A 144,179-nucleotide genomic window follows, 5' to 3' on the forward strand; every position below is an offset into this window, starting at 1 on the left:
TATGATGACGGATGTTAACCAGACTTACTGTGATCATTTCTCAGTACATACAAATATTGCATCATTATGTTGTATACCTGAAACGTACAATGTCGTATGTCAATTATACCTCAATGAAAAAGCTCCAAGTGGGATGGGGTGGCTGGGTAGAAAGGAAGAGGGAGGAAGCGTGACACATGGCCGGGGCTGGGGGCTGGGGGCGGGGGCGTGGCGGGGGGGGGGGAGGTGGGGAGATAGCGGCAGCCTGTTACTGTGAGGAGTGGGGAGGGAGAAGTGGGCATGCGCGGAGCCGGCTACGCACCCCACGAGAAGCCATGTGTGGATACGGGCCGCTCCCGGGACCCGGGGACAGGGGAGATGGTGGTCGGGGATGTAGAGGGACACTGTGCCGGACCTGGGATAAGGGGCAAGCCACCACCAGCATCTGCAACGTCTCACAGTACTGAAGTGACTGCTTTTTTAAAAACAGGGACCTGACACTGTCAGTTGAAGAAGACAATGAATATGGAAAAGTTGGAGAGGATTTGTCTTGTGGCTTTTTGTGCACAAACTGCAAAATAACCAAATGAGGCTCGTGGGCCTCTATGAATAGGAACAGGAGGCAGGAAGCTGACCTGAGTATTTTTGTTTTATTCAATCGAATAAACATTTTATTTATATAAAAGACAAACAATGCATAGAATGAAAATAAGTGCTTGACACAGTTGATATAAAAAGAGTATATAGCATTCACATTCCTATTTTAATAAATGAGTACTGGTGAAGTGTTCCATAAAAGAATAAAACTTTCCCTTTATGTAGAGTAGTGAAAAAAGTCAGTATTTTTAGGAACTACAGAATGATATTCCTTGGTCTTTTTCTTGAATAAGGGAAACAAACATAAAACAAGCCACAGTATCATCTGACACTACATTCCAGTTTATGCTGATGACCACCCAGAAGTGATAAAGCTCTTTTGACTCTTGGAAGATCCCATAATGGACCAGTATTCTAGAAATTCACCACTAGAGGTCAATGAGCAACAGCTATTGGGACGGCCTCACCAGCCCTAAAGTGCAGGGGATTTCTGGGCACTTCGGCGGCATTGCGGGTCAAACTACCTTAACTCTCTCAGCCCACCCCACCGAGCAGGGTTCCTAAAAGTTCCACCTAATCCCAAACTTCAGCATATCTGCTAAAACCCCAATGAGATGAGACCTTCCAAAACCCAAGCAGAGCTGGTCACTGCCAGTCCCTCTCCAATATTCCTATTTGGCTGAAAATAAGCTTCAAAATAAGCTTCAAAAACATTTTTAAAAAATTGTTATTTGCAGCATTAACACTTGTCTGTGGATTAACGAGTTTCCTATGGAGTAGTAAAGCACATTCTTTGTTTTTGTCCATGTGGACACAGATTTCCTAACTGTACATGGGACTCCTGTGTCCCACATTCAAATTCTGCAAAGGTTGGGAAGGCAGGTGTGACTGAGACCAGTAACTATGACGACAGCTTCTTGGAGTAAAGGGCTCCCTCTGAAAGCAGAGGGGGAAGCTCTTAAAATACAAGCAAACTGAGATTTGGGTTAACAGGGACCACCCAGAGGAGGTCCCCGGTAGTCCAAAAGAAGGCCAGCTTCAAATCTTAACCCCAGGAAGGGAATCAGAATTATACTCTATAGCCAGAGAAGGAGTGCGTGGACGCACATTTCTCACAGGGGCCCTTGGTTGGAAGCAGGTTTAATTCCCAGACTGGGGTGGGGGTGGGTGGAAAACACAAACGGTCACGGCGGAAGTGAGCAGCTTTCTAAGTGGCCACACCTGCGTCCGTGAATGATGTGGCCCGGAGAGAACTGGAAACCATTTGCTCTCTAGTCTTACTTGACGATCCAAATTTTTTTTTTTTTTTTTTTGCAAAATCTCCAAGTATTTAAAAAGTGCCTCGATTTTGTTAAACACTGTGCTGGCCAAGCAAAACACACGTTCAGAGTGCCTGAGGAGACTCCTGACTGTGGCAGTGCTGTGCTGCTCAAATACTTTCCCCTTGGCCAAAATGTGCTCGAGTCCCCTGAAGCCCAGAGCATAGAACCTACTAGTGTTGCATAGAAAGCTGGAGACTGAAACCAAGAGTGGTTAAAAAAAAAAACTAAACATAAAGAACCTGGAAGGGAGACCTGTTCCCTTTTAGGAAACAGGGAACAGTAACATAGGTATGAGGGGAATTTTTTTAAAAAATAACAATTCCTCATTAGTAGAAGGCGTGGCAATTTCATGGGTGGGGAAATGTGTCCTGATTTTTCTGTAGCCTGTGAAGGTAAAACATGGGGCTTAAAACATTTAAGCCATTAGAAATGGGGCAGAGTTTCTGAACTAGCTGAGGGAGGAGCTTTACAAACCAGAGGTGGGTCGTGAAGCTCCAGTGACAAGTCCAGGAGAGATGATGGCACATGGGGACCCCAGGGTCTGGTCCCCAAACAGTGCGACTCCAATCAGCTCCATGGCCAGAACAGGACCCAGGACAGGAGATTATTACTTTGCAAAAAAAGCAACTGCAACTTGGCCACAGCAGGCTCTGAGACCTGGAGCCTCCCTCTGAAGGCAAAGACCGCGCCCCCACCCCCACCCCCACGCCCACCCCCTGTGTGCTCAGAGGCCTAGCACATGAGTGACTGCCAAGGGCTGAGGCTGGCCCAGAGCCCTTCCTTCTGTGCTCAGTGCCAAGCTCGCCCATCCAACCCATTTCTTGGGCATATTTGATCTTTTCCCTCACCTCTTTCTAGAGTATGGCTGTATAGATAGATATAGACATATATAGATATATATAAAACATAGCTATTCCATATTTATGTACAGGCATTAATAAAGTGCAAATGTTATTGGCTATTGTAAAAATCAATCTCATTTCCTGAGGAAGTGCTAACACAGCTTATCCTATGACAAAGTCAAAGACATAGGACGCTTCCTGTCACCCCCTCCCCAGCTCGGGGGGAGGGAGCGGCCCCGGGGCTCCAGGAAGCACCGTCCAGGGGCAGCTTCCTGCTGCCTCTGCTCTTTGGCCGCAGGGCCAGCCACACTGGCCGGCCGCCGGAAGAGCTACTTGGTAGTGTTCAGGGAGCCGTCTTCGGGAATCTTCTCCTCCGAACTGCTCCTGCCCGAGAGTCTGTCCAGATGCTCCAGCTCACTGAAGCGCTCGGCCACACACTGCGCCGTGAGCCGGGCCTCGGGGTCGTGGTCCCAGCACTCGGCCAGCGTCTCGCACACCATCTGGATGCCCTGCAGGGGGAGAGGGTCCACAGGCCTCTGAGAGGGGCTGGCGGCTCCTGGGGGCGAGGCAGCCCCTGCCCTGTCTCTGCCGCCATCGCTCTGTCCTCGCCTGCAGGCCAGTCCCCAGCACCACCTGACTGCAGCTGCAGGCGGCCAGCGTTCCGGGGCCATCTGATCATAGGAAGTGGGGAGATGAAGACACAGCACAAGGCCCCCCAGTAGGCTTCTGGGGCACAGCAGCAACCCCAATCCTGAAAATTCCCGTGAAGTGGGCTTCTAATGCCATCTCACACCTTTCTGTTTGGTGGGGAGGGGCACAGCTTTGGGCTTTACTGTTGAGGGCGGTTTTAGGTTCATAGCAAAATCAAGTGGAAATTACAGAGAGTTTCCATTATACGCCCTCCACCCTCGCGGACAACCTCCCCCGCCATCAACACCTTGTGTCTGTGTGGTGCATTTGTTAAAATCGGTGAACCAACACTGACACGTCACTATCAACCAAAGTCAACCAGAACACGGTTCACGGTAATGTACAGGACGTGGGTTCTGACAAATGTGTCCATCATCACAGTATCCACAGAAGGCCACTGCCCTAAATATCCTCTGTGCTCCACCTCGTCACCCCTCCTTCCTTCCCCCTCAGCCCCTGACCACCACTGATCTGCTTATTGCCTTAATGGTTTTGCCTTTTCCAGAGAGTCTTAAGAGCTGGAATCATATACACATTCCTATGTAAACAGGACTGAATATCTGAGTGAAGTCCAGGCATTGGTCTGGTTGCATTTTCTGGGTTCAAGTCCCATCTTCCAGCAGCTGCTGAGGAGACCCTCTGCTAGGCCCCTCCTCTCCTGCATCAGGCTGGACCCTGTCTGTCTTTGTAGGTCCTGCAGGCTGTTTCAGAGAGTTCAACCTAACCCCATAAAGGCCCCATTCAAAAGGCCCATCCAGAACATGCTGCCCACAATGCGTGACAAGGGTCTTCTTTCATGGCTTTAATTTTTATTTTGCATTGCAAATATTTTTGTTATTTCCAGTCATTTTTTGGAAATAAAGCAAGCACGGATTAACTAGATAGCCCAATAGGTGGAAACAGACTGTGCTCTTGCCAATCAGAGGCCCAACCCTGTCACTGGTGTCCCCTCACACGAGTGGCCAGGTGGGATGGATCAATCCCAACTCTGCCCTGAGAATGGCACTTTCCTGTTTGCAGTCTAACCAACAACTTTCCCCACACACCTAGGAACCTGACCCTCCCTTCCCGCCCTGTGAGTGAGTTCATGATGTTGAATTAATTGTGTAATTCACCTAATTGGTGGTATTGATTGATGGCCTTGTTAAGAGTGGAGTGTTATTGTTGGTACACAAGTAACATTTATTTTATTCTGGCACTGTAATTACAGGCAGTAAATTAAATTAAATATTAAGCATTAACTTGAAATAAATAGGGCAACAAATCTCATTAAGAGAAAAAATGTATTATGCAAATTCTTTCCAGAATTTTATCATCATGAATAATGGCTTCATTAGAAGAACTGTACAGCACAGGAGGCAACAAGAGTTTGAAAGAAACAATACTAGTGCCTTCTGATTTCAGAGTTAACACAAAATAGTCTTGCATTTTCAAAGTCAAAGAGGCTTTCCTGGAACCCAGGGAGAAGCCCTGGTCCACGGCCTGGTCCACGCTCTCCCCCAGCTTTATCAGGGTCTGTCCGCTGAAGTGGCTCTTGGCCAGGGCTGGCACTGCTCCATCTGTCTCGATTGCACCTGACTTGTGGTTTCTGTTTCTTATCTGAATTATTTGCCTTGCCCTTAGGAAACCTATGACTTAGCCCCAGCCTTCCCTGGGTAAGGGAATTCAGCCAAAGGCGGCCATAAAAGGTTTACGTCAATGGAAAGGACAGTCTTGTCAGTGAGCTATGGGCACAAGGCCCCTCTCCCTCATTCACGGCTCTTCCCTGCTGTGCCTGACAGTCCCCCGCTCTCACAACCTATGCCTCCTTCTTCTCCTCTGATTGGGGGCATTTTGATGAGGGGAATTTGGATAGGTCTCCTTGTATGTCAGAACCACTGCCCTGCTATGGATGGATGGCCTTACCTACCACTGCTTAAAAAGAAAAAAAAAAAGAAGCCATTAGGAAGTTCTGGAAAGACAGATTTCCTATTTGTTCCCTTGCCCTTTGCTCTTCTGTGCTTTCCTTTATCCCAGCCTCCTCCTTCTCGACACACCTGCCGCAGCCTGAGCACACAGCAGCCCCTTGCGGGCCAGCTGGCTGACAAACACCCCTTCTTTCTCACTAAGTATTTCCTTCCAGAGCTGAAGATTCCCAGAAGAAAACATTTGGAACCCAGAAGGGAACAAAACATAAACTCCCTATACGAGGTGAGTGGCACAGGCTGCAAACAAAGTATTTTAACTCAGAAGCAAGACGGCTTGGACAATATGACAAATGCCCGTCAAATGATTCTGTGTGAGCCCTTTCTGAATGGTGGGTAGAACATGCAATAACAAGGTCATCCCACTTTACTGAAATTTCTTTATAAAGAAAAGTGAACAGGGTCATGGAAAACAAAGGGACCTGCCTCAGACTGATGCCCAATAGCCAGGCATTCTCTCCTACCTAAGATATTACTCTGGATGAACTTTACTTGCCCTTCGCAACAGTCACTCCTTACCTGGTGGTTGAGCCAGGAGCTGGGGATTTCGGGTCGTCCTCGATCTCTCAACACGTTGTCCTTCATGCTTTCGACACAGGGATGCTCTCGCACCTTGGAACCGAATGGAGGCTCATAATCCTTCACTTCTGTTGGAGAGAGCAGGCAAACACAGGGCCCTTGAGAAGGGTGTGCACAGCTGAGACACCGAGTGTGACGCACCTGTGATTACACTAAGGGCAATTTTTAATTCTTGTGGGTTCAAATATAAGGAGGGGTTGTGGAAGGAGATTGAGAAGTATTCAACACATGACTGTTGAGTGCCCACGATGTCCTAACAGCTGGGGACAGAGCGGAGAACAAGACCAACAAGGTCAGGGGATTCAGGTTTTAATGCAGACATCTCAATGGGGGCGATCCTGGTTCCTGGGAGGTAGAAAAATCTTACATATTACAATGGTTTGTAGCCCTACGAAGGTCGACAGTACATAAATAGATTTAATATGTGGTATTAAATTTCTCGGGGAGATTCAGCCATAAAAAAAGGAATGAAATTCTGATAGATGCTACAATACAGATTATGCTTAGTGAAATAAGCCAGACACGAAAGGACAAATATTGTATGATTCCCCTTATATGAGGTACCTGGGACAGGCTAATTCACAGAGACAGAGAGCAGAATAGTGGTTGCCAGGGGATGGGGGGGAAAAGAGGTAGAGAGATATTGTTTAATAGGTACAGGGTTTCAGTTGGGGAGGATGAAAAAGTTCTGGAAATGGATAATGGTGATAATTACACGACACTGTGAATGTACTTAATGCTACCGAACTGTACCACTTAAGTTGTGAATTGTAACCACTTAAAAATGGCTAAACTGGTGAACTTTATATCATGTATAATTTTCCCACAGGGAAAAAAATCATGGGGAGTAGTGATTAAGAAAAAAATGTCTACAAAGGCTCCTTGCAATAGTAATAATGAAAAAGAGGTTCAGCAATGCTGTTTTAGATGACAGAGGAGAGAGACTGATAACACCAACAAACAAAATTTAAAAAGGTAACTTTCCTTCAGTGATACTTGCTAAAAAGAAAATAATGAAGGATGATGTAAACACTTCATTAGGACTTCAGGTCCTTCAGGACTAAGGACAAAATCTTTTCTTCTTTTTTTTAAGGGAAATTCAGTTTGCTGATTTTCTTCTAATTTTTCTTATTGAAGTATAGTTAGTTGACTTACCATGTTATATCAGTTTCAGGTATACGACATAGTAACTCAATATTTTTATGGATTATATTCCATGTAAAGTTATTATAAAAAACTGGCTATATTTCCTGTGCTGTACATTACATCCTTGTAATTTATCTATTTTATACCTAGTAGTTTGTACCTCTTAATCCCCCTCACCCCTAACCCCCTGGCAACAAACCATAGTTTGTTCTCTGTATCTGTGAGTCTGTTTCTGTTTTGCTTGTTTTATTTTGTAGATCCCACATGTAAGTGAAATCAAGCAGTATTTGTCTTTCTCTGTCTGTCTGACTTATTTTACTAAGCATAATACCCTCCAGGACCATCCATGTTGTTGCAAGTGGCAAAATTTCATTCTTTTTTATGGCTACTATTCCGTTTTGTGTGTGTGTTGTGTGTACACACATATACATTTTACTTTTGTATGTAGTATGAGAAAGTGTTCTAATTTCATTCTTTCACATGTAACTGTCCAGTTTTCTCAGTACCACTTATTGAAGGGACTGTCTTTTCCCCATTGTATATTCTTGCCTTCTTTGTTGTAGATTAGTTGACCGAAAGTGTGTGGGTTTATTTCTGGGCTCACTGTTCTGTTCCATTGAGCTGTGTTATATGTCTGTTTTTGTGCCAGTACCATACTGTTTTGATTACTGCTGCTTTGTAGTATAATCTGAAGTCAGGGAGTGTGATCCCTCCAATTTTGTTCTTTTTTTCTCAAGATTGCTTTGGCTATTCAGGGTCTTCTGTGGTTCCATACACAGGTTAGGATTATTTGTTCTAGTTCTGTGAAAAATGCCATGGGTATTTTGATAGGGATTGCATTAAACCTGTAGATCGCTTTGAAGAGTATGGGCATTTTAACAATATTAATTCTTTTATTCCATGAATATGGGATATCTTTCTGTTAATCTGTATCATCTTCAATTTCCTTCTTCAATGTCGTATAGTATTTAGAGTACAGGTCTTTTACCTCCTTGGTTAAATTTATCCCTAGGTATTTTAATCTTTTTGATTTGATTATAAATGGGATTGTTTCTTCTCTTTCTGATAGTTCATCATTAGTGTACAGAAATGCAACAGATTTCTGTATATTAATCTTGTATTCTGCAACTTAACTGAATTCATTTATTACTCCGAATAGTTTTTTGATGGTGTCTTTAGGGTTTTCTACATATAGTTTCATGTCATCTGCAAACAGTGACAGTTTTACTTCTTCCCTTCTAATTTGGATGCCTTTTTATATCTTTTTCTTGTTTGACTGCTGTGCCTAAGACTTCCAATAATATGTTAAACAGAAGTGACAATCGTGGGCATACTTGACTTGTTCCTAATCTTAGACAAAAACCTTTCAGCTTTTCACCATTGAGTATAATGTTATTTAGCTGTGGCTTTATCATAATGGTCTTTATTAAGTTGAAGTGTGTTTTCTCTATACCATCTTGTTGAGAGTTTTTATCATGAATGGATGTTGAATGTTGTCAAATGCTTTTTCTACATCTATTGAGATGATCATATGACTATTCTTTCATTTTGTTAATGTACTGTAAAACATTGATTGATTGGCAGATACTGAACATCCATAACCCCTGGAATAAATCCCACATGATCACGATGTATGAGACTTTTTATGTACTATTGAATTCAGTTTGCTGATATTTTGTTGAAGATCTATGTTCATCAGGGATAACAGCCTGTAATTTTCTTTTTTTTATAATGCCTTTGTCTGGTTTTTGTGTCAGGGTAATGCTGACCTCTTAGAATTTGTAAATTATAAATCTGACCTCATAGTTTAGAAGTGTTCCCTCCACTTCAATTTTTTTGCAATAGTTTTTGAAATAAAGGTATTAACTCTTCTTTATATGTTTGGTAGAATTCACCTGTGAAGCCATCCAGCCCTGGACTTTTGTTTGCTGGGAGTTTTTTAATTACAAATTCAATTTCACTTCCAGTGATTGGTCTGTTCAAATTTTCTGTTTCTTCTTGATTTAATCTTGGCAGGTTGTATGTTTCTAGAAATTTGTCCATTTATTCCATGTTGTCCAATTTGTTGGCATAACTGTTAGTAGTATTATCTTACGATTTTTTTGTATCTCTGTGATATCAGTTGTTACTTCTCCACCTTAATATCTTATTTTGTTTATTTGGGTCCTCTCTCTTTTCTTCTTGGTGAGCCTGGCTGAAGGTTTGTCCATTTTGTTTCTCTTTTCAAAAAGCCAGTACTTGGTTTCATTAATCTTTTCTATTGTTTTCTTGATCTCTATTTTGTTTCCTCTCTGATCTTTATTATTTCCTTCCTTCTGCTGACTTTGGGCTTTGTTTGTTCTTCTTTTTCTAAGTCTTTTAGGTAGAAAGTTAGGGTGTTTGAGATTTTTGTTTCTTGAAGTAGGCCTGTATCACTATAAACTTTCCTCTTAGAACTGCTTTTGCTATGTCCCATAGATTTTTGAAAAGTTGTGTTTTTATTTTCATTTGTATCAAGGTATTTTTATTACTATTGCTTTGAATTCTTTATATCAGGTAAATTATTTTTCTGTGTTTCATTAGGGTTTTACCTTGTTTCTTCATTTGAAATAGAGTCCTCTGTCTTCTCACTTTGACTATTTCTGTTTGTCTCTCTTAAATTAAGTGAAAAAGTTATCTACCCTGATCTTGAAGGCATATCCTTGTGTGCATCCCTATGCAGTCTGCATGTGCCCTTTGTGGCTTTGGTGGGAGAGCTGGATCTGAAGTGAGCATGGACCGTGTCTTTTCCTGGGATGCTGCCTCTGCTCTGGGGCCGGGAGCAAGCAAATCTGTCTGTGTGCTCTTCAAGAGTGGGGTCTCGGTTTCTTACAGTCCTCTGGTAAGCCCCACTGGTTTTCCAACCAGCCAAGGGGACTCATCTTCCAGTGCCAGACCCCAGGGCTGGGGTGCTTAATATGGGGCTCGAACCTCTTGCTTCCCAGGGAGGATCCTTGAGCTTGTGATACTCCCTCCTCTTCTGGGTCATGCAGTAGGGGTGTGGGTCTGGACGAGATCACTTGTCCTCGCCTCCTACCTGACTTTGTGTGGTTCTTTCCTTATAGCCTTTTTTGTAGAAGAGCTGATCTGCTAATCTTCAGGTCATTCTCAGAGAGATCTGCTCTATATGTAGTGGTAGTTTTGACATGTTCATGGGGGGAGGTTAGCTCAGGGTCTTCCTACTCTGCCATCTTGATCCCCCCTCATGTTCTAGGGTCGATATCGTTATAGAAGCTTCCTTGAATATCCCTAGAGCCATTCTTTATTAGACGTCTGGGGGCAGAGCTCTATTTTAGGGTGTACGGCCACTGCTTATCTGTCTCACTCGACCAGACGGTGAGCGTCTGCAGGCAGGTTCAGAGTCCCTTTCTCATGCTTGTATTCCTGGCACCCACGGCAGGGCCTCCCATACAACAGGCTCTCAATAAATGCTTTGTTGAGTGAATGAATGAATTAATCTTAGATCCTGTCCAAAGTGGCCAATGCATAAACTCTGGGTGAATATTAGAACATCTACTAATTTAAGTGGGTGGGACAATACCCATGTCAGTGCATCACAGGACAATTTAGAAAATAAAATCACTCCAGTACTGAAACATGCCTGAGCCAAAAGGGAAGAGTGGGCTGGATTCGCCATTTTCCTCCAAAATAAATAGTACCTTTGGCCTTTACTTCAAAATAACCCTGTTTAATGAGTGAAACTTTCAATAATTTGCCCTTCCAGGCTGAGAATTGAAGAGGCATTTAAGGCGAAATGACATTTTGAAAAGAGATGGCTTGTTCTTGTTTATTTGATCTTCCCCCTTTCCCAGAACCTTACTTGCATATTTATCTTTTTCCGCCTCACCCAACTAGAAGAGCTGGCAGGGTATTTTCTCTTTCCTTAGTTGGGATGAAGGCCTCCCCTCCTCCACCACTTTGAGACAAGCACAAACCATCCTTCTGTGTGTCTGCATTTGCCTTCAAGTGCACTTAATCTATACTGCTCTTGGGGTGAGATCTGAACTTTGATTTGCATAGTATTTATACACCTTCTTTCTTTCTTCTAGTCCCTTATCTTTTACCGGACTGTAAACTCCTAAGGCCTAAGGCAGAGGCTGAGTTTCGTGTCTGCTGAAATTGTGCCTTATACACAGTAGGCTTTCAATAAATATGAGCTGGCTTGAATTCAAGCAAGAGCTAAGTTCCCAGTAAGGGGTTACTCTGACCTAAATCTTCTCTTCTATAAAATGAATGGGCTGAACTAGATGACCTCCATGTCCCCCTCCAGAGCTATCCTGTAATTCAATCTAATCAAATAATGATGCTCTCTTAGTGCCATGCCCTGAGGTATGTATAATATAATATAATATAATATAATATAATATAATATAATATAGTGTAATATGATTTGCATATGACATAAACTGCTCCTTAGACAATGTATCAGTCCACTGACTCTCCATCTCCAACTCTTTTGGCTGCCATAGCAGATGTGGTTGGCAGCCTGCCTAGACCCCATTTACCAAGCCAAGAACACCAGCCCCGAGCTGCTGCAAACGCTGAGTTGTAAGGGGTCACAATTTCTCCCTTCTATGGAGAATTACCCTTGGTTGATGGGAGCTTCCTGGCCTGGAGGGCAGTCTGCAGCCAATGACGAATTAACATGGGAGTTTTTTTTTCTTTTAATTGGTATAATTGCTTTACAATGTTGTGTTAGTTTCTACTGTACAGCAAAGTGAATCAGCTATACATATATATATATATATATATATATATATATCCCCTCTTTTTGGATTTCCTTCCCATTTAGGTCACCACAGAGCACTAAGTAGAGTTCCCTGTGCTATACAGCAGGTTCTCATTAGTTATCTATTTTATACATAGTGGTGTATATACGTCAATCCCAATCTCCCAATTCATCCCCCCCACTTCCCCCTTGGTATCCATACATTTGTTCTCTACATCTGTGTCTCTGTTTCTGCTTTGTAAATAAGATCGTATAGACCAATTTGTTCAGATTCCACATATATGCATTAATATACGGTATTTGTTTTTCTCTTTCTGACTTACTTCACTCTGTATGACAGTCTCTAGGTCCATCCACATCTCTACAAATGACCCAATTTTACTCTTTTTTACAGCTGAGTAGTATCCCATTGTATATAGGTACCACATCTTCTTTATCTATTTCTCTGTTGATGGACATTTAGGTTGTTTCCATGTCCTGACTATTGTAAATAGTGCTGCAATGAATATTGGGGTGCATGTGTCCTTTTGAATTATGGTTTTCTCTGGGTATTTGCCCAGTAGGGGGATTGCTGGGTCAACACAGGAGTTCTAACAGTCTGTCTTGCCTCTAGAGGAGATGACTACTGTGCAATTCATGCTCCAGAGCTCCCCCTGGGATAAGGCTGATGGTGGTGGAGATGGAGAAAAATGAGACTGTTGCATTTTTCTTTTTGTGCCTTTTATCAAATAATGTGAAGAACTGCAGAGAAAGCAAGTCAAAAGGTGAGTGGGGTTAGTTCAGAGAGTGCCATCTTTTAAAATAAATACCATCTTTTAAAAATTTTGGAAATGCCTCTAAGAAAAAAAGCAAACAGCTTAGAGAGTAAGATCGAGTTTAGCACTTCTAACGGTATGCATCATAAGTAGGGGTATTATTTGTTGTGTTTACCCCAGACCCATCATAAACTAGAGATGAGGACTTGGAAAAGAGACATCAACTCTTTGTGCCTCAGTTTCTGTATCCACAAAACAAGAGAAAGCGCAAGTGCTGGCCATCATTAACACAGTCCTCCTTCGGTACTCGTGGGTCGTTGGTTCCAGGACCAGAGGCAGATACCAATATCTGCAGATGCACAAGCCCCATATTTGCCCTTCTGTATATGAGAGCTTTGCATCCACGATTCAAGCAACCGTGGACTGTAAACACAGTACAAGATCCGTGAGTGGCTGGATCCGCGGATGCCGAACCGCGGATGCCGGCCAAGGGCACGCTCACTACCCTAGGACGCTGGCCACAGCACTCAGCACTCACCCTGTGCACCCACACTGGCTCAAATCCAAGAGGGTCAGGCTGGCGACTAGGGTTCATCCTCCCAACGTGCCCCAAGGGCAGCCCTCAATCAGCAGCAGATGGGGGCTGGAAGATAAACCGGGCTTCCTTGAGCCGGGGGTGTGATGCTGAGGTGCACATGGGCTCTGTGCACTGCCAGGGCCCCCAGTGGGATCATGCTCTGGTTGTCCCCGTGGTGACCTGCCTGGTAGCACAGGGCTCATCAGCTCCCTCCCCTTCCTGACTCACTGCCTGTTCCTTCTCTCCGTGGCTTTTCCTGCCCTCTTTTTCCTACAGAATGCTCAGCTCGGGCTCCTGTTCTAGGGTCCGAGGCACCCAACCCAAGGCAGAGGCCCTGCTCGCCACGGCAGGACCACCTGCTGGGACCAGGCTCCCTCTCGCGCCTCAGCTGGCTGCCTCCCTACAGGCGCAACGGGGACCTTGGGATTTCCTTGAGGGCCTCACACAGCCTCTGTTCTAAGAAACCTTTAGATCTCTCTGCTTTTCTTCCCACCCCCATCCCGTCCTCCCCGCAGTCCTTTCACTGAGGGCCACCGCCCTATCCCGGCCCCACAGCATCTCTTTGTCTGGCTGGAGGCTCTCAGGAGAAAGTCTGCCGTCTCCGGCTCTGGAGCTCAGAGGGGACCCAGGCAGCGGAGATGCTCACTCCCTGAAAGGCAGCATCTGGTCTGCAGCTGCTGTTTTGATCGTGGTTCCAACTTCATAGAGCCGTGAAGTTGTTGGCAGTTTTCCCCTGAGCACAACCCTGACTTTTATATCTGCCTTCCTTCCAAATTATCCTGCCTGGAAATGCAGGAAGATGAAGGCTGCGATCCCGGGCTCTCCTCACTCCTCTCCCACCCCTCTTTTTTTTCTTCCCTCCTTTCCTTTTGATTCTTTTGCATGTTTTGTCTGCCTTACAGGCTGCAGCAAGCTGGGGTTGTGTTTCTCCTCTTGTGAAAATACTTGCTCAGCTGGCTGCTGTGTGTCAGCTGCTATTCAAAGGCCGACATGGCCAGGGATTTGGAAGTCAGCCAGCCTGGGGGCCCGGTTGGCTGGGGTGACGTGACTATTGTGCCTGCTGTGCTCCCAGAGGGGGCCCTGAAGGACCCACCTTCCTCCGCTTCCCACACACCACACACGGTGCAAACACTTGCATGGACACCAGACAAGCCGAAAGCCAGGACAGAGACTTCTTTGTAGAAGAGAACAACTCTCCTGATTTGTCCTGGAGGGATGGTGAGTTCATGGCTTTCCTCCTTCTTTATAAAACAGTAACACACTGGCCACCTCCTTCCATTTGTTCCCTCCTCAAGCAACTCTGAAAAACCTATTTTCTTGGTTTCTCTTTTCTATACTTTCAGATGACCCAAGTGCCTGAAATAACAACCCCTGTTATTAGCTATCCCCTAACTCTATTTTGTTTTTCTTTCTGCAATCATCATACACACCCCCAGCCCTTAAGTTATGATTTCATATCTATTCATGCAGTACTTGTCTTTCTAGCATAGTAGTTCTTCATTAGACACCCAGTCCCTTGAGGACAGGGACTCTTTTTTTTTCACTACTGCATCCTTAGCATTTTCTTTTAATTTTTATTTTAAATTGGACTATAGTTGATTTACAGTTTGTGTTAGTTTCAGGCGTACAGCAAGGTGATTCAGTTATACATATACATATATCTATTCTTTTTCAGATTCTTTTCCTTTATAGGTTATTACAGAATACTAAGCAGAGTTCCCTGTGCTTAGTATTTTTTTTCCCTTTGAGATCATACTGTACATTTCTCAGGTATTATTATTATTTTTTAATTTATTTATTTATTTATTTTTGGCTGCATTGGGTCTTTGTTGCTGCACGTGGGCTTTCTCTAGTTGCAGCGAGCGGGGGCTACACTTCATTGCGGTGCGCAGCCTTCTCATTGCTGTGGCTTCTCTTGTTGCAGAGCATGGGCTCTAGGTGTGCAGGCTTCAGTAGTTGTGGCACGCGGGCTCAGTAGTTGTGGCTCGCGGGCTCTAGAGCGCAGGCTCAGTAGTTGTGGTGCATGGGCTTAGTTGCTCCACAGCATGTGGGATCTTCCCGGACCAGGGCTCAAACTCGTGTCTCCTTCATTGGCAGATTCTTAACCACTGAGCCACCAGCAGGTCCTTGTTGATTATCTATTTAAAATATAGTAGTGTGTATATGTCAATCCCAAACTCCCAATTTATCCCCCCCTGCTGGCCAACCTTGCTCCTTTGGTAACTATAAGTGTGTTTTCTAAGTCTGTTTCTGTTTTGTAAATAAGTTCATTTGTATCATTTTTTTTAGAATCCACATATAAGCAATATCATATGATATTTGTCTTTCTCTGTCTTACTTCATTTACTATGATAAGCTCCAGGTCCACACATGTTGCTGCAAATGGCATTATTTCATTCTTTTTAATGGCTGAGTAATATTCCATTGTATATACGTACCACATCTTCTTTATCCATTCATCTGTTGATGGTCATTTAGGTTACTTCTGTGTCTTGGCTATTATAAACAGCGCTACAATGAACATTGGGGTACATGTATCCTTTTGACCCATGGTTTTCTCTGGATATATGCCCAGGAGTGGGATTGCTGGATCATACGATAGCTCTATTTTTAGTTTTGTAAGGAACCTCCATACTGGTCTCCATAGTGGCTGCACCAATTTACATTCCCACCAACAGTGCAAGAGGGTTCCCTTTTCTCCACACCCTCTCCAGCATTTATCGTTTGTAGACTTTTTGGTGATGGCCATTCTGACTGGTGTGAAGTTATATCTCATTGTAGTTTTGATCTGCACTTCTCTAATAATTAGTAATGCTGAATATCTTTTCATGTGCCTCTTCACCATCTGTATGCCTTCTTTGGAGAAATGTCTATTTAGGATCTTTTGCCCATTTTTTGATTGGGTTTTTTTTTTTTTGATATTGAGCTGCATGAGCTGCTTGTATATTTTGGAGATTAATCCCTTGTCAATCGCATCATTTGCAAATAATATTTTCTCCCATTCTGTGGGTTGTCTTCATTTTGTTTATGTTTTCCTCTGCTGTGCAAAAGCTTTTGAGTTTAATTAGGTCCCATTTGTTTATTTTTGTTTTTATTTCCATTACTCTAGGAGACGGATCAAAAAAGATATTGCTGCAATTTATGTCAGAGACTGTTCTTCCTATGTTTTCCTCTAAGAGTTTTATAGTGTACAGTCTTACATTTAGGTTTTTAATCCATTTTGAGTTTATTTTTGGTGTTAAAGAATGTTCTAATTTCATTCTTTTACATGTAGCATTCCAGTTTACCCAGCACCACTTATTGAAGAGACTGTCTTTTCTCCACTGTATAGTCTTGCCTCCTTTGTTGTACATTAATTGACCACAGGTGCGTGGTTTCATTTCTGGGCTTTCTATCCTGTTCCATTGACCTATATTTCTGGTTTTTTGCTAGTACCATACTGTTTTGATGACTGTAGCTTTATAGTATAGTCTGAAGTCAGGGAGCCTGATTCCTCTGGCTCTGTTTTTCTTTTTCAAGATTGCTTTGGCTATTCAGGGCCTTTTGTGTCTCCATACAAATTTTAAGATTTTTTTGTTCCAGTTCTGTGAAAAATGCCATTGGTAATTTGATAGGGATTGCATTGAATCTGTAGATTGCCTTGGGTAGTACAGTCATTTTGGCAATATTGATTCTTCCAGTCCAAGAACACGGTATATCTTTCCATCTGTATGTATCATCTTTGATTTATTTCATCACCATCTTATAGTTTCTTGAGTACAGGTCTTTTGCCTCCTTAGGTAAGTTTATTCCTAGGTATTTTATTATTTTTGATGCGATGGTAAATGGGATTGTTTCCTTAATTTCTCTTTCTGACCTTTTGTTGTTAGTGTATAGGAATGCAACAGATTTCTGTGTATTAATTTTGTATCCTGCAACTTTACCAAATACACTGATGAGCTCTAGTAGTCTTCTGGTAACATCTTTAGGATTTTCTATGTATAGTATCATGTTATTTGCAAACAGTGATAGTTTTCCTTCTTTTCTAATGTGGATTCTTTTTATTTCTTTTTCAGCTCTGATTGCCATGGCTAGAACTTCCAAAACTATGGTGAATAAAAGTGGTGAGTGGACATCCTTGTCTTGTTCCTGATCTTAACAGTGAAAAGCTGAAAGCATTTCCTTAGAGCATGATATTAGCTGTAGGTTTGTCATATACGGCCTTAATTATGTTGACGTATGTTTCCTCTATGCCCACCTTCTGGAGAGTTTTCATCATAAATTGGTGTTGAATTTTGTCAAAAGCTTTTCTACATCTATTGAGATGATCATATGGTTTTTATTCTTTAAATTATTATTGTGGTGTACCATACTGATTGATTTGCAGATATTGAAAAATCCTTGCATCCCTGAGATAAATCCCACTTGATTGTGGTGTATGAAAATTCTTTTTCAGGTAGATTGCCTATCTTCACTTCACTTAGTTGTTCTCCTGGGGTATCTTGTTCCTTCATCTGGGACATATTCATCTGCCATCTCTTTGTGTAACTTTCTGTGATTGCGGTTTCTGTTCCACAGGCTGCAGGGTTTTATTTCTTCTTGCTTCTGCTGTCTGCCCCCTGGTGGATAAGGCTGGTTCAATGGGCTTGTGCCAGCTTCCTGGTGGGAGGGACTGGTACCTGCCCACTGGTGGCTGGAGCTGGGTCTTGTCCCGCTGGTGGGCAGGGCTGTGTCTAGGGGTGTGTTTAGCAGGAAGCCATGGGCTCAGGAAGATTTTAGACAGCTTTTCTGCTGATGGGTGGGGCTGTGTCCCCACCCTGTTGTTTGTTTGACCTGAGGCAGACGCCCAGGTCCCAGCATTGGAGCCTACAAGCTGTTGGGTGGGGCCAGGTCTTGGTGAGAAAATGGCGGCCTCCAGGAGGGCTCACGCCAATGAGTACTCACCAGAACTACCGCCACCAGTGTCTTTGTCCCTGCAGTGAGCCAGAGCCACACCCTACCTCCACAGGAGACCCTCTAATAACAGCAGGTAGGTCTGGCCCAGGCTCTTATGAGGTCACTGCTTTTTCCCCTGGGTCCTGGTGTGCATGAAACCTTGTGTGCACCCTCCAAGAGTGGAGTTTCTGTTTTCCCCAGTCCTGTGAAATTCCTGCAATCAAACCCCACTGGCCTTCAGAGCCAGATGCTTTGGGGGCTCCTGATGCCAGACCCCCAGGCTGGGGAGCCTGATGTGGTGCTCAGAACTTTCACTCATGTGGGAGAACTTCTGCCATATAATTATTTTCTAGTTTGTGTGTTGCCCACCCGATGGGTATGGGATTTGATTTTATCACGATTGCATCCCTCCTACCGTCTTGTTGTGGCTTCTTCTTTGTCTTTGGGTGTAGTATATCTTTTTTGGTAGCTTCCAGCATTTTTTTATCGATGGTTGTTCAGCAGTTAGTTGTGATTTTGGTGTTATTGTGAGGGGGGGTGAGCTCACATCCTTCTACTCTGCCATCTCCTGAGAGTCTCTGTACCCTCAGCACTTTGAGTAATGCCTTCCATGCAGTAAGTACTCAATAAATATTGGTTTAGTGAATGAAAGAATGAATAGATATATCTTCAGAGAAATAAGGATAAGGAAGTTATCTCAGACTTTAAGGCACTGAGGCTGTAACATACTACAGCATTTAATAGCCTTGGGATTCTTTTAACAGAGACTCACCCAGAGGTGAGAGGAAAGTCAACCACTGGAAATGTTCAGAAGTGAGGCCATCACTGAATGTTCCCCAAGTGTGTGACTGTCTTGCCAGATGCTTCCAGAAAGGCTTTGAGTCAAAGGCCACAATACACAGAGTAGCACTGACTACCCCCTTCTGTAAAAATAATAATGGTAGTCCTAGCTGCCATGGGCTATACATGCTCTCCATTGGTCAGGCCAACACTGTACTAGGAAGGTTAGGGCCTGTGGGCCAGAGCCAGACAACAGGGCTCTGATGCCTGTCTCCACAACTTTCCCACCTCCTAAAACCTCAGTTTTCCCATCTGTAAAATGGGGCTAGTAACAGCACACCCTTCAAAGAGTCCTTGGTAGATGGAATGAGTTGTTCCATGAAGCAATTGCTTATGTAAAGTTAGTTATCGTTTCTCGGTGGCCTTCTTCATCTGGACCAAACCTACTTCTACCAGAAAGTCTTTCCCTTTTGACGACTCTCTTCAATTATGACAACCCATCTCTTGAGCTCCTAGGTGGAATCTTGTGGTAAGGGAGCTGGACCAGCTGGCTTCCAAAGGGTGCTATTACCACCTCTGCATTTTCTCACCTGAGAAGAGTGCGGCTTCTCCAGTGTTGTGTCGTCTCTTGTTTGTGTTTCCTCTGTACTTCTTGCACAGAGAGGACACTTCTTAGCCTCATTGTTCCTTTGAAAGTTGACCTAACCCTCCTTGCCTGACCCTACTGTTGAACTCCCTTTAGCCAATCTGGGCACTCAGTCCCTTGTCCCCTGCTTCGCCTGTAAAAAAGTCTCCTTCAGTGTTCCAGGCCCAGTAAATAGTACGAGACAAAGCCTAGCACTAAGACCTGTGATAAACGCAGAGAGAAGCAGGCGAGGCCTGCTGGGCATCCACGCCAAGAGTTTGGGCTCAGCCCTGAGAGCAGAACAGAGTCACTCGAGTCAGGAAAGCTGGGATTTCACCTTCTCCTCCTGCAAGACCGTCCTTTGATGCCTAGTCTCCTGCTTCATTCAGTTAGATGTCCTGCTACTCAGAATAAATGGGAGAGAATATCAGTGGATCTATATTGTGAAATAAAATATCAATCTATAACTCATCACACTGAGGTAAGCATTTTCCACATTTCCTTTTCTGAAATGAGACTGTCCATGAAAAATAGTAATTACATACGCTGTATTTCAAGTCACAGAAAGAAGTTTAAGCTTCAGGAAAGCCCTTTTATATCCTGCCCTCTCTCTGTATAAATTAAAGTGTAATATCAACTAGAGGGATATTGTCTATTTTATGTGTAAGGTAAGAAATGTGTCTGAATGTGCAAAGTTTTTAAAAGTAAAGGAGAAAAAAAAAGTCTGTTTCATCAGTAGACAGCAAGCTTCTTCATGGAAATACTTGTCCTTCCATCTGTGTTTGTACAGCAGGTTAGAGGGAACACCCCTAACTTCCCTTAGAAAGTACTAACTTTAATGTACCCTCTAAGGGGCTCTTTAAATATAAAAGAAAAGTCTCTGTAATTAAGACTAGGCTGAAAATCTGCCTTCACGGTTTTTGAAGCACAGACACAAAAAAACAGAAAACAAAACAAAACAGAAAAAAACAGTACTTTTAAAAGAAGGCAAAAGAAAGGGTTTAATACATGAGTTCACGCACTTAATCAAGTGAAGGGCTGTCTGCTGGACAAAAGTGAGGATAGACAAAGAACTTTGATTTTTGCAGCCTGAGCGGAGATGGGAGGAACAGTACTGTGGGCTTAAGATCAAACAAAATGAAAACCGGGATGGCCTCTTTCCGGTTCCCTAAAGCTGTCTGTTCTTATCCTAAAGGTTATGAAAGGTTTTTTGAGGCTTGCTGAACAAATGGGACCCTGTTCCTTCCTTGGGAAAACTTATTTATACTGTATCCGTTTTTAGACCTTGTAAAAGCTGGTGAACTCGGTTCTTCCCCATTAGCCTGAATTCTTCCACACTCAGCAAATATCAACAGGAAAGGGCGTCAGTCATTGATGATAACCGTGGAAGCAGGGAGCTCACATCAGGCCTTAAGAAGCTGGCGGCACTGCCAGAGGGGAAGACACAGTCTTCCAGCTCACGTTTATAGAATGACGGGCTTGAAAGGATAAGACAGATACCGAAGACGAGGTAAATTTATTGAGACGATGACAACAGCATCATTGTCTCTTCTGACACAACTCACACTGGTCTGGTCTAAGGACTCATTTTCGAGCTGTCAAAGCTTTCAAGCAGAAAATGATTCTCAGTGGCTGAAACTTGATTAAACAAATTTCACTGTGCAAGAGAAAACTGTTACTTTTGGAAGTGCTACGGGGGAAGATATCTCAGCCAGGAAACCAGAAAATAACAGGGTCAGCCAGACAGGAAGTGCCATCCCCATGCAGAGACCCAGGGAAACAGGTGATGGGACAGCAAGGCTCCCAGCAGGACCCATCCTAGAGAGTCAGCTAAGAAAGTTCTCAAAAGGAGGAATTATCAGAGCAGGAAATGGTGCCAACCAGATCCACCTGGAGCAAAATGCTAGGTAGTTTAGCCCATTGACCAAAGCTGTTATAATCTAAGCAACAAAATAAATATTGATAATATTAAATACCCATAGAATAAGATAAATATCCACAACTTCACACTCATATAAATACATAGTAAAATGAACAAATAAAAGGGGCTGGTGAGAGAAAGGACAGATATTTCGTAAGCAGAATATCTATGAATAAATGTAGAAGGGATAAGAAAAACAGAAAATCACCATTAGGCAAACATTACAGTAATAATTGTAGCTGGCAAGAGCTACTGATGGACCCTAGAATTAGCAAGTAAAATTATGGTAAAAAACAGGTTTAGTCTCCGTACTAAACAGGTGTTTAGTAGAAACAGGTCAAAGTGCCTTCCCACAAGATTTGTATTAATTACAAATGGAAAAGGTAGTATCTTTACAGGGAGAAATGTGGAGACACCTTCACCACGTGATGAGATTGGACAGCACACTGGCATCTCCACCCGCATGTGACACCCTGAGTAGGGCTCAACATCATTTCTGTGGTATTCTTGCCTAAAAATGCACATTCTCAATCTAGTCATGAGAAAACATCAGAGAAACCCAAAGTGAAAGACAGTCTATAAAATACCCGGTCTGAATTCTTCCCAAGTGTCAAGGTCACAAAAGAAACACAGACTGAGCAACCATCACACATTAAAGGAGACTGAGGTGGCCTGGTGGCTAAGGTAACGTGGAAACCTGGAGTGGATCCTGTTCCCCATTACTAGGGGCTTGGAAATACAAGTTAGTCCTATAGATTAATTAAAGACATGGTACCAATGTCAATGTCCAATCTTCCACAGCTGTGCTTGGTTTAGGTAAGGTGTTAGCACAAGGGGAAGCTGGGTGAAGAGCATATGGGAACTCCCTGTGCTACTCACGCAGTGATTCTGTGTGTCTAACATTATTACAAAACAAAGGGTTAAAATTGGAGTTAGCTTGGCTTGACTTAGCATCTAGCCAGGACCAGGTTGGGATATATCAATTTTCTAAGGTGAGACCTAAGACCCTGACGGAAACCACTGAGAGAAGGGTCAGAAAAGGATAAAGTGATGTAGACATCAGCCAATCCCATCTCCAAGAAGATCAGGGGACAATGCTCTCTAAAACGATGACAGCCCCCTGTACCCCTGAAGAATACTGCATTCCTCAATAACCTCTCTTCACTAGATTTTTCAAAACCTAAACAAGTATGTGAAACCATTTTGCTTGTTTTGTTCAACAAAGGAAAGTTATGTCCATAAAAGTAAATTTTGAGTCAAATCCAGTTCCTGGACCATATAATTCTGAAAAACCTTAAAATACAAAATGAAACAAAAGTCAGATACTTTTCTGAATCATGGTACCCATTTGATAAGCAGAAATAATTCTTATGAATATTACTAGTGTTCATCTCTTGCCAGATATGTAAATATCTGTGGCGCAATGGGTCAAGAGAAAAGTAATTATAAACTTCAGGAAAGGAGATAAAATGCTTTATGCTCCAAACCTGGCTTTCAGCTATAAAACCTAGGCTTTTTAGCACCATTCTGGATCGTTCTGGAATAGCTGTGTCCTACCAGATCTCAATAAGCGCTCTGTATCCCTGGAACCGTGTTGAAGCAAAGAGCGCGACATCACGCTCGAAGGTGCGTGAGGCACCACTGCACCGCGACGGTGTCCATGCCTACCTCCCACTGCGCTGCAGCGAGATGTCATTTCCCAGAGCACCAGGGCCATGGAGTAGACATCCGTCTGCTTGAAGGACTCGACATTCTCCAGATTCATCCTGGACTCTAGGACCTCTGGAGCCATGTATCTCGCCGTTCCCACCTAAAGCAAAAACAGACATTGAGGCCCATCACTGAATTCCAGCTGCATACCTATTTTCAAAATATAGCTGATGTTTGTCCCCTACACGGGTAGTTGACCTTTAAAAAGCACAATGCTTTTAAAAGTAACGAGACCTGCACAGAAAGGTACAGCTTATGTAATTATTTTTAAAAAAATAGGTGTTCTCTCCCTGAAAACCCTTTAATGAATACAAAGAAAAAAATGCCACAATAAGGAAATGCCAAACCCCAGAGCTGCTTTGTTTAGCCCCGTGACATATGTCATCGTATCACGTATACAGTAACATCCTTGCAGAGAACCTGAGTGACCACATCAGTGATATTTTTGATGCTGATTTTTGTTTTTGCAAATTAAATATTTTTTCACCCTTGTAACTCCAAGATTTGTGGTGAAATAATAATTACCATTAATTTTTTGTCACTTGAGAATTGTCTTAATCTTCTTTGTTTACCCCATGGCACATTCTAGTGTGCCAAGGATGTCGTATAATTACATAAAATCTCTGCTAAATTGAACTGTATGAAAGTATTTCCATTAAGAGCCCAAACCTGGTCATTTTATAATTTTGATGGGCATGCTATGTAGTTTTATTTGAACGATGACTGGTAGTATGAAAACACTGCGATACATAGGAACATAGAAGAAATGCTTCTGGGGAAAAAAAATCGCTTGAATGTTTGATAATGTAGCTTGTATAGATTGACTAAATAACAGTGAAGTCCTATCTTCCCAAGGATCCAGGGAACGTCAAGTGAGTTGATAATATCACCCCAAATAACGCTTCTTATTGGCATAAATTAGAAGAAATTTTTCTTTTTAATAGGTCATTGCATGACTTGTTACCCTGGCACAGCAATCTGTCCGTGTTTCAACATGTTTATCTCTACACTTGGATGTGTGGCCATGGACCCGGAGAGCTGCCTGAGCAGTGACTAGATGCTTCAAAAGCACTCCCCTCAGCCTGGTTAGAGGAAACAACGGCACTCTCAACACTTCACTCTAATCCACAGCCAAGCTTCTGGCGTGTAAAACATAAAGAATGACGGTAATGTTAGTATCTGATAGCTCCTTAACCAAAAAGGTTTCAATTTTAATCTGTGAGATGCTTCAAAAGAGGAACTTTTCCTTCACCCAGTCTGTCACTCACTCTACAAATACTTATTGGTCACTTTCCCTGTTCAAGGCCTTGTGATGGATGTGACCAAATAGATGTGGATTTGGACTTCAAGGAGACTGCCTTCTAAAATGGTAAAAAAAAAAACAAAAAAAAAAAACAATGTAAGGACCAAGATTACAGAGTAGCAAGGGCTGACTACAACCCTAAGACAGGAAAAAGATAGAGATACAGTACTAGCAGTGTTTGAAGCAAAGGAAAATAATGTCCAAATGGAAGAGAAATGAGGACTGACTCAAGGAGAAATGCCTGTCCTAAGCTGGTGAGGATCTGGAGAACCAGGGAGAGAAATGCTGCTTGTTGGCAGAGGTACCCTGGCACGAGAGCGGGGTGCAGTCAGGATTAACTGGATTCCCTGGACCAGTGTCAGAGTGCAGGGCTGATGGAGATGAGAGGGAGGGGTGCCAGTAGCAAGGGGAGGGGCCCAAGGGGGCTGGGGCTGCCCTACCTGCCCACTGTTGGCCAGGTCATCCACAGACAGAGTGGGGTCCAGCCGCAGGGAGAGGCCGAAGTCACAGAGGCAGCAGGTGAGGTCTCCCTTGACCAGGATGTTGGAGCTCTTGAGGTCCCTGTGCACGATGGGCATCTTGGGTCGGCCGCACAGCGTGTGGTCGCTGTGCAGGTGCGCGATGCCACGGGCCAGCGAGCTGCCCAGCCTGCGCAGGTCCTCCCAGCTGATGACGTGGCGCGTCAGGTACTCCTGCAGGTTGCCCTTGGCGTGGAAGGCGGTGATCAGCCAGTACTGCTTGCCCAGCTCCGTCTTGCGCTCCTCAGCTGTCAGGAACTGCAGGATGTTCTCGTGCTTGAGGTTGATGTCCGAGAAGATGTCCTTCTCCGTCTTCCAGGAGGCATATTCTTCATAGGGGAAGATCTTGACGGCCACGGTCTCAAACTGCTCAGACGTGTTCTGCCTCAGCTTGGCCTTGTAGACCTCGGCGAAGCGCCCTTTGCCCACCAGGGTGTCCAGCTCAATGGGCAGCAACTCCGTGTTGTGATTGATGTTGTTGGCGCAGGTGGAGCTGATGTCGGAGCGGTCATCCTCCAGGATGATGGCCAGGTGCTCACTGAACTCCATCAGCTTGCGCGGCTTGCCCGAGTCCCAGGCCGGGCTCAGCTTCTGCTGCCGGTGGACGCGGTAGCAGTAGAAGGTGACGATGACAGCAATGGCGATGCCCAGCGGCGGCAGGAGGCTGACACCTGTCACTTGGAAGATGACCAACAGCAAGTCGGGGTTGTTGGTGGCGTATTCTGAGGTGGAAACAAAGGAGAGAAGGAGCTGGGTCAGCAGGTGTGCACTGGAAGGAAGTGGTCCACACCCCAAGCATTGTAGGTTTTACCTTCAGCATAGGTTTTGTGGACAACCTATGGTGAGTTTTTATTACAGGCATGGATGCTATTGTGCACTTGTCCAGCCTTGCCTGCCTCTGGCCATCTAGTCAATATCTCCTACTCTTCCCTCAAAACTCGTCTTAGAAATCAAAACTCAACATCAACCAATCAGAGGATTGTGCACGAGCTAATCACATACCCTGGGATGCCCCTCCCACGCCTGGTCTTTAAAAATGGTTTGCTGGCACTATTCACGATAGCCAGGACATAAAAACAACCTAAATGTCTGTCGACAGAGGAATGGATAAAGAAGATGTGGTACATATATACAATGGAATATTACTCAGCCACAAAAAAGAATGAAATAATGCCATTTGCAGCAACATGGACGGCCCTAGAGATGACCATACTAAGTGAAGTAAATCAGGAAGATAAAGACAAAAACCATATGATATCATTTACACGTGGAATCTAAAATATGGCACAAATGAACCTATCGATAAAACAGAAACAGACTCACAGACACAGAGAACAGGCTTGTGGTTGCCAAGGGGTAGGGAAGGTGGGAGAGGGATGGATTGGGAGTTTGGGGTTGGCAGATGCAAACCATTACATATAAAATAGATAAACAACAAGTTCTTACTGTATAGCACAGGGAACTACATTCAATCTCCTGAGATAAACCACAATGGAAAAGAATATTAAAAAAAAAGGATGTACCAATATGTATAACTGAATCACTTTGCTGGACAGCAGAAATTAGCACAACATTGTAAATCAACTATACTTCAATTTAAAAAATGCTTTGCTGAAACCCTTCGGGAGATTCGGGGTTTTTGGGGGAGGCGGTGGTGGGCATGAGCTACCTGTTCTCCTTGCATAGCCCTGCAATAAATCTTTCTCTGCTAAAAAAATAAAACACACAAAAAACCCCCACAAAACTCAGCTTAAACGTCACTCCCTAAAGGAAATTTAGGAAAACATTCTGTTTTATATATTCCCATAGCATGCCACATTTTTCCTGTGCAACAAGTGAGCACAATTTGAGTTAAATAACTATGACTCCATTTAGTGGTTTCATATCTGCCTTTCCCTACTTTCCCCACCCCAGCAGACTGAGAGCTCCATGCTGCCAGGGATCATGCCTTTCTTCTCCATGACTGTAACCAGCGCTTAGCACACATGAGGGCCTTAATAAGTGTTGAATAAATGGATGAAGCATTTACTGAGTGTTCACTAAGCTCCAAGCACTGCAGGAGGTTTTGGGAATATAGAAAATGACAACTCCTGCCTCCAAAGTGCTCATGTATATGGTATCTGGTGAAACAAAGAGACAGCCACAGTCCTGCCGCAGTCTGTGCTCTTTCATAAACTCTAACTTGTCCTGTTCTGCTCAACACCCAGGCTACCACGAAACATCAGCTCTGGGCCTACTGGTCTCTTTGGAAGTCAGTTACCTTATATCCCCCTAATGTTTCTCTTTTCAGTGTCATGTGATTTATAGCTTCATAGAACAGGGACATTTAGTAGCAATAATGGAAACATTAGTGAGAGAAGTTATAGAAGGAAGTGCATGCCAGTTTCCTGACTGGGACCACTGAGGCAGGCTCTGTGGGGGATGGAGAAGAGCCCTTATCACCAGCTAAGTAACTACAATGTCTTGTTCCTCAAACTTTGATTCATGAGCTGGCCTTGGTTGGCTCTGGTTAAATAGTTTTCTTCTTGGGAAGAAGAACGTGGATGGAGATGCTCAGTGAGCAAGAGTCAGGGAAACATAGTTACAGTTCAGGGAGAGCTTTGTGCTAGCCTGTCTCCACTGGGAACGGATGCCAGAATTCTATTACTTTATCAGCCATTCATTTTCTCTCAAAGGTGCCCACTAAGGAGCAGTCCTCATGCTCAGAAGCTAGATTCATTCATTAAACACAGCACTACTGAGGTCCTACTAGGGGATGGGACAGTCCTCAAAGCGGGGATGACCCAGCAGAGAAGTTAGGATGTGTCTACACCTGCCTGGCAACATCCAGCAGTCTGGGATGGAAGCTAATGCGTGCCCCCATCTATGCTGGAGTGTGGGAAAGACAGAGAGACAGGGATGGCACAGTGGTAAGGACTGTGAGCTGGCCAGTGAAGGATGGGAAGCAGTCAATGATGGCAGAAGGAATGTTATGTGAAGAAGTAAGAATACAGGATCTAAGGAAGAGCAGGAGTCCCAAACTGACAACTGTGCACAAAGGAATAGAGAGGAAAGTTTGGGTAGGTGGTTTGGGACCAGACATCATGTCCAAGGATGGATTCATAATTATATAATTGGCAGTATTCACCTACTGGCGGTGTATTTTAAAAAGTGATGAGAATACAGTCCAGGTGGAACAGAGATAATCTCTCAAAGGGAACCCATTACCTAAATGGTATTTGATGCCTTCACTTAATGAAGCACAGAGAGAAATGAAACTAAGATGATGTCAAGTGGCCCTATGATTAACTACCTATTCTTAAGGGAAGTTCTAAGTGGAAATACCAACTTCCACTGACTATTCTAGATGAAAGCCTTAGGTCTTACATCTATTTGATGCCACTAAAAACATGAAAAGTACCCCCAAACATCAGAATTTCAGCAACCAAAAGGAAAAAAAAAATCACTATTTTGGAGGAAGATACATGAATGTATTAAAAAGAATAGACAAATTCAACAAGGTAGCAGGATACAAGATTAACATACAGAAATTGTTTGCATTTCTTTACACTAACAATGAAATATCAGAAGGTGAATGTAAATAAACTATCCCTTTTAAAAGCACATCAAAAAAAAAAAAAAAATAACAACTTAGCGATAAACTTCACCAAGGAGATGAAAGACTTAATATGCTGAGAACTGCAAAACATTAATAAAAGAAATTAAAGATGATGAAAAGAAATGGAAGATATCCCATGCTCTTGGATTTGAAGAATTAATACTATTAAAATGGCAATACTACCCAAAGCAATCTACAGATTTAATGTGATCCCCATCAAATTACCCCTGACATTTTCACAGAACTAGAACAAAAAATCCTAAAATTTATATGGAACCATAAAAGACCCAGCCAAAGCAAACCTGAGGAAAACACAGCAGGAGGCATAACCTTCCCAGACTTCAGACAATACTACAAAGCTACAGTAATCAAAATAGCATGGTATTGGCACAAAAAGAGACATACAGATTAATGGAACAGAATAGAGTGCCCAGAAAAAAACTCACACACCTACAGTCAATTAATCTTCAACAAAGGAGGCAAGAATATAAAATGGGAAAAAGATAGTCTCTTCAGCAAGTGGTGCTGAGAATGTTAGGCAGCTGCATGTAAATCAATGAAGTTAGAACACACCCTCACACCATACACAAAAATAAACTCGAAATGGCTTAAAGACTGAAACATAAGACATGACACCATAAAACTCCTAGAAGAGATCATAGGCAAAAAATTCTTTGACATAAATTGTACCAATGTTTTCTTAGGTCAGTCTCCCAAGGCAATAGAAATAAAAACAAAAGTAAACAAATGGGACCTAATCAAACTTACAAGCTTTTGCACAGCAAAGGAAACCATAAACAAAACAAAAAGAAAACCTACAGAATGGGAGAAAATATCTGCAAAGATGTGACTGACAAGGGCTTAGTTTCCAAAATATACAAACAGCTCATACAACTCAACAACAACAACAAAAACAACCCAATCAAAAAATGGGCACAAGACCTAAATAGACATTTCTCCAAAGAAGACATACAGATGGCCAACTGGCACATGAAAAGATGCTCAACACTGCTAATTTTTAGAGAAATGCAAATTAAAACTACAGTGAGGTACCACCTCGTAGCAGTCAGAGGCCCATCATTAAAAAGTCTACAATTAACAAATGCTGGAAAGGGTGCAGAAAAAAGGGAACCCTGTTACACTGTTGTGGGAATGTAAATTGGTGCAGCCACTATGGAAAACAGTATGGAGATTCCTCAGAAAACTAAAACTAGAGTCACCGTATGATCCAGCAATCCCACTCCTGGGCATATACTCTAACAAAACTATAATTCAAAAAGATACATGCAACCCTATGTACATAGCAGCACTATTTACAATAGCCAAGACATGGAAACAACCTAAATGTCCATCAACAGATGAATGGATAAAGAAGATGTGGTGTGTGTGTGTGTATGTGTGTATACACACACACACACACACAATGGAATATTAGCCATCAAAAAGAATAATGCCATTTTTCAGCAACATGGATGGACCTAGAGATTATCACACTAAGTGAAGTAAGTCAGACAGAGAAAGACAAATACCATATGATATCACTTATATGTGGAATCTAAAATACGATACAAATCAACATATCTACGAAACAAAAACAGACTCACAGATATAGACAACAGACTTGCCAAGGGTGGGGGGAGGGGCAGGAAGGAATGGGAGTTTGGGATTAGCAGAGGCAAACTATTATATATGGATGGATAAACAACAAGGTCCTACTATATAGCACAAGGAACTATATTCAATATCCTGTGTCAAACCATAATGGAAAAGAATATGAAAAAAGAATATATATGTATGTATAACTGAGTCACTTTGCTGTACAGAAGAAATTAGCACAACATTGTAAATCAACTATACTTCAATAAAATTTTAAAGAATAGGAAGAAGGAAACAATTTGGTGATTGAATCTTGAAAACCTAAGTTCTTACACTGTCAGGCTTGAGTGGGACCCAGGGCAGGTGGGACTAGAGGCTTCAGTGTGGTGGGACAAAGCGATTACAAGAAAGATTGGAACTACAAGTGAAACAGAAGATCTGGTGCAGAAGTATGGATGGTCTCTCTTGTCCAGCAAAGAATGAACCTGGAGATCAAGACTGGGGGGACAGATGAAATGATATTGAGAGGCAGCAGAAAATAAGGTTCCCCTCCTATAACTCCACCTCTACTATCTGGACTATCCAATGGGCATGTCTTCTTCAGGTGGCCACTTGTCTTTAACAACATAAAATGTCTTATAAATAAATGGGTTTGATTCTCTGATTGCTTGTTCCTCCCATGAAAAAGTAAGCTCTACAAGGGTAAATCCACACATATTGATCACCACGCTCTACCCAGCAGCTGACTCAGGGCGGGGCACTTAGGTACTCAGCAAATGTTTCCTGTAGAAGCTGAATGAATGATTACTTATGTGGGACAACATCCCTCCCATTCTTGGATAAAGAAGATGTGGTACATATATACAATGATGGAATACTACTCAGCCATAAAAAGAACGAAATAATGCCATTTGCAGAAACATGGATGGACCTAGAGATTATCATACTAAGTAAGTCAGAAAGAGAAAGACAAATACCATGTGATATCACTTACATGTAGTATCTAAAATATGACACAAATGAACATATCTATGAAACAGAAACAGAATCACGGACATAGAGAACATTGCCAAGGGGGAGGGGGGTGGAGGAGGGATGGAGTGGGAGGCTGGGGTTAACAGATGTAAGCTTTTATATACAGAATGGATAAACAACAGGGTCTTATAGCACAGAGAACTATATTCAATATCCTGTGATAAACCATAATGGAAAAGAATATGAAAAAAAAGAATGTATATATATATATATATATATATATATATATGTATAACTGAATCACTTTTCTGTATAGCAGAAATTAACACAACATTGTAAATCAACTATACTTCAATTAAAAAAAAAATCCCCCCCATTCTTTATGCCCTACAGCAGGGGTTGGCAAACTATGGCCCTGGGGCTTACAGGCTGCTCTTGTACAGCCTCAAGAGCTGTGAATTTTTCATTTTTTTTTTTTTTTTTTTTTTTTAAACACGAGAACGCCTTTTTTTATAGCTACTTTATTTATTTATTTATTTATTTTTGGCTGTGTTGGGTCTTCGGTTCGTGCGAGGGCTTTCTCTGGTTACGGCAAGTGGGGGCCACTCTTCATCGCGGTGCGCGGGCCTTTCACTGTCGCGGCCCCTCCCGTTGCGGGGCACAGGCTCCAGACGCGCAGGCTCAGTAGTTGTGGCTCACGGGCCCAGCCGCTCCGCGGCATGTGGGATCTTCCCAGACCAGGGCTCGAACCCGTGTCCCCTGCATTAGCAGGCAGATTCTCAACCACTGCGCCACCAGGGAAGCCCGAATTTTTCATTTTTAAAGGGTTGTTTAAATACAAAAAGAAACTAAGTAGTTCATACAACAGAGATCATATCTGGCCCAGAAAGCCTAAAATATTTACTACCTGGCCCTTTACAGAAAAAGTTTACTAGCCCCTCTTCTATTGGTGTTATTTTAACAACCTGCAATGCATTGGCAGAATTTGGAGAGACTTCATTCTGGTCCAATGTGAATATTCTTTTACGTATGAGAAAACAACACAACGAAAAAATTTTAAATATTAACTGCATAATTACTTAGCTATGTCTCCAATTCATTAAAGGGTGTAAAACATCCAAATGAACTGTTCATGTATCACTGATAATTTTATTTTCTAATTCCTGTCCATATATGTAAAAGGGTCTTCCTTGCTGATTTCTAGTCTTCTTCAAGCTAAGGGAAACACAAAAACAGAAATCTCCTTTAATTTATTAATTGAAGCAGACTCTAGAAATCCCCCTTTCAATGTCAGAAACCAAAGTGTTACTTTCCCCTCAAATTTCCTTTGATTTCTTTTTGAAAACCTACAGGTAAAAATGTGGTGCGGAAGGAATTATCTATTAACATCTGTCAATCTTCAAACTTCAAAGAGGTGGTGAAAAACCCTAACAATAGCAAATCAGGCTGAAAGGAAGCTTTGGGATGTGGCTTTATCTAAACAGAAGCCACCCACACCCTCTCAGAGTTAACCCTTGAGCTGCTCCCAGAAAAACCAACAGCTATAGCTATAGTAGGTACAAGCTAGCTTCTCCTTTACTCAGAGACCAGCAGGAAATATTTCTTTTTGCCAGCCCCCAGTTACACAGAAACTCGTAATTATCGAATACAAATTATGTACTTCTCTGTGTGCCAATAGTTCTATATAATGTTTATATTTAATTGAAAGAAAAACCCTATGAGGTAGATACTGCTATTATTATAAACCCAATTTTTCAGATAGGGAAGCTAAGGGTCAGACAGTTTAAATAATTTCTCAAGCTCTGTTTGATTAGAGACCTCCCGCTCTTAACCCCATGCCATACTGTCTCTAAACTTCACATCAGTGGGAGCTGATTAAGAATGACTTTATACAAGCTCTCAATTTGATAAAGTGGTTTTCTTCACTGGGGGCTGGACTAAGTGATTTCATGGCCGTCCACTAAGGTTTGACTCTGAACTATGGGCAGTTCTCAGACAACGTGTCAGGTGTGCAGACTGTTCCCCTTGGCTCTTAACTAAGAACCAGAATAGACTAGTGTTCTTGCAAATATGCATCTTTTCCCTGCCTGGGAAGGAAAAGTCTTACACAAGGAAGAACCCTAAAATCTTTTGTAGGACCTAGAATGTAGGGCACTCACGATATGGAACCCTCCATGAGTTGTTTCTTGGGCACACAGGTAACCAGTGCTCAAAAGGTGATGTTCACATGACACTCCCTTGTTATGTAACACTGAGCCACACAGAGTTCTGGGGGGCATTACAAACGAGGGGAACTTTTCCAGGGTTCATACACACGCAGCTCTCCACTGTTAACAGCAGACTTAGCCTGGGCTCCAGAGATAGACTTCTGGGAGTATGTAAATTTAAACGGGCAAAATGACATCTTTTTATTTTCTCTAACCTTTAACTAAAATTTCACATTTCCCAGCATTAGCCACACCTATGACTTTGTCACCAAGAGAAACCACAGATATTTTCATGCCGCTTTACGTGTGTTGCAGAGGCCTCGGTGAATCCTTTATATTCATCACTTAGCCATTTCAATTTGTTCGATCTGATGCTAGATCTTGTTATTTAAACCATTACTATAGAAGTAAATATTACTACATCACAAATTTATTTTATAAAATATTTGATAATTGTATTACACTATGTTTGATCTTCTTTGAACTCCTGTGTATTCTATTTTATGCATTTGAAGACATCACTGTGAAGAGATACACAGGCTTCGCCAGACGTCCCAGAAGTACAGGGCACGCACATAAAACCAGAGAGCCCTGGGCAGAGTGAAGGCATCAAGCCCTAGCCTCTCTGCCAGGATTTCCTAGAGCAGAGATTTCCAGACTCATCTGTTTCTCTGGGAAGTTAGTAAGGAAGGAAACGGGTGCCAATGACGGACCCTCCTGGGGTGATATGTTGTGTGCCCCACAGACAAGGGTGGATTCTGTCATGTGTGAGGGGAGCTCTGCAGTGGAAAAGGATGGGAAATTCTCTGAACTCTCTTAAGGACAACAGAGATAACTCCCCTATCATGGGCTTTATCGAACTGGCACAGATCATTCACTTTATCAGCAGCATCTCACTTTATTTCTTCAACAGCCAAGTCAGGTTCTGTTCATTGCCCTGGTTTATAGAGGAGACTACTGAGGAAGGGAGGGAGGGATGAAGGGAGGCAGGGAGGGAAGGAGAGGGGTGAGGAGGGAGGGAGAGAGGGAGGGAGGGAGGAAGGGAAAGGGAGAGAGAGAGAAAGGCAAAGTGGGGGGGGGAATGAGAGGCAGAAGGGGGAGTGAGAGAGAGAGAGAGAGGGAGGGAAGGGAAGGAAAGAAAGAGGGGAAAAAAGAAAGAAAAACTGAGAAGCGCCTGTTTCCCGCAGGTCTGAGTGGCTCCAGAGCCCTTGTTCTTTCCACGCCACCAAGATGTCTCCCTAGCAATGAACCAAAGGCCCGTTTAATAATTCCAAAATTTGGGCTTCCCTGGTGGCGCAGTGGTTAGGAGTCCGCCTGCCAGTGCAGGGGACACGGGTTCGAGCTCTGGTCTGGGAAGATCCCACATGCCGCGGAGCGGCTGGGCCCGTGAGCCACAATTACTGAGCCTGCGCGTCTGGAGCCTGTGCTCCGCGACAAGAGAGGCCGCGATAGTGAGAGGACTGCGCACTGCGATGAAGAGTGGCCCCCGCTTGCCACAATTGGAGAAAGCCCTCGCACAGAAACGAAGACCCAATACAGCCATAAATAAATAAATAAATAAAATTAAAAAGAACATTTGGGACAAAAAGTCACCAAAGACTGATGCTTAAGTCCAAGAAATATTAAAAAATAAATAAATAAATAATAATAATAATTCCAAAATTTTCCAACCAAATGTGTCCCACATAGAGGAGCCAAACTGACTTGCAAATAAGGAGCCATTTGCAAATGTCAGAATCTTGATAAATAAATAGCTTTTAAGGACAAATGTCAAAGATAAATGTTAGTACGCCATTAAAAAAAAAAACAAAACACAAACAGGCAGAAAACCTCAAGGGGAAATTCCTTGGTATAGGTTCCCCCAGAGTGACTTAAAAGTAAGTAAGTTGCCTAATCACACACACACAGGCGTGCACACACAGGCGCACACACAACATGCAACACAATGGAAACATGTAGCTCCCAGGCTCTTTCAAGTCCTCTGTGAGGCCCAAATCCAACACTGATTCCTAAAAGGAACTTAAAACTGAATCTCTATAATTCTTTTTCTTTTTTAAAAAATCACATAGTAAAAAGGACATTAAATTAAGGCCAAGAGTAAAAATGCCTATGTGGGTTGGTTAATGCATCTTGATAAAAACCAAATTAACAGAGCTGAATTTCACAGATGGGCTCCTACTTTAATATTTGAATTAGTTCTGCAATTCCTCCACTCAATGAAGAGTTTGGGCAAAAATTTACCAAGATAGTAATTTATCCAAGACACAGAAATGGATACAGATGCTCGTTTTCTGTACACCTCAGTGCGTTAGTGAACACTGCAAGACAACCACAGAGATGCTTGAAGTTGGCAGTGACACGCTAACCACAGAGATTTTCACACGCCAACATGTTCATCTAAAGCAACAGGATATATATGCAACCGGCTGAGATCCAAAGAAGGAAACTGTGCTCAAGAGAGATACGCTGGTGGGAAAGGAGAATTTCCTGTCTCAAGTCATTAATTAAGTCAAGTTAATTGTAGTATTTAAAAGCACAGCATTCATTTATTGAGAACCTACTAAATGCCAAACACTGGGTTTCACGTGGATTATTCTGAACCCCTGCAGCCACACTGCTAGATCTGAATCAGTTCCCATCTCCTAGACGTGCCGATGGAAGCCTGTGTGTACAGTGAGCTGCGGTCCTTGCAGAGCAGGCTGCTGTACCAGTTAGTGGTGAGCTGGAGGGTCTGTGTCATTCAAGAGGGTTGCTGACAGCCGCTCCCCGGATCTCTGGCCAACAGAGGCTTCAATACGAGCATTTAGAAAAAGGACAAGATTACACAACCAAAGAAAAGAGAAGGAAAGAGAGAGTAAAGATAAAAGTTGAAATCAGTGGAATAGAAAACAAACTTACAAGAGGGAGAATCAACAACACCCTGAATGGGTTGTATCATGATCAACACAACCCGTAAACCTCGGTGAGACTGATAAACATAGCCAAGGGCAAAGGCCCGGAGGAGACAGAATCACGGGCACAGCCAAGACTCAAGGAATCTGAAAAACTTTTCCAATAAGTTTGAAAACTTAAAACAATATTGGTCAAAGTCCTAAAAGTTTATATGTGTAACTTACTAAAACTGACCCAAGAAAAACCTGAATAATCTTACAAACATTAAAGAAATTGAGTAGTTAAAAATCTTCCACAGTATAACCCTAATTTTTTTATCTTTAAGCCTTTTACTGTCAAATTTCTTAGTATCAATGACTGAATACACGTCAGAATTTGATTTTTGTGGAATTGCCAACCCCCTAAAAAAACTTCCTACAATAAAAATGCCAGTGGAAATCTTAGAAAAATGTTTAATCGTAGTCTAAACAAGTGGGAACCATCAGATAAATCCAGAATGTGCCTCTATAAAATCAATGGCCCACCTGTTTCCAGTCAGAGTCACAAGAAACAAGAAACACACTGAAGAGGCAAAATAACCAAATGCCACGCGTGGTCCTTGACTGGAACAGCAGCAACCCCACTGCTTTGGGGAAATTTGAATGTGGACTGTAATACACCCACACACCCACCCCCAGTGCCTCCCCACACACATAGAAATGAGGAGGTGGTAAAATGTTAATACATGGTAAATAGAGAGAAAGGGAAAGGGTATACAGGGGCTCATTGTTCCATTCTTTCAAGTTTTCAGAAAGTTTAATTTTTTTCCAGTAAAAATTGGGGGAAAAAGTATCCGAAAACATTTGAGCAACAGTGTTCCCCTCGAAGCCCCAGACACACACCTGTCCTAGATGAAGCTGAGAGCCACCGAACTTTCGAGAAGTAGGTTATTTCAATGTCACACAAACTCAGTGAATAGGAAAAGCGTTCTCTGAAAATAGTACAACCAAAAGCAGACAAAAAGAATGTAAGAAAATTACAGAACAATCTCACTCGTGTACCATGATTTAAAAAAACGAATTCTAAATAAAAATGGCAGCAACCCAAATCCAGTCGAGGGTATAAAATAAAAAGTATTATTTTAAATTAAAAACAAATATGCAAAGAAAACAACTCCTATCGCTGACCACATTAATAATTTAAATGAGAAAAAAACTGTATGATCAATTCAGTAGATATAGAGAAAGTATATGACAAAGCTAAAGGCCTCCGTAAGGAATATATATACCAACAATCCTCAGCAAACCTTATTGTAATGGGGACATTTTAAATGCATTCCTTTGAAAACCAGTTCAGGCACTGAGGCCAACCGTAGCTATTTCTAGTCAACATGAATTACAGATCCCAACCAACCAGCACAGTAAGGCAAAAGGGGGGAACCTGCCATACCAGGTAAAAAAGGTCTATACATCGACAGCCTCATCTCGCCTGGTCCTTTACACCTGTGCAGTGTTTCTTAGTCTCCAGATGTCACTGTACTCGCTCATCTACTGTACACACAGATCCACTGACAGGTGGCCGCTTTTCTGATGAGATAATTTATATTTAAAGGATGATTTGATATCGGGAAGACAGGAAGTTCACAATATTAAAAGCACTCTTACATTCAGTCCCAAAACCCTATTATTTCCAAAGAGACTAACACAAAGTACATTTTTTAAAATAAATTTATTTTATTTATTTATTTATTTTTGGCTGTGTTGGGTCTTCGTTGCTGCGCATGGGCTTTCTCTAGTTGCGGCGAGCGGGGGCTACTCTTCGCTGTGGTGCACGGGCTTCTCATTGCAGTGGCTCCTCTTGTTGCGGAACATGGGCTTTAGGCATGTGGGCTTCAGTGGCTGAGGCATGTGGGCTTCAGTAGCTGTGGCACGCAGGCTCAGTAGTTGTGTCTCGCGGGCTCTAGAGTGCAGGTTCAGTAGTTATGGCGCACGGGCTTAGTTGCTCCGCAGCATGTGGAATCTTCCCAGACCAGGGATCGAACCCGTGTCCCCTGCATTGGCAGGTGGATTCTTAACCACTGTGCCACCAGGGAAGCCCACAGAGTACATTTTGTTAAAAGAGCTTATTTGAGGATTTTTATCCCAAGTCTCCGTATATCCCCAAATCATCTCTCTTTGCCACGCTGTGTTTGCTGCCGGGGGTTTAAGGTCACATTTTGTGCAGGATATTACACGCTTTCCAAGTCTACAATCTAAGTGATATACTTTCACATTACTTCTTTGCCTCTAAACCATGATATGTCCAGACACCACACTGAGCTGAGATTCGATTTCATGATTTTCTCAATGCACACAGAGAAGTTGCCTTTTTTGACAATTTGAAGAAAAAAAATAGTTCTAGACTCAAACAAGTAATATTTTATGAGGCAATGGAAAGCCCTAAGAATAATCAAAGCAGATTCTGCAATTCAAAAATTGACCGATACCGGGAATTCCCTGGTGGTCCAATGGTTAGGACTCTGTGCTTTTACTGCCGAGGGCCTGGGTTCCATCCCTGGTTAGGGAACTAAGATCCCACAAGCCATGCGGTGTGACCCGGGGGGGGGGGGAAATTTACAGACACTATTCTGTATACTTAGAGGTAGTATAAGTTGGTTTTTAAGAACTTGGGACTCTGAAGCTTTTGCACAGCAAAGGAAACCATAAGACAACCAAAAGACAACCCACAGAATGGGAGAAAACATCTGCAAACGAAGCGACTGACAAGGGATTAATCACCAAAACATGCAAACAGCTCATGCAGCTCAATATCAAAAAAATAAACAACCCAATTAAAAAAGGGGTGGAAGATCTAAATAGACATTTCTCCAAAGAAGACATACAGATGGCCCAAAAGCACATGAAAAGATGCTCGACATTGCTAATTATTAGAGAAATGCAAATCAAAACTACAATGAGGTATCGCCTCACACTGGTCAGAATGGCCATCATCAAAAAGTCTACAAACAATAAATGCTGGAGAGGGTGTGGAGCAAAGGGAACCCTGCTACACTGTTGGTGGGAATGTAAATTGGTACAACCATTATGGAGAACAGTATGAAGGTTCCTTACAAAACTAAAAACAGAGCTACCGTATGATCCAGCAATCCCACTCCTGGGCATATATCCAGAGAAAACCATACTTTGAAAAGATGTATGCACCCCAATGTTCACTGCAGCAACTATTTCCAATACCCAGGACATGGAAGCAAACTAAATGTCCATTGACAGAAGAATGGGTAAAGAAGATGTGGTACATTTATAACAGAAGATTACTCAGCCATAAAAAAGAATGGAATAATGCCATTTGCAGCAACATGGATGGACCTGGAGATTATCATACTACATGAAGTTAGTCAGGTAGAGAAAGACAAATATCGTATGACATCACTTACATGTGGAATCTAAAAAAATGATACAAATGAACTTATTTACAAAACAGAAACAGACTCGCAGACTTTGAAAATAAACTTATGGTTACCGAAGGGGAAAGTGCGGGAGAGGGGATAAATTAGGAGTATGGGATTAACAGATGCAAACTACTGTATATAACATCGATAAACAACAAGGACCTACTGTAGAGCACAGGGAACTATATTCAATATCTTCTGGTAACCTATAATGGAAAAGAATCTGAAGAAGAATATGTATGTATATATGTATAACTGAATCACTTTGCTATACACCTTAAAATAAATCAACCATACTTCAATTTTTTTAGAAAAACAGGTAGAAGGCTTTGGAGGGAGTCAGTCTGGCTGCGCTGAGAGAAGGGAAGGCAGATGCTTTTGGGCTGTCTGGTTTGGTTTCTGTTTTCCCAGAGACAAAATTCAGTTTTATCACATCTAGTGAAGTTGGACCCAGTTATAATAAAGAAAATGATGAAAGTGAACAAAAGGTACTGATAGCCGCTAGACGTTTACTGGCTATGTTCCAAGTATGTTCATTTGACAGACAAAGGGAGCATTACTGAGTCACAGCCCTGGCTGGGCACAGACACATAGGGATCCCTAGAGGGAGAGATACAGGATTTCTTAAGGAGCAAAGCAAATTGCCTCCTTATTCTGTGACACTCCACATCCTATCAGCTTTCCTCTGTTACTGCCCCGTCTCTCACTCACACACACACCCCAATCCATCACACTGTATCCATACTTTCTAACTCGGGAGTTCCAATATTTTGCATACTTTCTGGTGGCACGGTACAAGAGGGATCTCTTGGTGCCTCCAGGCCAGCAGTATCAGCAGGCAGCACCTGGGAACTTACTGGAAACGCAGAATCTCAGCCCTGTCTTACACTGCTGACTGCAGAACCTGCATTTTATAAAGTTTTCTAGGAGATTCATTTACACAGTAAAGTTTGAGAAGCACTGCTTTAGCAAACATCCCTTGGGATTCTGCCACAGAGTTGTTTTCCTCTTACAGAGAAAATTCACAGTGGACTTGCTTGCAAAGCCCTAGGGCAATTGTATTCAGGGCTAGCCAATGAGAAAATGGTCCGTAAGAATGTTCTAGTCAAATGAACTTCAAGAGGAGTGTAGAATGAGATACAATTCCCCATCCATCATCTCAAGAAAAAGTAACAATTAAATTCAGGCAAACAATAAAAAATCATTTTAATTAAACAACAGGACAGTAGCTCACCGGGCATGCAGGGCTTAATTTAACTTCCAGCATATGGACAGCACTGTTTGACATTCTAGACAGACTTTGAGAATACATTTCCCCCAAATGATGGAAGAATTCTTCTTTCCAGTCCATTTGATTGTTTTATTCCCATTGTACATATTTCAAAACTAAGCTCTTGCCTCACCTCACATCCCATTGCAGAGTCTCCTTTAGGTTATTTCCTCCCTACCTCTCTCCCCAATAAAAGGGTCTTACATGTAGTCTAATCCAGTATGACAACCTCTTCCAGAATATTCCTGAAAGGTACAGAGGAAACCTCTGTCATAAGTGTTATGACAGAGGGACTCCACTCCTCTATAAATCATACCATAATCTAACTCCAATAGACCTATTAGGAGAAAGTCTCAACATTGGGATATTTTAAAATATATTCTTTATAATCAAATATGGCCTTCCCGTAAGTCCACTTACTGGCGTTCGTGCTATTCTCTAAAGCAAAAGACAATGCAATGACTCCTTCTTCTATGGGATGGCAGCTCTCAAACTGCTGTTTGGCATTTAACCCATTTCCCATTAAATGCTGTTTGGCATTTAACCCATTTCCCATTAAATGCTGTTTGGCATTTAACCCATTTCCCTAAATCATCTCATTTCCGGGCTGAACATCTTTGTCTTCTTCAGTCACTCCTAAAAAGGCCTATTGATCAGACCCTAAAGTCTGGCACGTGTATCAGACTCCCGCCTGCCAGCATGGAGCGAGCACCCCATACGTGCCGGGTCTAAGTATAAAGTGATCTGGTCTCTGAAATCATTCTTGCTTCTCAAGATTCTCTGTGACGTTTCACCAGACCCAGCTCCAATACGTGGGACGTAATCCGTGTAGACAGGTAACAGTAGGACTCTCACGGTTCTTACCAATGAGCGCAGACTACTGCTGGTTTGTGTGCTCTCGTTTCCTTTTGATTCTCTCCACCAGGTCACCCCAATTTCAGAATGACCTTAACTCACCTCTAACCCCCCGGGTCTTTATCGCCTGAGCAGATGCCAAGCCAGCTTTCTGACAAGCTGCTCTTTTGCCATCAACTGTGTGAACAGACAGGGCTGGCTTGACGTGTATCTGTTCAGTTTCATATCTCGGTCATTTCAGGCAGTTAGAACCCTGATCCTGTCCCTGCCGTTAGGCATTCCTTCCCCTGTGCTGATCGTCCTTCCCACATGAAGAGAGAGCCTGAAACGTGCCAGGCTTTGCCCACAACACAATGACACGTCCGATGAATATCTATCCTCCACGGGCTGACCTGTGCTCTCTGGAGCAGGATTTTTTCATTTCCTTCTCTGTGTTAGAGTCCTCTGACCACTAACTTAGCTTGGGCTTTGTTAAGATCCCCCAGCTGCCCCGATTCTCTCATTCTTTTCCTGGCTGCCTGTCTGGATCATATCTTCCACCCCGTCTGGGGGCCCTTCATGTTTTCAGGAAACCTGAAAACAGAGAGAGAGGGCTTGAGTTACCCCACTATCCTCTCCAACAGGGAGACCCGCCGGCTTTAGAAAAGCACATCAGTTATGCACATTATCAATACCTGTCACGTCACCGAAACACCTCCTGCCTTCTCTCTGGCTCCACCTGAACCACACTGTGGTTGGGTTTTGGCACCCAGACCCTGCCATCCACACCTTCAGGTTGCAAATGTGCCTGCCCTGAATGTATCATTTCACCAGTTCTAAAACCTCAGATGCCTACCCAGCGAGGCCCGTGGCCTCGTTCTGAGGTACTCGCTTGTAAAGTGTGGCAAGCACAGTGACATCCTGTATTAAGGAATCCTATTATTCCCCAGGGAGGGGGGGACCCAGGTGTGAGTTTGCTTGTTTTTCTTCTCCTCTAACCTCGAGGGCTGAATTTAGCTACTTCCTGTGGTGGTTACTGCTCTCTAATTGTTACCATCCTCTTTCAAGTTATATGGGGAACATGATGAAAAATACAAAAAGATGTGGCAGAACAAACTGTCTTGAATTCAGTGGTTCCCAACATTGGCTGCATATTAGAATACCTTGGCGGGTTGTTTTTTTAATCCTGACACCAGGCCCCAGACCAATTAAATCTGAAACTGCAGGGCTAAGACCCAGTTAATGAGTCATTTTTAAAGCTTCTCAGGTGGTTCCAATGTGCAGCCAAGGCGGAGAACAACGACTTCGGCCTGACGGGAGACTGGGATGGGACCTGGGAAAAAAGAGAAGGCATGGAAGGAATTTTAATCACTAAATTTAGGATCCATTGTTCCTGACACTGGAGCCAGTGGCATGAGGTGTATGTATTTTTTTAAAGTAAAGAAGCAAATATGAATTGTTTCTTTAAAAGTTAATATTAGTTTTTATAAGGCATAATTATTGCTGGGAACACTGAGATTTTACATAATTAGCAAGGTGTAAGAGTTATTTGAGGATCAGAAAAGGTTTTCCAAGAGCCAGCCAGCCGGATGTCCAACTGGAGGTAAATACAGCCTCTGGAGTTCAGGACGGGAGGAAATGAGGGTCAGTTTCCCAGTGGTTAGCTAGCTCCAGTGTTTTTCCACTGGTGGGACACTGAGGTACTTGGAAAGTAGCAAACAATCTCCTGGACCCTTTTTGCCATCACCCATCTGTGTGTTGTTTACAGAACACGAGAAGGCCACTATGAGAGCAGAGACTGCAGACGTTTCACCACAGCTTCGCAGCAACGCCAGCCTTACTGGCTCAGCTGATTAATTGGTCACTCACATCTAGGGGATGGGATTTGAGACAGACTGTGTCCTTAATGGATTCCACTCGGCTGTGATTCACGTCAGGATGAGGTTCCAGGGTAGAAATATTCACAGCTGGCAACCACATCTGGCCTCAGAGCATCTTTGTTCACTTTGCTGCTTAGGGGAAAAAGAAAAAAAAAAACCTACAGAAGCCAGTTGCTTTGCCTGAAGACACTTCAAATACACGTTAAGCCTCACTGGACTGAGTCACAGTGCCCTCTGGCATGCACAATCTTTATGATTTCCTTGGCCAGACATGGGGCTGTATTCAGGGATTCAGAGGATGCTTCTAACTCACTCACGACCCAAGTCTCCCTCAGCACTGAGTCATCCTCTCAAATAACTGATTTCTCTTCCCCGGAATGAGACGAGTGACTTTAATGCATAATTTTCTTCCTCTTCTAACAACTTTTCTCCACCAAATTTCCACACTTAGGTTTCTTTTCCTTTTGCATTGAGACCAGAAAGTAAACCTGGTTTGTTTCTCTTGAAACAAAAAAGCACAGCTGGCGAGCCTGCTATTTTGAGTCGTGAGGGCACAGTTCAAAGGCAGCAGCACACCCAGAGCCCAGAGCTGCCAGAGCACCATCGTTCTGCTGGTTTCTCACACGCAGGAACTCAGAGCTTCCCCCAAGGAGCCAGCTGCCGCATGCTGGAGCAGAACGAACACAAAATGCGACTGGAGAGAAAGGAGGCAGCACGTCCAAGCCCTCCCCGACTCAGAAGCCAAGAGGAGTCCGTAGAGTACGCAAGGCGCGTGATGCATCCCCGGAGTGGGTCTGCTGGATGGCGGGAAGCAACGTTATTAAGGTCACAACAGGTCCAGGGGGACCCAGCTGGCTGAGATGATCTGCTAGCAAGTTAAACAGAGACAGGAAACCGCGTGTCTGATATTGTAAAAAAAAAAAAATCATTTGTCTTCCTGCCAGCTTTAGGCCTGCAAACCAAAGAGGCTGTTTTCATTTAAAAGAAACTCGACAACAATGAGAAAGGAAAGATGAAGACTTTGTGGCTACCAGGAGTCCCTGTCTCCTTGTCTCCTCGCTCTCAGCCTCTCCGGGTCCTGCGGGGCCTGCAGGCAGCTTGTGGGTCAGCCAGGAGCATTTAACCACAGCAGGTGAGCTCTGAGTCAGAGTGGTTTCTAGAGTCCTGGTTCCTAAGTTAACTAGATATAACTGACGTATTTACTGATAGTTCCATCCTGTAAAAAAAAGAAAAATCTCATGCAACCTAGAGATAGACATAGTAGTGGGGGGAAGACCAAAAGAAAGTAAAAATGGGAGCTGGGATCGAGACAAATGGAAGGTAAATGTAGGAAAACAGGCAAGCAGGGGTGATGTCAGTATGCAAAGTACATGCCCACATATTTGCTAGAAGCATGACTTGAGCTTTTCTGGTAGGGAGAAATACAACAAAACATGGTCATGTATATCAGGGGTTGGCCTGAAGCCTTGTTTTGTAAATAAAGTTTTACTGGAACATGGTCCGTCCATTTGTTTACATACTGTCTGTGGCTGCAACAGAGGCTCTCTGGCCTGCAAAGCCCAAAATATTCATGAACTGGTCCTTTACCAAAGAAGCTTGCTGATCCCTGCTCTACTTGAAGCTCTATATGCTTCAAAGTGTCCCTAAGGTCGGAAGCAAGTATGTCCTCATGAGGGGAATAATCTTTCCAAAGCAGAGAGCTGAGAGAAATTTCTCCTGGCTTCCTCAGCAAGGTGACAATACAATGCAGAGAACAGCTTCCTTAACAGCGTTCTTTACCGTGAACCTGTCCCTCTGATTCACAGGACTGTTGCTGATGATGGATGGTACTTACAGACGAGTCAGCAGAAGGAATTTTCAGGAAGGAGAATGCAACACGACATTGGTACAAAGTGCCTCACTCATCTGGCTAAATCCAAAGACAAGACATTTGAATCTAGGGGAATAATAGTAACTCTTTACAGCCAAAATTTATTGCATAGTTGCTCTGTGCCAGGTACTATTCTAAGTTCCCTACATGAATAAACACATTTATCCTCACAAAAATCCTATTCAAAGTGAGCACTATTTCTATCCCCATTTTTCAGAGGGGAAAACTGAGGTAAATTGGTTCACCCGAGGACAAACAACTCATAAATGGCTTAGCTGAGATCTGAACCCAGAAAATCTCACTGGGGAGAGCACGGTCTTCTCAAAAGATGAGCACCCTGCTGAGCGTCATTTATAAAGCTCGTTCCTAACAAGCCCATGAATGGTACAGCCTCTGGTTGTGCTGCTTGCCCAGGACTGGCTGAATGGGGAGTCTGGGCACAGATTAGCACCCAGGCTTGTGTCCACAGCCTCACATGGGGGTAAGACTGTTGTTAACAGGCACCCCCCACACACCTGAACGTGGAGGGTTGATGGTACTCCCTGAGAAAAGAGACAAGATTCTCCAACTCTCCTGTGGACAAATGGTGGAGAACCAACTGTGAAATCTTGGGAAATTCACACCACTCTCTAGAAATCCATTTCTTTGTCAGTAAAATGAAAAGTTTGGACGAGCTAATTGCATGGGCTTCATTTCAGCATAAAAAAAGTTACGACTCCAAAAAGACTAAGATGACAAGTCTTGGCAAGGATGTGGAGAAAAGGGAACCCCTTTGCACTGTTGGTGGGAATGTAAATTGATACAGCTCCTATGGAGAACAGTATGGAGATTCCTTAAAAAACTAAAAATAGAACTACCATATGACCCAGCAATCTCACTCCTGGGTATTTATCCAAAGAAATGAAAACAGGATCTCAAAGAGCTATCTGTACTCATATATTCACTGCAGCATCATTCATAACTGGCAAGACATGGAAGCAACCTAAATGTCCACCAAGGGATGAATGGATAAAGAAGATGTGGTGTATATACAATGGAATAGTATTCAGCCATGAGGAAGAGGGAAATCCTGCCATTTGTAACATCATGGATAGACTTTGAGGACATTATGCTAAATGAAATAAGACAGAGACAGACAAATACCTCATGGTATAATTCACATGTGGAATCTAAAAAAAAAAAAGCAAACTCACAGAAACAGAGAGTAAAACGGTGGTTGCCATGGGCTGGGGGCGGTGGGGGAAAGGGGGGGAGGTTGGTAAAAAGGTAAAACTTTCAGCTCTAAGATGAATGAGTGATGAGAATCTAGTGTAAAACATGGTGACTATAGTTGATAACACTGTCTTGTACAATTGAAATCTGCTAAGAGAGTAGAACTTAAATGTTCTCACACACACAAAAAGGAAAATATGTGAGGTGATGGATGTGTGAACTGCCTAGATGGAGGGAATCCTTTCACAAAGTATGTGTATATCAAGTCACCATGATGTATACTTTAAATATCTACAACTTTATTTGTTAATTATACCTCAATAAATTTGAAAAAATGCTAGAACGTGACGTCAAAAAAAAGTTATGGGGGCTTCCCTAGTGGCGCAGCGGTTGAGAGTCTGCCTGCCAATGCAGGGGACACGGGTTCGAGCCCTGGTCTGGGAGGATCCCACATGCCGCGGAGCAATTAGGCCCGTGAGTCACAACTACTGAGCCTGCGCGTCTGGAGCCTGTGCTCCGCAACAAGAGAGGCCGCGACAGTGAAAGGCCCGCGCACCGCGATGAAGAGTGGCCCCCGCTTGCCACAACTAGAGAAAGCCCTCGCACGGAAACGAAGACCCAACACAGCTAAAAATTAAAAAAATAAATAAATTAATTAATTAATAAAGAAAACAAAGCCAAGAGAATTACCCAAAATTGAGAAACATTTAAAAAAAAAAAAAAAGTTATGACCCTAGGAAACAAGGCAACACACCTGAAAGCTGTTAGCACAGGTGGACCAACCACAGCAGGCTCTCACCCCAGGGCAGAGACCATCGCTACTATTGTTCTAGGGATTTCCATGGTCTGCGCCTTGGGCATGGTGCCAGCTCCCCCGCACTTCAGCTAAGGAAGGGGGTGGGACTCTGGCCTTGAAACCAAACTTTTCAGAGTCCAGGCTTGAGTTTAATGCTAATTGCCTTTCCCTCGTGGCCATGGAGACTTGCCATTTCCAGAAGAAGCAGTTCAGCTGTAAGTCAGGAGGAAAGGTGGGATGGCCAGGGAGCCAGCCATCTGGGAGCTGGGAGCAGTCCAGAAGCACACCTCCTTCAATCTGCCAAGTTACCATCCTAACCCAGCAGATGATAACAAACAACTGAAGAGCAAACCGATTCAGGCGAACTCCTTTTAATGCCTCCCTATTCCTTGTCCGGGGCTCCCCCGGGCTACCAAACAACTCTCTTGTATCAACAGATCCAGTTCAGAACAACATCTTGTGAAATGCTTCTTGAAGGTATTCCTACATGTCTTCTTGCTTTGGGAAATAGTAGAGTATGAGCCCATAGATAAAGTATGTGAACATTATCACGGAAACCAAAGAAATGTTCCTGAAAAGGCACCTCATCTTCTTTACGCGGAGCTCCATGCCGGCACAAAGTTTGTAACGCATACAAAAAATGACTTCACTATCGCTATGGAAAAACACCCCCATTTCAGTGGGGAGTTCTGTTACACGAAAGGACGGAGTAAAGCATATTTAGCTCATTTCCAAATGACCAGGTTTAAGACCAAATGTATTCCTCTTGGGCTGACTGATCAGCTGGGCAAGTTACCAGCATGAAGCTAACAAGACCCATCTTTGGTTCTCCGGTTCCATTCCTAGCTGGGTGAGTTCACACCAGCGCTTTCACACTTCAGTGTGAGAACAGATCACCAAGGACACTGTTACAACACTGATACTGATGCAGTGGGTCCAGGAGGGCCCTGAGGTTTTCTGCTCTTCTACCAAGCTGCCCGGCGATGCTGCGGCTGGCCTGTGGACACTTGGAGTAGCGAGGGTTCCCCGTTCAGAGGAGGGGTTCTCCCCAGCAAAGAGTGCGCTCCTTATCCGGAGGGATGAGGGGGAATGGAGGCTCCTACTGTGTACCAGCTGCCACGCTGGCCCCCCCAAGCTTCACCTCCTTCAATCCCCACGGCATCCCGAGGCCGTAGGTATCACTACCCGCACTAAGTGGTCCACGGCGGCACAGCCATCCAATGAGGCGGCCACGCGGCCCAAAGCAGCTTTCTGCCGAGAAGAGGAAGAGGGAGTGAAGCCCTTTGGCAAGAACAGAACCGCGATCGCCCCGAGCACTGACCTGAACGGCGCTGTGAGTCCTCCCACTCGAATTTAGCCACCTCCTACTGTGATTCTGCGTCGAAATAGGAACAACGCGCCTAATGTGTGATATTATCCGACGATGGAGGGATGTGGTTAGCTTTGATTACACACTGTGGACTCGGTATGCTCCCCCTACCTCTGTGAAGGCACGTGGAGAAGACAGAAGCTGCTCGAGGCACGAGTTATAGCAACACAAGCCCCTCCCAAACTCTTGCAGCGCGGGTACCGACCCTTGCAGCGCCATACACAGGAGGTCTGAGTGGCCTGCTGCACGCTGTGGTCAAGTCTCCATCACAGACCTCAGTGCTGGCACTCACCAGAGGGCTGGACGGGCCTGGCTTCACATCTCAGGGTGAGCGAAAGTCCCCATCGGATATAAAACCCCAAATAATGCCAGCAGCTAACAGATGGGGCGCTGTCGTAAGCACTGCATGTAACAATCTAGCCGCAACCCACCCACCCCCCGTTTCGGTTCCATTTTACAGACTAGGAGACGTCAGGTAACTGGCCCAATGTGGCAAAGCGAACAAGTGGTAGAATGGGCCTTAAAATTCCGGAAACCCACCACAGACCCATCTTAACCATTACACTAGACTGTTTATTTCGTACCTAAAACAAGCAGAAATCATCTCCTTGCCCGGCACTCTGCAAATGAAGCATCTTTACTGCACTTGGAAACCATTTATGAAATGAAAAAAACTGAGTGGTTTTTTGCATTCTTCAAGGCTTAATGAGTGATCCTACCCACATCATGACTTTGCAAAGTGGACATGTCATCTGCAAGTGAACAGGGAGCCGTTAGCTTGGGGTCCCCACCCCCATCCTGGGCTCACTTTGGTCCAGGAGCCTGACAGGGCTTGTTTGACTGACAGCGGTCGCCAGGACATCAATAAGGACCCAGACAAATGCCTTCTCTTCTAACCAGAATGGTAGGGCTTGCTGAGCTCAGGGGGAGATAATGACTTCCTCAGAGTTCTACACATCTTTCACCAAGCAGGAATCATCAGACAGGACAGGGAGACCTGACTTTTGGAGAGCAGCTGGAAGAACGGACCCCGGCCTCATTCTAACTGATCTACTTTAGGGAAGCAGGGAGCCACCGGGCATAGCACAAGGCCCCACTGGGGGGTTTTGGGGGAAAAGATAGGTACCTGGTTCAAAAAGAAAGACAGCAAGGTCTCTTTAATCCCTTTGTTTTGGAACATTGGTTTCAAACTCATGAAAGCTGGCAACACCTTTCTGTGATTCATATCTTCTGCTGAAGCTTGGTACACATGGCAGGTAAAGGAGAGCTGATTTACTCCCTTCTCCCTCCGTTCCTCAGAGCAGCCCCTGATGCGTCTCGGAATACAGACGTCAAACCCTGTACTAGGGACACAGGCCTTGGTGAGAGTCTGGAGACCAAACCTGCAGCCCAGCTCTGCCACTAACTAGCTGAGTAACTGCAGGCAAGTCACCTAACTTCTGTGTTCCTGGCTCTCTGCCATCATCACCTGGGGACAGTAATCTAATCATCTTTCTGGGCCTTAAGACGATTATCTCAACGAATCTTCAGTATCTTCAATACATTCTCTGCACATTTCTCAGGTATAGAACACAAAGGTGCTTCGACGAGGTGAACAAGACCAGAGGCATACAAGCCATCACTACACACCAACCTCGGGGAACCTGAAAGGAGTGAAGATGGGAGGACTGGTGGCTTGTGTAGAGGCCCATCCTCCCCCAAACCATCTGCCAGGCTTCAGGCTTCATGCCAGGCGTACAGACAAGCAACATGGAGCAGGAGAGAAAATCGGTGCTAAATAATGCAAAGAGTTGGCATTTGTCCCTTTTTTTTTTTTTTGGTAGAGTAGGCCTGGGTGCCTATAGAGGCAAAGGAACACAGTGGTATCTTGTTGTCTGAGGCTGGGCTGTCCCACCTGTCCATTCTTCGGAGGACTGAGGTCATGGCCTCGGTTAAGTAAATGGAAATCACCAAATACAGGAAGAAAGCAACCAAATTTCTAAAATGAGGATAAAAGTCCCAATGATGATGGAAAAAGGGAATAAGGGAATTTACTGGGAGTCACAAAAATGTTCTGTATCTTGATTGTGGTAGTAGTTACACAGCTATATACATTAGTCACAATTCAGTGAAAATAGTATCTTCAAACGGTAGATTTTATTTTATGTAAATTATACATCAATGAATCTGACTTTTAAAAAAAATCTCAATGATATGATTTACCAAGTTTAGGATTTCCATGCAGAGTTCCATGCAGAAAAATCTCTCTGGATGAATGGATGATCACAGACCAAGAGGAGGCTTTCTTTTCACTGTATCCAGTTTGTCGAATTTGAATTTTTTAATATGTACATATATTATCTGTTTAGAAAGACAGAGATAGAGAGAGTGCAAGAAAGAAGGAAATAAAAAGAGAAGGAAAGGGGAAAAACCCTCACAGAAGTTTTATTTTATACCCAGCCCATTATGAATCCTAGCTACGCCACCCACTAGTCATGGGATCCTGGACAAGGTGTTACAGTTCTCTGAGCTTGGTTTTCTCATCCATAAGATGGGGATACTAGCAGTGCCTACCTCATGGGGTGGCTATGAGATTAAATGAGGCCAGGCCATCAAAGGGGCTTAGCAACAAACACAGCAACTACATTCCCTCTGAATGTCAGCTATCATTCATAGTAGCACTGAAAATAAAGATCTACATTTAAAGAGTAAATCTTGTGGCTCAACTTTTTTTCCCTCACATATTTAAGAAAAATGTAAGATGTAAGTAATCATTATCCATTGTTTGTAGATGAGAAATCAACAAGAAAAGAGTGCTGTCCTAATAAAAATACCACACAGAACACTCCAGAGAGCTTTTGTGTTCACCATCTTATTTGACTTGGAGTAGAAAAATAAAAATTGCTTCAAGAGTTTTCCCACCTTATAAACCTGATCAAGGAGGTGAAAGACTTATATGCTGAGAACTATAAAACATTAATAAAGGAAACTGAAGATGATTCAAAGAAATGGAAAGATAACCCATGCTCTTGGATTGGAAAAATTAATATTGTTAAAATGGCAATACTACTCAAAGCAATCTACAGATTTAATGTAATCCCTATCAAATTACCCATGACATTTTTCACAGAACTAAAACAAATAATCCTAAGATCCATATGGAACCATAAAAGACCCAGAATTGCCTAAGCAATCCTGAAGAAAAAGAACAAAGCAGGAGGTATAACCCTCCCAGACTTCAGACAATGCTACAGAGCTACAGTAATCAAAACAGCATGGTATTGGCACAAAAAGAGACATACAGATCAATGGAACAGAATAGAGAGCCTAGAAAAAAAACCCCACACATCTGCAGTCAATTAATCTTTGACAAAGAAGGCCAGAAAATGGGAAAAAGTCTCTTCAGCAAGTGGTGCCGAGAAAGTTAGACAGTTGCATGTAAATCAATGAAGTTAGAAAACACACTCTCACCATACACAAAAATAAAATCAAAATGGTTTAAAGACTGAAACATAAGACGTGACACCATAAAACTCCTAGAAGAGATCACAGGCAAAAAATTCTTTGACATAAATTGTACCAATGTTTTCTTAGGTCAGTCTCCCAAGGCAATAGAAATAAAAACAAAAATAAACAAATGGGACCTAATCAAACTTACAAGCTTTTGCACAGCAAAGGAAACCATAAACAAAATGAAAAGACAACCTACAGAATGGGAGAAAATATTTGCAAATTATGCGACTGACAAGGGCTTAAATTCCAAAATATACAAACAGCTCATACAACTCAACAACAAAAAAAACCCAATCGAAAAATGGGCAGAAGACCTAAATAGACATTTCTCCAAAGAAGACATACAGATGGCCAACAGGCACACGAAAAGATGCTCAACATCGCTAATTATTAGAGAACTGCAAATCAAAACTACAATGAGGTACTACCTCACACCAATCAGAATGCCCATCATTAAAAAGTCTACAAATAACAAATGCTGGAGAGATTGTGGAGAAAAGGGAACCCTCCCACACCGTTGGTGGGAATGTAAATTGGTGCAGCATAGAAAACAGTATGGAACTTCCTCAGAAAACTAAAAATAGAATTACCATGTGATATAGCAATCCCACTCCTGGGCATATATCCAGATAAAACTATAATTCAAAAAAGATACATGCACCCTTATGTTCACAGCAGCACTATTCGCAATAGCCAAGACATGGAAACAACCTAAATGCCCATCAACAGATGAATGGATAAAGAAGATGTGGTACATATATACAATGGAATACTACTCAGCCAGAAAAAAGAACGAAATAACGCCGTTTGCAGCAACATGGATTAACCAGAGATTATCATACTAAGTGAAGTAAGTCAGAAAAAGAAAGACAAATACCATATGATATCACTTATATGTGGAATCTAAAATATGACACAAATGAACCTATCTATGAAACAGAAACAGAGTCACAGACATATAGAGAACAGACTGGTGGTTGCCAAGAGGGAGGGAGTTGGGGGAGGGATCGACTGGGAGGTTGGAATTAGCAGATGTAAGCTTTTATATGTAGAATGCATAAACAACAAGGTCCTACTATATAGCACAGAGAACTATATTCAATATCCTATGAGACCCAGCAATCCCACTAGTGGGCATATACCCAGAGAAAACTATAACTCAAAAAGACACATGCACTCCAATGTTCATTGCAGCACTATTTACAATAGCCAGGTCATAGAAGCAACCTAAATGCCCAACAACAGATGAATGGATAAAGAAGATGTGGTACATATATACAATGGAATATTAGTCATAAAAAGGAATGAAATTGGGTCACTTGTAGAGATGTGGATGGACCTAGGGACTATCATACAGAGTGAAGTAAGTCAGAAAGAGAAAAACAAATATCGTATATTAACACATATATGTGGAATCTAGAAAAATGGTACAGGTGAACCTGTTTGCAAGGCAGAAATAGAGACACAGAAGTAGAGAACAAACATATGGACACCAAGGGGGGAAAGTGGGGGTGGGATGAATTGGGAGATTGGGATTGACATATATTGACATATATATACTAACTAATATGTATAAAATAGATAACTAATGAGAACCTGCTGTATAGCACAGGGAACTCCACTTCGCTGTACAGTAGAAACTAACACAACATTGTAAAAGAACTATACCCCAATTTTAAAAAAATCCCATGATAAACCACAATGGAAAAGAATATATTAAAAAATGTGTATATATATATATATATATATATATGTGTGTGTGTGTGTGTGCATGTATATATATATATATATGCACACACATATGTACATAACTGAATCACTTTGCTGTACATCAGTAATTAACACAACATTGTAAGTCAATTATACTTCAATTAAAAAAAAAGTTTTCATTCCTTAATCTAAAGAAGAGATGGTGGCAATAAGAGAAATGGACCCCAAAGTGTTCTTCCTAATACCTGATGTTGTAGGGGAGGAAAATATCCCCCTACAACAAATAGAGAGAAGAGAGATGGTTATTTTTAAGCATACTCCCTGGAGCATTTTAGAAGACTCTGAAATCACTCAAATATCTGAGTCATCAGCTGTGCTGAATTTCTTGAGTTGTACAATGAGAAACCACCTTTATGCTGATTATCTCACCTCATAAAGAAACAAACAGTCTGATAATGTATAAGAGGGAAAACATGAATGTGGGCCCATGATTATCACATGAGTTGATAATACACTGAAAACTGAAGTCATAAATACCTTAAGAGCTTATAGTAATATACATATATATAAAATATATCCAACTTGCAAGCCATTTATCAACTTTTGTCCCCTTTGAATGAAATAAATTTTTCCATTGTGGATAAGCCAGTATGCAAAAGGAGAGAAAAGTTTCATAGATGGTGATAAACATGTCTGGATATTCCACTATTAGGGATTAATTCCTTTGGCTTAGCCTGGGCCTTGTTTTTAAAGGTGAAGTACTTGGGGAAGGTTAACATGGTAAACCAGGATATCAAGGTTACCATGTTTTAGTGTGATTTAATCTAGTTACAATGTCCCTCCTAACTCAAATTACATAAGGAAAATGAGAGATATGGAGTGCTTGTAGGACGAAAATACAGAAGAGGGGAGTGATTTTGGAAAGTGTTGCGCTGACAAGATGTACATGCCTGCCTTTGTACACTGAGAACTTGGCACAGGTGGGGAGTGGAACAGGAAGGGAGGGAAACTGGCTGAAGGACACACGGAGAGCAAGAGGTGGGTCGGCACTGCCCATGAGCACCGTACACAAAGCATGAGACTCATCACTTTCCATAGCTGGGACACACACAGTAGCAGGGATAGTGTGTCGACCCAGCACTTGTGTTCCAAAAGGATTTTTTATTGAATTGGACCTATTTGGGGCTAAAATAACCTTTCCCCATGCTGAATTTATATTCCTAAAACCAAGAGAATATTATTTGCATAATCAGCCTGGAAAAATTAAAAGGCTTATAATCTCCAGTGCTGGAGAAAGTAGATGGAAATTCATATGCTTATATATCTTCTGGGGGAGGAGAACAATTTAATAGTGGCTATCCAAATTTAAAATGTGCATACCTCTGATCCAGAAATTTCATTTCTAGAAATCTGTCTTGCAGAAATACTAGCACAAATGTATAAGATGTTTTAACAAAGATAGTCAATGTAGCATTAAGTGGAAAACTGGAGACACCTAAAATAAGCTACCAATTTATTTGGGAATAAGTTAAGAATGGTTAAGTCACTCATAGAAGATATGCCATATTACGCAATTCTGGACAACAATTAAAAGGTGTACAATATATCTACCTATATTGCTTGTTTAGAAGAGAAGTAAAAGTGGGTGGGTGAAAAAAAAATATTGCCAGGTAATATTTACAGTATGATCAACTATTTGTATGGAAAGATGGATGAGTGGGTGCAATGAATGGTTGGACAGATGGACAGATAGATGGACAGACAGATATACAGATGGATGGTGGATGGATGGACAGATGGACTGGTGTTTGAGTGGATGGACAGGTGGACAGATACATGGATAGATGAACAGAGAGATGGACGGACAGATGGACAGATAGATGAAAGGATGCATAGACAGATGGAGAGATGGATGGGCAGATGGAGAGATGGAAGAGTGGGTGGATGGATGGATGGGCAGATAGAAGACGGGAGGGAAGGTAGGAGGGAGAGAGGGAGGGATAATATTGGGCTGGCCAAAAAGTTTGTTTGGCTTTTTGTGGAAGATGTTACAGAACCCGAACGAACTTTTTGGCCAACACAATATGCATGATGGATAGAGACAAGTGTGCATCCAACAGGCTATCATTACTGAGGTTAATGTACTTTCCCCTTTAGACAAATCCTAGGAGTATGTACACACACAACTTGAGTTAAAGCAAGTCTCCCTCCTGAATCATACAGCCTCCTCCCAACTCTGGACCAGCCGTTCTCCAACTTGAGCTGCCTCAGAATCACCCTGGGCCTGCACCCAGAGTTCCTGGTTCCACAGTCAGGGGTGGCACCCCGGAATCTGCATTTCTAACAAGTTCTCAGGTGATGCCACTGCTGCTGTTCCAGGCACTGTGCTTTGAGAACCACTGCTCTGCGTGACACAAACTATTTCTCAGTGACAAATCATCATGTGGGCCCCGGGAGCCAGATTTGATACAGACCAGAGCCAACCCTGCTACCCCTTAAGCCCCTCTTTCCAGCAGGTGACGGGGGCCTGGTCCCCAGTGAGAGCCCACCCTCCAGCACCCGCCAGGAAGGGATGTGCCCTGAGCCTGCAGACCATCCCGAGAGGAACACTCACCTTCGGAGAAGATGATGTGGTCATTGCACTCTTCGGAGCTGCAGGAACACATGAAGAAAGTCTCTCCAGACCCCTTTTTTTCCTTCATAATACACTTTGGAGAAGCAGCGTCGTCAAGGACAAATCCATGGTAGGTGACCTTGGGGTCATGGCAGACCGTCTCCAGCGTGATGTTCTCATCATTCTTTCTCCTGGGGTACAGAGGAGGAGGGGGTGAGTGTGGTCCCACAGGGAAGCAGCCTGGGCTGTATCTCCATCAGGACATTGTTTCCAACAGCAGCGCTGCCTCCTGTTCTCCATCACTTACAGGTTGTCCCGTCATGTCCTGTGCTTTTGCACGCACTTCAGTTTTTCCTTTGCTTATCTCAGAACCCACTTAGGATCATAACGTGAGGGCTTTCCTTGGAGACAAACCTGTCAGAGAACTTTACACGTTATGCCTTAATTAAATCATTGAAGGGAGGGCGTGGGGAAACAGGAGATCGCTAGGTCCTCGGGGTGACTCCAAACCTTCCATCCTGACCGCACTGTGAAGCTAGCATTGCATCTCTAGTTTGTTGGACAGAATCTAGCTAAATATTACTCAGTCATAAAAAGAACAAAATTTTGCCATTTGCAGCAACATGGATGGACTTGGGGGGCATTACGCTAAGTTAAATAAGTCAGACAGAGAAAGACAAATAGTATATGATATCACTTATATGTGGGATCTAAAAAATACAACTAGTGAATGTAACAAAACAGAAGGAGACTCACAGAGAACAAACTAGTGGTTACCAGTGGGGAGGTGAGGAGAGTGGGAGGTACCAACTGTTGGGTATAAGACAAGCTCAAGGATGGGAATATAGGCAATATTTTGTAATAACTACAAATGGAGCATTATCTTTAAAGATTGTATAAAAAATTAAAAAGTAATAAATTTTGAAAATAAAACCTAAAGAAAAACCCCAAAACCCCTACCTATCCTTAACCCCCAAGCTATTGGAAGGTCTTGGCAAAAACAGTGGCCATGAAACAAAAGGACCTCCCTCCCTGCCCCCATAGCTGTGTGCCCGCCTGTGTAGGTGGGGGTTTGTGTTTGGTTTTGGTAACAAAATGAAGCCGTGCTGAGTCCTCCGGGATCCCAGGGAAAAGCACGGTGTCCCCGCCTTGTGAAGCCTCCAGAGGCCCCGGGATGGGACAAGGAAGAAACTGTGAGCCACGAAGGAAAGCTGCTCTGCAGCCCTGGGGCAGCTCTTTCAGAGCCCCCTGGCTTCCACCCACCGCTGCCTATAGAACTAGAATCAGAGGGAGGAAACCCAACCACAGTACTTGAGGCTCCGTAAGGCCCTCAACTGCTTCCTCCACTCAGTGCTGTAACGGGGTCTCCCGGACAGGCAGGGCCCACTGTGCAAAACATCTGTGGGTACACTGGAGCACACAAAGGGAGGATACAGTGAAATAAATACAGACTTCTTCGTCCTGCTACTGAAGAGGCTGTCCATATCTGCGACAAAAGAATCCCAGTTATGAAAATTAATTTTGGTTCCAAAATATTTCTATCCTTGAAAAGGACTTAAGCATTTCACGTGGTAAGAGTGCACAACTGGCATTAGTTCAGTGAATGAATGAATCAGCGAGTGAATGAAAAGAACATTACAACTGATCATGGGAGAGTACCACCACAGAGAGCAGAGTCTTTTATTCCCGCACTGGGCTATTCCCAAGATAGCCTAGTGTGTGAGTGTGCGTGCCCCGGTCGCAGACTCTGAGGCTGTGAGATCTCTGGATCCCTGTGCAGGAGCTCTAGGGAGATTCCCCTGCGGGGACCAAAGGCAGCAATGCTGCCCGGAGCGGGAAGGGGGTCGCGATGAGGCTTCTGCTGACCTATGGGCGGCTGGGGGCTGGGATGGCCCATCAGAGCTGTCCCAAGCTGAGGCAAAGCGGTCAGGCGTTTGGGCCGCTGCAGCAACCAGTCCTGGGATGCTGGCTGCTGGTACAGAGAGGCTGAACCTGCCGGACTCCAGTGAAGCAGCCCGGGGAGCGGAGGGGAGGAGCACCCCTGGAGGGCTTGGGGTGACCCCTCAGCCCAGGGTGAGCGCCTCAGTGCTGCCTGGGCGGGGGTGCAGGACAACATCCCTGGCGCCTCCCTCTCCCCACATCCAAATGTGTCGTTGCCCAGAAAGGTAAAAATAACGTTCACTGTATTTAATCTTCAGGGCTGAGACACAGAGGGCACAGAGAGGCTTCCCCACATGCCCGCATCTTCTGAGACAGCAAAGCTTCAGTGCCAGGGACGCGTGATTCACACTCCACCCCTTGGACTTGTACTGGGGCAGGGAAACTACCTTTAATGAAAAGAGCCTGTTTGGGTGCAGAAGTATGTTCTCACCTCCAGTGGATATTTAAGTAAAGACAGTCAGCAGAAAACAGAAAGGAAGAGGAGCCTGGGGTCACCTGGTCTGGGGTCTGAGGCTTCCTGCCCTGAACCTGACAAGTGGTCCTCCGTCCTCTCTTGAACTTGGTCTGACTCTTCCAGAGAAGGAAGCCTGTCCCACTGGCAGGAAACCACGACTGAGAAAATGTTTCAGCTGATCCTGAGTACAAGTCTGTCTGTCCCCTTGTAAATGCTGCGGGTCTCCTTCTGTCCTGCGGAGTTCTGCACAACAAGTTTACTGTATTTTCCACTTGAGAGCCCTTCAGATCTCTCAACAGAGCCCACGTCCTCTTTACTGGACTAGCCGTGGCCAACTGCCCCCACCCGCCCTCAGATGGCATGCTTCTGAACCTCTGATCACACTCGTGCCTCTGCTCTGAACACCATCTCTGTCAAAATCCCTGTTTCAAAAGCACCGCTCAGAGCTGGACACAAGTGCAGCTGGCAGGTATGGCAAGCTGCCGTGACAGATCTTTGCTGTTAACATTCCTTTAGTTCTTAAGAACCTAATTCATGTCCTGGTACGTAGGGAAATGTGCCAGGGTTTCAGATTTATCATCAAGGCTGAGTATAAACGGTCTGGAGAAAGTCTCAAAAGACGCCTTCCAAAAGGAGCGGGCAAGATATCTGGGTTTACATTCTCATTTGCAAATGGCCAGGAGACACAGAGGTTACTTTAAAAAAATAGCTGACAAATTGAAACCATCAGAATAAGGCTTCAAAATGTTATATTTCATTAATGAATGTGTAGTTTTTTATAAAATAAGGACTCTCTTAATGATCTCTATTTTTTTTTTTTAATCTCTGGCTCATACTCCCAATTCATAACTATGAGTTAATCAAATGATTCATGAGCACCCGCTGTGTGTATGTGTGTGTGTGTGTGTGTGTGTGTGTCTGTGTGTCTATGTGTGTGCATGCCTGGCAAGACGGGAGGATGAGGGAGGGAGGGAGGGAGGGAGGGAGAGGGACAGGGAGGGGAAAAGGGAGAGGGGAGGGAGGGGGAGGGGGGAGGGAGGGGAGGGAGGGGTGGAGAGAGGGAGGGAGAGAAGGGAATCTGCTCCAAGGGGAAGATGTGGTCCTGCTCCCAGAGGAAGACGCCGTGTTTGGCCCAGCAGTGGTGTGAGGCACTGGCCAAGGCTTCTGACTAAGGAATAGGTTGTCTCCTGATGCCGAGTTGCTTCCCCCATTTTTGACAAGTGCGTCCCTCTTGCAACAGCCCACCTTTCATCTCCACGAAACAGGACTGAGTTTGCGTCAGAAGAACAAAGCTCCTGGCGTCACTACAGGGATCCCAAGGGGTCTCAATTAAATGACTAGTAAGTGGCAAATCCCTCTCCTGGACACAAGGAATGGTTTCCAGACTTATAAATAGTAAAGGTACATGTGTGTATTTGAAAATGTACAGAGTATCTCTAGAAATTACACTGAACGACTGAAAAAGAGATGGTCTAAAGGGAAGGGAATGGGACAGATGTCGAAGTTTCGGGCATGGAGACACGTGACTATGTACCACGAACGCACACTGCATATAAAAGGGGAAAGAAAGGTGTTACAGGGCATCCTTACCAGACAGCCACGCAGACCTCTTGCGGCTTCTCACAGATGGCCGTGATACTGCAGTTGCTCCAGCAGGACTTCTGGTTGTCACAGGTGGACAATCTCACATCGCAGAATTTACACAACTGCGGCAACTTGACGGCACCATTGTCGTCAGTGACCATCATGTCACTGTTAACTGGGAGGGAAAAGAGATGCATTACGTGATTAACCAACATAATCAGCTGCCAGTGGATTCCTGATACGATGCAATTTCAAATGAACCTGGTGTCAGAAGCATGAATGCGGAGAAAGGCCACATAATGCCTCCACATCAGATTAGAGTTTTGTAATAAAAGCCAGGGCAGGGTGGAGATGGTTGGGGTGGAGGAGGTTTGGTAACTTCTTGCTTTTGTCAGTGATCGTCATAAGGCACTCTTTCTACAAAAGCCTCCCCATTCAATCCACAGACGGAGGTTGTGTTGCCCCACTGCATGGTGCTGGGTGCTGGGGAACGTACCCTTAAGGAAATTATAGTTTAGCTGGTGGATGGACACGAAAACAGACCAGGGCAGGGCAACCCAAAATAAAGAGAGGCACGGAAGACATGGGAGCCAGACGAGAGTCACCGCCTCATGGGCAGAGAGGGGTCACGAGGAGCAGAGCTGTGACGGGGGGAAAGGGGGTCGGCCAGCTCGGAGGAGACCCTGGGGGTGAGGGGGCACTTTGCCATCGCTCTCCTGACCTACAGCCGACAGAGCTATCGGGGCCTTCTTTGCAAGAGCCTGGCTCTGACTGCTTCCTGTTGCCTTGAGCCAACTCAGTTGATAAAGTGTGTCTCCTTGACACACACACACACACACACACAGGTGAGGCCTGGAGTCCCACAGATGAGTGCCAGCAAGCTCCACCTCAAGGGTCTGCTGTCGGCAACCTCTCTGACCTCATCCCTCCCACCGCCACCAGCCGCCCTCTTATTCTTCACTCACTACCTTTTAAGACACACGGGCCTTTCCTGGAAGAAGCCAAGCTCCTGCCTTCCTCAGGCCTTTCCCTTGCTGTGCCCTTTGCCTGCCTTCTTGTCACCTTCCTGATCTCTGGTTAAATGTCACCTCTTCATCCTAAAGCAGCCCACAAGGAACCAACATAGGGTTTTGTTTGATCTTCTGCACAATCTCCATCACTCACTGGCTTCTGCTCCAACCACCAAAATGCAAGCTCCATGAGGCCTTCTCTGCCTTGTTTCCACACTGCTTCTCCAGGGTCAAGAAGAGGGGCTGTCACATAGAAGACATCCAAACAAACGTACTGAATCAATGGTGACTAGCTAATACACGAAGGAATGAACACAAGAAATTCACATCTGGCCTTGGCGCCAGGTGGGAAGGGACAGAGAGCTTCCTCCCTCCCCTTGGGGGAGTGTGATGATACACGCAATATTCACTCACATTCACCAGTAACACACTGAAGACAAACTGTCCTTGGCAACACATGTCTGCATGCTGAGACATGCTAAAAAGGTGTAACACCCCTTCCCTCTTTTTTTCCTCAATGAGATCCTTTTCCATTGGCAATGGTGGTAACTAAAGGCATGAGTTTGGAGAGTGAGACCAGGCTATTGTCCACAAACGTGAACTCAAAGACACTTCTTTGCTAGACTAGGAAAGATTAAGCACCCAGACAGCAGGGGGCACTAGACCAGACTCCATCAGGAAGCGGGAGGGTGCTTCTCCCAGGGTCACCATTGGAAAGGCCTGAGCAAATCCTCCTCGTCCTCTTCTGTGTTAAGGACGCTCCAGCCTAAGTCCGGATGCACAGCTTCCAAGACCTCCCATGGCCGCTCCCTGCCCATGAATTCTAGTTTCTGTCACCGACACTTTGCCACGCAGACGTCTTTGTCGCTTGGGCATAGCACCTGTTTCCTGGGTCTCTAAAAATATAAACCTATATAAATTTAAGATTTGCTTTCTTGTGGTACATTAAATATAGAAGCAAAAAAATAAACCCATTCATCCCTCTCAGGCCTCAAGTTCATTTCAGGAAGTGTATTTTTAGGTAACAAACTATTTTGAAATTCTCAATGTCTCCCAAACCAAGAGCTCTAACTAAGCTTAGCTAAAAATACAGGCCACAATGCTCTCTGAATCTTGTGTTCCATTTGGGACCAAAACAACAATGAACATATATATATTTTCTACAATGGTTAGATTTGGATCCATTTGTGAAACAGCTAATTTAACCCTTCAGGCTTCCCTACAAGACATGGGCAAGGCAAAACAAAACAAAAAAACGCTAGGCCATGTTCTGTTTATTTGAATTTTTAATAGAGTAGTTTCAGACAAATATCCATTTGCTGGTTAGAAAGCTTTGTTGTTTTTTAAATATAAAATCAAGCCTCCAAGACTTGGAATTCAGCCTTCCAGCATTTTAGGATTTTAGCCTCTAATAGTGGTTATCAACTTTGGGGCCATGTTGGAATCCATCACTTAGGGCACTTTAAAAACTCATGAAGCAGCCCCACCCCCCAGACATGCTGATTTAATTATTCTGGAGGGTGGCCTGGGCACCAGGTCTTTTAGAAGCTGCTCAGACAATTCTCGATTCTCACGTGCAACCAAGGCTGAGACCCTGACCTGGAATTAGTTGGAAACGACAAAACTGGCACAAAACAAATCAGCACAAAAATACCCTCCCGGCCCCCAACACACAAACACATATATAATGTATGTGACAGTGGTGGGGTAGCCCCTCAGTAAAGCTGGAAGATGTTTCCTTGTGAAAAACATACACCTGAAGCCACGTGATTAGCACTTTGACACACTGCTGATGGAAAGGAGTCCTTCCCTGGGCTGGCAGATCCTTTTCTAACAAAAGCTAAGAAGTGTGACAAAAGTGGCAGAGTCAGGAGTGATGGGAGAGAAAAGAAACCAGATGTGACTGGTGCTGGGAGCTGCAGCGGCGACCACAGAGGTGTTGACAAGTGCAAGTGCTTCAGATCTGATGCCTGCAAGACACAATCCATAGGGAAGAGACAAAAAAAGGGTCATCAAAAAAAAAGAAAGAAGAGAGAAAGAAGAAGAAAGAGGGTCCAGTAGGCTGCAGGGCTCAGGGGGCCGGGAGACAGGCAGATGCACAGCCCTGCTGCCAGGTGGAGAGGCCAAAAAAGAGAAATCTCACGGCTGGATGCTGGGGAAAAGGCGCAAGGACAACCCGACTCCACACGTGGAGGCACAGGCAGGTGGAGGGAGGGGCGCATACACCAGAACTCGTCCACACTGAGCACCTACTATGTGCTAGTCGAGGTGCTAAGTTACCACATAGAGCCTCCTGAGTACCCGGCGAGGGGGCCCCATTTTTCCCTTTGTTACAGTGACAGCTACCGCTGCTAAGGTGAGCAGACTTTGTAGCTTGACCAGCTTTTTTTTTTAATTGGAAAAGTTCGAAAGCCTTGACACAGGGCATAGTCACTGCCATGCCCCCACCCCCACCAGGCACTCCCTACTAGCGGACCCAGGAGGCTCCTGATCTGGATGATTCCGCCAGCAAATAGCATCCAGGCTCCGCTGAAGGCCAGTGTTGTCCTCTGTGAACAGGTGCAGAGGTGGGATAGAGAGGTTAAGTGCAGGAGCGTGTCTCCCTTCACCTTTACTGGGGGTCACCTAATCCTGATGAAAGGCTTTCAGTGCTCACTTTGGGGAGAGGGGACAGAGAGAAATGCATACAAGCTTCTGCTCTTGGCTTCAGAGGCTGGGTCACAGAGTCCCTGAAAGCCCATAGCCCCAGGTGAAGAATCTGAGGCCCACCCCGGAGTCCTCGCAGGCCACTGAGAACATGCTGGATAGTTCAAGGCTAATCAGAGTGGGGGGCAGGGCCAGTGGGGCAGAATGTGGGGGGGATGGTGATTCACTCCACTTAGAACTGCCTCTTGTGCATTCCAGTCCACAGAAAAAGCTACTGTCATAGCAAACAACATCATAAAGCCAAAGGAATGAAGAGTTAATGCATGCATGTAAGTAGCCAGGGACAAAGATATTCCTCTAAACAACAGCATAACAAACACCACCTAATGAACCCTATAGCCAACCCCAAACAACTTCAAAATTCCTTCCAACGCAGGTTGGAAAATTACTCTCCTAAGTGTCTTCAGTTAAGATGATCTCATATTAAGGTGTATTTTCCTACCTAGGGACGCTCTGTGAGCAACTGACCATCCTCAGGGAATTTTCTACCTATAACAGGCAAATGAGCTCTTCGTAACGTTCTCCAGAATGAGAAGATCTCTCACCTGGAAAGCCATCCAGTAAAGGAAGTGAATGAGGGCGGCCTCCTCCAGCATATGACAGTATCACATGGCCCCATCACATGTCACTTCTCTTCAAACAGACCCATGAGTAATAGCAAGACCTTCAGTCTAGATCACACTGCCTTCCTCATTTTAGGGCACATTTTCCCCAAACTCACTACCTAGAGATAGAGGTTCCGAGTCTTGAGAATAAGAACTAAGTAAATGCTTAGCTATGTCTATTTCTGGAATAGCACTACTATCTTTGAAGGTCATAGATGAGCAGCCTAATAAAGGTTAGATTATTCCAGATAAATATTAGGAATTTTGCATACAAATTGTTACTCCATAACTTTGGAGTGGTGTCTACTATTAGCTGAACTATTAGGTAAAGTCTCAAAATTCCAGACATAATCCCAAACACTTTGGCAGAAATGCATTCACGTATCTTTGAATTCCTGCATCTATCTACTGTTGTTTTATGGCATGTTTTGGGGGCATTTAGGAATTCATTTATTCCACAAACACCTGTGGATGTCTTGCTTTGCGCTATAAATTTCATAGCAGGATCATTAAAATTGATATAACCAAGTGGAGCATCTCAAAGAATAATCCACGGCTACTGGCAAACGAAACTATGACTCAGAGCAGTGCTCCTCAGATACTAACAAGCACACAGATCCCGTGGGAATATGTTAAACCCGCCGGGGTATGTGTATGGAGTGTACTGGCTCATGCAATGGTGGGGCTGGCAAGTCTGGAATTTCTAGTGCAGGCCGGCAAGCTGGAAACTCAGGCAGGAATCAGTGCTGCAGTTTTAAGGCAGAATTCCTTCTCCAGGAAACCTCAGTTCTTGCCTGTAAGGCCTTCCAACTGATTGGAGGAGGCCCATTCACATGATTGAGGGTAATCTACTTTCCAGAAAGTCAACTGATTGTAGCTGTCAATCATCTACCTTCCCAGCAACCCCCAGATTCGTGTGTGATGAAAGATCAGGGCACTAGAGCCTCGCCAGGCGCTCGCAGGTACCATCCAGGGTAGGACAGCGACTCTGTCCTCAGCTGACGCTCGTGTCTGTCCATACTTTGGGCGGGAAGTCGGCGGAGAACCCAGTTTGCAGCTGGCCATGACTTCCCTTTCTCCACTCATTCTGGATCTAGCAAAATCGAATACCGATTCCTCCTCACCATTTTTCCAGGCATGGTCTCCTCTTACAGTTCTTTCCATCTGCTCCTCTCTTGCTCCGGGCCTTGTAAACGATCGTGGGCCCAGAGGCTCTGATCACCACATGGGCCACAATGGAAAGACTTGTTCTCCGCAAGAAGGTTTTTAATCGCAGTTGGCATTCAGAGTCAGACACAGAGGCAACCATCTGGCAGCCAGCCGCCATGGTCTGCGGTGTTGGCAACAGACACCCATGGCCCCCGAGACCCGGGGGGACCAGTCTACTGGCCTGTCACACGCGCCATCCCCCCCAGAACAAAGCAGCCACTCAAACAACTCACAGGGCCCTTCATGACTCGTCATGAAAGAAAGCCATTCCCCAGTGAGTCAAATAAGTTGGCCAACTGCTAAATACAAACAAATAAAACAAAAAAACCCCTCGTAATTAAGTCAAAGATACTTTAGGAAGATTTCCCTTCTCTGAACTTCTATTGCATACTTGGAACTTCTAATACAAGGCGATACCTTATTAGTTTTTATATTGTATTTTAACCCTCATCCCTTAAATAATTATAAGTATATTGAAAGCAGGAAAGGAGGGGCTTTTCTCCAATGAAAGTCCCCCAAAGTCTCTGGGAACCAGGATCAGTACTGGAGAAACCACCACTAAGGTAACTGGGAGGCCAGAGTCTGGTTTTGAGAGGCACAGGAGGACAGAAAGGCATTTGATTGGGAACAGAGCATAGACCAGGAGAGGTTGAGCAGAACAGGGGATCTAAACAATCTAGGGGCAGGATCTCTGAAGACAGCAAATTATTCAACAAACACGCATCCTCTGTTTTACAGATGGACAGAAGGTGAGGTACACGATGTCTGAGGTGTGTACTCAGGTCATAGCATGGCTTGGCCAAAACTGGATTTAGAACAGGCAAGAAGATAGACGAGGCATAAAAAATGTCCCAGCAGGAGCACAACAGGCAAGAACAGAATCCAATTTTGTCTATCTAGTCTCATAATAGGACTATTCCTTTCTAAAAATGAACTGAAGAAACTCAATGCCTGGTTTAAAAACTTAAAAGTCAAGGGCTGGTGAATAAACCACTGAATCTGGACAGTTGGAGACCCTCTTAATACAACTCCAGCCTAAATTCACTGTTATATAGGTAACTGTGAATGACCTGGAAAGGAGGCAGAGGTGTGTGTGTGAGTGTGAGAGTGTGTGTGTGCAATTATGTGTATAATTCCCCACCCTCTCTGACTTGTTCAACTGAGGGAACTTAGCTTTAAGGGTTTCTTTTTTTTAGCCTTTTTGGCTCATAAGTTTAACAGTTCACTATGGATGGTTTTAAGAAGAACTGTATAAACATAAATTTGTAGCAAATTAAGGAATTAAGGGATGTTTCAAAGGGATTAATTCAATACAGTACTTTAAATGGAAAACTTGATTGTTCCTTTTTTTAAAATTTATTTATTTATTTTTATTTTTGACTGTGTTGGGTCTTCGTTGCTGCACACGGGCTTTCTCTAGCTGCAGCGAGCGGGGGCTACTCTTCATTGCGGTGTGCAGGCTTCTCATTGCAGCGGCTTCTCTTGTTGCGGAGCACGGGCTCTAGGCACGTGGGCTTCAGCGTGTTGTGGCATGCGGGCTCAGTAGTTGTGGCTTGTGGGCTCTTGAGTACAGGCTCAGTAGTTGTGGCACATGGGCTTAGTTGCTCCGCGGCATGTGGGATCTTCCCGGACCAGGGCTCGAACCCGTGTTCCCTGCATTGGCAGGCAGATTCTTAAGCACTGCGCCACCAGGGAAGTCCCTTGATTGTACCTTTGAACTAGGATTTTTAAATTTTGATTTACAAGGAAATATTAAAGGAGTTATATATAGTATAAAACAAGCTGTAACTGAATGGAAAAATAATTGCTTTTTCCAGTGACAAACATAAAATAACTGAGCAGGAGTTTCACCTGCATCTTCCCTATTTAACACTCCCCAGCCCCTCTAATTCCAAATAGCTCCCAAATAGGCATGCTCTGTTTTCTTACTTATCCCTGAATTTCTTGGATCACTAAGCAATGAAATGCAGTTTGAGCTCTCAAACAAGTTGTTGAATTTACTTTTTTTTTTTGACATATGTCCCAGAATCAGGTCACATATCAGGTGACAAAACCCAAACATTTAAAATGATTCTTGCAGATGGAAATATCTATATTGTTGCCAGAGGCAGTATTTCAGAATACAGGCACTTGTGCCCTGTTCAAAGAGTTGAAACACTTTTAGCACTCTCAACTTTAATAGAGATCCTTCATCTTTAACAGGGATCTCATGCATAAAACACCCTTCTGAGAGCTGGACAGAGGTAAGCAGTCTGCAACAAATGCCACCATCCATACTTGCCAATTTTAGTTTATCATTGAGAAAGCTGATTTTAACAGTGCATTTATCTGGCAAATCCTAACTGTATAGTTTTTGAAATGAGCCCAAACCCAAGAGCATGCAGGGCTGGGGCTGAGGAAAAGAGGAAACAAGTTGAAAAAATGAAGCCATATCAATGCACATGGGATAGTTCATCAAGTGAAGATTAGACTGTGGCGCTAATTCATAGTCTGTCAAAATCATAACTTTCCCGCTCGGAAGGGCTTTGAAGTTGGCCCTTTACATAAAGTAATAGTAACTGAGAAAACAATTCTCCCTCAGTTGATATGACTTGGATGGTGGGCTGTAGCAACAAGGAAAATAACCCAGAGATCACTGAAAATAAAAGATGATTAACTAACTCTCTTAGTGACAGTCAAAACAACGTTGGTAAATAGTCTGATAGAGGCAAGATAATGAGCACAAGATTTATGGAGCGTTATCGCATTCCAATTCAGCTAAAATCATTTGTTACTTACCAGAAATATTAGCCAACATAAACAAACATGCATTATTTATCTGCTCTGGAAGAGCCTTCAAATTAACCCTTTATGGAAAGGTTGGACAGAATAGGGCATGGTTCTTTTTTCAAGATGCTTATGATCCTACAGGAAATAAAAAACTTGCACAAAAATGATTTTTAGCAAAAGAACTTTGGAAACGGTCTACCCAAAGATATGCTTTTCCATTAAGTTATTTATTTAGGAATTAAACAATACTTTAACTCAAAATGCTGAGGCCACTGAATGCAAAATGCCAGAACTAATACAAAATCCGATAAGGGATCTTTTTAAAAGGTAGCAGCTATTTGAGAATCAGAAAAATAGGCATCTGGGTTGAGCCGTTTGTTTCAACTGAGCAAGGAATTTGGTCGGAATATCAATCTCCTGTGAGATCCAGCTTTACATTTCTAAATGTCTGTGGTGGTTTTTCCCTACCTCTCTTCCAAAATGGGCTGCAGTGTCCTGATGAAGGCCCGGTGCCGGAAAGGTTTTTCAATTACAGTTTTATGAAGTATGTGAAAATATCAGTCAAAGCAGATGATTCCCATATTTGTGATCTGGAAAAGGGCCGAAACACTACTGCACTCGGGAGAGATACTCCTTCAGATGGTGAGTCTCAGAGGCTTGGTTTCTGGCAACGAAGGAGCGTGGGGCTGGACCAGGCTGGGAGATGCTGCAGCCCAGCCAAGATCGCTACGCGGGGGTGGTGGGCGCGGACAGCCCCCAGATGTATCGTTTGGCTTAACTTCTCTTCTTTTTCAAATGTGAACCAAGTTTGAAAATGAGGCGATGTCACATGAAAAGCTGGATTTCCAACTCCACTTAAGAAAATAAAAAGACTGGGCAACAGTGGGCAACATCATTCTGTGACAACCATATCTGGCGGGGAGGGGCGGTGCCCCCTCCTTAAGTCGGCCTCATCCCCGCCGCTCCTCTGTGTCTCCTACCCCCTGCCCCTTTGGCCACCTGAACGTACCATTAGTGAGTATTTAACATGCCCATTCAATTCTCTCTTCCCATTATTAGGAATGTAAAAATTCATGATTAACTCTCTAATATGGATATTTTCCAATATGCATTTTATTCTCTAATGTGGATACTCACATGTCAGTTCAAGGAAAAGGAAAATTTTCTACTTTAGAAATCAGATCTGTGTGGGATAAATGATAATAACAACAACAATGATAATAATTTCTATTATCACCATTTACTGGATGCAGACCAAATGCTTAGTCCAGTGCTAAGTGCTGTAATGATTAGTTCATTTACTCATCACAAATGCCATGTAATTTTGTCATCATCATTTTATAGATGATTAAGGGTCAGAGAGGTGAAGTAACTTATGGAACGTCAACGAGAGACAGCCAAGGAGAGACAAAGCCACAGGTCATATGCAAGCCCTCATCCCTCCTGATATGAACAAGAAAATAGAGATTCCCCTAGAGGTTTAAGAGCAGAGCTGTACACTCATTCCAGCTGAAGGCAAAGACTGAGTGTGGCCAGCTGGAGTTGAGGGGAGCAGGTAGGGGTGGGAGAGCAGTATGTTTCTTGGAAGACAGCTTTGGTTCTCTGCAATTACGTCACTTATTTTATTTTAAGATACATCTATAATAAGGGCAGGTTAGTAAAGTCCAAGAGTTCTCAAGTCAAAGACTTGAGTGTGAGTTCAGGTTTGGGGGCCAGCCACTTAACTTCTCGGAACCTCCATTTCTTGATCTATGAAATGGTACTTTTTAGGGTCAAGACAAAGAGAAAACATGCTTGACGTACATGTGAAAACTGTCTAGACGGTAAAAAGTGCCACACAAGCACTCCCTGGCGAGAAAAGGAACAGGGCAGGCAATGCTCTCTCTCCCAAAAGGAAATTACAGGAAAGGCATGCCAATGACAAGACAATTAAGAGTCTGGTAAATCTATTCCCACTTATCAGTAGAATGCAGCAGTTTGATGACTTCTAAGAAATCTTTCAGGACATTTGAGTAAACAAACTGAAATATAATAACTTTTGTTACTGCGATGATCCAAAGCTTTCAAAGAGATAGAATGAAATCAGTCATTGTTACTGTAAAGTTCCCAGGAGTGCTTAGGGTCTTTAAACAACCCTTCTAGAACCAGATAACCTGGTTTTAAAATATTGGTCATAACCAGCTTAGGTCTCGCAAATAGGCAGTAAGTTGAAGATCAAGTTCAGTTTTCCAATCCTCTGCTGACCCTTGCACAGCATGCAACAGGCCAGAGCTGATCTGCTTTGGCTTTGCGACACCTAGTATGTTACCTGACAATGTGCTGATAAAATTAGTGAGTTTTGACACTCAGAGACGGGGAGGCAAGGAGGCGTCTTAAGATTCTGGAATTCTAACATGTTGAAATAAGCTTATGTTTGGCTTTCTTTGAGAATGAAAGAAAGGAAACAAAACCAAGACACTTAGATTCACAGCTGACCAGAAAACTGGAGGACACCGGCAGCAACTTTACTAGATTTTTAAGTGTCTAGTTAAGAAGGAATGCCATTCAGATGTATGGAAAGCAACAGTCCTTAATCTCTTCTCCTTGAGGCCATTTAGTCTCGTAAAAATTAATGAGGGGCTACTGCTCTCAGAGTCATACTGGAGAACTGTCCAGGCTGGGAGTGGAGAAAGCTCTAGATGACGGTGAGCTGGCTCCAAGCTCCAGGGCAGTTAGCCCCTCCTCTGCCAGTCAATACTGGGTTGAACACGATGATTTTTAAGGTCCTTTTCATTTTGGAAAACATTCACAATTCCACCCCCAAAGTCATGAAAGCTGAGTAATTCAAACATGTCCCAGCACTGACCTGGCACCCCTACTTAAATAGCACGAGATGCCATGATTCCATTTATATAAGAAAAATGGCTTCAAGACTATCATTTTGTTTTGTTTTCTCTGCTAATGAAGAAATCCACTCTGTGCCACTTCTCGGCACGCTGATGAAGGACCACATCCCCCCTTCATGTGCATAGACTTAAACCTGATCAGGGCAGCTGACCAGTCTTCCAAGAACAGAAGTACAGTGTCATTCGTGCATCATAAGGTTGGAAGGAAGGAAAATGCTGTCAGGTGACAGAGGATCACTTTCCATTCAGCCCCTGTAGGCATTTCCTCTGACTTTACAGGGGATGTAGAGGAAATTCTGATTTAGGACAGACACTTTAACTGTAAAGTTTCAAACAACAACCTTCAGCATTTGAAACATCTGTGGTTACCCTGGATCCATTCTCTGGGATCAGCTTGAATGATAACTATTAATAACAGGTATGGTTATACAAAAACAGCCTTTTGCTTGCTCAATGCCTTGATTACGTGTGGCAAACAGTTAATGAAACATTGGTATGACTGTTCCTATTTACAGAACAGGGAAGTGTTTAAATAACTAGCTGAGGCTGGCAGGCAGAGGCTGGCAGCTTCATGAGGGCAGGACTGTCACCTGTCTTGTTCCGGGACAGACAGCCTCAGCCCAGGTCGGCCACATACTAGGGGGTCCATAAATGTTGGCTGAGTTAAAGGCCAAAATTCAAAATCAAGCTCCAACCACAATGCCATCTATTTAAGGCTGATTCTCCCTAAAATGCAAATGAAGGAAAAGAAATACAGCCAATTTTAAGGAAATGAAAGTAAAAAGCACTCCTAGTCTCAGCATTATGTTAACAGGGACCCAGTTTTAGAACTCGTGTGCGGGGGGTACTGTTAATGGATTAGCAGCAGCCAAACGACCCTTGACTCACTGGCGTAAGAAGAGCAAAAAGCATGCTCAGATTCAGTTTGGTTTCTAAGATAACACCAACCACTTTTAAACCTCCCCCTGCATGTTGTTCAAGCAGAGGAAGTGAAACGAAAAAGAAACAAGTTTCAAGCGTTGTTAAGCCTTCAAGAAAGGACAACAAAGTGTAGGAAATCTGAAACAAAATCTGAGAATCTGCCCTTAAACTGGGCAACTTGGCTTGTTTTCTCACAGTGCAGCTGGATGAGAAAGTGAGGTGGTCTCTGCCCTTCCTGGGCAGCACTCGTGGCTGTCATGACCTTACTGTTATTTGCAGTAAACAGTGTGAAGGGCTCTGGGGAGGTACGTAGCTGCGATCTGTGCGATGCTATCTTCCAATGAGTGAGAAGTCAATAGCCCTCCCAGCCCCCACAGTCCCACTCACGCTGTTGAGAAGAGAAAGCAGCATTTACATGATGATGTTGGATTGTCAACAGGCTGCAGTAGGGTCCAGATAGATCCCAGCACTCATTTTATTTTATTTTACTTTTTAAATTTATTTTAACCAAGTCTAGTTGATTTACAATGTTGCATTAATTTCTGCTGTACAGCACAGTGATTCAGTTATATATATATAAATTTTTTAAAATATTGTTTTCCATGATGGTTTATCACAGGATACTGAATATAGTCCCTGTGCTATACAGTGGGACCTTCTTGTTTATCCATATTATATATAATAGTTTGCATCTGCTCATCCTCAACTCCCATCCCTGCCTCCCTCTTGGCAACCAAAGTCTATTCTCTATGTCTGTGAGTCTGTTTCTGTTTTGTAGATAAGTTCATCTGTGCCATATTTTAGATTCTACACATAAATGATATCATATGCTATTTGTCTTTCTCTTTCTGACTTACTTCACTTAGTATAATAATCTCTAGTTGCATCCTTGTTGCTGCAAATGGCATTATTTCATTCTGTTTATGGCTGAGTAGTATTCCACTGTATATATGTACCACATCTTCTTTATTCATCCAGCAGTCATTTTAATACGGAAAAATGAGAACCACAAAGCCCTGGAAGTGCGTCTTCTCACTTGGTACTGGAATCCAATGGGCTGCTCCCAGCTATGGGCGATGGCCACCTTTACATACTGAAATACCATTCAGTATGAGGGCTAAGGGTGGAGTACGCAACTTCAACTTTGAAATGTTGTGAATTACCTTTGATTAGGAAGTCAAACTACAATACTTTCTAGTTCTTCAGAAGACTTTTTAAGCAAGCTCTTGTATGCAGCTAACTTTGGCGTCTTTGATTTGCAGTCAAATAATCTCATTCATTAAACCTACCCAGTGCTGGAGTGAAGGCCAAGATGTGTAAAAAGCTACATGGCCCCAGAGGTGACCGAGAAAGTACCTTCTGACTCCATTTCACAGTCTCTTACCCGTCTTAGTCCTATCTTTTTACCAACACCAATGGAGTTGCAGTCTGGCTCCATTTCTTGTGGAGTCCAATATAAAAACGTGTGTCTATAAATGTAAAAAGAGAGAAGTAAAGATGAGAGACAGTGGGCGTGGGGAGGTGACAAGCGGCCTCTAGTTTCAGGGCATTTGAACTTGCTGTTCCCTCCAACCAGAACGTTCTTGCCCCAGACATCTGCCTTTTTCCGACAGGGGTATGACAACCATCACTCTCTACTCACTTGTACACACGGACTTCATGCTCCAGAATCGTGAACACTGCCTGGCACGTGGTAGTTGGTCCTCCATAAACACTTACTGTTTCCAGTTTTCTGTTTCCCTTAGTCTTCTAAAGTCAAGTTTCATATCCCTTCCTTAGGTTCCAAGAGAAACCTTCTACCCTCCTGATAAATTCCTCTCATTTGTAAAAAATTAATACATATTTGCTGGAACAGGAATAAAAATATGCTCACAGAGGAAATAGGGGAAAAAGATGTATTGGACCCAGGCATGGAGAGTATAAGTAGTCATGGCAGAGTTTAAAGAAAATGAAAACCTCGAGGATTGGTTAATCAACATTAGCTGTATAAAGAAGTCAGTTCAGAAGTCAGAGCGATAAACAACAAGGTCCTACTGTACAGAATGGGGAACTATATTCAACATCCTGTGATAAACCATAATGGAAAAGAATATGAAAAAGAATGTATATATATATGTATAACTGAATCACTGCTGCACAGAAATAACACAACACTGTAAATCAACTATACTTGAATAACTTTTTTTTTTTTAATTATTTTTGGCTGCATTGGGTCTTCGTTGCTGTGCGTGGGCTTTCTCTAGTAGTGGAGAGCAAGGGCTACTCTTCATTGCGGTGCGTGGGCTTCTCATTGCGGCGGCTTCTCTTGTTGTGGAGCACGGGCTCTAGGTACGCGGGCTTCAGTAGCTGTGGCACGTGGGCTCAGTAATTGTGGCTTACGGGCTCTAGAGCACAGGCTCAGTAGTTGTGGCACGTGGGTTTAGTTGCTCCACAGCACGTGGGATCTTCCCAGACCGGGGCTCAAACCTGTGTCCCCTGCATTGGCAGGCAGATTCTTGATCACTGTGCCACAGGGAAGTCCCTTCAATAACATTTTTTAAAAAGAAGCCAAAGGGAGTTTCTTTCCCAGGAAGAGCTGGCTCACAAAGGTGGAGGACCAGGGGCAGCCATGAGAAGGTGCTTCTTCCCGACGCACTGTTCTGAAGTTCAAGGACATTATACGGGGCTGCACTGTGTAACCTGGTGCCAGGAGCACACACGGCTGCTGACATTTTGATTTAAATTAACTAGAGTTAAATAAAATCACACCTCCAGTTTTAAGCAGCACTAGCCATTTTCAAAGGCTTAGTAGTCGCATGTGGCCAGGCTAGATTTAGAACATTTTTCATCACAGCAGCAAGGTCAACTGGACAACACTGATCTAAAGAAATCCAAAAAAACCTGGGTTCCTCAGCTTCCAAGGAGCTCTGAAATCAAAGGCTCCAAGGGATATGGAAGGAGAAGCAGGGCAGAAGCAGAAAAGAAGTCCCCCAGGAGAGATGTGCATACTGGCTAAGATGTCCTTGGAAATTAAAGCTCCATCCTGACTATCCTGACTTCATAAGGAATGTGTTTTATATTAAACGATTGGCCATCTGCAGTACTACAAGTGAGGGAGGGACAGAAGACAGTCAGGGATAGGGACTAGAGTTCCAGAGCAAACCCATAAGCTGGGAGCGGCAGCGCAGAAGGTTCCAGAAGTGAGAAAAAAATGGACCAAACTAGGTTTGCAACAAGCTGGCACGTGGGAGGGCTCAAGTCAGCTGGCGCTACCTCTCAAGATGCAAACCCCTCTACCCAAGACAACACACTGCGCACGAAATAAGGCCCGTCCGACTCCTAAGGCACCAAACAGTTCTCATTAAACCCCATTTCAACGGCTGGAACCAAATCCAGAGCGAGGCACACAGACCATGTTTCCATTCAGAGCCCACATAAGCCTACAGCAAGGAAATGAACATTTCAGGAAAAATACTGGCCTTTTTTTTTTTTTTTTTCCCAAGGTTTTTGGGAGGGTGTAAGTCACAGCATGCCAAAGAAGGGTGAGTTCCCAGAAGAACACAGCAGAGAGGTGACCAAGGGGGGAGAATTTATTCACAGGGGAAAAATCCCAGTGCCCTCCGGGAAGCCACTTCCACTGGACGCTTTTGAAGGAAGCTGATCCCAATGAAAAGCATTCCTTCAGAGCAAGTTTTCTCCCTGAGATTTCCACCTGCTTCTTTAACTTCTCTACCTGGTTTTCCAGCAGGAATGGTTTATGATCCCTAGCTCTCCATGGGCAGAGACCTTAAGCATATTTTTCTCCTGCAAGACAACACTACTTATCCAGCCCTTTAAAGATTAAAACTAAAAACACAGATAATAAAAGAGGGTATTATAATTAGTGTGTATTGAAAAGAGGGTATTATAATTAGAGTGTATTGCTATTGAGTATTTCCATAAACATTAGGATATCATGGACCCAGGACAGAGACAGTCTCTAATTCCAAAGGAGAGGAATGGAAAGGTGCAAATAATTCAATCTGTTCCCCTAAGAAATGACCTGATTATCCTCACTGGAAGACTTGAGGAGAATGGGAATTTCAAGGATATGACTGTCCTGTCCATTATGGTAGCCAATAGCCCCATGTGGCTATTTACATTTAAGTTAATTGAAATAAAATAACATAATTCAGTTCCTTAGTTGCACCTGCCACATTTCAAGCCATATGTGGCTAATGGTTACCACGGTGGACAGTGCTGATATAAGATATGGTCACCACTGCAGAAAGTTCTACTAAACAGGGCTGCTCACCAAGACAGCTACATAATTTGTCCCAATAACATCATGGAGATTATGAAGTAAAAAGCTCCCTGAATACCACGTTTCTGGGCTATTGGCATTCTTCTCCACCCTAGTGAATTCCTTGCAGAGGGTTATGTATGTTGTACAATCAAACCAACCTCCCAGGGCTCAGGCCCATTCAAATGGCATCAGATATAATAAAAGGATTCCATTGAGGCGCTCCTCAATTGAAACTCTAAATTCTTTAGATTTCTAAAAGTATGAAGTGTATGTTTGAGTTACCCGTGGTGCAGACATGCCAGGAAAATATCTATGAGTGAAACTTGGTAAAAGAAAGTGCTCCCTTGGAATTAATGAATCTGTGCCCTTGTTTGTTTTTTTTGTTTGTTTTTTTGTTTTGTTTTATTTTGTTTTGTTTTTTTCCTTGTTTGTTTTTTCACACCATATTTCAGAGGAGTCAGCAGGCTGTGCGTGGAGTGAGGTCTAGATGGAACCTGAGGATAGGTCGGGGTACCAAAGGTTCTGGGACTATTCAGAGCTTCCCTATAAATCTTCTGAGGTGCAATGAAGGAACTATTGTTTTAAAAAATCATGCAGTGTTTGGGGAAGGGAAGGATTGGGAGTTTGGAGTTAGCAGAGGCAAACCATTACATATAGAATGGATAAACAACAACGTCCTACTGTATAGCACAGGGAACTATATTCAATACCCTGTGATAAACCATAATGAAAAAGAATATAAAAAATAATATGTATATGATAACTGAATCGCTTTGCTGTGTAGCAGAAATTACATAACATTATAAATCAACTATACTCCAATACAATTTTTAAAAATATATTTTTTAAAAAATCATGAAATGCTACTGCTGGTGGAACCCTAGCCCCACCATGGGGTCAGAAATAAGGGTCCAGGAGCTGACTTGATGCGTAGGGAGGTTGTGACGGGCCCCCCTGCCTTCTGCTCATTGCAGAAGCATGATGGGAAAAGAAGAAAGGGGTCCACTGCCTGAACATCACACACTCCTGGACTTGCAATGGTTTTAGGATGACATGCCCCTACTTATGATTTGCTAGTGACTGGAGAATTAAGCCTAAACAACATGGCCTGGCATTGAAGGCCCCCATAATCTGATTATCTTTCTGCTAAAAAAACCCATTATCAGAAACCCTTTGATATGTTAACGCCTTCTGCCTTCCTCACCCCTGGCATTTCTACCTTCTCCCAAGATCTACTTGTGCAAGGCCAAGGGATCACCCCCAAGGTGCCTGCCCAGGCCCCAGAAAGAGTTCAGTGCCTCTGCCAGCAGCTGTGAGCTTGACTGTGACCAGGAGAATGGCTTCTCCAAGGAGGCCTGGTGTCCACAGCAGGCTGATGCCCACTTTGGCTGCGGTCTGGGAGCTGGAGGTCGGCCTCTGTGCGTTCGGTGGGCACACATCACAGGCAGGCGTCTTCCCAGCTTCCCCTGTTTCCTTGCGGCGAACGCAGAAGCGTGACCCCGGCTAACAAATGGACAGTGGTGCCACTGAGTGGTACTTAGCCCTTCGGATGCAGGTCAACCATTTCCCCCTTTGGAAGGTCGTCAATCTCCAACCCAGCCCAGAGAGTTCTGCCTCCTTTGGCCTTGACTTTTGACCACCTTTATGGTGAGGTAGGCCTGTATTTACCCCGCTCTGCAGGTGAGTTTCCAGAATTAAAGGGATTTTGATTCTCCTACAGCTCTATAACAAAACCTTGCTCTTGTTATACAGGATTTAAAGTCAGAAGATGTGAGCTTTTGAACCTAAAAAATGGTACTTCTTTGCTAGGAGACATCAAGTAAGCCCCTTGGTCAAATTCTCCATTTGTAACCTAGCTGAGTGGGTTCCCCATGAGAATCACCTGGGGATCTTTTGAAACAATACTGATGCCAGGGCCCGACCCCAGGGCAAATGAATCGGAACTTTTAGGGGTTTGGCTCAGGCATCTAAAAGCTCCTTAGATGATTCTAATGTGCAGCCAGAATTAAAAAAATAAATACTGTTCAGGGAGGATTTATTCTCTATGGAGTGAAGAACTCACTGGGGACAAACTTAGGGCGTAGAGACGGAGGCATGGCAGTACCGGACAGAGGTGCCAGGCCTACCAGCCACGTTTCCCCACTCGGCCTGCTGTTAGGAAAATCACAGACTGCATTAATACTGTACCTTATTATAAATGTATACAGGTAGGGTCAAGTCCAACCCAAGCAATCTTATGTGACTCATAAAAAATCTTTTTGGGATGAGGCAGGGATCATAAACACAATGGCCCCAAGGCATTCGTTTGCTATTGTACAAATTCCTTCCAGGAAGATCATTTTTAGATTAATTTTTAAGCACAGATTTTACAAGTTACTATCATTTAAAGGGTGGAAATCCTCTGCCAATCACCAAGGGGACAATAAGCTTAAAGGAAGGTCTGTTTGAAAGATCTGAGGAGCAGGCTTCCTGAGAAAGCTGAATTTCTCAAGTGTTCTGACCCCATGAGGCAAAATGAATAGCGAGTTCAAGGAGACGAACGTGAGAAAGTGTATCTCCCTTTAGAGAAACTAGCAAAGAAGTTAATAAGATACACAGTTCCTTAGATCAGAGTTAACAGTTGTAGATAAGCTTTTCCTTCAGAAAATCACAAAGCTAAGTAGATAAAACACACACAAAAGATAAGTTTTAAGTCAACATGTTCCTGCAATGTAATTTCTCTTCCTAGTCTTTGGGATGTTTTTCTTTTTCATTCTATTTAAACAAACATATATTGAGCACCATCTATATGATAGGTCTAAAAAAGGATCATTTCTGAAATGTTCAAAATGTGAGTATTTTCCTTCATCCAATTACATTTGCATTAACAGGAATCAGTATGTAAAAACAATAATTTTTAAAAGGATTATATAAAAGGTATTATGCCAGAGGATTTACTACAAAATCCCTTTAAAAAAGAAAGTGCATAAAAGGTAACACTGAAATGTATTATAGTTTGAAGAAAATCTCTCCAATTATAATACAAATTCATGAACCCAGTCATTATGTAAAGAAGCTCATCTGTTCTAGGAAACATTCACTGAGGAGGAAGGATCAGAATGATCTGTGGTCCTGAGTCCAGGAAGTCATCCTGATGGATCTGGTGGGGGAGAAAAAGAGGTCCATGTGACAGACAGGGCTGCTTTAATGCGTTTCCTTAACCGACATTAATTAAAACAACAACACAACCCAACTTCTTTTTTTATGCTGTGGGGAAAATAACATTTATATAGAGCACGGTGCAGGAAGCAGGAATCTAAATTAGCTTTGCGTGCTGGCAGCCTGAATAATGCTTCTGCCAAGAGGTCATTTTTTTACCAAATCCTTTCAAAATGTCACAGTCACAGGCACAGTCTTCGCTACTCCTCAAGGTATAACTTCTTTAATATCAAAGTAATTTGACCAAACATTACATGTCTAATGTCACTCGTGTTCTGCCAGTCTAAACAATTCTGTTCTTCCCTCCATCTTTTTCAGACATCCATCTTTAAGAAGATCTGTGAAGGAACCCCAGACAGTCCTTGACCTCTGGGCCTTCCTACATAAAGATCCCCATATCCCTGATCATGTCATGCACCTCGAAGCTCTGGGGAAGAGCAAACCTACAGGACTGGGGCAATGGCCACAGGTTTTTATAAATGGCAACATCTGCCTCCTGACAATGGTGACATAACCCTCAGAAAGCAGACCGCATGGTGTTTAAAAGAGAAACTGTCCCCACAAGAAAAGGGGAAAAAGAAAATGACTCACGACATAGTCTGAACTCCAGTAAGACTGGTGGACAAAACCCTCAAAGAAATGTCTGGCAGAAGGTAATGCTCCAGTCCTAAATGCGGCTTCTCAGGTTCAAGGCAAAACAACGAGGCTTCTGATGCCAACCCTTCCATCCCCTCTTTTGTTACGGAAACATAAAAACACAACGGGACCAGAGTTTTGATCTTATATTTACTTAGAAATTAAGCGGCGAGGGAATACAATGACTAAAAACAGTAAAATGATGAAAAGACAAATGACACTTTATGATGCCTCGGGTGGTTTCACCTTTCTGGGCCTCCGTTTCCGCGTATGTCAAATGGGATAACTAGACTCATCTCAGAGGGTTGTTTCCAAGGTTACAGGTGACAGGCAAGGGAAAGTGTTTTACAGATAACAAAGCACTCTATGAACGTATGGGATTATTAAAAAACTATTATAATCAGACATGGTCAATATGTTTTCTTCAAAGTTATCTGAGTAGATTTTTTCCACTGGTGTTCTTTCCCCCATCAGTCTCAATGATAGTAAAGTTATTCAAATCACTTCTCTTTTCTGTTTCCCTGGCACTAGTTTTCCATCTTCCTGGACAAGTAAGTAAATGACTAGTTTTACAATGTTTGTTGTGCTTTTAATTTTCATTTAGCAGCTATCTTAACAATGAAAGACACAATATATGTTCCCAAGAGATATGCACCAGAAGGCGGTTGGCAGAAATGTTCGCTGAAATAGGGTCCTTCCATTGCAGCCCTGGTCGCTGCTGATAAAAGACACACAAGCTCGTAGTGTCCTGAGGTTTATGCGGCTGCTTTCAACCAGCACAATCCTCAACTATCCACCCTCATCTCTTGGTTTTCTTATAACTTCAAGACTCTTCAACTGAGAAAGCATGATGGCCATGTCTGCTTCCATGGGCTTCTTGTGTAACCCGGGAAGATGATTTAAGAAAAGTGCCAAGACTTTTCAGGGGCTTGCTCCAAAAACTCTCCTGAACCTAAATTATTTTAGAGTATGGGTCATCATCAAAACAGACCATTGTATCAGAGGTCAAGTATTGTCTGGGGCTTCATTTTCCAGAACTTAAAGCTAAATGTATAAATAAAGACATACAGAGAAGAACAAAACTGCTTTGACTGGCAGAACACAAGTAACATAGACACCTAACATTCAGTCCATTGCTTTTACACAAAAGAAAAGCAAAGCCAATAGGCTTAGAGCAGAGGGGGTTCAAGTTTCTTGGAGCTCCAACAGTTATTCAAGAAGTAACCACTGAACTGTTAAGAAACCAGATTCCCTCCTGGGCCCTGAAGACATGAGAAGCATCTCATTCACAAACTGGTAACAGGAAACACTCTGAGTTTGACAAACTGCTTTGCAAAGTGCTGAATAAATATAAGTGATTCTATAATTGCCACAAACATCCCCACCAACACCACCATCAAAATCTTGGAAGATTCATGTTTTCAACAGTTTTGAGAGCTCACCAACAGTACATCAAATTTAAAGTATTCTCTGCCGACACAGATGTAGAGAACAAACGTATAGACACGAAGGGGACAAAGTGGTGGGGTGGGAGGTGGTGGTGGGATGAATTGGGAGATTGGGACTGACATGTATACACTGATGTGTGTAAAATAGATAACTAATAAGAACCTGCTGTATAAAAAAATTAATTAAATTAAATTTTTAAAAAAAAGTATTTTCTGCCTAGTCAGTGCCACAGAAACATTAAGACACAAATTTCTTATTTCGCCTCCTTTTCCCCCATGCATAAAGCAGAGAGGGCATTGCTAATGCATGTCTACATAATTTTATGAAGTCCGCCCCAGAATTTCCACAGAGGAGGGCTCAGGGGTGATGACTCAGCTGGAAAGGAGGGGAGACGTGTCTGGAAGCCGTGCTGACCCAGGAAGCACGCTAGCGATGGAGTCTAGACAGCAGGGGGCTGTGGAGACCACAGTGACGGAGGTGCTGAGACCTTCCAGGCCTTCTTTGGAGACCCATCCATATTAAGCGCCCATCTAAGGCAGCCTTCCTGCCTAAGTCTCCTGAGCATGTGCTGTTTTACCAGGGCTTTCCCAAAAGTGCAACCAGGAGTCCCCTTGTATGTGGGATGTTTTGCATCAGGCAGGTGGAAGGATGTCTTCAGCCGCTCTCCACTGCCCCAATACCCCTCTATTCAACGGCCCCTTCTCCAGCCATCCCAACACAGGAAATAACCTACGAGTCAGAAAATGAAAGGCAGGACTGGCAAAAAAAAAAACAAACCAAAAAACAAAACAAAAAAAACCATCCTAAGTCAGGTGGTATGATTTGCTTTCTGACTTTTCCTGGCCTCTGCGGTCATAACACGTTGAGCCCTCTAAAAGATGCACACAAGAAGATAAATGAATCAAAGGCAGGCTGTGATGGATGGAAAAACAACAGCCCTCCCCACCCACAGACTGCAGCTCCCCTGAACTCACAGAAAATAAAGGCTGAACACACAGAAAACCTCCACTGTAAAGGGCAACTTACACAAATCAGAACGTTCGAGATTTCTCACAAGCCCACGGTTCTCTCACACACCACCACACGTGGCTATAAATAACAAAGCCCTTGACAACACACTTGGGGGAAAGGCAGGCAGGCTAGCAAAAAAAAAAAAAAAAAAAAATCTTGTCACCCCCATGTTGCATTTATAAGCACTGTCCCTGGCCTTTAAAAGCAACGAATTCCGAACAGCAACAATCTTTCAGTGACAATGCATGCTGAGCGCCAGGGAAGAATCAGACAGACTGTTCTCCCTCAAAGAGCTTTCCTCCTAGGAAGGGAGTTAAAACACACACACGTCCAGCCACAGGGAGCTTCCCACCAGGGCCGCCCGAGAGGAAGCCAGGCCTGATGGAGAGGCTGTGAAGGGGAGAAATAGGACAGATCCAACTGCAGACCTGACAGAAGAAGTGGGGTTCGGCCAAGCATTGGCTCAAAGGAACAGAGGTGCTGTAGGGCATGAAGAGAGAATGGGAAAATCGTGGGGAGCAGAGGAGTCACAGGTTAGAAAAGCTGAGTAAAACCAGGGCCTGAGGATGCACGAGGGCAGAAAGGGGGCTGGGGGAGAGGCTGGTACCGTCCAGGCCTCCGGTGATCTAACTTATGCTGGGGCCCTCCTCTGTGTCCTAGGAGCCAGGGATGCAGCCCTGAGGGCCACGCAGTCACCTAGGATCCATGGAGAGGATCCCCAGAAGGCTTCCAGCAGGTCACCTATTCAACGTGACATCTGAGGGGCAGAGTTAACTGATGGCGACGTATTGTGTATTGAAGAGACGAAGGGTGTCCACGGGCAGAAACCAATGAGGAGATCCTTACAGATGACAGAAAACAGGAGTTCAGACTTGCCTTGTGGTAGCATAATATAAGAGCAAAAATGCATTTCCTGTAACTATGTTCCTGTTGTAAATAATGTCTGATTAAGAGACTCTAGGTATTAAAATCTGAAAGTTATTCTGATAAGTTGAAGTTGAGATCTGATGAAACAGGAAGCAACATGAGACCAGGTTGCAATGGGAAGTATTTTCTGTCTTTGTTTTTGCCAAGTAAGGTGTCAAAAGAAAAAAAGTCAGAAAATAAAATTATTTGGAAAAATCAGAAAGTAGTTGTGAGAACCGGTTGTTGCAACTGACAGGGACCCATAATTCTTGAAGACAAAAGTAACTGAGGTGCAAACATGGCCTTATGTTGAGTAAAATACAGAAGCTCATCAGTGAGAAAGCCAGCCATGGGGCTCTCAGAACAGTCTAAAATTAATGTTGAAAGATTCAAGAAAAATTGAGTCCTCACTGAGCACTGACCAAATAACATTCTCAAGACAAAAGAAGAAGATTTTTTTTTTAAATGTTGAAAAGTAGGACCACTTCCTGAAAATCCTGACATTAATTCAGTAATTTATTGGAGACATACTTTGCATACAAGGGAGTGCGACATATTTTAAGAAATGCCGAGGTGTAATAGCTCCAAACTGATTTAAGGCCTACAGATGTCAAGGTGGTCTGTGATTAAACACCTAAGGAGTAAACATGATGAATGGTATGAGTTCAGCAGAGAAAAGGATTCCTGGGAGCTACACTTGGTGGTCAAGGGACATTGAGTGGAGGAAGCAGCCAAGAAGGATGCTTTGGGAAAAGAGATGGGTTAAAACCCACTCGTTAACTGACTCGCCCTCAGCAAATCTCTCTCCTGCTGGCCTTAGAGCATTACTTACCCCCAGTTAAAATGGGCCCTGTAGCTGAGGAGGAGTCGAAGCACCTTCATAAAATGGGCAGCTACCCTTCCTTGAATCCTTCTCTTCCTCAGTGACAGAAACAAGTCTGATCTGACACGCTGAAATCTCTGCACTTGACACCCCTATGGAAAGGTTTTCATGCTGTTACAACAGTGCTTCTCAAACTTCAATGCACACACGAATCACTTGGGGGTCTTGTTAAAATGCAGATTCAATGCCATAGGTCTGGGGAAGGGCCCCACACTCTGCATTTCCCATAACCCTCAGTGACGCTGATCCTGCTGGCGGCTGGACCACACTTTGAGTAGTAAAGTGCTGGAGCATCTTTAGTTGCTGTTATCAGGGGATGGTAGAAAGGCATCATTTCTGAGCTCAAGATTCAGGCCTCAAGGCATACTGTAAGTCATAAAAAGTAGATGTGAAAAGGAGAATGAGGCTCCTGGAGAGTGAGAAAGTAGAGCCAGCAGGGCTGCAGGGGGAGGGGATCGAAAACAGAAGAGGGCAACAGAGGAAAAGGCTGGCTGGCCCGCTGCTCATTAGAATAAATAGGAGGTGACAAGAAAGAAATTATAAGAAAAAAAGTAAGAGTGCCCAGGGTGTGTTGAGAGTGTTAGAAAGTATTTTACGAACAATGAACTTCAAGGGATTCCAGAATAGTGAATACAAAATGTTACTCTTGGGTGTTTTTGTCCCTTCTCACATATGGTCTTTCTCTTTTTTTTTTTTTTTTTTTTGCCTTATACTATGGGTTTTAGAGAATAGAACATAAACGTGAGCTGTAGCAACAAGACCGTCATTCAAAGCAATAGTTAGAAGATTCCTCCACTGCTGACTATACAAATGCGATGATAGGACTCACAGTTACTCCCCTGTCTAAAACAGCAGTCTGAAAACTGCCAATGTGGAGCAAATTCTGTCTTTTCTGAGAATATTTTAAGAAAAGAGGTGGAGAAATTTTTGAAAGGCAAGACAAGACTATATTCAGACAAGTTTCCTTTTTTTCCCAAAAAAACACAGAAGCTCCTTTAGGGCTTTCTTTCTTTTCCTAGACATAGCAAAGCATTTCATAATTCTCTAACTCAGGAAAACCCTTCACAGACATTCTCACCAGCTCAAAGAAAGGAGAGGATGCAAACACCGTAATTAACCAGAGGGAAATGGTATTCCCACCCAAACCAAGACAGCCTTTCTTCAGCAAGGAGAAAGTGGGAGCTGCAGTAAACATGCCCTTTAGTTAGGATGTCTGCTCAGGCACCTGCACTAGGAACATTCCAAAATAAACGTGGCTTCTTTCTTTTTTAAACAGCAGTTGTCTCCAACAAACTCCAATTGGATGTTTGTGGTATTTGTTAGTTCCAACCTGTGATGACTTTCGATAGTTTTCTATTTTGATTAGCTAAGGATTATGTTTTCTAAGTCAACAACAATGATTTCCTTTACTAACATCCAGAATTAAACATTTTGGAACATAAAAAGGTAAAAATCTCATCTAGTTCAATGCTTGTCACTATACACAGAAGAAAAATGAGACCCAGGGAGACCAAAGGAGGTAACCAGGTCCCCCAGACACCTTGATTGCTAGTATGACAGGGTTTAATCTTCACCAGCTGTCTCCGAGGCAGATTCTTAATCTCAAACTAAGGGTCAGAGCTGGATTAGAGCATTCAAGATCAAGGTTTTGTGATCATTACACATTTGCAACTTCTTTTCTGTTTGGTATGGGGCCTCTAAACTAGGAAAATGACGAAGAGGTTAGGGAAAAAAAAACGTTTTGGTTTGGTGATGTAACAATGCAGACTCCAGAGTAGTTGGATGGGGTTGGGGGTGAGGAACACTTTGAATTTATTTTCTAAGCCAACCAGCAAATCCTGCCATTAGGCATGTAGTCAGGTATTGTGGAAGTCGAAGCTTATAAATTTCAGGGGCACTCGTTAAGAAAAAGAATATAAAAATTAAGAATAGAAATTTAGGTATGAAAGAGAATAGTTAGAATTTAGAGTGGCATCTTACACATTACAAATTTTAAGAGGCTGCAGATACCACAAATATAAAAGTTAAAAGAAAACAAATATTTTTATTAATTAACTGCCTGATACACCTCTGAAATATTATTGCTACATTTTTTGGTTACATTCTCTTTGATCACCTCTTCCAATGATATTTCACGATATTCTCTTCAGAGAAAATTTAAAATAATTCAATCTTTCCTCTAGAACTGTTGATCAGAATTTGTAATTTATTCTTGAGATAACTTGGAAGTTTTTTCCAGCTTTATAACTCATTATAAGTAATGTCATATAAATGTTTTGGGAAAACCTCTATGAAGTTGCTTTTCCAGGTGAGCTGTAATATTCAGGGCATCGCAAGATGTCTTAAATATTCTCTACCTTGATAACACTCGTTAACCACATTGCCAGGGCCCCTCCCAGAGCCAGGAGGGGGCCTGCACCAGGGAGAAGCCTTGAGGTTCCAACCACATCATGGTAAATCCACCTTGGCACACCATATATATCCCCCACCTACTTATGCATCCTTGAATTCCCCCAATTCTTCCAAATAAAGTGCCTGTTCTATTCAGAATACCTACTAAATTCCTTGATGGCATAACTATGCCATGATTCAGCCAGGACTGCATCACCTGATGTGTGTATTTCATTTTCCCATCAAGGTCACAAGACAGGCCTAACATTTGACTACCTGGTGTATGGATCAAACGTTATTTTATTTACCTAAACAAATTACATGGGATAACGTATGAAGAACACCAAAGCATTAGAAAAATGTTGGATCTCACCATTATTTCTCTTAACCCCTAGAGTCTCCCAGCACCCACGCTATAATGGAGAAGTGGTTTGTATCAATCGAGGCAGCCTGGTGCAGTAGAGCCTAGCACTTAGGGTCTAGGTCCCCAAACCAGACCATCTCGGGTTCAACCCCAGCCTAATCATTTGCTAATTGAGTGGCTTTAATTTCCCTGATCTCTAGAGGACTTACAATGAGCATTATGAAGTCGACCTTGCAGAGCTGTTTGGAGGTTAAATAATACACGTGAAGTGCTCAGCATGGTCCAGGCAGCAGCAGCTGGTGCAGCTACAATCATTACTATGCATTATCAGGAAACCTGCCCACAAAATCTCTCGAGTGAAGCTTCCTCGAGATAGTAACACCATTCACAGGGGCATGAGCCACTGTCATCTCCTTCCATAGGAAAGTTCTGCAGAGTTTTAGGATCACCAGCGGTCATCCACAAAGCAGCAGAGTGAATTTCCTGCCACAGCAAATGAATCCTCCATGACGATTTACAACTTTAACAGATAAAGTGGCAAATATTGAAAATACGAACCTGACTCTGTATTTTCCTTCAAAGACACTCATGGTTGTTCTGCCAAGCCCCCAACTCCCTGCGATGCACAGTTTTCACAATCCTATACCTTGTATAGTATCCTAACAGCGTTTTACTTCTTTATCTGTTCTGATATTCTTGTTTCCTTAAAAAGGCTTGAGAAGGCCATGGATCACTCAAATAAAACATTTACAATAGGAGAAGAAGACATCCAGATAAGCTGCACCTTGCCTCATGTTCCCAATACCCAGAGGAAATGCAACCAAGGCACTGGGAAATCTTAAAGAAACTGTGTAAGTGAAATCCTGGATAGAACAAGTCAAATGAATACAGCTGAAGTTTCCTGCAGGAAAAGACAAGCCATGAAAAACTGAATTTCCCCAAGGAAATAAGACACTATGATTACAGCCAAACTCTTAGCTTTTTCATTAATGAGCAATCTCTCTACTCCAGGGAAAACATGATATAATCAACAATAACTAATTTTGTACCTAACACCTCTGCAAAGGCGTGTTGTTGGTGCAGATCAATCCCCAGTGTTGGAAGACCCAGGGCGGGGGGACAAATGGTGGCCCACAGACCACAGGTCAGAATATTGAAAGTTATAAATCACACTGAAAAAACTGTTCAATAAAATAGGTTTTATCCTTCTACCTTGATTGACAAATGCACCTCCATAACGTCTTAGAAAAGACCAAGTTCAACTTCAAACTCTTGACCTGCTCAGAGACCAGCCCTGGAACTGGGGAAACACTGTCCCAGACCCGGCCAACAACCTACCTTCCTTTTTCCACTGGCTGCCCCATCCGGCACCAGGAGGGACCTTGTAACATGTAAAACACCCAAGTTTTCACACTCACACACCCCCCCCCCCGCCCCACACATACACAGCTGTCCCTTCACCACCCCTCAGGCCCACAGACCAGTGGCTACAAACGCCCTCAGGAAGATGGGTCCAAAGGTCCATGTAGGCTGTAAAAGTTGGTCCATCCGAGCAGCATATTTTGGGTTTCCAGGTACCTGAAACTGATCTATAAAGGGGAGACTTTGGATTCAGAGGCCCAGGAGTCTCCTCACCCCATAGACAGGGGCTGACCAGAGAACAATAAAAGTAGTGCCCTCTAAATCCCAGAGCAGAGGCTCCTTTTGCCTGTATACTAGGCCTATATTTTAACTGAGCAGAAAAATTGGGGTTGGGGGGGGAATATCTCATCAGAAAGGAGCAAAAATAAAAACGAGCCGCTTATCTTGAGAGCAGGCAGCCTTCCCCAGATACAATCTCACCCATCACATGCAATTTGCCCTGAGCTAAGTCCATTCTAATGATCTATAGCTTCAGCCCTGCGAACAAAACACAGACGCTAGGAAACCCTAAAGAGGCCAAGCCGGAGATCCTAAATTGACCACAGGCAAGGAGGCAGTTGCTCCATGTTGAGTGCCAAGACCTAAAAAGCTGATTATGGCAAATAAAAGACAGATCCTTTTGGGAGGAAAAGAATATTAACCACCTACAAGTTTTCTAAAAGTCAAATCATCCCCCTTTGTGATACTGGATAAATTCTACTCTTCAAAATCATCCCCCTTTGTGATACTGGATAAATTCTACTCTTCCCACCCTCCCCAGCAGCTCTTCGAGGACTGTACACAGATGCTGGTCCTACATGCCTGGAATCTGGGGTTGCCAGTATATATCTCTGAAAACAGCGCATGTCCAGCTGCTGTCAATGGTCAAGGCACAGGTCACCCACAGTGGGTCCCACCACCAAGACGCCATTATCAGACTAGGAACAGCAGAGTTTTCTTGGGCAAAGAGACTCTACCCTATCCTGATTTTCTGTAGGACAATGACAATCAGGTGACAATCAGGAAGGAGGCAGATCATGCGAGCAAAGCAAATCATGATCTCAGGGGCATTGAATGGATATTAGATGGTGAGTTCCCCTTTCTTGAATATGATATCCCTTTACTCACTCCCTAACTTCCATCCCAACACACATACACACAGATACACCAAGGAAAAGGGCCGAGCAGAACACAAGGAAGACAAGGTTAGAAAACACACAGACACACACAGAGGCAAATGTCAAGTTGCCTTGTGCAGACTCTATCTTCTCCATTTATAAAATAAAGGTAATGAAAATTATCTTGTCGGTTTCTTCTGAGGATTAAATTAGATAATAATGTCAGGTGGCTGGCTCAGAACAGGTTCTCAAATGTTACTTCTCCCTTCTCCCCACTTGTCCTTGAGATGAGCCAATTTACCTGCTTGGCTTCCCAACCCTCATGACACGCCAGGCAAGAAGGAGAATCATCGTTATCCTGCCTTGGTCAGAAGCCACAAGTAGGTAGGAAGCAACATATTACAAGGGAAAGAAGGAGTGCAAAACAAATGGTGAGCGTTCTTGCTGCTAATACCTATCTGCTAAACCATTTCTACTGAAAATCATGAGTTAATCTGCTGAAGCTGTACAGAAGGCCCCCGAGGGCAGAAGCCAACAAGGTGACAGAGTTATGCTTTTCTGTGGAAATTGGCTAAATAATGCCATGCTGTAGCCAGGAAGGACTTTTCCTCCACACCCTATTTTAAACTGTTTCAGTGGTTTGCATCAGACCTAAATAATAGCCACACTGCTCTTCTGCAGATAGCGGCTGCCCCAGGTCTGCACTTCCCTTAGACCAACTCACTTCACTGCTTATAAACCAAAACAGAAGACCCTGATGAAAAAAGAAACTTCAAAGCTAAGTTTAGATTTCGGCACTTCATTTTTAATGAAAGTCTCCTTTCAACAACCTTCTAGAAAAAAAAAAAAAGAGAGAAGATTCAGTATTCACTGGCAAATGTCTTTGGTAAGACTTTGAAAAAGTTTTGCAATGGCTTTGAATGCCCTACATGAATTCAAATGTACAGCTAAAGAGGTTGGATGAAAACTTCTAGCAGCTTTCCATCATGTCTGTCAGAAGCTGACATGTTTGTCATCTTTTTCCATAGGTCCTCAGAATAAAAGAACCAATAACACAAGGGCTTCCCTGGTGGCGCAGTGGTTGAGAATCTGCCTGCTAATGCAGGGGACACGGGTTCGAGCCCTGGTCTGGGAAGATCCCACATGCCACGGAGCAGCTGGGCCCGTGAGCCACAATTGCTGAGCCTGCGCGTCTGGAGCCTGTGCCCCGCGACGGGAGGGGCCGCGATAGAGAAAGGCCCGCGCACCGCGATGAAGAGCGGTCCCCGCACCGCGATGAAGAGTGGCCCCCGCTTGCCGCAACTGGAGAAAGCCCTCGCACGAACCGAAGACCCAACACAGCCAAAAATAAATAAATAAATAAATAAATAAATAAATAAGAAAATCCTTTAAAAAAAAAAAAAAAAAAAGAACCAATAACACAGTATAAAACAGCCAAATTGCCTATTGAGATCAAAGCCAAACTATTCTCAGTTAAGATTTTACCATTCAGACCAAACACCCAACAAATAGTGACTGCCTGGTTGTGGAAATGCTCGACTGACTTGCAGTGCCTCTAGGAGGATGAACGGAGGCTCAGCTCAGCATTTCCTGGGTGCTAAGGGATATGCCAGGCACTGCCAGAGACCCTGGAGATAGAGAAATGAGTGGGACAAACCCAGTGCCTTTGAGAGAATGGGTAAGGGAGTCTCATCAAGAGCTAATTCTGCCTTACTATTGTTAGCAGCGAAAAGAGAGGCCTGTCCCCGGGAGGAGGGAACCTTTAGCTCCACCCAGGGCGTTGAAAGCAGGTTTGCTTAAGAATGACACTTAAGTCAAGTCTTAAAAGATGAATCTAAATTATCCAGGGTAGCAGGAGTTCCAGACAGACAGCAGCTTGAACAAAAGTGAGGTGGCCCAACTGGGGGCCCGGAATAAGGCAGGCACAGAAAAGAACAGATCAATGAAAAACACGTTCAGAGGGACAGTGGAGGGAATGGAAGGAAACACTCAACACCCAACAGAGTGGGCTTTTGACAAAGGGGTCTAGAGTCAATAATGCTTCCAAGTACACAGGGTTAAAATATACATCCTTCTCTGGGCCTCAACAACCCCCCCCCCCATATGTTAGACTCAATGGAGGCAAAGACCAGACCTGTCTTATTCACTCAGAATACTGTTTCCAGGTCTGAGCCTCCTGCCTGGCAAAAAGTGACATTCTATAGACACTGTTGAGAAGAAAGAAATGGGTAATGGCCACTTTCTGCAATGGCACCAATGAAGTGTCATTCTTAATTGGAAAAATATGGTTTAAAAAAAAGAAAAATTTTAAAGTTGTGTTGATAACTGAAATGGAGACCATGTAGCAGGTATGCCGGCTCCACAGACAGCAATGAGGACTCATCATTTCAAGGTGGGGTGTTACCTTGAAAAAAAGGCAAGGAGGGACTTCCCTGGTGGCGCAGTGGTTAAGAATCTGCCTGCCAATGCAGGGGACACGGGTTTGAGCCCTGGTCCAGGAGGATCTCACATGCCACGGAGCAACTAAGCCCATGCGCCACAACTACTGAGCCCGTGTGCCACAACTACTGAAGCCCATGCACCTAGAGCCCGTGCTCCACAAGAGAAGCCACCGCAGTGAGAAGCCCGTGCACCGCAACAAAGAGTAGCCCCCGCACTCGCCGCAACTAGAGGAAGCCCATGCACAGCAACTAAGACCCAACGTGGTCAAAAATACATACATAAATAAATAAATAAAGGCAAGGAATCCAAAATGTGATGATTATCTTATAGAAACCATAACTGGTTAAAAATAAATGGCCTAGAGGTAAAAAATGTGCTTTCTGGGAACAAAAGCAAACAGACCAAAGATCAAATTCTGGACCTAGCAGTTTCCAGAACCCTGACAAAATCAGCAGTGATTTGGGGGAAGAAATTTATCCGTACAACACTTCTACCAACATTGAGTCCTCAACAAGGATCTCCTGTTAGGTATTTGAAAAGTAAAAGTTATATTTTTCAGATCTGAAGAGTTGTCAAACATTTAAAGTTTTCCCCCAAAGAGCAATTACTTAATTTTGGGCATTTAGGAAGAGTGAATCTACTAAGTCAAAAACAAAAACTAAAATATCTTTAAGTATGTATCTTAGTGAAGTTTGCTCTTATACTGAAGTCCTTGGCTCACTTGTCAATATACTAAATATAAGATGGATTTTTTAAGTAACCTAAGAGAAGGCTGTGAACAATCTCATTTCCTCTTATCTTACCATGCATTAATATATTTTGAAAAATGTAGTGACAGATTACCAATTACGTTAGGAAAATCCTGAAACCATTTACTTCCATAGAAAATGAAATGCAAGTGGAATTAGGTTTCCCACCTCCATTATAGCTACCTTTGACCTTCAACTATCTTCAAAATGTAATTTCACATGAATACCAATCCAAAATGATTCCTTAGTTCAACCATTTTGTGGCTTTAATTCCATAAAAATATGAAATCTGTGGCTTTTGTAACACTGTTTAAAAGCCCAAATAAAAAGCCAGTTGGCTTTTAAGCTAATTGTTTAAAAGTGTGTATATAGATGAACTGAGATTGACTCATAAACTACTGAGTCTGGAACTTGCAAATCATAAATCTTATCCTCCTAAGCAAAGACTAACAGAATCAGGGCCCGCTAATTTCCTTCTTTCGTAATCTAAAACCAAAGTTTTAACGATTTTTAAGGTACACTGAAAATTAAGGGTGCCGTTTAAAATATTAGCAAAATATAACTCAGTTCTTAAGAGTTTGGTATATAATCAGAGAGTCGAACATTCTGGTACTGCAAAGTAAGAAAGCTTCCAAGGATGAAACAGTGGAACTTTATTAGACTGTAGAACTCAAATTTGTGTTAGGATTTTTTTGTTTACAATAGTCCTTCCTCATTACCTTGAAAACTCCCATCTCCATGCCACCTTCAGTAAAAAAATATAACTTTTAAAAATTCTCAATCCACTTCAAGAACTGTGAAATGTCCCATGTAGAAACTGGTCCATATTTCTTTTAGACAAGACCAAAGGTAAGTCTGCCTCTGGCCCTTGGTAAACAGAATGTGTGCCTCAGAGTGACGGAGGCTGTCAGATCCTCCACATTTCATCCCAAATCCACACAGGGCATCTCCAAGTTACCAAACAGGAGTAGAGAGACAAAAGATGTTAAAGATGAAGGGAACGTAAAATGATCCAAATCTAACCATGTCCTTTCACAGATGAGGAGACTGAGGCCCAGAAAGGTCCCAAAACTCCAAAGACTCCATTACCAGACCCCAGATGCAGGTTCTCAGTTCTGTAGCAAAGAGCTACAAAATTTCTAACTTCTAAGGTCTCAGGGGTTCGGTACTTTACATAACAAATACTTCAGAGTTCAATTCCTGCATTTTTCTCCCCTCAAAACCTCCTAGACACCAAGATCAGGTGGGCAGGGGGATTTATGATTTTAACCCTTCCGTTTCATTTACACCAAACAATTGCACAGAACCTTCAAGACAGCAAGACGGGGTTGTCCTGCTCCAGGCAACATCTCCAGCACCTAGCACCTAGCAGGCACTCAGTAAATATTACTCCGCCTTCCACCTGACAAGCCCCACTCCCTGCCGCATCCACGCCAGCCCGCAGTGGAGCGAGACAAGTTTCCTTTGGCAATCGCCGTTCTCCTTGAAACTTTGCTACAGCAACTCCGGGCCAGAAAGCCGGTCCGGGGGCATGTGGCCCTGGACAAGAGCTGAGGATGGGGGCCCTGCCCTTTCGGGGCACTGGGCGATCCCGGGCCGGGGACCAGGTGTGCCCGCCGCTCGCTCGGAGGCCGCCCGGGCCGCGTCCTGCCTCCGCCGATCACCAACTTCTCAAACTTCCCTTTCCGGGGGTGGGGGCGGCCCGGGACGCAGCGCCCTTCCTGCCCGCACAAAGGGGGCCGGGCGCGCCCCGCGCCCCCGCCGAGACCACTTTCCTAGTCTTTGGAAAGAAAAACGCACCCGTCCCAGCGCAGGGTGCTGGGGCGCGGGCACCGGGGCCACGTCCCGGCTTCCGCCCGCCTCCCGGGCCGACTGTCAAGCGCAGCCCGGCGGGGCCCCGGGGACCCCGGCGCCAAGCCCGGGCGGGGGCCACTCACCCGACTTCGGAACGTGCGGCGGAATCGTGCTGGCGATGCGTGTCCACAGGACGATGTGCAGCGGCCACAGGCCCCCGAGCAGCCCCCGGCCCATGGCAGCCCCCGCCGCTCCGCATAGACCGGCCCGAGCGCGCACGCCGCGCCTCCGCGCCGCGCCCTGCGGACCCGCGCGGGGCAGCGGTGCGGCCAGATGTGGCGCCGCAGAGGGTGGCGGTGGGCGAGGCGCGGGGGGCCCGGCGGCCGAGGGGAGCTGCGCGGGAGGCCGGCCCGGCCGGCGGGTGCGCGCGCGGAGTGTCGTCGGGCCGGGCGCGCGAGTGACTCACGACTTCGCCCGGGCGCCGCGGGGGAAACAGGAAACTCCTCGCCAACAGCTGGGCAGGACCTCTCGCCGCCCCGAGCCTGCTCCCCGTCTCGGCTCCCGGTCCTCGCCCTCCCTCGCAGCTGCCAATCACGTCCTCGGGACCGGCCCCTCCGGGGCTTTGGCAAACTTTCAGCGGCCTCGCGCGTTCCCGCTCCGAAGATTGACTACGGAGCACTAAGTGCACACGTTCCAGAAAGTCACTGAACGCAGAGAGTGTCTGCGCTCTCCAAAGCACCCCCACCAGCATCCTCCCCCTCCCCACAACCCTCTTTGGGCTGTTCCTAAGTGCTTCAGAGCTGGTTTTCAAACTCCAAGTGGCGACCCAAGAGTGGATGCTGAAATCTAAGTTGTGAGCACTTTTTTTTTTTTCAAGTAAAGTAGTAAAAGTATTTCCTCATTCAACTTTGTTTCAATCGTGTATGCCTAAACCATCACATTGTAAAATGTTTATTTTACTGTAGGTGGAAGTCCAGAAGTCTGTTCTCAAACTTCAATGTGCTCATGGACCCCCTGAAAATCTTGTTAAAATGCAGATTCTGCTTCAGTACATCTAAGAGGCAGCATTTCTGATAAGCTCTTGGGTGGTGCCTCCCATTTTGAGCCGCCTCTTTCTTCCTGGGGGTGACTCAGTGAGCAATTATAAACGACAAGCCATCCCAGAGTGATAATGGTAATGGGAAATGTTATCTTCAGAATGTATCAGGTATGGCAGAAAGTGTGAAAGTAAAAGTGGCCTGGGAGTCAGCTAAGTGCCAGGGTTTGCCTTCCAACACTGCCTGTGAAGGGACAGAACTCTGAGCCCCTCCCCTGCAAAAGGGGACATCGGTGGGAGCAGAACAGGACGAACTTTCAACTTCCCCTTCTTGCTAAGGTGAGCAGGTTTGCCCCCAAACTATCCTGGTGTACATCTGTTTCAAAGTTGAATTATTAACAGAACCCCCTGTCTCCTTCCCATGTGTCTTGGTGGGATATTGACTCATATGCTCATCCTACTTCCAGCCCCCTGAAAGAGTTAGATTCACTATAGCCCTCTCTCTGGTCAGGAGATCTTCCAGCAGGTTACACAATAGACTCCTTTATCTGAGACAAAGCTTGTTTGCAGAGGCAGGTGGCCAGGCTTACTGGGAATAAAGGCAACTAGCTCTCCCTGGAAACCCAACCCCTGAAATCTTCCCTGTCAATCTGAGAGTTCTTTTGCTTGATCCTGGAAGTTAAGTCTTGTCACCATCGTTCCACCCAACACAGAAGCTGACTTTTAGGAAAAGACCACTTCCTAGCTCTTGAATTTAGGATGCAGGAAGTGGGGTGAAATCAGCAGGGTTGGGCATCTTCCTTCCCACCAACCTCCTTGCCAAAGCCACTTGAGCAAAGGAGGAAAGTTGAGTTCAAAATCTGTTTCTCCCCATTTCCTCCACAGGCCCTGCCCATGCCACCACTACCCCTTGAGCAGGAGTCTCCCAGCCACTCACCCCCAATCAGGGCCATTCTGGGCCATTTCACTCAATTTCTCAAAACCTAGCGAAAGTCAAATTTTCAAAAGGCAAACCTGATTATACCAACCCTTCTATTAAAATCCTTTGATGGCTTCCCACTGCTCTTGAAACAGAAGATATAAATGAGATCCTTGAAGGTGCCTTGAGCCCCTTCTCTCTTGTAACCTTGGGTTTCTCCTCTCCCAATGAGAGGATCTCCACATTCCTAGAATGCACCCCTGTGTTCCTCCCACACAGAGCCTACCCCTTCCCCCGGGGCACACTTCCCTTCCTCTGTCCTTCCTTCCACCCAGCCCTCTCCTGGTCTTCCTTGGGTGAATCATGACTTCCTTGATGGGCAAGCTTTCCCTGACCTCCCTGAATAGACTTTTTTTTCAAATAAATTTATTTATTTATTTACTTATTTATCTTTGGCTGTACTGGGTCTTCGTTGTTGCGTGCGGGCTTTCTCTAGTTGTGGCGAGTGGGGGCTACTCCTCGTTGTGGTGCGCGGGCTTCTCATTGCAGTGGCTTCTCTTGTTGCAGAGCATGGCCTCTAGGCACGCGGGCTCAGTAATTGTGGCTCTCAGGCTCCTGATCGCAGGCTCAGTAGTTGTGGCTCACGGGCTTAGTTGCTCCGCGGCATGTGCGATCTTCCTGGACCAGGGCTCGAACCCATGTCTCCTGCATTGGCAGGCGGACTCTTAACCACTACACCACCAGGGAAGTCCCTGAATAGACATTTTATTATGGGTCCACTTGGCACCATATGCCTCTCCTTTTTCGCACTTACTACACCTCCTTTCCCTTCTCCCAAATCAAGTCCAAATTTCTTGAGGACAGGAATTATATCTTTTCCTCCATTCACTATTGTATTCCCAGGACCTAGCACAGAATAGGTGTTTAATAGACATATGTTGGATGAATGAACGAATGAGGTAATCAAGATTCAGAAGAAAATTGTATTTAATCATCCTAATTATTTTATAACTCGGGAAAAGGCATTCTATTACCTAACAAACTGAGATATAAACAGGCTAGATTTTAGCCGAGGATGATGTCATACTACTTCCTTTTCTTAAAAATGGAGAAGTCTGTGGTTTTGTTTTGTTTTTCTTTTTTTCTAAATTCACCCAAGTTCCTCTGGACAGTATACATACACTTCCTTACTCCCAGAAACACTGAGGCAAATAAATGCCCAATTGATTCCAAAGGCCTTCTTTTCTATATTTATTGCAAAGAACAGATATTTTACATTGTAAGAGGCCAGGTTTGAGGTATTTGATTCCAGGGTAGAATATTTAACTGGTGGTCTCTGTCATCATATATGACTAATGTTGATTTTAATTTTGTTTGCCTTTAATATTTCCGATTTCATCCTCAATCTCCTGTGAAACTGAGAGTCTGACTTTGGCATTGCCAAGTGCAAACTCATCTTTCAAAAATCATTGAAGTGCAATCAGAGACACGTAAACTCGTGTATACTGCAATTTGACAATCTTACAAATTTGTCAATATGAATTCCTTTAGGAATTCTCACTGAAAGAGCAGTCTGATACCCTTAAGCCATGGTCTTCACATATAGTTGTATATTTAACTTAATATAATTTTCTGTGTATTCACATAGGCAGTTAAGATACAATCACAAAAACTGGGCCTTTTGCAGATGGAAACAAAAAGATAAAAGTGTGACTCAGGGTTTGAAAAACAAGGAAGGTCATTTTTAAGTTCTCATCAAATTGAAAAACAATAAAAACCAACTGGAATGAAAGTTAAACAGCTGGAATATCTTCATTTTTCCAGTTTTACAAACTCTGAACAAACACACAGAAAACAACTGGACTGGATCAAAATGTGGTTACTGTAAGCCCTGCATCTCCCGGTTGTGATGAGACAAGAACTTTTGACTCCCCTGTGCTTTCTGACATATGGCTGTTTAGGTTACTGGCAACTAAAGCAGTGGACAGGGAGATTCCTCTCCATGTGAACTGGTCGTTCTGCATCCTTATCTCTTATCTCTGGGCCAATTTTCCTTCCATTGTGAAGCAGACCAATAGCACTGAGACAACAGTGAACTTGTGAGGGAACGCCCCCCACCTTTCAGGTCATCCAGCATGCTACCTCTTCCAGGAAACATTTTGTGATTCCTCCAGCCTAATGTCATCCCTCCTCCCCCAGGGAGAACCCCAGAAGCATTTAGTTTATTTAACCTATTTTTTAATGTTTGTCCTGTTCTGGCATGGAGTGCATTATCGTTACTCATTTATTTGGGGGAATTCTACCCCACTAATTGTAAAGTCCTTGAAAGCACAGATTGTTTTCTCAACTGTGAACCCCATTCTGTGCCCTGCAGTACTCAACGTATGTTTCTTGTCTTCACTAGAGGGAAAAACGAGAGTCCTTCTCTAATCCATTTCCTTGTTTGCAATTCATCACAGATATTCATAGAAACTGCCACACGTTTACAGAAAGCATGAATAGTTTCTTTTGGAGAAAACATAACTTTTTTAAATTACAAAAGTAATGTATGTTAACTTTAGGTAGAAAAAGTCTGAAATACAGATAAGCCAAAGGCAGAAAATAAAAAGGATCCTTAACCCTATCACCCAAAGATAATCCCTTAACATTTTGGAGCACGTCCTCACAATACTATGTTACTCTTCACCTCGCAGCTAAGAAACTGAGGTTTAGAGAGATTAAGTATTTGGCCAAGGTCACAGGGCTAGTAAGGACCAGAGCCAGGGTGTGAATGAGGCCTGTCCAGCTCTGGAGTCTCCACTCTAGGATAAACTGATCAGGTGGTTGATGGGCCTGGTCACCCTAGTATTTTGAGATGACTCTGGAATGATCAGGCCACCCTTTGCTGTTGCTTCCTCATCTCTTACTCATTAATCAGCCACTGCAGCCCCTTGTCCAGTGGAAAGTCCTTTTATTTAGCTCACACCTTGTCTGCAACCAGCAAAACTCATGGGCACATTTCAATAGGAAGCTTCCTTGTCTAGTGCCTTGGATACCAGCATGTCACCTCCTTCCTTTGACTGCCATGTTGCTATTGTATCCCCATGGTATGGACTGAACTGTATCCCCCAACATGCACAGGTTGAAGCCCTACCCAACATGACTATATTTGACGGTAGGACCCTGACCCAATGTGACTAATGTCCTTATAAGGAGAGGAAGAGACACCAGGGATGCTGCTGTGAATACACAGAGAAAAAGCCATGTGAACTCACAGCAAGAAGGAGGCCACCTACAAGCCAAGAAGAGAGGCCTCCGGAGAAACCAAACCTGCCAATACCCTGACTTTAGACTTCCAGCCTCTAGAACTGTGAGAAGCAGATTTCTGTTGTTTAAGCCACCGAGTCTGTGGTATTTTGCAATGGCAGCCCTAGCAAACCAGCCCACCCCATTTCCTACATGCTTATCCAGATGTTCCTTCTCAGTATCTTTACAGGTTTGTTTTCTTCCACTCATTGGTCAGTGCTAGTTCTTACCAAGTTTGTTCTCTGCCCCTTCTCTCATTTCTCCTGGGGAACACAGCTATTTCTATGGCTTCACTAATCTATGATCATTTCCAAATCTAATTATCAAGCTCTGATTTCTCACCTAAGCTACCATTATTCCAACTGCCTACTCAACTCTCTTCATGGGTGTTCCACTGGTACCACATGCTCATTATTCTAAAATTGGATTCCAGAATACCTGCCCCTTGGTACATTCCTGACATCAAGAAAAGGCTCTGTCTTCAATGGGTAACCCAAGGCAGAAACATAAAAATCAGCTAAGAGTTTGCCTCTATTTTACCCTCCAGAACTAACTGGGAATTAGGATCTATCTCTTTACTCTCTAAATATCGCTTGAGTCTGCTCTGTTCTCATCCTCAACACTGACATTATTTTAGTTCTAGCTCTTGTTATTTCATATAGTCTTACGTCAGATTTCCTGATCTTCTTGCCTCTCTAGTCTCACCCCTTCTACTACACCCTTCACTGCTACCAAAATGTTCCCCTCCAAAAATACAAAAATAACAATCACATTTAAAATTATCCAGTGGCTTCCCATTGCCTTCAGGATAGAATGTCAAGCTACTGTCCATCCATTTATTTAGTCAACCAGCATTTGATTCTCTACTGTGACCCAAATACTCTTTAAGTGCTGACGATATGAGGACTCAGAAAATGTACTCCTAGCCTTAATTGCAGGGCATTAGGCTGTCCTTATGATCTAACGTGAAACATATATAAGTAAACAAATAATATTAACAAATCTGATAATACAATTATCACAGTAGTGATGAGCTCAGAGTACCACGGGAGAAGGCAGGCAACAGAGGCCATTAACCCAGCCTGAGAATAAGAGAAGGCCCAGGGGAAGAAATGCCTTTTGAGCTGAATCTTGAAGGATGGCCAGGTGAAGGCATGAGGAAGGATGCTACAGGTACACAGATCAGCAGTTTAAAGACAAGACGTGCGAGCTTGGAGTGGGTAAGGAAATGCAAAGGTTTCAGAATGCCTGGAGTATAAATTTGAGGGGATTTTAGATGGAATGTTTTGGCCCCAATTCTGCACCCCTCCCTGAATTCACGCTCTTTGCCTCATGTCTATGTAGTTTCTCCCACTAGAGGCAAAGGGTTCTCATGGTCAAACACTAGCATGGGGTTTGTTATGCGGACAGTAGATGGTAAATATCTAATTTGGATATTTCAGTGTTACCTGAAATTATATACAATTATATAATTGTTCTACAATTTTCGTTATATATGCAGTTACAGAACATGGCCAGCATCGTTACTTGCTTGCACAAAATCTATGCTCCCCTTTCCATATTGCTCTCAGAAGTCCAATTTTGTTTAGGATGTAAATTTAACTACATCTTAGGGAAAGGACCCATCCTTTTAAGGGTAGATATACGATCCAATTCTGCACAAAGAAATATAAGAAGAAATCTGATCGGGGCTTGTGAGAAAGATTTCTTTCTCTACGTGGTTAGAAAGAAGCGACCAAGGAAAGCCACTGTGCCCCTCACTACTTCTGTTTCCTACCTTTGAACATGATTAGGGGAGGCTGAAACAGAGGAGATGCAATAAACTTTCAACAATGAGAGGGAAGCCAAAAGTATCAGAGTAGACCCATTGAACCAATACAGTAACTACCTCCATGCGGACGTTATCTGGGGTAGAAAGTCCTCAAAGATGGCTGTGATCCCTTCCTCCCCTCACCGTACTCACACGTTGCTTCCCGTATCCAGAGGTGGGATGGGATCTATTTTCTATTTTCCCTCTCCTTGAACGGGCTGGCTTTGTAACTTACTTTCACCAATAGAATATGATGGAAATGACACAGTGCCAGTTCTAGGACTGGTCTCAAAGAGTGACTTCCTCTGTCAGAAACCAGTTACCAGGTAAGAAGTCTGCATACCCTGAGATCTTCATGCTGTGAGGGAGCCCAAGCTAGCCACATGAACCCACATGGAGAAAGAGACAGCTGGTCAGCCACCAGATACCCCAGCCCCGCAGCTGAAGCACCAAACACGTGAGTAACGAAGCTATCTTGGATGTTCCAGCCCCAGCAAACGCAGAGGGAATAGACTCAGCAAGGTGAGTCCAATCCAGATGGCAGAATCATGAGACGTAACAAATTGATACTGCACAACTCATTAGTTCCAGTCAAAAATCATTTCTAACTAATACAAAGAAGTTCACCGATCATATGGAAAGAGGAAGGTGCTCCAGTCACCATGTGGCTGTCAACCTGTGTACCAAATATGAACCACATCAACTATGAATTAAGATCTGTAAGGTTTTTCCAATTATCTTGTGAATTACACAACTGTATGTTTATGCATTTGTTGTCATAAATAAATACATATTCATTTGTATTTGTTTATTAGATGTTGCAAACATGTAAATGTACCAAAATTTTGAGATTTTACTTTAGCAGTTCTCCATTTTTACACATGAATAAGGCATCTCAAAACCCAAGAGGGACCCAGGATAACTTGAGCTCTGGGAGGCCCTGTTTTTCATGTCAGACTGAAGAGTCTGTATTTTATACTCAAGATGATGACAGACATTGAAGGAGATTTTGATCAGGGGAGGGAGATGATCAGAGATAATCATATAAGATTTTCAAATTAGTGACTGGGAAGTCTGAAAGATACATCTGAGGGCATAAGACTCTGTGAGGAAAAGAAGTGTGAAATAACAACTCTTACCAGAGTCATGACCAGGAATGAAGGGAAGTCCTAGATAAGAAAGGTAATGAGTTCAGTTTGGAGGGAATTGGTGTCTGAATTGACTTGGATGAACCAGAGGGACTCTTGCAGAAGCAGATTCCCAAGTACCCTACACTTAATAATAACTGTAGCCAACACGTGTTGTCCACACATTCATTACTATGTGACAGATCCTGTTCTGAGTTTTTAACATGAGTAACTGCCTTTAGTCCTGACAACAGTCCTATGCAGGTGATAGGATAAGTCCTTATCATACTCATTTTACAGGTGGGGATACTGAACCCCAGGGAGGTTAAGTCATGACAGAGCCAGAATTCCAGCCCAGCAAGAGGGCTGCAGAGCCCAGGCTCTCAGCAACTTTGTCATCTACTGCCATCACACCAGCTACCTCCAGGTCTCCCCACTAGCCTGTGACATTCTTGAGGCAGGGACTGTGTTTCTCATAGCTTTAGCTTCCTGTGCCTGATCCATATTTGTTGCTTAATAAATACCTGTGAATGAGAGGATGATTCATTGAATAAACTCCATAATATATAATATTCAAGAACTGAGAGTCTGCAGATTGTGAATTTGGGAAATAAAATCTGTGGTGCCCTCAATGCCTGATGACCAAATGAGGCTAGAAATGCTTGTCAAGGGATTTAAACACCAGCATAAACTTCCTCTTAAAATGCTGAAAAATGCTTCCCAAAGTAAAAATGGTACAAATGAGGATAGATTTCATCCAGGAGAAAGGATTTATGCGTTTGACAATTATGTTAATCAGTTTTATCCTAGTAAAACATCCATCTCTAATTCTTAAGTTTTTGAGAAGGTAAAATTAAAACAAAACAGCTTTAAATCTTTTTGTCTAACAATACAGTTGTCTTTGGTATCCACAGGGAATTGGTTCCAGGACCCCCTCAGATACAAAATCCTCAGATGCTCAAGTCCCTTATATAATATGGCTTAATATTTGCTTATAACCTGTGCACATCATCTCTTATACTTTAAATCATATTTAGATTACTTATAATACCTAATATGATGTAAATGCTATGTAAATGGCTGTAAATACAATGTAAATGCTATGTAAATAGTTGTCCACAGCTCAGGAAAATCAAGTTTTGCTTTTTAGAACTTTCAGGAATTTTTTTTCAAGTCTCTTTCATCTGTGGTTGGTTGAAATCTGTAGATTTGGAACCTGTGGATACAGAGGGCTGACTATACTTGCTTCCTAAGAAATGCTGGACAACTTCCCTCTCATTTTGACATTATTTTCCAATCTTCAAAATCACTCAACTGAATAGTTATTAACTAAAATATATTGCAAGACTTGAAAGTTGGAAACTTAATCAAACAAAAGTTATTACTTTAATTACAACAAACTGTTCTAACTGTTCATTTCACAAAAGTACAAAATCACTTCAGTACAGGTTCAATGACTTAAAAAATATAAGTACCTTAAGGTGGATTTATTTAGCTGGTGTCAGAGAAATGATTAGTAACCATTTTAAGAGCTACATTTAATTTGTACTTCAAATTCATGCTATTACACAGCTCAGAGCATAAAACATGCATGTGTGCTAATTAGATTCAATGACTATTTGAGATTTTCTGGTAAAAATTTTGTACCCTAGTTAAAGATAAGTATTTGGAAGGTAATGGTAGCTTTTAGGAAGCCCTTATCAAAAGACTGTACCCCCTAAGCAGCTTCTGCCATTATTTAAGCCATCTTTTTTTTTTTTTTTTTTTTTTTGCTGCACCACATGGCTTGTGGGATCTTAGTTCCCAGGCACCCAGCAATGGAAGCACAGAGTCCTAACCACTGGATGGCCAGGGAATTCCCAAGCCATCTTTATCTCTGATTAACTCCAGAGGGTTTGTCAATTGACGAAAAGAAGATCAGAAGTGAATATTCATTGGTGAAATACCTGGTGCTCAGGATATGGAGATTGGCTTAAACGAGTGGTGCCCTGGACCTCACCCAGTATCCTGTGTTCAGCCACTTTTGGGAGAGTCTGACCCCTGATCTCAGATTAACTGAATTCCACTGCTAGAAAATGGTCACATTTTCCTGGAGTGACCATTTCCTGCAAAATACTTTCAGAATATATGAAAGGACTGAGAGCAGAGTCTTTGCCTTCCCACAGAGGAAGCCAATGCTGGTTTGCTGACAAATATTTGTACACGTAGCAGAATTCAGTCTGAGACCCACTTTTATTGTGAAGCGTTACCTGGTAGTGAGGACGTGGCAAGACCTGGAGTTCTGATCCATTTCCAACTTCTCTCATCAACCAAAGGTAACCAAATATTTGTCAATGACAAATTGGTCCGTTCACAGCAGTTCTACAAACACAGAAACTTTAGATTAATGGCTAAGAATGATTGCAGAGAGTATTTGGTAACAAAACACTCGGCCCGAGTGTATCAGGGGTGAAGAATTCATAGTGGGATGCAGTGCTCTTGTGTAATCATTTGCACAAGACTCAGATGTTATTAATTATTAACCTGCTGAATCATTGGGAAAGCATGGGTCACTTGCGCTGCAGGCATTTCAAAGGGCTGCCTCCTTCCTGAAGTTGACAGCAGACTCATTGGTTCTTGTTTAGAGTTGCCAAGGCATATGCTTATCTCCAAGTCATAATAACATTCAACCACCTGCTCTGCGTCCTCATTTCTCACCTAGAGACTATCAGAATGCTACCAGTTCTGTAGGATTTCAGAGGAAGTCGTTCAGAGAGGCTGCCTTTGAAATTTGCCCTTATCATTTTGCCTGCACACCCAGAACAAACTCCTGAAAGACAATTAAAACACTGAGCTCTTTTTCCAGCACTTAATGTTTTACTTGACTGATTTTATAGGCACCTTTTATTATGCTTGCCTTTCTTCCATCTCAGCCTACTGCTCCAATGAAACATATTGCTTCTCTTATAGGGAACACCCATAAGACATTTTTCTCCAACTAGAGAAAATGAGATTATCGTTTTACCACAGAACTTTTTAAAGTTTTCAAATCACATCTTCTACATGAATATTTTACAGAAAAATAACAATTCTGTACATAAAATTCTACTTCTGGGCGAAGTGTACAATCTTTAGTCAGACCTCAAAATAAAACTGGGGTAGCATTCGCCAATTTGCCAAGAGTCTCTACACATGTGATCTTATTTCTCATCAAAACCACATGATGCTGGGGGGAGGGATAAATCAGGAGTTTGGGATTAACATACACACACTACGATATATAAAATAATCAACAGGGACCTACTGTATGGCACAGGAAACTATACTCAATATCTTGTAATAACCTAAATAGGAAAAAAATTTGAAAAAGAACATAAATATATATGCATAACTGAATCACTCTGCTGTACACCTCAAACTAACACAACGTTGTACATCAACTATACTCCAATATAAGATAAAAATTAACAAACAGAAAAAAACAAAAAATAAACCCACATGAGGCAGCATTTCCTTCCTGCTGCGGCCAGGATGGCGACGCCCCTGTGGCGGTGCATTTCCTGGGGCCGGTGGTTTGGGAGCCCAGGCCGGTCAGGGGTCTTGCCCCGGGGCTGTGTAAAGCCCACTTGGGTGCCCAGGGGTTGCTGGCGGTGCAGAAGTCTCGGGGTCGGTTCAAGGAATTCTCCCCAGAGAGAGGAACGAAGACAGAGCTCCCCCAGCTCTTTGACCGCGGCCTGGCAAGCAGTTTTCCCCAGGCCATCCACGGCGGCTTCGACCCCGCGGCGGACTGGCTTCCTGTAGGGCACCTGCTGGCGCTTTGGGGCCTCCCTTCCAGCGAGCGCGCACCCACGTGACCACGCTGGTGGGCGGAGCCATGGCGCCCCCGCGAGACCAAAGCTGCGGCACCGCAGAGCACTAGGCGCTGGACGCGGAGCCTGTGTGAGGCCGCGCGCGCGCGCCTGCTCCGAGGACTCGAGGCTCATCACCAGCGGCTCTTCACTAATGGGCAGACCTGGGGCAGCTTCATGGTGCTGCACAACCACGCCTGGTACCGGAAGCAGCCCCTGGTGGACTTCCTAGCGGCAGTGCTCGGCCACTTCCGCATGGGCGCGCGGCTGAACCTCAAGAGCCTCGAAGGCAGGAGTTTGGCCGAGTTTTAATACCAGGTGCTCCAGGCCTCTGATTTCTACTACATGTTCCATCGTTATGGATGCCGGGTCCAGCTGGGTGGATCTGATCAACTAAACAATATCATGTCCGAATCTGAGTTCATCCACAAGTTGACTGGAGAAGATGTATTATATTTGGAATCTCTGTTCCTCTAATTACAGCTGGAGCAAAACTGGGAAAGTCTGCTGGCAATGCTGTTTGGCTCATGGTATCGATTTTTTGTCAGGCGGCAAGATGATTGGGTAGAAAGGTCCCTGAAGCTCTTCACTTTTCTGCCCTTCGCAGAGATTGACCACATAATGCAGCTACATGTCAAAGAGCCAGAAAAGCGGGGGTCCTCAAAAACGACTTGCTGCATAAGTCACAAAGCTCGTTGAGGAACAAGAGAGGCTGGACTCTGCTAAAAGGTGCACACAAACCCTTTAGCAGCATAGATGCACTGGAGGTCATGTGCGATCGAGGGTTATAAGAGTTGTTGAAAGAAGCTTCATTTCTGAATTAGTTCTTGACCCTGGAACAAGCATCCTAGATTTGCTGCAAAGTAAATGCCATTCCAGATGGTCCCTGAGGGTATCAGGTGATCACAGAAGGCAGAGTCAGCGTAAATCACAGACAAGTAACAAATCCTGAGAGTGTGTTAGTTGTCGGACCACGTATTCTTAAGAATGGCCTTTCGTTACGTAAAATAGGAAAAAGGAATTTCTACATGATAAAATGGCTTCAGCTATGATGACAAACGCTTCTGATGGTTCAAACTTATGCATCATTCATTCCCAAGACATACGAACTTATACCTTCGCTTTTGCAAATCCAAAACAGAGAATGGAGTATGCTCTCGGCCTCACAGTGTGAGTAATTTCATTATTTGTATAGGTTGGTTATGTTTGTGGAGTAGTGGGCTCTTTTATTTCCTGATCCATAAACATTAAGGACTACCATAGAAAAGCATAATTTCCAGGATTAATCTCTTTTAATAATTACACTTCATGAAAAACTAAATGCTGTCTTTCCTATCCTGTCCTTGCTCTTTTGGAGATGAGTAGGAACACTGAAAAAGAGGTACTATAAGGACTTGTGGATACTTTTATATCAGGTGTGTATCGCACTGGATTTTTTTGTTGTTTGGGAAGCAAATACAGTTCTCTGTAAAAAAGGAGAAAAGTTAGAGGAAGCCATAGTTGGCATTAGAAATTGCAGTAGAAATTGTTTGTTTGTTTATTTATTTATTTATTTATTTATTGGCTGTGTTGGGTCTTCCTTGCTGCGGGCGGGCTTTCTCTAGTTGCGGCAAGTGGGGACTACTCTTCGTTGCGGTGCACGGGCTTCTCATTGTGGTGGCTTCTCTTGTTGGAGAGCACGGGCTCTAGGCGCGCCAGCTTCAGTAGCCATGGCACGTGGGCTCAGTAATTGTGGCTCGTGGGCTCTAGAGCGCAGGCTCAGTAGTTGTGGCGCACGGCATGTGGGATCTTCCTGGACCAGAGCTCGAACCTGTGTCCCCTGCATTGGCAGGCGGATTCTTAACCACTGCGCCACCAGGGAAGTCCCCGAAATAGTTTCTTTTCAAGGAAAAGAAAAATCAGTACTTGACTTTTTGGAAAGTTTCTAATCAATTTTCCAGTCCCTTGCCTGTGTTTCCATATAATTAAATTTACTCAGCCTTGTTTTTATACTCAGTAAAAAGGTAGCAATGTCTTAAAACTGATTTAAAAGTTGATAAATGTACAAGTTCCAGCTTCTGTCCCCAATCAGATTGCAACTTGAGATGAACCAAAAAGTTAAGTAACCAACAAAATGAAATAGAGGCAAATATTATACTAAATATGCAACCATATGAGAATACCAAAAGATATTCCAGTAAGGGAAGTTTTCAGGTCAAATTTAAAGGATTTGGAATCAAGACAGTTCAATTAAGCTCTGCATTCATCAGGCAAGTTGATTCTCCAGAATTATTTCCAACATCTGAAAAATCAAAGTATTAACACCCTTATTTCCCCTGAGGATCAAGTAAAACACAAACATACACACAAAATAGTCTACAATCAGATTTGTTCTAGAAGAATCTTACAGGCAGTAAAGCATGGCTTTAACAGTTCAAATTCTAGCCATTTACTACCTGCGTTACTTGGAGCAAGTCATTTATCTTCGTATGCAAAAATGGAGATGTAATAATACTTCAGTCAATTACAAAAATCTAAAAGGAAAAAAGTCATAAGACTTTCATACAGTATAAGCTGTATTGCTATGTTCCAAAGTAGATTTATATGTTAAAAAGCTATAGCTTATCTAAACTTCCTTCTGGGAGTAAAGTTAGGAAGAATTCATTTACTGACAAACTTTAATGTCACTTCATACCAGCAATTTTATTTACATAGTAAGAACATGCAGGTATCCATTAGAAATGTCAGAGATCATCTCTACATTTCAAAACTTCACTCATCCTAAGGGCCAACAAAAGGAGGTTTTTGGCTGTTGAAAGTCATCTGTGTTATTTCCAGTTTGGGGCTTATGATGAGTAAATCTATACATTCTTGTTCATTTTTCGATGTGAACAAGTATCTTCATTTTTCTGGGATAAAATGTCTAGGAGTTGAATTGCTCAGTTATATGATAGTTGTATGTTTAGTTATTTAACAAACTGCCAAACTTTTCTAAAGTGGCCACGCCATTTTATATTTTTACCAGTAACGTATGAGTGACCCAATTTCTCTACGTCGTCACCAGGATTTGGTGTTGTCATTATTTTTTATTTTAACCCCACTCATAGGTATGCAGTGATATCTCTTTGTGGCTTTACTTTAATTCTCCAATGAATATTGATGTTGGACATCTTTTATGTGCTTATTTGCCACCCGTATGTCTTCCTTCGTGAAACATCTTCTCATATTGTTGGCCCATGTCCTAATTGCTTTGTACTGTTGAATTTTGTGAATTCTTTATGTGATCTAGACACTAGTTCTTTATCAGATATGTGGATTGCAAATAATTTTACTCACCTGTAGCTTGTCTTTTCAACTTCTTAAAGTGTCTTTCACAGAGCAAAGATTTTAATTTTGATGAAGTCAAATTTATCCATTTTTTCTTCTGTTGACTTTCTCAAGACTAAGAACTCTAATCTACAGCTAGATCCCAAAGATTTCTCCTCCTAGGTTTACCTTTCTAAAATCCTTGTAGTTTTACTTTCTACATTTAAGTTGGTGATCCATTTTGAGTTAATTTTCTTATAAAATAAGAGAATTAGGTCAAAGTTTTGTTTTGTTTTTGTTTTTTGCATGTGGAAGTCCAAATGCTTTTGCACCATTTGTTGAAAAGGCTATGTTCCCTGTGTCTGGGAACATCTGTGCTTTATCTCAATTTATTTAGTGCATCGTTATCAAGATGTGTCCTCAGGTAATCACTTCTTTGCTTCACACCATTTCGGCTTATGAAGGTTTCATAGGAACGCTCTACTTTCGGAGAACGGGAAACCTGTCCATAACATTCCTAAAACGACAGAAGTATTAAAATGGAGAACAGATTAGTGGTTGCCAGGTGTTAAGGAGGGTGGAAGGCAGTGGGGAATGGGTGTGGCTACAGGAGAAGGCAACATGAATGTCAATGTCATGGTTGAAATATTGTATTGTAGTTTTGCAGTGTTACCACTAATGGAAAAGTGGGTTTGGAGTACATGGAATCTCTCTGCTTTATTTCTTGTATCTGTATGTGGATCTATAATTACCTTAAAACCAGAGTTTAATTAAAAATCATGTATAACTATATTTCCTTGAGCATCGAACGTGCTCGTGTTTATGAAAGCTCTTTATAACATATATATATATACATATGTACAGGTGTGTGTGTATATATATATATATAATTTATTATCAAAGTAGCATCAATATTAAGTGTTTCTTTACAGGCATATGAATGTGGTATTTCGTCAGTGTATTGCACTCAGTGCATTTTCAAGCATTTAACTTTCAGGTTCTTGAGGGTATATGAAATGCGAAATAGTTAATGAGCATGCAGGTCAGATTCTAATGATAATTAGAGATAGATAACCTCACTCCTGAGTTTGCATGCACATGTCTTTTTAGCACTTGAGGATGGTGCTGCCAACGGTGTAATTAACTACCAATGATGTACCAGTGATCCTGGGGAACTGATTCAACTTCTCTGAATGTTATTTCCAATATATGAAAAAATATTTCTCCTGCTAAGATAGGGATAATGTAACATAATGAATCAATGGATATAAAAGTGCCTTATGAAGTATATGCTCACATATTTTATGATTTATTTATTATAGTATGATTACAACAGGGAATTGATTTGGGGGATTCTGATCTATAATATTTCTGGAGATTAATATTACAGGTATGAGGCTGATGCTTTTAAATATAGCATGTTTTAAGTACAGTACCTATGTGTCCTCCCCTTGAGTCTGAGAGAGCAGGGCATGTTCCGACCCACAGAGCTCAGTGAAGATAACACTGCATGATTTCGAAGGCTAGGTCCTAAAAGACCATCCAGCTTCCACCTTGTTTGCTGGAACACTTGCTGTTGGAATTCTGAGCTGCCGTGTGGGAAATCTGACCATCCTAAGGTCGCCATGGTGATAAGGCCTTTTGGAGAAATCACTTGGAGAGGCCCTAGTGCTACACCGAGAGAGATCCGGTGAGCCTCAGCCATCCATATCATCTCAGCTCAGGCACCAAACATGCAAGGGAACAAGTCTTAGGTAATCCCAGGCCTCATCTGCTCAAGTCAACCCCAGCCATTTGAGTCTCCCCAGCCGAGTCTCCAGGCAGAACAGTGCAGACAAGCCACATTGGCTATTCCCTGTCCAAATTCCTGAGCCACAAAGTTCATAAGCAAAATAACATGGTCATTGATATATCACGAAATTCTGGAGTGGTGCATTATACAGTAATAAATAATCAGAACAGTTTGTTAATCAGTTTCCACAAAACCTTGTATAATCCCCATTTTTATAAAATGGAAACTGAGAGTCAGAGAACTTAAGTTACTTGCAGATCTACCTTTGATAATGGCAGATCTAGGATTGGAACCCAGGTCTGCCTGAAGGCAGATTCTTTGTTCTTCTACCCACAATCAGGCTGACCTCTGAGTGCACATGTATGACCAGCTTGCTAAGTCCAAAGGATGAATGGGCAGAAGGAGAAACATGTATTCTTGCTCTGGTGCTTGTTTGTTTCTGGGATGTCTGCAAGGTGATCATTTGAGGAACCAAGTCCTTCATATTTGTTATTATCTGCCTCAGACATCTTAATTAAATGCTTTGGAGGCCAGTACTATACAATCAAAACTCGAAGCACTTTTCTCTCTCAGGGAAAAAAAAAATGTAAACTAAAATTTCTGTTCACTGTTCAGATTCCAGCTATTGATTTCTGCTCTTGTTTTTAATCTATTTTCTCTCTGAGAGTGCAAGTCCCCCAACACGATAAGAATAAATAAAAGCAAGTTGGTGTCATTTGGGTGAAAGGTGTGGGTGTGGGGGGGTGGATCAGACACCTGATAAGAGCTTGGGCTGATGGTTCAATAGCAGAAGGGTTAAGAGACCTTCAGTTAAAACTTGTTTGAACTTGAAAAATCCTTTCCTGAAACCCCAGTACAAGATCTTTTCACTTTCATGGTCGTGTTCGCTCTACATATGCTCTCACAATGAGAATAAGAAAAAGGCAAACCAAGAAAGCAAAGGGATGGTGTATCAAACACTGAACATTTCACCAACTAATGTTTTACATGGAAAAAGAATTCACTCCCTCAGTTTTATTAGATAAAGAGCCCAAGGTCTGGAGGGCCACAGGCTGTTTCCGAGGTGGCAGAGAAACATGGACGCGGTGTCTGGAGGAGAATTCTCCATTCTCCACTCTTGCTCCCTGAGAGCTGTCCATATTTATTTTTATATTGTTCATATTTATTTTTATTCGATGCAGTTGCTATGACTGATGCTTGTTTTGCGTAAAATTGGGCGTGTTGGTTCTATGAGGCTGTATTTAGAATAAGAATGGTCAACAGATTTTTAGAGAGAGTGAGAAGTGCAGAAAGAAAGAATAGGGTTTGTTTAAAAAGTGAAACCATCAACACCATTGTAGCAGCTGACTGAGCACCTAAATAATTTATGGAAGGCTCCTACTGGGAGATCTGCATATGTTTTTCATTTAATCGTCACAATTCTGTGAGGTTAGTTTCCTTACTCCATATGTATGTGAGGAATTGCCTTTTAATGACATTAAGTTACCTTGGAAATGGCAAAGCTATGTCTTGAACACCCATTCATCTTATCCCAAAGCCTATGTTCATTCTGCTGTGCTGGTATCTAGATCTTAGTTCTAAGATGGACAGGATATGTTTCGATATTTATGTGCTTATTTAAGAGTGCATTAGAAAAATAACATAAGAGGCACATAAAGCTGAAATATACATGGGTATTATTTCTTATAACAGAATTAAGGTATTAAGATAAGTTTTAAGAAAGCAAAAAGCAGAACTAAACAAAAATATTTACTAAATAATCACATAAAATAGTTTGGGCAAAAGATGAAGTAGTATGCAATAAAGTTGAAGTCTGAGAAACTCTGCGCTATGTTAGGCTGCCATATCATTGATTGGCTATGGGCTTTTAAGGATTTCAAAGAATTTGTTCAGATTTACTGATACTTAACACAAGTGAGGTGTAGTTTTAAAGTGATATCAATGATATTAGGGTTAGCGTATGCTCTTAAAGAAAAAGTATCACTCCTTTCAGAAGTATCTGTTTAATTTAGTAGGAATGTAAATCTCATATATTTGCAAAGTGTTGTTCTTCAATGAGATAGTACTCATCTATCCATCCATCCATCCATCCTTCCATCCATCCATCCATCCATCCATCCTTCCATCCATCCATCCATCCTTCCGTCCTTCCATCCTTCCATCCATCCATCCATCCATCCATCCATCCATCCATCCTTCCTTCCATCCATCCTTCCATCCATCCATCCATCCATCCATCCATCCATCCATCCATCCTTCTGTCCATCGATCCATTCATCTGTCTACTCATTCAGTGGAGTTTATTAGGTACCTGAAATGTCATAGAAATAGTATAATTAATGCACGTTCCCTTTGTTATAAGAGCTCATGTCTGCTGGGGGAGATGGTCACGCAAACATTTATTCATGACATATATATTTGTGAGCAAAGTGCTGTGGAATCAACTGAGGAGTAAACTGCTCTCCAAGTCTCCAGATCTCTGAGAAAATTTCACATTGCAGCGAATTCTACTGTAGATAATAAGCTGGCACTAAATCCAGTCCACATGCAGGACAGGTGAAAACCTGCCACCTACATCTGAGAAGTCATGGGAATCTAGTTTGGGGTAAAGGTGGAACATGGCACTTCAAAATGGGAAAACTCTGGCATAGTCATGACCCAGAGTTCATGCTATTTGAACACTACCCTTCTTTATTAGATAAAATTATGATCAGTAATAATACTCATAATAATAATGGTCGGAAAAGAAACACAGAGTAATGGTTTAAAACTTTTAATTATATTAACGTATTCTTTGAACAAAGGGGAGGATGTAAGCCATCATATTGTTCACTCATAGTAATGAATAATAACATTACAGTTGGCTTTTGAGGCTTCATTTCTGCCAATTTGTTGATAACCTCATCAAAAGTAATCTTAACACAGTCCTTAAAAAAAGAAGATAGCTAGATTTTTAAAATCAGTTTCACCCACAGTTGATCAGAGAACATGTTTTATTCATTTTAATTTCAAAATGTTTCACATTAAGCAACGTATACAAAAATCGTTATGCAAAATCTTAAACATGAGGATAAATTTGGCAGAGATTATAAAAATTCCATTTTATAATGAATCTCCCCAAACGCAACTACCCATGTATTTGTTTCTTCAAGATAGTGTGATTGATTGTAGGGGCTTTACATAAAGGTTTTTGCAGTTAAAGGATTGTAAACACAAATTAAAACACCATACAATGACAGAATTCATTACTCAGGTTCTGTTTCTTGTCTCTGCAATCACTGTGCCATCACTGTTTATTTCCAAGCTACTGTTTAAACACAGGGAGATGTAGTACAGCGGGGGTTAGAAGCAGAAACTTAGCCTGAAGTCAGCTCAAAGGATTTCAAACTGTCACAAAACTTACTGTCAAAGTGAATTCACATAGCTGGGTCTAGGTGTTCTGGGGCAGGATGTCTAACTGAGGATTTTATGAGTTTCATGTAGAAATAATATGCTATTTTTCTGCTTCTGTATTTAAAAAAAATTCAATTATAACCACAGCAATTGCTTAGAACTTAACAACATACTTTTTTAGAGAGGAGCATCTCAGTATCACTGGCATCGTTCAGATTTGCTAGCATGTGCTATTAATAGAAAGTAGGCTGACTTTTAGTCAGTTTTATTACTGTTTTAGCATTGTCTACATGCACTACTTCCCTGTCTTACTGATTGCAGTGGGGGCCAGCCACTCCTGGGCTTCCCTTGGTATGCCCTGGGTCTTGGGCAATCTTTGCTAGATGGTAGAACTAAATCATGTCTAATCAGGTCCCAGGAATTGGGCCTCACCTTTCCAGCAAGGTTAATGTTGTTAGTAACAGTAACAATAAACCTCTAATCCCTGGTATGAGACTCTAAGTTTACTGGGAGAAAGCAGAAGCATATCCAGGTGTAAGGAATTCTGCCCACACACCTGCCCTCTGGGATTCCCACTCACTGGTGTCTGGAATGACGCTCCATCACCTGCTCAGCACAGGGGAGTTTGACTCACTGTGTTCTGCTCCTCCCTACCCCACTGAGGGATAAGCTGGCTTCAACTGAACTTGCAACTTCAGTCAAGGGTTTCAATTCTTACGATCGTGTCTCCTCACCTGGAAAAGTGCAGATGCTGAGCTGAATCGGGAGACTCAAATTCAGATGTCAATAGAGGCCAGGCAGACAGTAGCTGTGGGTGAAGTGGGCAGGCCATGGGCAAGAGGGAGCAAGAGGTGGGGGTGGAGACTGAAAACTGGAAGGAGGGCACCCCTTCTGTCCAAAGGGGGGAGTAGCATCTACTTTGTTCTTGCCAATCACTGCCACGCACAGGCTTGGTGCTGCCAGATATCTTAGTTTTTCAAAAAATATCAATTATCTTGCTTTTCTATGTTAAATCTCATGTTTTTAAATGCTGGCAATGAATTTAAAATATTAAAAACCTATATGAGCCAAACAACATGTATCTGCAGGCCAGTTGATGGTCTCCAAACTTGGTGAGCTTTCTGATCCTTGGGTTTCCTTAATGATTCCACCTTGCCAGAGAAGAAGAGGAGTGGCTGTATTTCCTGTGTTGGGCATCCAAAGAATGGTTTCTGGTGTGATACCAAGGTCACAGCTTGGACTTTCATAAATCAGGGAGTGCACTGTTGGTTTGGTCCAAATCTGTTTAATCTATCCAGATCTCATCCACCAGGCTGGGAGCAAAGGGGATTACCTTTTATCAGTGATCTCCATTCTACATCATGGCTGTGAGCTCCGTTTGGGATCAGGTTGACTTTTGCTATTAAGACATAAATACAAATAGAAATGGAAATGAAGCAAATGGAAACTCCCAAAGTAGACAGAATGAAGGGACAGAATGATTTCATGCTAATAAGCCTCTTTATTTTCATGATGAAAGGTAGGGTCATACCCTTTTTAAAAGGACACATTAAGTAAGAACTATCTTTACTCTTTGCTTTTAATATACTCGTGTGTGTGCGCGTGCTTTTGTGTGTGCTTTTGTGTGTGAGCGCGCTTGTGTGTGTGCGCATTGTGTGTGCTAACATTTCCAACTTGAGCAGTCAATTATTAGGGACCCTTTTTTGAACTTGCAATTTACTGCAGCTCACTCTCCCTGCTCATTTCAGTTCTTCTTCTTCTCTTATTGCCTTGGTATTTTTCTAAAATATACAAAATATAATTTTGAAGAAACCCTACAAAGAACTTTTAAAGATGAACAAGAGATGAGTAGTCACTGAAATTAAGAAGGGGAAAAGGGAAGCAGGGAATCAGAAGGCAAAGGCAAGGAAATAAAGCCTGGACAGAATTATTACTCATTTTAGTCATTAATCAAAGCTGTCACTCTTTATTACTGTGCTGGGTCCTGGTGTGCTTGCCTTTGCGACACAAACCTGTGCTCTCTCTCGTTCTTTGGGTCCATGTTTCCATTGTGATTGAAGAGGGCACTTATTCAAATATAATGCCATTTCTGAAGAAATTAGAAAAACATATTGAAAGTCAACATGTGAGAATTCTCTTATCCCCCATTTTCCATGCTGTAAAGGACATTTCCATTTGCATTGTTGTGAACAATTAAAGTGGAGGAGAGAGCATGCTCAATTGTAAATTAAACCTTTTCAGAAGAGGATTAAAAATGATCCTATAAACAGGCTTTTAAGTGTGAAAGCATAAGCTTAACTCTGAATTGAAAACCACCATACAGAAACTGAAGCAAGAGCATTTAATTAGTCTACAGTTGATCCTGTCATACTGGGATAAACAAAAGGAAACTAATTTTCTTAGGACCTTTCTGTTTGATTTTTAGGAACAATTGCATTAACTGAGAAGGGTAATTATTAGTGCAAAGGAATGCCTGTGGACGCTTTGCAATCACAAGAACAATATTGAAAGTCTCCATACTTGAAATTTAATCTGTCTCTTGCTGCTGTGATGTAATGAAAGGGTACCTGAATTTCAGCCATTCACAAAGCACTGCTTGCATTTGTCTGTACTTGCCTGTTTTTATTTAACTCCTGGAAAAGAAAAAGTCTGCATTTAAAACAATTACTCTAAAATATTGCCTCATTGATGAAATGAACAAAGCATTCCTGGCAGGAGCCAAAAAGTGACTTATATATAACACTTTCAATGAATATTTCACTTTTTAATTTGCATACGTAGACACAAGCCAAGAGAAACCAGGAATGTAATTTCAGAATCTGTATGAGAATTTCAAGGCTGAATGTCAAACACAAGAATTTAGGAAAGAAGAAAAAAAAAATCAACTTCAAAGACAAGGGGATAATCATCTTTGTAACTTAATCTTTGCTCACATCCCTAATTATTGAAATAGGTGTCTTTTTAGGGCATTATTGGTTATAGGGAATCTCGGTGGGTTTCCAACTTTAGATTTTGCTTGAAATACAGAAACTTTGTCCCTGCCCCAAATCAGTGAATCAGAATATCTAATTTATGGGCCTGGAATAGGATCTGGGAAACTGAATTTTAGACAAGCAGGCCTAGGGGATTCTGGTGCAGACCACATTTTGAGAAACCCTAGTCTACAGCTGCAACAAATTACCCGTGTTTATCAGACATTTTGTGAGCCTCTAAATGCTTTTTAAACTCTGTGTAGAAAGATAACAAATACAGAGCTGCTCTGACAAAGGCAGGTGGTCATTCTAAGAACCCGCAGCCTTGACCTGCCCTTCAACCTCCAGAGGTGACCCAGGAAGCATCCCCGGGGCTGCTGACAACCAGCTTACCTCTCTCCTCAAGCTTGATTCCACAAAAGCCCTTCTAGTTCTTTCCTGGGAAGAACTACACGGTTAACACGAACATTCTTGTGAGAATTTCGCTAATGTTTTGGGGAACTTGTATCTAATCGAGACTAATATGTAAAGGGCAACCCCATTTCAGTCTAACCTGCTGTTCAAGGCCACCTCTGTTCTGATCACTCATTGCCCAAGGCCATCCCCTTTAGTAAATATTCTATATAATCAGTGTTTTTTATTGAATTCTTGTGGCAGACAGCAATGTTTGGCTTCTTAACAACTGTTCCCAGCCCCATTTCTGCTTTCTTGCTTTCCACTCTGAAGGATGGAAAGATCCACATTGCCTTTCCCAGCTTCCCTCGCAGCTGAGAATGCCCATGTCAGATAGTTTTGAACAAGGAGATGGAAGAGGCCGTCTTCTGGAGTCCTTCTTAGAAGCGTTGCTCCTCCGTGATGAAAACAGGAGGGTATCCAAGGAGAGGTTTCTTGCCATCCTGGCTTGCCCTGAGAAGCAGTCACACGAGGAAGTGATGGAGGAAGTGACAGAAGCCACCTTGCCACCTCAGGGCAGAGTCCAAGAGAACATCCGACACCAGTCCCCCACGCATTCATGGAGGAGCTGATGAAATGACTCTGGAAGGGCTGCTCCAGACTTATTGGTAAATAAAAATCAATGGGCTTCAACTTTGTGTCTCCTTGTAGTTTAGGATTTTCGTTTCGTTTACCTGAGAGCATTCTAACTGATGTCTGCAGCAAACCTCTTTCTTCTTCTCTGGCCCAGAACTTTTTTTTTAGTAATATTCCAGAGTTTCTAACTGGGTGACGTATGGTATAATTTATACACACACACACGCACTTCAGATTCAAGATGAAAATATTAGAGCATCCTAAGTTAAATTCTGTAACTTACACAAGTACTCAAAACTATCTCCTCACCCATCATTTTATTAATGGATTGATATCTACCTTTTCTTACTCTAAAATGTGTTTAGAAAAACTTACAAGCATTCACAAATTGCAGACACATGAAATAAAAAGAATTAGGACGAAATCTAACCAGAAACAAGGGTTAGGGCATCCAACAGAGCCTGGAGAGAGGAAGAGAGAAAATGCATAACCTGAGATCCTCTATTGTCGGGACGTATATTTGTTTTTAAACCAAGTAGTCGTTATTCAAAGCCAACCAATTGTTCAGAACAATTGTAACTATTCCTGATCCTAATGTCAGGAAGAATATTGTTTTCAAGGATCTTTGTAAATGGAGCATTGTAATGGAGTCAGGCTGTTCGCAGAGGCTCCCTTTGACAGTGGCCACCGCACCAGCCTGCCCAGTCCTTCCTGGAGCTGGTCAGCTTGGCCCAAAGCAAAGTAGAGGGGAACAGATGGTCTGCCTACACAGACCGCCTAAGAAGGATTTAGGGCGTACATTCCCATAGTCCTTGCTTAGCTCAAATAAATGGAATCTAATTTTTAAAAAAGAAGTGTTGTGATTTTAGTATAAATGTTAAGAGCACAAACTCTGAAGCCAGGCTGCCTGGCTTTGAACCCTAGCCTTGCTGCTATTAGCGGAGTAACCACGGACAAGTCCTGTAATCCTTCTGTGCCTCAGTTTCCTCGTAGGGATGATAACACTTGGTTCATAAGGTTTTTTGAGAACGGCATGTGTTACAGTGCCAGGCACATAATAAGTATTATGTAAATGTCATTATCCTATGTAGGGCTTTGAACTAAACCATCTAAAATGTTCTACACCCAATTCCAATGTAGATGGGTAGGGGGAAGGTGTTTCCCACCCTAAGCAGTTGTCCTACAGCAGCCAGGTGTCCTAAAATTCACCTCAATTCCGACACTATCTACCTGGAGGTAATGTCAGATCCCCCAGGTGAAGGGCTCAGTCCTCCAAGACTGCCCTCAGCATCAGGTACCAACTGCAAGTCCAGGTTGTTACCTGTGCTTCTGACTCTTGGCGATAGATCAGAGGTTCCCATGACCCCCTCCTCGGGTTCAATTAATTTGCTAGTGGCTCAGAGAACTCAAAGGAACATTTTACTTACTGGATCACCAGGTTATTATGAAAAAGATATGACTCAGGAACAGCCAGATGGAAGAGATGTGTAGGGCAGAGTATGGGAAAGAGCTAGGAGTTTCCCTGCCCTCTGCAAGTCACTCTCCCAGAATCTCCATGTGTTCTCCCACCTGGAAGTTCTCCAAACCCTATCCTTTTGGGTTTTTGTGGAGGCCTCATTACGTAGGCATGGCTGATTAAATCACTGGCCATTGATAATTTATTCAACCTCCAACCCCCATTCCCTTCCTCAGAGATCAGGGGATTTCAACCCTCTCCTCATTGTTCGTTCCCCTGGAAACCAGCCCCCATCCTCAGGTGCTTTCCTAAAGTCACCTCATTAGCATAAACCCAGTCTTCATGGAAAGGGCTTGTTATGAATAATAAGATACCCACTTTGCCTTTATGGCTGTGAAAAGATTTCAGGAACTAAGGACAAGACACCAAATATTATAATGAAAGATGTTCCCATAGTTCTCATTGGTAAGGAAATTGCAAGGGTGTGGGGAACTCTGATCCAGGAAACATGGATGAAGACCAAATATATGAGAAATATATTTGGTCGTCTAAATGATCAAATATATTTCTTATCAATTACAATATCACACCATGGTACATATTTTTTTAGGGTTCAGTTTATCTATTCCTCATAAAAAAATTCACCCAAAACTTAGTGACTTTAAAAAGCAAATATTTTAAGTTGGGAGATTGGGATCAACATATATACACTATTGATACTATGTATAAAATAGATAACTAGTGAGAACCTACTATATAGCACAGGAAATTCTATTCAATGCTCTATGGTGACCTAAATGGGAAGGAAATCCAGAAAAGAGGGGCTATATGTGTACGTAGAGCTGATTCACTTTTCAGTACAGTAGAAACTAACACAACATTGTAAAGCAACTATACTCCAATAAAAATTTTCTAAAAAGCATTTTATTACGTCTCACAATTATATAGGACAGGAGTTTGGTAGGGCTCACGTGGGTAATTTCTCTGCTGCTCTAGGCATTGACTGAGATCACTCAGTGGGACTCAACTGGTGGCTGAGCTAAGTTGACCAAGGGCCCAGGATGGCTTTATTCACGTGTTTTGCACCTGGGGGTAGTGACTGGAAGTCTGGGACTGTCCTGCAGAGAGCTTACACGTGACTTATCCCAATTAGCAGCCCCTGTACAATGAGAGTCCTCACATGGTGGCCCAAGTTTCTCAGAGCGGGTAGTCCAGGAGACCCAGGTGGAAGCTGCAAGACATCTTAAGAACGTGCCTTAGAAGTTCCAGAATATAACTTCCACTGCATTCTGTTGTTCAAGCAAACAGAGAGACCAATGGAGATTCAAGGGGAAAAGGATCAGACTCCATGTCCCAATGGGAAAAAAGTAAAGAGTTTGCTGTCATCTTTATCTCATCAAGTACCTACCCTCCTGATCCAGCCCAGGACATGTCCGCTTCATCACTGCCTGGAAACACATTTCCACTTCAGCCTCACCAGTGCTGCTGATGCAACACAGTTTGAACAGCATTAGGAAAAATTTGTGTTTGGGGACTTTTAAAGGCCACACAAACCATTGAGCTGTTAATCCTTTAATATTTTTGTAGTATCAATAAAGCTATTATATTTTGTACTATAAAGCATGTGCAGGATTTCTTGATTTTAAGGTGGGCTATCTCGACTTTCTCTTCTGTGAATTGAGCCACAAGAGAATTCAAGCCCTTAGAACTTGGCAGTTATGTGCTTAGACATCTGTCACGTCCGTGAAGCTATTGGATGCTGCCGGAGGTCCTTGCTCAGCATCCAAACTGCAAGACTCATCCATCAGTCAATTTTCAGGCTGAGTAGGTCAATTGAAAGGTGAATCAACTGCCTTAGAGATGAATAATCAAATATCGAGGTTTAACTTATTGCAAAATGCTTATGAATGGAAGAAACCATGAGGAAGGCAGAAAATTGGCTTTCAGCTTTGCAATAAAGGAAAAGTGGAGAGTGTTGGAAGAACACAACTGGTCTCATATTTGCCTTTTACTCAGAAGTCTCATAGTGGAGCACCCCAGATTGAATTTGTCCCTCACTATCCAGGGAGCATATCATTGTGCTTGTGTTTGTTTTCTTTGTTTGTTGTATTTTTATTGTGTTTTTGAACATGCCCTGGTAGGGTATTCATGCTACCTTTAGGCATGGTCCTCACTACTCCTTATGGGAAGGCACTGATCTGCTTCCCTTGGGGATGTTACTTGTGTAGGGGCTGAAACCTGAGAAGGCATTATTAGCTCTATGGCCTTCTCTGGTCTTTCAAGTCTTTTGGTTCAGAAGGTCGCCTCTATCATGAAGGGAAATGAGTACATAAAATATGTATCACCCACCCTTAGCTGCTAATGGTAAGTCCTAGAACTGAGGCCCAGGTGAGCTGGGGGAGGGTTGAATGCCCCAGGCATCACTCCCATCTTGAGGGAGCTGCCACATAACAATGGTATCACCCTCTGGTTACTCTCGCTGGCTCTCTGGTAGTTTGAACACTAAGGTTTCAACCCAGTATAGAGTCGATTGACCCTTATTTTCTCACTGCTTACTCTGGTGTCTTACATCATCCATCTAAACCTCCATCACAATCTCAAAAATGGTGGAAAAGGCAGCATTTTAAGAGGATGTGCTCAGGAGAGTAAACTGCTTTCCCCGTTGCTCTTTCTTTACTTGGGTGGGGTCATTCTCCTCAGAGTCTGAGCAGCCTGTTGCTAATTATATTAGCTGTGGTTGCAGCAGACCCCTCATAGCTAATAGTTACAGGGAGGACAAGTCTTGTCTAAGTCATTAGAATGTCCCCAAGTTGCCTTTGTTTGTCACCAATCAACCACATCACATCAAGCTTGCCCTTGTTTTGACGAAGCAAGTGCAATCAAAGTGCACTCAATAAACGATCCTATTTTATTAGATACATTTGTACTTTCTGGAAGATAATTTTTTCCTATGAATGTGCGAATTCTCTACCTGTTTCTTCATATTCATTTATCCTCATTATTGGCACTTTAAGAACTTTCATGTTAGTCAACAAGATTGAATGTTCCTCAGGTCCTGTGATAACCAAATTGCTGGATTTCACTTAGGAAATTCTGGAATTGAACAGCAAATAATGGTTGGTTCTCTAGTTAAGAGGTCACCCTTACTCCCAGCTCCCTGTCCAAACATAATGCAATTTGAGAACCTATTGGTTTTTCATTTCCCTATACTTGTTGCCTTTTGGTCTTGTGTCAAGGAATTATTCTCATTAGAACAATAACAACAAAAACCCTTTGTACTTTCATTGGTCTCTTGGGTGGTTTTAGTGGTATTGAACTCAGACATATATTTTCTGTTTCTTGAAACCATGAATTCCACATCTCAATGGGGTCATTACAGCCCTACAGCATGAGATAAATCAAATTGAATGGCATTTGTTTGAGAGATTTCTAAAGAACAAAAGGAGTGTATGTGTCAGGAGGAAGGATGGGGGTGGACAGAATCTATTCATACCTCCAAGATCATGGAAAACTCCATCTGCTTAAAATAGCTGCCCTTTGTGGCAGGTATTGCTTGCTGCCTACCCCAAATCCATTTCCCTTCTTCCTTCCTAGCAGGATCCCTGATTTTGTTCAGGGCTGCAATGTATGTAGTTTAAAAGACCCATCTCCTGGAGTTCCTTTGTGTTTGGGAACTTTTCCATATCTTGATTGTGACCATAGTTAATATGAGTCTACACAGGTGATAACATGTCACAGAACTACATACACAGACAGAAAAAACAAAAACAGAGTTCATGAAAAAAACTGGTGAAACCTTAATGGGGTCAGTAGTCTAGTCTCATTAATTGCAATCTGTCAATGTAAATTTCTTAATTTTGGTAACATACTATAGTCATGGAAGGTGTTAACACTGGGGGAAGCAGTGTAATGGCTACACGGGATCTCTTGGTATGATTTTTGCAACTTCTTGAGACTATACTTCCAGATAAAAACTTAAAAAAATAAAGATACTGACCCAGACTTCTTTGCAAATATGAATAACTCTGTGACCCAATTTTGACCAATGACATATAAGCAGAATTGCACAGGTCAAGTTACACAGTATCTTCTCCAAAATAGGATAATAAACAGGATTGAACTCATTGGTTGGTATACAAGGCTGCTTGATTAAATGTATGAAATGTATGAATACACAGTACTTCAGTGTTTTGTCTCTATTACACATTCAATATTTAGCTGGTATTAATGTAAGAACCCAGCCACCCACCCGTTAGGCCACATTACTCTGCTTTTGGCGAAGATAGTAAGAAAATTACCAGAGCTGTGAACATAAGCACAGACCAATAAATGAAGGTCTAGAAGGAATTGGGGCAAGACAAATGAAATCAGAAAAATGAGTTCAATGGGAAATGCTTTATCTTTCTATCCATCCATCTATCTGCCTACTCTTCCTTTCTGTTTCCCTGTGGATTGGCCTCTAATTAAAAATGTATTTACCAAAGGCAAAGGCAGACTTTTGTTTTTTAGCTGAATGCTATTATTTTATTACTGGAAAATTGTAAGCATACATAAAACTGGGGAGAAATATACAAAAGCCCCCATGGATCCAACACCTAAGTATAAAAATCATCAACTCGTGACCATTCTTGGTTCATCTATGCCCTCTCTTCCCCTGCCCCACTAGATTATTACGAAGAGAATCCCAGATGTCATGAGCATTTGGTGGAATAACTTTGAGAAATCGTTTGCAATTAATCTTTTTCTAATAAAGCGTGGCCTGTTTGGGCTGTTAGAGTATTCTCATTCTGAGTTACGTAGCATCAGAAAGTTAGAGTATAGTAATTAACTGGTGGGTGGTTTATCAGCTCGTTAAAATACAAAATGTGGGCTGTGATCATGGTCTGGAACCAAGAGTCTGCCGAACATGCTTCTCACATGGTTTCAGGGCACTTCTTTTTGTAGGGCAGTGGTCTGAGAGAGATTTGTAAAAGTGGTGCTTTATAAACCTTAAGAACAAATCAATGCAAAATACCAATTCACTTTATTGCGATATATATTTAAAGACCACCAAGAATGCAATATGCTTTAGTATTTAGGAAAATAGGTGATTCAAGAAGAGCCCTGCCATTCCAATTTAGTGAGGATTAGACACATGTATAGTAAAGTATAACCCAAGGCCACTTGAAGACTTATAGTATAGAATTCCAAACCAAGGGCTATATCATCAAAGAGGGAGTGCGAGTAATGTTGTATCTGAGGAGATGAGACCAAGAAGAACAGTTTCATAGAGGAAGCAAATTTTAAATTTAGCTTTTAAAGAAAAACAATTAGCATTTTGACAAGTGGACTAGGAGGTGGGTAGGTGAAAGCCACCCCCCAAAAAAAAAGTAAGAAAAGAAAGAAATTTTTAAAAGAAAATTTAGAAGGTGTGAAAATATACACACGCCTTAACCCAGAGATGTGTGACGTTTGGGATCCCAATTCTGGAACTTGCCTTCCAGCATTACATAAGTCCTGTCAGTATTCTAGAAATTTGTTTTTTAATAGATGTCATTTGCTGACCTAAAACATTTTCTGCATACTGATGAAATTTAGTGGGCAGATCACATAATATAACATTTATATTAATTTTAAATTTTCCCATAAAACTGCAGTCAGCAAACTAGAGCCCTCAGGTCAGATCTGGTCCAGTGCCTGTTTTTGTCAGTAAAGTTTAATTGGAACGCAGCCACGCCCATTCATGTGGCATTGTCTATGGTGTGACGGTGGGACAATGGCAGAGTTGGGTAGATGCAGGAGCCCATCTGGCCTGCAAAGCATAACAGATTGACTTGGGATCAGGACGAGGGTGAGGTGAGGAAGGGGCCTGGGGTGTAAAATTTAAGTAGGTACTCATTCCCAGGGGCACCTGCATGACCCTGAATGAGAGAGAGCTTCCTTAAATTTGTGCCTTAGAAGCCTCACTTGCCTTACCCTAGTCCTGGCTGTGTATTTATGCTCTAGAGCAAAGTTTTTCCAATCCTTGTTATAAAATAAAAGGCTTTGCAGCACACTATATTCTTAAATTATTTAGCAGTTTTCCTGGGATGAAATGAAGTCTGTTCATTTTCCAATAGACATGAAGAGTGGGAAGTGATGGATTTCACCTTCATTAATTTGTGGTAATATGTCCCTGAAGGGAACCAGAATAGGGCACCCCGAAATATGCCACTTTGCTGTTAGGAATATTTTGAGCAAAAGGCAATTGAGAGCCAGCAGACACTGGGAAAGCTCTTCACCTCCTCCTAATTGTCTACAAATAAAGTAAATATAAATGTCCCTTTTTATAAATTAAATAAATTTACTTGTTACAAATGGAAATTTCCATTGTAGAGATGTCTCTGTATCAGAGAAAAGACTCTTATCACCTGAAAGACTCTAGTCTGCATAGCAAGACTACCCTTACTGATCATGCTTTTCTTCCCCTGGACGTCCCAAAACTTGCCTCCACTGCCCAGGAGCCCAGAGGCCCTTCTCCTTTGTTTAGCCTGACATGGTATATGGCAAGCCTCAATCACCTGGCTGCCTCCTAGAGCCTCATTTTGCATTGTGAAGTCTAGTGCACACATTTATAATTAGAACTGTGTTTTCTCTTGTTAGTCTGTCTGTTACCAGTTTAATTTGCAGGCCACAGTCACTGAACCTAGAAATGCAGAAGGAAAAAGATTTTTCTTCCACTATGTTACTACATGGAAACTATTCCACCATTTCTGCAAAGTTTCCTGGGGCCAGGACTGTTGATTGGAGCATGGATGATTCAGTTAAACAGGATTTATTTGTTGGTCTTTTCCTTTTCTTGTTTATCTCATCTGTTATAATTTTCTTTTCTGGATATTTCCCCAAGTTGTTTTCATTATTATAAATTTCAGGTTATATGGGAAGATTACTTTGTATTTTATGCATTTTGAATCAGTGCATGCATTGAGTTTAATAAAATTACTTCTCATAAAATGAAAATAATAAAATTTTTTAAAAACAAATTTATAGAACCAGACAATAGGAGATGGGTCAGAATAAGTGAAAGCTCAATGGAATGTGAATGGCTCTTGCCCTTTCATCCTCTACTAATTTTTCATCTACCCCGTGGGCTGCTCGGAATACACCCCAGTTCCTAGTGCTTCTAATGGAGCATTTTCCCATATGAGTTCTATTGTCGCTTTGGTGAGGGCATTCCTTTCAGAGAAAATTGCTTTCGAATAATGTTTCCTGTGAGTTTTTATCCATCTTCTTGTAGCTCTTACCATATAAAAAAGATTTCAAGTTGTATAGTTTGAGGGCATCACATCACTAGTGCTACAGTGGACAGAACCAGGGACCCTGATATAATGAGGATGTATTCTGAGACTTTTATGTTTCTTGTTATAAGAATACACAGCTACTCAGTTAAGAAATGAAAATTGTTGGCATATTTTGAAACTTCATGAATAGATATAAAATATTATATAATAAAAAATTCACTGAGTAAACATTAGATTCTAAAAAAATAAGGCAAGTAGTAGGAAATGCAAGGATGCATTTGGGATTTTCAAAGCATTCCAGAGTGAAAACAGTATTTTTTTAACAGCTGTGTAAATAAACAAACATCGAGTAGAGATAAATAGAATAATTGTCTTGATGCTCCAGGTAAAGTTAGAGATCATACATTTTTAATGGATCTAATCAATATGGATTTCTAGAAGTTATTAGTATTCCATAGGCAAGAGTGGAAAATTGAATATGTAACATTTACCCAAGGTCAAAATAAAAAGCTTAGAAAAGGTGGCAGTGTGACCCTCTTAGAGATCAAAGAAGGTGAGGCACTGAGAAACCAAGGAGTGATTGAAAAGAATAAAATATATAGTGGTGTGTGTGTTATCACTATTCATAGTATATTTTTTGCAGCTCAGAAATCCTGCTCACCAAGGTCCCTAGAAATCCAAACTAGGAGGACAGATGATTGGATACTGTTTATACATCCCATATATGCTTCAGGAAGAAAACCACCCTTCACATACTCTCCAGAACGCCCCTCCGCACTCGAGCAAGTGGTACACACTACGTGCTTATGCGGTGTTTAGCCTTTCCTCAAAACAACCTGGCATAAGTCTCAGTAGGAGACAGGATATCAGAATAAATAAGTCATTGTTCTGTTCCATTAGGGTAATTCTGGTGTTCCTGTCGCTTGACAAAGACTCAAGTGCCAGGAAGCAGGTTGATTATTCCATGGAGCTCACATTTTAAAGTTCTCCTCAGTTGCTTGTTTGGAATAGTTCCTCTGCTACAAACCCATCTAGGAGAAAGGTCTTGGTAACAGTGCCATGGGGAGATAGCTTTTTCTTTTATTCTACTTCTCCTATTCACCATCTGTTATTAATTACTTAGTCCATTTGCTAAGCATTTTAAAAGTAGAAAAATGAGCACGCAGCCTCAGGTTTGGGGAGGATCTGTGTTTAAAAGTGGAGTGAGAAAGTCTTGGCTTCAGCACCAGTAGACCAGTAGAAGTCAGATCATGGGTTGATGGTATTTCTTCTTTTCCTAGCGTGACTGAAAAACATTGTCTGCCATATCAGCAAACAAAGGATACAGCGGCCATCAGCCCATCAGCCACTATAGCCACCCTGATGAGCCCTGAGGGGATTCAGGATGGGAATGAACAGGACACTGGATGTAGGTAGCTAAGGTGCATATCTAAGGAAAGATTTCAGTGAGCTCAGATTTTTGCATCTTCTCATACATAGAGAAGTGCTAAAATTCATTAACTTGAGATGTCTGGTTTTCTTTAGTTAACAGTTTTGATGTTCAGACTACTGGTTTTTGTTGCAAAACCCCCTGTATATCCCAGCTCCTCCCTTACCTCTTCAGAGCTGTCCCTCAGAGCTGAGAGCCTGCCTCCTGCCTGGGCTTGAGTCCTCAGAAAGTCCAAGGAATAAAACATAATTCTCAACTTTAAGGTTGTGCTTTTTTAAAAATTTTTTCAGTCGACAGTGATAAGGAAACATTTTAACTACTCTTCTATGTGTAATCTGATCTAGGCACCAACTGGATTTAGAAATTTTGAAAAGGTGCCTATATAGTTTGCCAGGGCTGCCGTAACAGATTGGGTGGCTTAAACAGCAGAAATTTATTTTCTCACAATCTGGAGCCTAGAAGTCTAAGATCAAGGTGTTGGCAGGTTTGGTTTCTTCTAAGGCCTCTCTCCTTGGTTTGTGTCCTCAAACGGTCTTCATTCGGTATCTTCATTTTGTGTCTTCAAACGGTCTTCCCTCCATGTGTGTTTGTGTCCTAATCTCCTTTTCCTATAAGGATACCAGTCATGTTAGATAAGGGCTCACCCTAGTGACCAAAATCCACAGGCCCAAAATGGTGTCCCTTGGGCTAAAAGCAAACCTAGATTTAATACCTTACTTAATTGCAGTTTCGACCTTCCCTAGAAATGTAATCTTAATCAAACAGTTTGGAATTTTCTGGCCCAGAACAATGCCTTTTCCACTTCTTACTGGCAGAGAGTCCCTTTTTGGCTCTGATTAGACGAACATGTATCTGGTTTGTAAATCTCACCTATGCTGCTGAGGGCTCACCTCATGCAAGAGAAACATGGTTAACTTGGAGGTCAGAGGTTTCCTTCCTCCTGAGATCAAGACTCTAAAATGGAATTTTTCCAAGTTCCCTCAGAATGAGGTTGGGGCCTGAAGGGTTGGTCTCTGTGTAAAGTGCTAGTGAGACTGGACAATTTTTTATGTTAAAAATTGAAAAAGTTGGCACATAGCTTACAATCTTACGTATACTTTACTTTTTTGACATCATCATTTCCTACTTCCCCCTCCCTATGTAACTTGTCCCTTTTCATCTTTCTTTTGACATCAATTTAAAAAAAAAAGATTTAATTGCACTTCTTGCTATCTTTTATTATATCACCTCAATCTAATTAAGGCAGTGACTTGTATCAAAATTTATTTCTCTGTTAATATTGTTTATCAAAATGTGGCCTTCATTTTAATTCTCACTGTTGGTGTCCCATGAATATTAAAAGGGATTTAAAATATCCCTCTCAGGTGTACATATCAAGCATTAATTTTCTATTAATCTTAAGAATTTTATTTAAAAATTTTAAGTACATAAGTTTGAAAAGAATTTAGAATACAGACAACTGATAGTATAACATGGCAGCCAGTGAGTGGCAGCAAGGTGTCTGAGTTATAGCTACCCTGGGAGTTAAGCCAGGTCTGGTGGGAGCCACAGAGAATGCTCCTTATTCTTTGATAAAGGCATGCAGCTCCCTCTCTCCCCAGGCTGGACTCTGGCTGGAGAAGTCACTTTCCCATGTCAGGCTGTGATGACTCTGTGTAGGGTCTACCTGTAGGAAAAACAGTGATGTAGCTAAGAAGGGCGTTGAAGGATGTGGGCCAGTTCTTTCCAATTCCTTCTTGAAATATAACAATCTCTCTAAAACATAAATGTGATCACTGGATGAAAATCAATGCTACGTGGTGGACAGCACATTCTACTCTTTAAAACTCTTTAGAAGACACATCACCTTTTCCTCTTGATGCCAAAAACTCAGCCTCTGTACACCGGTGTTGGTGCCGAATTGAATCTCAGAGACGGAGCTTTGAGTGAAGTAGAAAGTAATAGCTTTATTGCTTTGCCAGGCAAAGGCGGACACAGCGAGCTAATGCCCTCCAAACTGTGTGTCCCAACCCAGGGGGACTTGGTGAGGAGTTTTATAGCAATGGTTCAAGTGCGGGGTTGCTGATAAGGATCAGGGTGTGCCAAGGCCTGCGCTCCTTTAATCTGGCCTCAGGTGGTCTCCTGATGAGCTTTGAGGTTATCAAACTGTGACCCTCTCTCTGCAAGGGTTTTAGTTCTGTAAAGAGCTCAAAGATATTGTTAATGTTTATCCCTTGAGGCAGAACCAGGACCCTGCCCCAAGGCTGCTCTATTGTTTCCTGGCTGCTCCTCCCTTGTCTCTGCATCCCCTCCCTTCCCTGATTAGCAGCTGTTTGAAAGGCTTTTATGCCCAGGAGCCTACAGTATCCTGCTCGCTTTCATTCTCACAACTGCCCAGTGTCACCAGGCAGTGTATCCCCTGAGTTCTGAGTCATGGAGACGCCCCTCACATGTTTTATCTCCATTGGAGAGGAGGAAACTAAAACTCAGAAGACAAAAGAAAATAATTTCCTCATGTATGAGTCAGGAAACTCATTGACAAGATTTTGTTTTGGTGGCCGATTTGTGAGATTTACTCACTTTAGTCATTGATGGAGTTGACGTGATTTTTTCTCGAATTATCTCAATAGACAGGCACAGGCCTTTACTTAAGAAAAGTTAAAAAAAGTCCAGGGTTATATAAATCTTTCCATTTTACAGATTTTCTAGAAAGTCCTTTTATTAGAGAGTCAGTCTTGTCTTGCTACTTTTTTGTCTGCTTTTATAAAATAACACTTTCATTGTGTCTAATAACTTGGACATCTAAGGATTATACACATGAAACCGTGCAACTCAGATTGGGACTTGAACCCATGTGCCGGGACTCAAACCCAGCCAAAACCCAGTTTGGGACTTGAACCCATGTTCTTTTAACTGAGATCACACACCTGGTCTCAGGACTTAATGAAGCTCAGGTTCTTGATGTCTTATCGAAGAAAGAATTCAGTGAGAGACAAAGTGATAGGTAAGAAGTGGATTTATTTAGAGAGAAACACACTCCACAGACAGAGTGTGGGCCATCTCAGAAGGTGAGAGAGGCCCCAGGCTATGGGGTTGTCAGTTTTTATACGGATGGGTAATTTCATAGGCTAATGAGTGGGAGGAGTATTCCAGCTATTCTGGGAAAAGGGTGGGGATTTCCAGAAATTGGGTCACCACCCACTTTTTGACCTTTATGGTCGGCCTTGGAACTATCATGGCGCCTGTGGGTTTGTCATTTAGCTGATGTGTTACAATGAGTGTATACTGAGGCTCAAGGTCTAGTGGAAGTGGACTCGTCCACCATCTTGGACCTATTTGGTTCTAATCAGTTTATGTCGTGTCCTCGGGCTATGTCATTCTTTTGAAGGTTGTGCCCTGCCCCCTTCCCTCCTGTTTCACATGTACACAAACAAAATTGGAATCATGCTAGATAATCAGATATTTACCAAGATGAGGTTGTAAGGATTTCCCACAATTTCTAAGTGAATTTTTCAATCTTAACCTTAATGATTAATTTTTTTCTTAAAAATTTGTAGTATTTATCTCTGGACAAAACTGACTAAAAAAGTCTTTGGGGGGAAGATACTGTCTCAGTACTTTCTGCTTTGTAATTTTTTGCTGAGTTAATGAATTAGAGAAGTGATTAGAAGAAAAGAATTTCAGAAATGGGACACGGGATAAGTATGTTTTGAAGGATGAGAGGTAGTGAGAGGTACAGAATGTAGTGGGTCACATCTGGCAGGTTTCCTACAATGTTAGGAAACATCTTCTAGCTATAATCCATCAATGTCACTTACGGAAAACATCCCCAGCCTTCTTCTTTGCTCTGAAGATAATCTGAAACCTATTTGATATAGAACCTGTGATTCCAGTGTGGTAACTGTTAGCCACGTGTGGTTATGTAAACATAAATTTAAATTAATTTAGATGGAACAAAATAAAAAATTCAGTTCCTCAGTGCATTAGCCACCTTCCAAGCCCTCAGGAGCCACGGGTGGCAAGGGGCGACCATGTGGGCAGTGCAGATATGGGACATTTCCAACATCGCAGTACTGGCCTTGGCCAGGGGAGGAAAGAACTCCACGAGAAGGTAGATAGATGCTAAAAGAGGAGCAGGACCGGGATTGAAAACAGCCTATGACTGCTTCAAATCTGACCTTGGCCAAGGCCTGAGATTTTATGGGACATGAACTTCTCTGCCCCTCCAGGATGCTAAGGATTGAACACAACATGCCCAGACTTCCCCAAATGAGTCATTTCCTTTCCCATCACTACCTGCACTCAACTCGAAGTCTCCTTGCAGGGGGGCCCAGCTGTTACTACCTTTCATTTTACGAGTCACTTTTTAGTATTTCTTTATAAGGTGTCAACTCAGTCCACCTCTTCTCAAATTACATTTTATAGACGATTGCAATTAAATTTAATCAAATATATTAACTAGGTATATTTCCCATATTCTATAGAAGGAATTTCTTTCCACTAAACTCTGAATATCATTTGGGTTAACATTTAGTGTATTACCGTATCACAGCATTTTAGTTTCAAGGCTGAAATCTTTTAATCATGTGCTTAAAGTAAATGGAAAATAGGTTATAGGATACGTGAGTCTCATTTTGTTTTGCTTTGCTCTTCTCGCACATTATTAATTTTCATATGTGACAACCATGAATATTACACATTAATTGAATCGCATTTTTACTTCCCTTTTTATAGTCAATGTTAGTGATTAAAAGACCCTTGAATTTACTTGTCCTGGCATCCAAAAGTAGGACATTTTAGTTCTCATAATAATTGCATATATAAGAGATGAAATCATCTGTTGGTTTTAATGCTTTTAAGTTGAAAATAATTTCCATGTGGTTGAATTAGGCACGGTCTCCACACTCGTAAAGATCCATATGGCTGAAATGATATATCCATGCCTTTAGAGAAAATGGAGAAATAGGTAAATTTTACCACCACCAACATGTAAATTAGCAAGGATGGATTGCTCTTCCAGAGCATCTAAAATCAAGCTGCCAATCACAAAGACATTAGTAATCCAGATTTGGCCTTTAGAGGTAAAAATAAAAACATCTATAAATCATCAGCACTAACTATGTGCTAGATTACTGTATTAAGTGCTTTGTATATATTATCAGATTAGGGCTTGGCCAACTTTCTCTGTAAATAGCCAGGTAATAAACATTTTAGACTGTGCAGGCCATACGGTCTGCATTACAACTACTCAGCTCTGCTGCTGTAGCACCCAAGTAGTCAGAGATAATCCTAAAGGAAGGGCATGTTTTAGTGAAACTTTGTTAAAAAAAGGGGAAGTGGGTCCGTTCTGGCCCCTTGGGCTCCAGTTTACCAACGTTTGATCTAAACGGGTCCTCATAAGTAACTGGTTTATCTACTGAGGACATATCTCCAAGCCACTGAAGGTGGCTGCTCATGGGATAGAGAAATTAGAAGATCCCTCCCTCTACCCCCTGGACAGGTAGGATGCACCCCTGCAAACATTTCCACATCTTAGGAAGTCTCAGACTTACCCCTTGTCCTGGCTTCCCTTGAAGCACTGAGCACAGGCAGAAGACTGTGGTCCAGGACCTCAGACTGTGGGGTCCTTAGGCCTCTGCTGCTGCTTGGATTTAGGACACAGGTTTACCTATGCAAAAGCCATGGTTTGAGAAATCACTGGAGAAAATCCTTTTCCTAAAGCGTTAGCAGCTGCCAGGACTCAGGGAAGAGACAAGGCCTCCCGCCATGACATCTGAGCCTCTGTCCTCAGCCGCCCATCATCATGTGGCCTATCCAGCCACCTCTTCTGAATAAACCCTTCTTCACCCACAGACTCCATAGAATCTCTTTTCTACCTGTTCTTTTTTTTAAAATTATGCAACATGCTTTTATTTGTCTGTCTTTACTATTCTTCCTGTTTCCATACGTGTCCTTCCCAGCTTGTGTGAGGGTCTAGAGTCATCCCAGCGCTCAGAGTGGCCACGTGGGGTCTGTCACAGCCGGAACCTTGACCAGCCACATCCCTCATCCTTCGAGGCCATAATTAGGGAAGGAAGGTGGAGCCGATGCTGTCTCACCCACTGTCTTGTCCTTAACCACCTTCTATACCAATGACTCTGTATGACCAGCTGGAATGAATCCTCCGAGCTCCTCAAATTTCAATACAACTGTTCAGATATATTTTCCATTTGGTTGTCCCACAAATATCTCAAGCTTAATATGCTCAAAGATGAATACATGATTTTCCGTACAGACTAGTTTTTCCTTAGATCAGTGGATTTTCCTATCTGTCCTTTCGCAAAACCCAGAAACCTGGGGCACTGCTGACTCTGCCCATTACACGAAGCTGGTCCTATAAGATCTAGCTTTCTGACATATCCAATAGCTATTGCCAAATGCTGGTAGCTGCTAATTATCCCCTAAAGTTACCTTTCTCTTTTCACCCAATAATAAGATATTTTAAATTACATGTTCACTTGGAATTAAGATCACATTTCCCAGACTCCTTTGCAGCTCGGGAAACCACGTGACTGAGCTCAGCTAAAGGAAGTAAGCAGAAGTCTCATGTGTAACTTCCAGGGAGTATTCTTAAAGGAAGAATGCACAGCCTTCCTTGCTTTGTCCTTTCCTGATGCCTGGAATGAAGACATAATGCCTGCGTCTTGAGTACTCATCCTGAATCTCGAAGTGCAGTCCACATTTTTGAGGATGGAGAGGAAGCAGGACAGAGCAGTCTTGGTCATAGATGAGTTTGAGAATTTGCCTTACCAGCCTCCAGCTTGGGACTGGGCACATCTCATTCGCATGGAAAAAAGGAGAGAAAGAGAGAAAGAGAGGAAGGGAGGAAGAGAAAGAACTATACACACACCCACACATCCCAGAACACACACACAAACTTTTATCTTGTTTAGGCCACTCTTAGTTTGTGTTTTTTCTTTCGCTTTAACAAATCTCTATCTACAAAAAATCCTTCTAAAAGCCAACTCTAGTCATTTTATTCTTCTCATTACAACCTTCCAGTGGTTCTTTTTGTCTCTGGGATAAAGTTCCAACTCCTTAGTGAAGCATACGAGGCTGGTTCATTCTGACCATGTCTACCATGTTGCCCCTGGCATCTTCCACTAGGAATGGGGTCAGGAACAATTATGGTGGTAATGGCTCCTTTCGGTGTGAATTTCCTGTCAAATCTCCTAATAAAGAATGCAGGTAAATCTGTGTCTCAAGGCATCATCCAGAGAGGAGTTAAAATCAAGCCTAACATTTATTAAACTTGTGTTATTGTCCAGGTCTCTATAGATTAACTCCTTTGATCCTCAAAACAAATCTGTGAGATAGGATTACTACCCTCACTCTATAGAAAAAGAGACTGAGGCACATAGAGACTAAGTTGAATACCCAAATGTTGCTACTAATATGTAATAGGGCCAGGGTTTAGCTCTGAGCAATCTGATGCCAGAGCCTGCTTAACTACTATGTGATATGTCACCCACCAGTGCGGTGGAAGGCTAATTCTAACAGCCCCAGAGATTTTCCAGCTCTCCATCTTTCCTTTCCATATCTGTTATCGGAAGCAGAGGCCTGTGCTGTTTCCATCTTTCCCAAGATGACATCAGTAAAAGTGGGGGAGGGGGTTGTTTCATGATCCACTCGTTAACTCCTAAGTCATTATTAGAATTATGAGCTCATCTCTGGCAGACTCAGATACTTTATATAGTTCTAGGAAATATCCAGCACTAATTATAATATACTCTTACAGTTAATACCTACTACAAAATGCAAATTCATCTGTAGTGTATTAACTCCAAGCTTCTAAATATTTTCAGTTTAACTTTTACTTTCCCAAGGTGAACGAAGACATGGCAACAAACATGTATTGGGAATTTCCTCACGCCATAGCAGAGTGTAATACGTGCATTTCAGCTAGGTGAAAAGAGGGAATTTGCTCTGTGTAAAAGCTCAGAGAACCAGAAATATTTTACTCAAATCTTGGGGTTCTGTAACCTATGTATTATTTTTATGCCTACACGTGCATAAGCAAACAAGATTGGGGTGAAGGAAAGAGAATTAAAATTGTAGGACATTTTCTAAATTCCTTCCTCAGTAATTCTTTGGAAATGTACAAGGTGTATTATTTCTATGTCCCCTGATGTACCAAGTCACAGAATGTTGTTAGACCAGTTCTTGGTGTCAAAAGTTGAAATTCTATTCAATTAATTGGCTACAGCTTTACTAGAATAACTTCACACAGTTTTCTGTGCAGAAACACTTAGAATATACTGGCAGGGAATACTTTACTGTTAAGATGTTTCACTGATGTATCGGATTTGTCCAGTGTGTGTCCAACTGTTAATAACTGGAAAACATTTGATTATTTATACCCATCCTTTTTCCAGAAAGGATTTAAAACAACTTACTAAGATACATATGAAATAGCAAATAAATGAAAAAAATGAATCAGGAAAGTCCAGTAGAAGCAGAGGTGAGTCAGGACACAAAAATCACACTATGAAGTCATGCATATTTTCTAGAAGTGTGTCAAAAACTTGATTTTAAGTTTCTGCTAGCCAACGAAAGGAAGGAAACATTATAAATGTGTGATTCACACCAGTTATAATGTCAAAACTATCTAGTTTCTCAAGAGATGACCAATTCTGTCTGATTCTGAGATCAGAATTTTCTCCCATGAGTCTTTATAGAGAGGGCACCATGAAATGTCATAAACGTCATCTCATCAGTAAACACAGACATAGTTGTACAGAGGAGTTTCATACAACACGCCATACTACGGGCTTCTGGTGAAACAGAGCAGGACCCTGGGGGCCCTGGTACAAATCCTTTCCATGTCCCCTGTTTCTTATTTGTAGGAAATAGGCTTCATTCAGCTTCCTTGGCCTTCCTTGAGATCCAAGGGCAGATTCAAACAGTTGCTAATCAGGGAGGGAAAGGAATGCAGAAACAAAGGAGGAACAGGCAAGAACCACTAGTACAGCCGCCCTGGGGCAGGGTCCTGGTTCCTCCTCAAGGGATATACGGAACAACATATCTCGGAGTTCTTCTGCAGAAACTAAGGCTCCCACCCAGGTGGAGGACGGTAACTTCAGGCTGAACACAGATTCCTGTTACCTCACCACCAACCTATCAGAAGAAATTCTGCACACAGTAGAAGGTAACAAAGACTCTGACCCCCTCCCCCAATGATTCTCCCTTTAAAAACTTTCGTGGTTGAGCAGTCTTTTGAGTTGGTTTTTGGACATGAGTCCACCTTCTCCCCCAGTTGCTGGCCTCCTGAATAAAGCAGCCTTTCCTTTCCAACCAACACTCAACTTTCCAGCAGCGAGCAGCCGAACCTGAGTTTGGTAACCCTGGCATCCGGCCAAAGTGCAATTAAGTAAAAGGAGGGCTACTGAAGCCAATATGATGGACCATAAACCCATGACTCCCTAATTATCTGCTTAAACTAGGATAGGTTTGAGAACTCCTAAGAGCAGTTCTCCAATGTTTATATCCACAAGAATCATAAAGTACAAAAGATGGATTGCTGTGCTTCTTCCGCGGAGATTCTGGTACAGATCATCTGGAGGGGCACCAGAAATCTCTAGTTTTAGCTATGGCCCCTCACCCCTTTGAAATGACTCCACTGTAGAAGGTGGGCTTGTTACGGAGCCCAGGCTCGCTCTGCGCGCCACACGACAGGCCAGTAAATTGGGAGACGAGGTGTTGAGGCAAGAAATATGACTTTATTCGGAAAGCGGGCGGACAGAGAAGATGGCAGACTAATGTCTCAAAATACCCATCTTATTGGAGTCTGGATGCCAGTTCCTTTTATAGAACAGAGAGGGAGAAGAGGTGAGGAAGTAAAGTAAAGAGGCCATTAGTTTTGCCTGGCTTGGCCAGCATCTCGGAAGGGATGTGTTAATTTCTTCTTTTCTGCAGCCATTCACAAGTGGGCAGGGTCAGATTATCTCCCTGGGGGCTGAACAAAGGCACTTTAGTTTAACATTCAGGCAGAGGGGCAGGGTTCCCTGAGGCAGGTCATTATGTATGATTATAATAACAAAAGCAATGAAAAGCAAAGGTTAAAGTCAAAGAAACAGATCCAACATGGAGTCAAAATTGGCTCTTCCCTGTTACAGGCTAACTCCAGTGGAAGGAGCAGGGACCAAAAGCAAGTAGTGGAATTATTTGATGTAAATTAATGAAACTTCTGGGGATAGCAGCAAGAAACAATCATTTCAATTTGAGGATGATTAATCTGTAACAACTCTTTCTGAAGTAATGTTAATGCAAACTCTGTGGGCTAACTTTCTAGAGAGGATTTCTCCTAGAAAGTAGACTTGTATTTTTCCTTTTCTTCACAAAGTGAAAATGCTTGCTGAATCAGAGGGCATGGGGATAGGAAATCTCTCAGTATCACTGAGTGCAGATTTCCTGAAGGTGATGTTCCTTTGATGTGTGAGTGTGGGAAGAGGTCTTACTGGAATGACCTCTGTGGGGTGTTGGGCACTTTTCAGAAAATCGCGGCCTAGGGTAGAGGATGCTCTGGTGTGGCCTCCCGATCCCCACTTCAGCACAGAGATATTGATCACCCAGCTTCCAGGAGCATTTCCTTCCTTTGGCTTACAGACAAATCTGTCTGCAGGGGTTGTCCTCCTCAATCAAGGTTGCACATTTGGGGCAGCCAGCACCCCACGCTCACTGGTGCAGAGGACCGGGGGCCGTGGACCATTCTCAAGGACAGGCAGCTCCAGGCTTCCTGCGGGATTGGCTAACATCTTTCTTGAGCCTGCATCACAGCTCAGCTTCCTCCTCCATCCATCGTTTGTTCTGCACCCCTTATAGATGTGAATCCCTGGGGATTTCTGCCTACAAATCTCATCTCTGAGTCTACTTCCCAGAGAACCCGACCTAAGACACATGAGTACAAGTCTCCTGGTCCCCATCTCATTAAATCATCCGTGTTACTTTGCAATTGAATTTTAGTCACCTACCCACCACTCCTTCCTGCATCTTTTGTCTTTTTCTCCTCTTGGTCTGTCCTTGATATTTAAGGGCTGCCTACTGTGGACTTTGCTGTCTCTCTCTTTGAGACTAGTTGAACATACACACATACACATACAAAGCACTGAGTTTTCTGTGCTGCAAGGAACTTGAGAAATTCTCAGTTAAATCTAAGTCATTGCAGGAGTTCTCAGAGTCTTTAAAATGCTCACATAACATACAATTAATCATTTTAAACCATACAGCCCAGTGGCATTTAGTATATTTATAGTGTTGTCCAACCACCACCATTATCTAGTTGCACGTAGTTTTCATCACCCCAAAAGGAAATCCTGTATCCATTAAGCAGTCACTTCCATTGCCCCTCCTCCCAGCCCCTGGCAACCACCAATCTGCTTTCTGTCTCTATGGATTTACCTAATTTAGATATTTCATATAAATGTAATCACACAATATAATACACAACATAATATGTAAACTTTTGTGTCTGGTTTTCACTTAGCATAATGTTTTTGAGGTTCAACCACATTGTAGCATGTATCAGTACTTCATTACTTTTTATGGCTCAGTAATATTCCATTGTATGGATAATACCACATTTTGTTTATCTATTCATCAGTTGACGGACATTTCAAGTTTTCATCTTTTGGTTATTGTGAAAAAACAAAAAAGCACAAAATATTGTGCTGTTTTGAACATGTGTGTACTAGTTTTTATTTGACTGCCTCATGCCTTTTGGGTGTATACCTAGGAGTAGAATTGCTGAATCAGATGATAATTCTATGTTTAATTTTTTGAGAAACCAAAACCCCTTTTAAAAATCATATTGATACTAGGACACTTCAGGATAATACAGTCTGAAAAGTGTATTCTGGACTAATTCACTTTGAGGTGTTAATGGTTAGTTGTGAGTTAATGTGTTTTAACCTTCCGAATTATTTGACGCTTCAGAAAATTTTAACCAAAAGCCTTGAATTTGCAATAATAGAATTTTAGGGCCTAGATCTGCAAAGGGGAGATAGTTTTGAGAAAAGATGTCTTTCATCAGTCCTTCTCGTATAATTTCATGCCAAGGACGACTTATTCCTCCTATGTTTTGTAATACTTTTCCTTTAAGATGTTAAAGTGAGTCTGATGGTGGTCACTTGAGTAACATCTGTGTCATTCATATCTATTGAATAAGGGGTGACTGTTCTGATGTGACTAATTCAGCCTGGAAGAGGAGTTATTAAAACCAAATAGAAATAAAAGAATCAGAAATTTAATTTAAATTTTATCCATTTCTGAACTCTTAATTTTTCTTTATCTTATCCTTATTATGATAAAAATTTGTAGAGGGCGAGAAGACAATTTTGGCTTTATATTTTTCTGTAGTGTTTAGACATTGGTAGTAGTCTTCTGGGTACTTTAGAGGAACAAAAATATAAATATTGCCATGATACACAAAATTAGCTCTAATAACATAATAATATTTGTGTTTATTATTGAAATAATTTTATTATATATGTAACACATAACACATGTGGATATCCTGGCCTAGGCAAGCCTCTTGCAGGATAATGTGAGGATTAGGTGGACCTGAGCTGACATTGTCATGTGTGAATTTTCCCAGTGGTCGCTGTTCCGTAACCTATGCCGTGTGTGTCGTGCAATGTGACTTGAACTCTAGAATACAACAGTGGAGACCTGGATGGTCCCCAGCTTGCATCATGTGGGGAGGCATTGAAAGAGAGAGTATCCATGAACTATAAATGTACCACGTATTTTCAGTTTGTAAGAAATATAAGGAAATCAAGGAAAACATTAGTACTTGAGCAGAACACTTCACAGAGTAACGTGGACAAAAATGTCACCTTCCATATCAGCTAACAAAGGATGTTGGGGCCATCAAGCCATCAGCCACTGCAGCTGCCTCTGGCTGTGCACCCTGAGGGGATTCAGGATGGAGAAAAAACGGGATACTGACCCTGGATAGTTAAGGTGCATATCAAAGGGGTGATTTCAATAAGCCCAGACTCTTGCATCTTCCCATACATAGAAAAGCACTAAATTCATTAACTTGAGATGTCTGGTTTTCTTTAATTAACAGTAATCTTTCGATGTTCAGATCACCTGGGTTTTTTGTTTCAAAACCCCCCATATATCCTGGCTCCTCTGTTACTTCTTTGGAGCTCTCCCTCAGAGCTATCTGAGAGGCTGCATCTCGGGCTCAAGAACTCAGAAAGTCCCTGGAGTAAAATATAACTCTCCACTTTTAGGTTGTGCTTATTTTTTTTTTTTAGTCGACCGTAAGATATTTTTTGATGTTCATGACAGCACAGCAGCCCTAGTGACCTGGCCACTTTGCTCCTTGGAAGTGTTTCCTTTGAGGTTCATACTTTATTGTCTCTGCCATTCCCCTGCCTCCCTCTGCTCTCGCTGTGACTAGATCTCAAGCTCAGAACTCCTGGAAAAGATGATCAATTAACTGCCATCCAATTAAAAACTCCTTGGGTGGTGTTCTCTCACCTGACTTGTGGGGATTCTCTGGGAGTGATTTCTAGTCCAAATAACTATTGTTAGAATCAAATGGCCTCAAGTATGGCAATTTTATACAAGGAGCAAGACTGGTTTTCTAGTAAAACCGATGGGTGTGGCAGCCTCTTCCCGTGTCATGTGTTCTACTCTAGTACAGGCAGGACGAGAGGGTTCAGATGCCATATTATCCAAACCAGGATGCATTTGAGAGTGAAAGGAAGGAGATATTAAGAATAGACTGAAGACAGACATAGAAAAAAAACGTGTGGTTACCAAAGGGAGGAGGGAAGGGAACAGAGACAAATTAGGGGTATGGGATTAACAGATACACACTACTATATATAAAATAGATAAGCAACAAGGACCTACTGTATAGCACAGCGTTTTGTAATAACCTGTAATGGAATATAATCTGCAAAAATACTGAATCACTTTGCTGTGCACCTGAAACTAACACACTGTTGTAAACCAACTATACTTCAATTTAAAAACAAAAACAATAGAGTGAAGGGATAAGCCAGCACTGTCCTGGCCAAACTGGGTTGTATGTCACCTTACCTACAGCAAAAACTTGATAAATAGCGGATTGAGGTTCGTATCGTGAGGCCGCCATAAACCAGTGGTGTGCTTGGAGTTAGCCATAT

The 144,179-nt window shown here is 42.7% G+C and overlaps 1 protein-coding gene and 1 pseudogene across 1 annotated transcript; one reads left to right on the plus strand and one right to left on the minus strand.

Moving 5' to 3' along the window:
* Positions 1 to 610: 610 nt before the first annotated feature.
* TGFBR2 (transforming growth factor beta receptor 2) lies at positions 611 to 95,843 on the minus strand. The gene is made up of 7 exons (XM_057554411.1): positions 95,545 to 95,843; positions 60,697 to 60,865; positions 56,712 to 56,902; positions 24,892 to 25,691; positions 23,107 to 23,248; positions 5,914 to 6,041; positions 611 to 3,249 (listed from the first exon to the last, which is right to left on the minus strand). Exons 1-7 carry the CDS (start codon positions 95,636 to 95,638, stop codon positions 3,070 to 3,072), a joined length of 1,704 nt encoding a protein of 567 aa, XP_057410394.1. The 5' UTR covers positions 95,639 to 95,843; the 3' UTR covers positions 611 to 3,069.
* Positions 95,844 to 107,088: 11,245 nt separating this feature from the next.
* On the plus strand, positions 107,089 to 108,457 carry LOC103006064 (tyrosine--tRNA ligase, mitochondrial-like; annotated as a pseudogene).
* The last annotated feature ends 35,722 nt before the right edge of the window (positions 108,458 to 144,179 follow it).

Source organism: Balaenoptera acutorostrata, chromosome 10, assembly GCF_949987535.1.
Source record: "Balaenoptera acutorostrata chromosome 10, mBalAcu1.1, whole genome shotgun sequence".
In the NCBI taxonomy this organism is placed as follows: domain Eukaryota; kingdom Metazoa; phylum Chordata; class Mammalia; order Artiodactyla; family Balaenopteridae; genus Balaenoptera; species Balaenoptera acutorostrata.

Coding starts and splice junctions, on each gene's coding strand:
- TGFBR2 (XM_057554411.1), bottom strand. CDS start 95,638: ATGGGCCGGGGGCTGCTCGGGGGCCTGTGGCCGCTGCACATCGTCCTG. Junction 25,692..56,711: donor CCACATCATCTTCTCCGAAG/GTGAGTGTTCCT, acceptor TTTCCACCTCAG/AATACGCCACCAACAACCCC. Junction 3,250..5,913: donor GCTCCTGGCTCAACCACCAG/GTAAGGAGTGAC, acceptor CTCCCCCTGCAG/GGCATCCAGATGGTGTGCGA.